At 31.9% G+C, this 120,162-nt stretch overlaps 5 protein-coding genes across 6 annotated transcripts; 3 read left to right on the top strand and 2 right to left on the bottom strand.

The window, feature by feature from the left end:
- Window positions 1-11,396: 11,396 nt before the first annotated feature.
- Window positions 11,397-36,040, top strand: LOC134726572 (uncharacterized). Its single transcript, XM_063590978.1, has 10 exons — window positions 11,397-11,445; window positions 12,519-12,710; window positions 17,282-17,370; window positions 22,995-23,115; window positions 25,734-25,853; window positions 26,298-26,468; window positions 27,988-28,125; window positions 29,101-29,182; window positions 30,225-30,239; window positions 35,303-36,040. Exons 1-9 carry the CDS (start codon window positions 11,397-11,399, stop codon window positions 30,229-30,231), a joined length of 969 nt encoding a protein of 322 aa, XP_063447048.1. The 3' UTR covers window positions 30,232-30,239; window positions 35,303-36,040.
- A 12,095-nt stretch (window positions 36,041-48,135) lies between these two features.
- On the top strand, window positions 48,136-58,572 carry LOC134725471 (acidic mammalian chitinase-like). The gene is made up of 11 exons (XM_063589309.1): window positions 48,136-48,539; window positions 50,756-50,930; window positions 51,446-51,698; window positions 51,997-52,121; window positions 52,482-52,605; window positions 53,341-53,523; window positions 53,922-54,044; window positions 54,883-55,168; window positions 56,071-56,565; window positions 56,844-57,326; window positions 58,099-58,572. Exons 1-11 carry the CDS (start codon window positions 48,485-48,487, stop codon window positions 58,266-58,268), a joined length of 2,472 nt encoding a protein of 823 aa, XP_063445379.1. The 5' UTR covers window positions 48,136-48,484; the 3' UTR covers window positions 58,269-58,572.
- Window positions 58,573-61,772: 3,200 nt separating this feature from the next.
- Window positions 61,773-72,949, top strand: LOC134725470 (uncharacterized). Its single transcript, XM_063589308.1, has 2 exons — window positions 61,773-61,841; window positions 70,943-72,949. Exon 2 carries the CDS (start codon window positions 70,968-70,970, stop codon window positions 72,819-72,821), a length of 1,854 nt encoding a protein of 617 aa, XP_063445378.1. The 5' UTR covers window positions 61,773-61,841; window positions 70,943-70,967; the 3' UTR covers window positions 72,822-72,949.
- Window positions 72,950-83,030: 10,081 nt separating this feature from the next.
- LOC134725469 (methionine aminopeptidase 1-like) lies at window positions 83,031-95,570 on the bottom strand. Its single transcript, XM_063589307.1, has 13 exons — window positions 95,428-95,570; window positions 89,864-89,915; window positions 89,270-89,352; window positions 88,844-88,904; window positions 88,528-88,619; window positions 87,893-87,976; window positions 87,172-87,239; window positions 86,717-86,787; window positions 86,242-86,373; window positions 85,597-85,702; window positions 84,783-84,820; window positions 84,417-84,482; window positions 83,031-83,918 (listed from the first exon to the last, which is right to left on the bottom strand). The coding sequence occupies exons 1-13, from the start codon at window positions 95,545-95,547 to the stop codon at window positions 83,752-83,754; spliced, it is 1,140 nt and encodes a 379-aa protein (XP_063445377.1). The 5' UTR covers window positions 95,548-95,570; the 3' UTR covers window positions 83,031-83,751.
- A 6,287-nt stretch (window positions 95,571-101,857) lies between these two features.
- On the bottom strand, window positions 101,858-111,799 carry LOC134725468 (cyclin-dependent kinase 1-like). 2 transcript variants are annotated; one of them, XM_063589304.1, is made up of 8 exons: window positions 111,664-111,799; window positions 111,338-111,415; window positions 109,937-110,093; window positions 109,421-109,544; window positions 108,918-109,088; window positions 107,979-108,142; window positions 105,358-105,499; window positions 101,858-103,560 (listed from the first exon to the last, which is right to left on the bottom strand). In XM_063589304.1, exons 2-8 carry the CDS (start codon window positions 111,372-111,374, stop codon window positions 103,444-103,446), a joined length of 912 nt encoding a protein of 303 aa, XP_063445374.1. In that variant the 5' UTR covers window positions 111,375-111,415; window positions 111,664-111,799; the 3' UTR covers window positions 101,858-103,443. The 2 variants fall into 2 exon arrangements, with proteins under 2 accessions (XP_063445374.1, XP_063445375.1); XM_063589305.1 differs by lacking the exon at window positions 111,664-111,799 and adding an exon at window positions 111,542-111,650.
- Window positions 111,800-120,162: the final 8,363 nt, after the last annotated feature.

The following is a 120,162-nucleotide window of genomic DNA, read 5'->3' as shown; positions in this document are numbered from 1 at the left end:
GATAAAGCCATGCTGATTAGGGTGTACATTTCTCTGCTTTCAATTTTTTTCTGTATCGACCTGCACTGGTTTTTGTACTAGAACCGGGAATTTTGGTTCTTGCCGTTGAGAGTGGGCGTGGCTGACATATATTACAGAGATCATTCTGCAACACCTTTGACATTCAATTTGCTTTGTCAAATTGTTTCAGGAATCCAGGTTTGTCCTTGTCAGTTTTCTGTTTCTTCTCATGACATAAGTGCGGCACCCGGCGACCTTTTCCCTTATATTTTGTTTATATAATTGTTTTTATATTTTGCTATGTTTTATACTTAAATGACGAGTTAATCGGATGAGTATGTGTTCGTATGTTTTATTGTTTTGAACTTACTGTTTAGGGGAACGTTAAAAGCTCTTGCTTTAGTGAAAAACTGCCAAAAAAATGTTTATTTATTTCACAAATATCTAAATGTGTTTAATAAATTAATTTAGGTTAGGCCTTGATTCATATTTCATTTGTACAAATTCCCTATAACAAGAACCTCAAGAGTATCTTCGGTGTAGAATAAGACCCGCTTTTTTTAGAATTTTTTTTAGGGTGCTTAACTATCCCCTTTTATCTGCATCTGCGCTTGAGTTATTGATTTGTTACAGGAGACTGCATGTGCTGTGCTCTTATCATGATAAAGATCTCTGTTTGTAAATTTGAGGTTTATTATATGTTATGTTCTTACTAAATATTCCTGAACAACAAAAACTATAAACTCCTTTTATATTTTATATTGCATTCAAAATCTCTTCTATTTTATATTTTTCCAATTATTATTTATGTTGTATTTTATATCAGCAAAGTTGTTTTAAGAAATTGATATGATTATTAATTTATTGTTATAACAGTATGGGTGACGTTGTTGTTAATTGATTTTTTTTCTATTTTTTTGCAATCATGGCAAATACTTTCCGGTATTTCGTGTTTTGGAAAAGTCAGTTTCACAATTTAACTTTGAGCAAAAGCCTAAACCCATCGATAGACATGCTGTCTCGTAATTTTAAATCTATATCAAACTTCATTAGAATTTTAATTCGACTACATGTACAATTAACTTTGCTACTTTTGATTTAAATATATATGTAACACTCCCAAACGTGTCCTCCCCCAAATGTCCGATTCCCCTAAACGTGTCTATCTCCCCAAAACGGTTCCGATTTCATAACCCCCAAAACGTGTCCACTGTGAAACGCCAAAACGTGTTACGTCTTTTAGCGCATATTCATGAATTTTCTAAATGACATCAATACACGTTATTTTAGTACAGCAATTATATGATGGAAGACACAGTTGATGAAGTAGTGATTTATTATCATTAGTTTGTTCAATGTCGGTTATTAAGGATGTACACCTCTGAGGAGTCAAAAATTTCTAGAATTAAACTTTTTTTCTTAACCTGATTTTTGTATAAGACTATATCAAAATAATTGGTGAAAACTCATATGGTGGTGCACTACTTTTTTTGAAATGCCCCATTTTGATGATTTTTCGATTTTCATCGATTTTTACCTATTTTTGGGCTATTATCGTGAAAAAAATCAAAGTTCCACAATTTAATTTTTTTTCATACTTTCTATAAAGATAAAGTGGACCAATCTGAATACATTTTACTTAAAAAAACTATATGTAAGTGTTAATATAAAAAAGTTTTATCATATTTTGACGCTTTTTTGTGTAAATTTTACCATGCTGTCTATTTGTACTTTTGTGATTTTTCTCTGTTTAAAGAAAAAAATGCATATTATTTCATTTTTTTGTTGTTATAAATGATTGAAAAAATACATATCTAAGATATTAGAATAGACAAAAATGATATGGGATAAACATGATTCTTGTAAATCATTTTTTGTATCCCTAACCCATTTTCTCAAAATTTTGGCTAAAAATGCGGACTTGATTGGTCGTAAAATTGGAAAACTGGATTACTTAAAAACCATTCATTAAAAATACACAATTTTTTCACAGAATTGTGTTTGATTATAATATTTTTAAAATTCATTGATTTTTTTCCACTTGTATCACATGTTTTGGAAATAATTCAAGAACGAGATTTCAACGAGACTGAACGAGACTGAAAAGTCAGAAGAATACATCCTTAACGATTATTATAATTGCAAATTTAATCTGTTTCATATTGATAAACTTTAACTGAAACGCTTTTTTTCCAGTTGCAAGTATTTCATGCTCATTAAGAGCGAACATACACATTATCTTAGAACAGTTGAATTAATCGTTTACAAAGTGAATAATTTTGTACTAATAAACTCCAATGATGGCTTTTATATTAATCCGAATATTTTTTGGCGGACTTTTAGCAGAATTGACTTCCCTTTTATATTAAATTTTTTAAAAGCTTTTCAAAACATAAACTGGTTTCATTTTTTACTACAAATTTTAGGTTTCGAGCATCATTAAATACACACGAACAAGAGACGTAACGTCCATTGCCTAAAATGTCAGGTACCGATAATGGGAATTTCGGATTGGACCTAAATTTTAACGTGGTTATTCGTGATTACACTAGATAGGAATTTCATCTAGAAAATTTAAGAGCGAGTAAAGACCGATTTTTTATGACTTTATAGAGAGCGTTTTAAATAAAAGTATGTTGCTTTCCAAAATACAACTGATGGCACAATGAAAGAGTGAAACGCTATAAAGGTTTGTATGCGCAGAGAATGAGAAATTCATCTACACGAGGTATCCGATTTAATACCTACAATTTCACTGATCCTAGCTGCTTGCATTTACATTTAGCATAGCCGAACGGATGCATTTTTGCCATTATAATGCCTAATTATTCTTTTTAATGAAATAGTAAAATGAGTATAAGTGAAGGAAAAACATAACTACTAAATAAACCTACGTATTTATAAAATGGACACGAATGATAGTTCTAGTAAAAGAAAAAAAAACTTGATATGAACACTCTTGGGGGATTAGACTCGTTTGGGCGTTTATACAAATTACACAATGTGGCGCCCTTTAACATTTTGACATTTTTTTTGCAGTTTAGTGACGTCAAGTGGACACGTTTGGGGCAAACGGACACGTTCGGGGGTATCTGACACGTTTCTGAGTGTTACATATGTATAGCCTGAGTGTAAAGTTATGTTCATAGTACATGCACTACATATAAAATTGTGCAGTTAAAGTTATGAATAATTTACAAACATATATTCCAAACCATAACTTAGTCTGTTGCATAGTGTTAAGTTAAAATTAGTTTCTGATAAAGTGTTGAGAAAAATCAATGTAAATGCATAAGCTTTAGAGTAATTTTATTTTCACATTTACGAAAATTATTTTTATTAAGCACATATTTTGAGAATAAAACATTCAAAAATTTTCATTTAAAATGCTACAATTTTAGTATCAGTGTCAGACCATTTTTTATTGATGCAACAAACTACCAACTTGAGATTCTTCCTGTACCAACTCATGAATATGAGACAGTTCTTATCCATTTGTTTGGTGCGTTTGAAGTTTTCAATTTTTCATTTGATAAGAAACTTTCCCTGTTGAATATTGATTTCCTTGGACTTCGTTATTTTTTCATATTTTACTTTTTTTCTATGTTAAGGAAATGACCATTAACAAATTTTTTTTATAAATTTTACATAGAACTATTGTTTCATTCACATATCCTGCATCTAGAAATATGATGTTTTGATGATACCAATAAAAATTCAAAATGCTATAAAAACTTTTGTAAAAAGCAGTCAGAGTCAGTATTGCATTTTTGTCTTTTTTTATGTTTCATTAAGCACTTCAGATATACTTACTGCTCTTCTGCCTTCTTGAAGTGTTGACTGGAGAAGGAAATCAAAATTCAGTTTTAATTAAAAGATGGTGCGCTTTACTGGATTTGTTATAACATAAGCAACACGACGGGTGCTACATGTGGAGCAGGATCTTCTTACTCTTCCGGAGCATTGAGATCACCCCTAGTTTTTGGTTGGGTTCGTGTTGTTTATTCTTTAGTTTTCTATGTTGTGTCATGTGTACTATGGTTTGTCTGTTTGTCCTTTTCATTTTTAGTCATGGCGTTGTCATTTTATTTTCGATTTATGAGTCTGACTGTCCCTCTGGTATCTTTCGTCCCTCTTTTACAGAAAAAAAGTCAAAAAATTGAAGTATTTTTTTCACTTAATATTTAATTGCCTCAGTACAACTCTTTAGTAAGAGAAAGATTAACTTTTTTGTCAACCAAAAATAGGACTAAATTTATAGCTGCGTTTGTCTACCATTTTCAACGTATAAATGTAAATTTTGTTTTTCAGTTATTTGTTTTACTTTTAAATTTGACTTCTCAAATGATTCACTTAAAAGTGTAATATTTATGTACATATACTATTTTAGTTTTGTGTTTTTATTTATATTTCTACTTTTATATCAAAAGAAAGTTTTATAAAATAAAAGTTAATTGGTTTCCTGTTGTTAGTTTTAATATTGTATATTAGGTGTGAAATCATATAAAATCATAACTGTCGTCACCGTCAAAGGAACTAGCACTAGGAATAATAACAAATTTTTAGTTGACTCTGTAAAATTGTACAAATAGTGCAAGTACACAGTTTAATTTGTACAAAATAAGGCTACATTTCACTTGTAACTTTTACAATATTTTACATAGAATCCGTTTTCAAATCAAATGATTATATATAGGTTTAATTTTAAATACGAATAAATATGAAACACATTGATAACTCTAATTACAATTCTAACCGATAATATACAATGATTCTATTTATTGGAAAAGGTGAGCGACCCATTACATCTCGAATTACACCAAATATTCTGCTTTTTACAATTACACTTGGAAGTGATACAACCACCTTTGCATTTGCAAGAGAGATAATCCTGCCAACCATTTTTTAAGGTTTTTTCACAGTTTGCCTCAGGGAAGTTGTAAATCAGGAATTTGTGACACAGAAGAGTCATCAATTGATTGAAGTTGATTTCTGCTTAAGAATCCCGATTTACCAGCTATTGTCCCTACACGATATCCAAGTTTTCCTTTTCCACCACAACTCATTGCATATTCCTCAGATCGGTCGGTGCCTGGTCATACTGTGGTATCGGGATGATAACATTGTCTCAAACAGATAACTCGCTCAGTTTCTTGTTGGAACGTCTGATAGGAATTGTTGACCAGACAATGTGCGTTTTCTTGCACGAATGATTGGGGTTTCAAAAGTTGTACTAGTTGATACAGTTTCATTATCAGTCACAGAATCATTAGGTTCTCTTTCGAATTCTACCGATTCAGTTTCAGTGTCCCCCCCCCCCCCCCCCCCCCCCCGTGTCAATTTCAATGTCACTGTTAACCCCTGAAACCTTTTTTAACACATCCTCAAATCTTCCACAGTTTCAAGATTTGACAAAAGTTTCTCGGACAAAGAAGATGAAGACAAACATATCTTTAGGTTAGAATTAAACATAGCATGATAAGGCGATTAATCAATTACCCTGTTATTTGATCGATTTTTTTGAAATTGCACAAATTGCAAACCTTAAGACAACTGCTAAGTGTCATTATCATTAATATATGATATAAATATATGAGCATTTCTTTAATGTATGTGTTTGATCGTTATTCATACTCTTGACATTGCAGTTGCCTTGCTCGCCCACGAAATTTTCTTATATTCCATAACTTTAAGTGTTTAAATGTGCAATGAACTCTCTCCCATTATATTGCTTTGAGGTACTTTTTAGTATATATAGCACCAAAGAGAGAAAAATGTCAATATTCCAGTCAAACTAAGTTTGAAACTCAAGCTTATTGCAACAGAAATGATTTAGTTCTTATCTACAGCATTAGGCCCCAAATATACACAGAAAAAAAGTCCCATAAAATCTAACCTGAGGAAAACTCAAATGGAACTCTTATGGAAATTAACATAAAGATGAGTCCTTTTTTGTCAGTTTTTGGTTGTTTTCTTAAAATTCATTTACAATATGATACTTTGTTCGTATTTGACTACATTATATAATCTTCTGCTTATGAAATGTACAAAACTGAAGTGTTATTTTTTTTTTTATCATTTTTTTCATGAAAGAAATTGCAAATTTATGGCTTTGTGACCGTTTTGAAAAATTATGTGAATATTTGGTTTTGCATGTTTATATCTGTAAATTATATTTATTCGGCTTTAAAGAAACTTTTTAAAAATCACAAAAAGAAAAATATTTACTAAATTAGTTTTATCCAATTTGAGATTCTTTACCTTGACATGCTGAAAAATCTTGTAAATGGTCAACTAATGAATTATGAAATTTAGATTGTAGCTTACTAAAGATATTAACACACCTTTATAGTTGTTATACTTTAAAGACGCCTAAAATATCAAAAATCAAAACATTTTGTTGAATAGAAGCGGTAAAGTTGTAATTTTGTATCAAATTATCTTGATATTTCTGCCTTTTTATGTAAATTGTCTCCCATATGAATGCAAGTCTCAGGAATTTTAAAATCATTATTTTTTAGTTTTCCTCAAGTTAGATTTTATGGGACTTTTTTCTTTGTATTTGGGGTATAATGCTAAAGATTAAAAGTAAAAATTCTTCTGTTGCAATTAATTTAAGGTTAGGGTCAAATTTATGCTATATTGACTGGACTGCAAGTAAAGGAAAAACAACTTCAGCAGCTCTCTCAAAGCTCTAAGAACACTAAATGTTATAAAAAAAAAATGCATTCTATTTGGTTCTAGGGTTTCTATGTGGTGTAACAATGCCTTTTTATCACAAAACCCATAAAATAAATTATTGTACAAGTTATACATGACTTTAAGTCAAATTTTGTACAAAGTCAAAATACAAATTGTAATTTGTATAACATGATAACTTGTACACAATATATATATCATAAAATAATACTAATGTATAACAAATAGAAATATTTGTGAAAGATATCGAATGCATATTTTGACTCATAAGCCGAAAACGAACTGACAATATCATGTCAAAAAAAGAAAATCAGCAAAATATAATGTTTTCCTTTTATTCTTCCTAGCCACATAGGTTGTATTTAAATAAGTCCTCTTGCGTGATCTGCTCCACGCTCAGTTTGGGAACAGGACTGCTTGTATCAGTTGTAAAACTTATCAACTGGTTGTTAACAAACAGGATGAAAGGTACCAAAGATATTCAAACTAATGAGTCAAATATGAACTAACGATACCGAGGCAAAAGCAAAAAGGTGACCATAGACAAGCATTAGTATACAAAATAACACTTAGAAAACTAAAGTAATTTGCTCTTTATGCGAGTTAAAACCTGGTGATAAGTCGATTAAGAATGTCACATTCGAGGATTAAAGGACAGCATTGTGGTTATGCCAACATAAAAAACAACCTAGTATTTGATTTTATTAGCTAACGGTCATTTAACTCACAGTTGTTCTATTACGTTTTCCCTTCCCATCGTTTATGAAAGTATATAATGCATAAGCGTAGATAAGATATGATCACACGTTTTTCTGTATACGAAATACATATGTTTTCCTGTGAAATCATCCTCTAAGTACCGAGGTTAATATAGGAATGAAATAATAGGAATTAAAATCATTAGGTAGAGAACATTTTGTATTTCACTCTTGTCGTCAGTTCGACATATAAAACTGTACCGGCAATTTAAATTCTTTGACCTGAATTTATCGAATAAAATCTGTACAGAAAAAACTGTCATTTACCAGGAAATATAACTTTCAATTATTTAATTATATTTCAGCGAAAAACCAAAAAGAAATTAATTGTTATAACAATTCAGGATATGACAAAAGTATGCATGTCCGATAAGACATTTCCTATTCTAAGTGAAGTCTCATGAATTCCTTATACATCACATGAAATAAATATTTATAAGATATGGAACTGTACTGTCAATGGAGTTGTTTTTATTCTATACGCTATCTATTACTAATTGGAATACAAGTTCTTATTTCCAATGGAACATGTAAGATTTACGATTACTGTATTAATTGAAACTTCAGATATTGAATTTAGAAGAACATCGGAACATATTTATTATTGATATTAACAGTGTTTTTTTTTGTTTTTTTTATCAAACTAATAAAATTGACGAAAATGTTTTATTTGTCAGTAATTTGTTAAAATGCAAATGTTTCTTTAAAATTTGGTAGATCAAAGCTTGCAAAGAAATTAAACACGAATCATGCTTATCAAGGCTTGAGTGCAGAAAGTTTCATAGAAAACTCAGTAATATGAGAGGATAAAAATCAGATTTCGTCTTGTGTTAATCAAATAGTGGTTAAGGTAGTTGTGATTTCATATGAATAATCTAATACGAATAAGAGTAGCGTTGTATACTTTAGATCCCTTTCTCTAAATATATCTGAAGTTATTTTTAATTGAAACGATCCTATTATAATGTTTCCTCGTAATTATCCTTATCTTGGTCTCGTTTTAATAACTTTTGAGCATGTCTTAATTTCCTTTTGTAATGTTTATTTGTGTATTTTTCTGTACATAATGTTCTTGCATTTATTTGAACTGAAGTCCTATTGTTTTAGTGTTATATTTAACATTGCCACGAAAGCGTGAGGTTTAACACACAATTTATTCTTAAAATGTTCTGTAGAAAGTTAGGAAAATGGCAGTTGTTATCTTATAGTTCGTTTCTGCGTGTGTTACATTTCTGTTTTTGGTAGAGTTTTTTGGATTTTTTTATTTGCGTATCAGTGTTTCTGTTGTTTCATTGTTTTCCTCTACTAGTTTATGTAGAATTGAGAATGGAAATAGGGAATGTGTCAAAGAGACACCAACTCGAACATAGAACAAACAACAGCAGGAGGTCACCAATAGGTCTTCAATGTAGCGAAAAGTAAAATCACAAAAATGCTGAACTAAGAGGAAAATCTAATCGGAAGGTCCATAATCACATGGCAAAATCAAATTAAAAAAACACATAAAAATACGAATGGAAAATAACTGTCATATTCCTGACTTGGTACAGACATTTTTAGATAAAGAAAATAGCGAGAAAATCCCGCACCCAGAGTCGTCCTTCAACTGCCCCCTAAACAACTATGTATACTGGTTCAGTGATAATGGGCGTCATACTAAACTCCGAATTATTCACAAGAAACTAAAATTAAAAATCATACAAGACTAACAAAGGCCAAAGGCTCCTGACTTGGGACAGGCGCAAAAATGTGGTGTTTACTTCAGTTTTTGTTTGTAACCCAGATTTGTTTTCTATCACTCGATTTATGAATTTTGAACAGCGGTATACTACTGTTGTCTTTATTAAAACGAGAAATTAGAGACTACAATATCACAGCTATAATATCTTCAGAATAGTTATCAAAGGTACCAGGATTATAATTTAGTACGCCAGACGCGCGTTTCGTCTACACAAGACTCATCAGTGACGCTCATATCAAAATATTTATTTAGCCGAACAAGTAAAAAGTTGAAGGGCATTGAGGATTCAAAATTCCAAAAAGTTGTGCCAAATACGGCTAAGGTAGTCTATGGCTGGGATAAGAAAATCCTTAGTTTTTCTAAAAATTAAAAGTTTTGTAAACAGGAAATTTGTAAAAATGACCACATTATTGATAAGTGTTCACTACTGGGCTGGTGATACCCGCGGGGACGACACGTCCACCAGCAGTGGCATCGAAAAAAGAGATTTTGGATTGTTAATAGCCATTGAATGAAATTTGAGAAAGCAATGTTTAAAAATTAAAAAAAAAAATCAACTAATATTTAAGGAAATTATTTGAAAATATTCGCAAAATGAATCATGGATAGAAGTCCAGAAAATGAAAATCACCGTCAGTTGAGACAACATTTTCCAACAAATAAACAACTAGAACGTGTTCACTTGAAACGCTTCAAGCACTGAACATCGGATGACTGCAAGTTCTTGTGAAAACTATCACATCTCTATACATGAAAGTGAGGTTAAGGTACATAAATATGGTTTTTTTCTGAGACAAGTTTCATCGTGGACGATGAATTAATGACAGGGAATTTAATCTCACCGTAATACATATTATATTGTAGTGATACAAATCAGTATATTCTGGTTTGTTGTTATATATTGTATCAATATTTGTATATAACAGTTACATGTATATAGTTTTCATTCATTTGTATATCGTTATGTTATACTATTACTCTTCTGTAATATCGATTTTCCTAATAGATTTGATTTGTACGATAGGCGTTTTCCTCTTTTAACTAAAACAAAATCCCTGATTGGGTACGTTGACAGGACGTAATTTATTTGCGTCTTGTTGGATATTTTAAAAAAGCTGTGGAGTATAAACGAGACAAGTAACAGGTAAATCTAATCGTCGATGATTACGTTCAGTTGGCTAGCGTTGTCGCAAACAATTTGATGGCATAAATAAAAACTATATATGGATCCCTCTAGGGGTTTGTGTAGGTTGAATTTTAAATATGGACGTTGTTGAAACTGATGATTTTGGAATCCATTCTCGACTTTTCAAGTGAGCAGTCTAAAAAAAATCCCTACACTCCTTTATATTGGTATAAAGAATAATAAAAACACTGATTAAAGCAGATTCTTGCTGAATAATGCAGTATCTGAAATAGTGAAGTTACCGAAGCATGCTTAATAGTCAAGTCAAAAGTTTGAACCTCAAACTAATTACAATATAAAATGTTTTAGCTCTTTTCTAAAGTAGTAAGCCCCAAATATACACAGAAAAAAGTTCCATCTAATCTAATGTGAGGAAAACTCAAATTTTGCATTTTAATTTCTTATGGAAAATAACATTGGAAAGGAAGATAATTCCGCAAATGAGTCTTTTTTTTTGTCAGTTTTTGGTTGATAACGTTTTTAAAAAAAAAAGTAAAAACACAAAAATACTGAACTCCGAGGAAAATTCAAAAAGGAAAGTCCAAAAACAAAAGGCAAAATCAAAAGTCCAAACACATCAAACGAATGGATAACAACTGTCATATTCCTGACTATTGATGAGAAAGTATTCTGCCCAAATTAGCGTTGCATTGACTAACATCAACAGTACAGAAATATACTATCTCCTGTAATGCCTGTAGCAAAATTGTAGATAATTCTAATGCAGACAAAATGAAAGAATGATTTAAGTTTTAGATCTACGAGTGGATGATACCGTAGCTTTACCACCTTGTTGTTCATTTACATGAAGGATGGAAATAACTTTGTATCTCTAAAATAGGGATTTAACTGACTTGGGTTTCATTCCATTTTACTGTTATTCCAATGAAATATAGCTAACAGATGATTTTGATAAAGTTTTTAAAGGATGACAAGTCAATTAAATTAGTATGTGTCCTATAACAATGTCATCCTTTCTGCTAAATATTAACTGTTGTGCCAGTGCTTAATCATGTTAAAGACATTAAAAAAAAAGGATGGTTGTAATCCGTATTTACCTTGTAAGTTAATACGTTAATTCAAATATTTGATAATATCTCTATTTTCGTCAAGCGATAACTATACAGCTCAGATAATGTTTAAATGAAATATCACTGCAAACATCAAATATTGAATCTTATCAAATTCTTTGTTTTGAATGTATGGGACTAAGTAATGACCTTTCCAACGGGTTTTGGAAACAAAGTAACATAACATATTCGAATTTAGCTGCATTGCACTTCTTGTTTTTCAATAATATGTAATATATTTGATGTAATCTGGTACACACACACATAATTTAAGTGTTCTAATCACTGGTAAAGCCAACAATAAATAGATTTTAGTAGAAAAGTACAGAACTCAATTTCATTGATGCATACGAACTTACTTACAAAACTACCATTAATGTTGAAATCTGCATTATTTAATTAACATGCAAGCCATAAAAAAAGATATTCAGTAGCGTCATTTTAAGAATGTGCCAAGCATTAAATATTCATATATACGGAAGGTCTAAAATCTTTGTCACCAAGTGTTCTACTGCAACGAACGGATTTTTTTTAGCATGTACACATGCATTTTATTCAATGACACTAGATTTATCGGTGAACAAAATGGCAGAGCCAATATAACACTATCTGTCCAACAAAGCTAAATCACAAATAGTATCATAATAGATCATATACACTTAATCACTCAGGAACATCTATCTTAAAGGTTATCGGTTTGGTCACCTGTAAAATACCAAGACCATTATTTCTCGGTTAACAATTTATGAAGCAGGATCTGATTTCCATTCCTTAGCTCCTGCGATTTACCCTAGTTAGTTTTAGATAAGTGTTACACAGTCTCCAGTTTTCTATATTGTGTTTTGGGTACCATTGTTTGTCTGTTGGTCTTTTTCAATTGCGTTGTAAGTTCATTTTCGACTGATTAGCTTAAATGTCGCTTTGTTATCTTTCGCCTGTTTTTTAAGTCATGGAATATACAGGTGATATAAAAATATTACGTTGTCACATTACTTCGAAGAGTTTTATATATTGTATCATCTATTCATTTCAGATTTCTTTTAAAATATTCATTATTCTTGCAGTATATTCTGAAGATGATGTGTACACAACAAACTCTACCACAACCTACAGTAAGATTCCAGCAGACTGCAACCTGTTTGGTAGCAAATTCAGATCAGAAAATTCAAGCTACAAGCTAATACTAAACACTACAGATACTTTTACTTACTGGGTTGGTGCCAAAATAGGCTTCAAGAGGAATATAAATCCTTTAGGTGTGTTAATCGTTCGTTTTATTATTGATTTCTTCTGGCTTCTTTTTTTAGAAACATTAATGAGCGCCTTTATTACTATCATTGTGTTATGTTCTTTCAATACTTGTGAGTACTATCTGTAAAGTAATTGTATATCATCTAGCACTAATATGTTTTACATGATACATTTTTGTAACCTTTTTTAAATTTTACCGTCGACAATTTTGCCTTTTCCCTTCATATTTTTTTTTGTAGTTTTTTTGTTTTTTTCGCAATGATATTTAAAGATTAATATGCAAGAAAAAGTTATATGTTCACCATGATTTCAGTACAAGATATTTAATAGGGATTTCGACTTGTTGAAGAGTTACTAATCGAGTACTCGTTGGATTTTCCGAGCGGTACTCGAGTACTAGCTCGGTAAAACATTAAAAAATGCATTGTTGGTCGTTGCCTTATGAACATAAATACCTCAACATAAATAACTCAACATAATTATTTAGTACTAAATAATAGTCTAATTTAGAAATATTATCTTGTCAACTTTTTCTGTTCATATATCGTAACCCCGTTTAGAGGAATTTTAAATGACAAATAAACGCAAACATTTATTGTACTAGTATTTGATTAATATTCAACTTTCTGCGAGGCGCTCTTGATAAAAAAAAAATTGTGGTAGTTTTAGCTTAAGAAATCAGACACCCGATTATACTCAGTCTCATTTTGGTAATTGATATACGAGTACTCGAGTACTCGTTGACAAAATTGCTCTGATATAAATTTATGGGATATAACTAACGAAACTAAAAAAAAGCAGAAACGATCATTTTCTGTAAATTTAAGTTTTAAATTGGATTCTTTTTCCTAAATCAACAAAAACAAGGAAAAAATATTAAGTGCTTTGAACAATTTTCAAAAATGGCTTTTTTAACTTTACGAAATACTATTTTGAAAAGAAAACATGGGGTTAGCAGGAAAATGTTCGATATTGTTACATGGATAAAATGAAAAAAATCAGAATTTAAAAAAAAACAAACTACAAGATCTGTGAACTTCCTTTAGTGACCGTTATCTGTTATATTTTTCAGATTTCCCCTCCCTGGTTAAAGTGTTAGTTTTATAATTTGTTTCCAACAGGACATACAGCGATTACAATACATATCTCATCTATCTATTTTCTATAATATCAAATGAGAACAACTCATTTTGTGTGTCGCTTCTTTTCCTTCCATAATAAATTATTGTCCTATAGGTACCATGCATGCAATTTCTATCCTTGCTTATGATTACTTAGTTTGTTTTATTTTGCGAGGAGAAATGAAGAGTATATCAAATAGACATCAAGCCGACTAAAGAGCAGAAAACAACCGAGGTCAACGACTTGGTCTTCAACGCAGCAAGAAAATCTCGCACCCGGCGGCGGGCCTCAGTTGGTCCCTAGATAAAAATGTTAACTAGTTCAGTGGATATGGACGTCATTCTAAACTCCAAAACATATAACTGAACTAAAAATTAAAATAAAAGATTTTAAAAAGGCCAGCGGAACCTTGGGACAGACGCAAACATGCGGCGGGGTTAAACAGGTTTTGTGATTTCTCAACACTATCCACTTATATCCCTTATCAATGTATAATAGAAAATCACACAGCAATACGCACAGTAAAAAGTAAAATCACAAAAAAAAATCCGAGGGAAATTCAAAACGGAATGTCCCTTGCTGTTGTTGTGCGTTCGTGTTTTATAATTTAATTTTGCCATTTAATTAAGGACTTTCCGTTTTGAATTTTCCTCGGAGAACAGTATTTTTGTTTTATTCTACTTTTTGCAGTATTTTTGTGATTTTACTTTCTCTAATCAAATGGCCAAATCAAAAGCTCAGACATATCAAACGAATAGACAACAACTGTCATATTCTTAACTATGAACAGGCATAATCTTAAGTAGAAAGTTGTGGATTAAACCTAATTTTTATAGCTAGCTAAACCTCTCACTTGTATGACAGTCGCATAAAATTCCTTTCTATTGACAACAATGTGTGAACAAAACAAACAGACATAGTAGGTTTAAATGTATAAAATAGGAGAACAGCAGTCAACATAAAAATATCGTCGTGGTAATTAATTTGTCAGATAAATGTTCAAAATACAGATTTCTGTTTTTAGTCTAAAAACATAAAGTTAATTAGAACTTAGACAACTTGTATATCACCTCGAGGCAATATCTTAATTAAACATACTTAGTTTACATGGTTTGTTTTTAAATCTTTACTTTAAATAAGAAATTCGATTTAATTTTACGACTTACTTCATTATATTTTTGATTTGATATTGCGTAGACCTTCATCTGAATGTGTGACATCCATCGTGCAAGGCTTTGTCATTCTTTAAACAAAATGACAACTTAGAAATTGTGAAATGCATATCAACGTGAACGAAATAAATGTATATGTTCCAGACCATATGGGTATTTATTCCGTATCTGTATGCTATTGACTCATATGAGTTAAATTAAACAAACATTTATTAAAATCTTTATTTTTAGTTTTGTAAATTGTTATTTTTACAATAAGATGGATAAAGTGTACAAACGAACAATTGCAATTATATATATGTTTAATTGTTTATTTGAATCCTATTTTGGTGCTCTCGGCCAAGGTGATACTTGCTACCACAAGTAACGTAGTCATATTTTTCATTTACATGTCAATAGTTCATTCATGTTCCTAAGCATTTGCATTTTTTTTTAAAGTTGCTAAATATTCTAAGACGATTGTCCTCCCATATGTTTACATCCGATAACTCAAATTTCAGTGAGCATAATTCAATTAATGTATTACTGATCGACATGCTAAACTATTATTTTACAGTTTTTATTTCAATTACAATTGAACTTGCTATGTTAATTTGAGAGTTAAGCTACATGTATGTTGATCTGTTATATGATTTTGTATCTAATAAACTTGACCAACTTCTGAATATTAGTCAGACCGTCTGTGTACGATACATGATATACGAGTAACACGCTTAATCTTCTAAAATTTAAACACTCCCTATTATTTTAGTAACATCAAGAGAAAATGAAGAAATCATCGGTTTCTGACATTTTCAAGAAGTTTGTTTATCTTTTTAATTATATATGGTAGTATTAGATTATTAGAAGTCAAACTTCGCCAGGAATCCTCAAAGACAATGCCAAAGGACAAACTTCAATCTATCGTATTATTAAAAATGTACATCTGTAGGGAATTATAGATTAGGTCTTCAAACATCAACTTAAACGATCGGTTAACCGGTTAATCGGTCGAACGATTATCCAAGTAACCGGTTAGTCAAAACTGACAACACTAATAATTTCTAAATTAAAATCGTCTCGTTTGTCATAGACTCTGTTCGAAAGAAGTCCGAGTTCATTGTCAGGCCAAAAAATGAAGCTATGGAAAATGACAATGGTTCATAAATTAACTGTGGACTACTAGCAGTAACTGAAATGCAAGCTCCAGACCTAAGTTAAACTGATTGAAAGGTTATGTCATCATCATGAGAAATTCAAGAAGAATCCCTCCCGTTAGGGGTTTAGTCTCATCCCATCATAATATATATATTAGAAGAACACGACCCGTATCAACTGGTTTCAGAATTAATATGTGTATTTCTGATACAACGACCCTATGAGTGACTCAATAATAAAAACAAATTATACCATCCTTAATGATCTGAAAACAGTATCGTAACAAAATTCCTTCTGATAAAGTCTGTTTAAAGGTTCGGTTGTCTTTTGAGGGGAATGCCGACATTTTTGTGCATTGTACAGAATAATACCATACAAGATTGTATTCAAAATACCTAAACGTATATAAGATGTTATTTTTAAAAGAATTGAATGCTTCTTTTTGTTACTTCATTGGGGTGTAAAAGCGTTGACCGAAGTACATATTTTCCGCGCTTCATTCTAAACATGCACGGACGGTCAACGCTTTTACGACCCAATGAAGTAACTAAAAGAAGCATTATAATTGCATTGTTTAGCTATGATCACAAAAACACGATCGGTATCAAGTTTATGTTTGATATACCTGAGCGTGCACTTTATTGTGGGACGTCGTGCCATCATGAACGATAAATTTTATTATGTAATGAAGTTGCTTAAGGAATAACGCGAGGTTGCAGTGTAGCCAATCAGAAAAACGTATTATAATACATCTTATGTAGTTATTAAAAATACACTTTCTTCGTCATTCCATACTGTATAAAAGTGACTGATCATTTTTCATTAAGCTATGTATCATCAATATCGCGCACAATTTTACTTTGTAAGATTTTATAAATACGTTATAGCTCAATGAAATTGAAAACAAATTGTTTGATAACTTATAGTGTTCTTACTTGTGTCACTTCATATTGAAATTTGACAAAAGAACCCCTTTCAATGATTTGACATCGTCTTAATTTTATAATGTTAATGGTACCAGCTATAGGTCAAGAGCAGATTCAGTCAGTAAAATTATTATGCTCAGAATATCATTTCCAAAAAATAAAGGCTTCTTTTGTATAAATCTATTCATTGATAAATAAAAGTTTTCTCTGATGTTTAAGGAGTGCTAAGGAAGTGCAATGGAACAAAAAGTAGAAGTTTAGATGAATGTGATAGTCGTTGCAAAGGTTGGAAATATTTTTGCTACAATGTGAGTACATAAAAACATAACTAGGATTAATATTTTAATACATGTATTCATTATGAGTACCGTTAAACCCTGTATCTCTTTATCAATTGATGATGCCATTGTTAAGTGTCATGTTTGCTTGAAAACAGTTTTGCGTGAGGTATTGTCTACTGTTGAGTGACTGCTAGCTTGATTTTTGGTTAGTCCGAGATTACTCTGACGTCCAACGGCTGTTTTGCCAGACAAGCTGGGGCCGTTGGATGTCAGAGCTCGTCCCATATCAAAAAGTGGGCATTTGCCCATCCAAGATAGATGCGCTGCTTCGTCGCTTCTGGTGCCAACTAACGGCCTTGGAATTATTTAAATTTGGTATCAATTTGTCAATTTTTCTGTTATCTCTTCAATTATGTAAACTTCATCTACCAGCCACCCCTTATTTTTCCATATTTAATTAGTTTTCACAGTGACCCATCGTGTGATTTTTACTTTTATTTTCAAATTGTCCCACAAACATATTCTCGATTGCCCCACAATTTTTTTTTTACCTTGAATTTCAAAAAATGAGACATTCACCAGTTGATCATATAAACCCACTTGGAAGGCTGAATTATTCTTTAACTATCTAAAAATCAATTTTATTTTACAGAATCTTTCATTTTTTTTTTAATTTACAATGGCCAAAATTTGAATCTAAACTTCTAGCTGAGTATTGCTACCTAAAGGAATTGATAAAATATGGCCGTGTTTACTCCGCAAAATCTACTTTAAGTACAGACAAACTGATACATCTACACGGGTGTCATTCGGTTTATCGAGAGAAATGAGCGTGAAAGAATATCTAACGGCGGTCAAGTATTGAGCGACGATCGTGAAAGTTCTGGTAACGGATCGTGAAAGACATTTAATCGAGAAGACATATGAAAGGTCAATACATATTCTAATTTAATTAATTCCACAGACAAATTTACGACAAAATAAAACTGTCTGTCAAAATAGTTCAACATTATGATTAGTATGTGAGAATATCCAGTTTTAAAAGTACATAGTTATTACAAAACAACAAAAGGCAGATTGCTTCTCGACATTTCAATGACATAAAAAATGTAAACAAACATGATTTTTTTCACAAATTCGACTAGAAAACCTACTTTAATACCAATAAGGGCATTCTATTTGAATTAATCAAATGGTTCTTATAGTTATTTTGTATAAACATAATCTGAAACTTGATAAATAAAGAAGAATTTACACAAAAATGGATTTTTTGGATCGTGAAAGATTACGTACCGCATTTTTGAAGATCGTGAAAAGGATCGTGAAAGATCTGATGCTACGAAGACGTTCAAATTATTCTTCAATTATATCATAGCTAATATTTGTTATTGGTATTAAGAAAAACCATATAGGTCTACATCCTCAATAGGTTTAAGCTTTTCAAATTATTAATATTTTCAGAAAATGAAATGTAAAATAGTTGGATGATTGTAGGATGAAGCTTTTTACTGTCATGTGAAGTACTCACTTATAACGAGTTATAGGATACCCACATTTTGTATATTGGATTCTATGAAGTACATGTCCGTCAGACAGGATTCACCTGACCCCGAATTTGCCTTATTTCATGGATAAAGATTCATTTTTGTGGTCAAGTCCGTATCGCGGATTCGTTAAGCTTTAGGATAACTGTCTGTTGTTATGATTGTGAGGTGTATATTTTCGACTTCTGCAAGGTTTCAAATAACATCGACCTCATTATAATGCATCATTCGGTAATGCTCGTTTTATGTTTTCTAGCCTTTGAATATATACCTGTATGCTATAGCGCCATGGTATTTCGTGTAGTGTGTACATGTCTGTTTGCATGTTTCATATATGACCACGATGACGTCAATTGTATTTCATATATTGAATGATAGTAAGATGTCTATGTCTGGCTGTCGGTCAGGGTTCATATACTTTTGACCTTATGTTTCGAATTAATTGGCCAAGCATAACTTTTATATTTGTATTATTATTATGTAGTTTAAAAAAAAAAAAATCAGATAACTTTAAAAAAAAAAAAAAAACTTTTATATTTGTCAGTTTCTAAGGCACTGTTAGGATCGGAACACATTTATTTGGTCTACGTATATTTGTAGAGATTTGTATTTCATGGTTCATCTGACCTTGCACTCTTTTTATGAACCATTGACAATCATAATTTAAAAAAAAAGATGTGGTATGATTGCCAAAGGGACAACTATCCACAAGAGATCAAAGTGACACAAACATTAACAACTATAGGTCACCGTACGGCCTTCAACAATGAACAAAGCCCATGCCGCAAAGTCCGCTATAAAAGACCCCGATATGACAATGTAAAACAATTCAAAAGAGAAAACTAACGGCCTTATTTGTATAAAATAAAATGAACGAAAAAACAAATATGTAACACATAAACAAACAACAACCACTGAATTACAGGCTCCTGACTTTGGACAGGCACATACATTAATAATGTGGCAGGGTTAGACATGTCAGCGGGATCCCCACCCTCCCTAACGTGAGACAGTGGTATCACAGTACAACATAAAAACGAATAATAAGAATCAATTTAAGAGGCTTAACTCATCAGATGGACAAAAATACATTGAGCGCATTTGACACTACAAAACCCTTGATATTATAGACGTACGTTGCATAAAATTAACTATCATAAGTAAATCAGACGAGACATTACAGCATTTGTAATATAAATATGCTCTGGTATTCTATAGTCTGTAGTATATAGTTAAATCAATCCACATCTGCGTTGTATATACAGAACTAAAGAAAGTACTGTTGCACAAAATGTTGGTTATCGTTCAATCTCAAATTACTCATGAAAGATGCCGTTTTTGCTGTAATGTTTTGTTTGATGGATATTGTTTTGGTTTAAACGTTGCATATCCATATTATTGGCTGAGTAGTGTCGGTCTGCCTGAATTGCACTTGACCGATTCTAAGAGCTGAATCGTTCAAACGTATTTAGAAATGTTTTAGTTGTTGTTTTTTTAACTTTCGAGGTAAAGTGTTGAATAAAAAAAAAATAGCTTTAATGTTCATCCTTATCAAAATAGTTACAGGCTCCAACCAGTTGCAGGTTTATCAAATGGTAAAAGAAATACTGATTTCTGATATTTAGTAATAAGTCTGGTATATATATATATATATATTATTCTGAAGAACCTATGTTGATGCCATGGTATACATAAATACATAGACATACACAATAATATTATAAAACATGGTGAGGTAACAGCAAATAGAGAAGAAGAAAAGAATGTATAGGTTTGGAGGCTTCCATTATATTTTGGTCACGCATTATCTTTCACGATCAAAATAATGCGTTGCCTGATCTTTCACGATCAAGTTTGATGGATATTCAACAAATTCAAGGTTTTCATATACAAATTAATGCTTTTAAGGGAAGAACATATCTTACTTTTACTGTACTATCAGATACACTAAAGATTAAATTTCAAATATATCAAAATGAACTGAAATATGACCATTATTGTTACAAAAAGCGTGTTATTTTTAATTAATTTCATAGACATGCATTGCGCCTTTTGTGTTTTTTTATAAAGTACTGCATATTTTCTCTTTGTTATTTCACAGTTATGTTGAGGAAGTTAAACCATTTTGACAAACATATTTTTTTGTTCGGATTTGTTCCGCGTTTTGAAAATTTAGCGTTTTTTTCAAAGATTCTGACCTAGAATTTTCATTAAATGTATTTCACGATCCGTTACCAGAGCTTTCACGATCGTCGTTCAATACTTGACCGCCGTTCGATATTCTTTCACGCTCATTTCTCTCGATAAACTGAATGACACCCGTGATCTAGGAAAGCTTAAAGGTTCATTATAACAAATGGACAAATGGCTGTATTTACAACTGAATACAAACTAACCTGTCCAGTCGGGAAAGTTCTTAATCATGGCATCCACTAGATAATGAAAAGTTACTAGTATATGCATTTTCTGTTTCAGAAAGACAAAATCTTTCTTGGATGTTGATGGGCATTTTGTAGGTGAAAAAATAAACTCAGTTGGGATACAACTTTGAAATGTCCATCTCAGGTAAAACCTGTATTGTATTTTATTGATTATTCTTAATTGACATTGACAATAGACAGACAATAGATATCTTCACAACTATAGGTGAGTTTAAGGGTTTAACTGAGTGGATAGTTTCAAATGAAATTCAAATGTTTGTTTATTTGTATACCAACATCAGTGACAAAAAATGCCAAAATGTATTTATGACATTTTTTAGAAACGCAAAATGCATTTATCTTTTGTATACCGATGGGGATGCCAGGCCTTAAAACTTTCAAACTGGACATGTTAGTCTTTACTCCAAGTAGTTTTTGAGGTGTAAAACAGCTATTTTTGTCCATTTGTTATGATGAGCCTTAAGACATGGTATGACCTAGATATATAAAATATACATGTAGTCTATGTTTCAGAACATTAACAACTTGCAGGAATTTTATGTGTATTTTTTTTTAGTCTGCAGAGGATAACAAAATGAAAAAAAATAATTGAGTTTCGTTTTATACGGTTCTCCAGTTACACAGGTAAAATCGCCTATTGTTTGGAGATCTTTATTTTGGTACCTTCTGCAGGAACGGAAAAATGCATAGAAAAATTCAGTGATATTTAAATATTTTCAAACTTAAAATACATTTAGATTGAATTAATCTAGTTCTATCCATGCTCTAAAACTCTTCCAGATGCACATGATTGTTTGTACTCAAAGTGAAATTTGTTGTGTAAATATAGCCATATTTGTGAAAAAGTTATGATAAACCCAATTCACGGATATACATGAGAGCTTATAAAACAAAAAAAGCCCGAAAGGGGACGGCCAAATTCAGACAATAAATAAGAGCTTTTGATGAAGAAGATATATTCCTTGATTTAAAATAATTTCCATATTATCTTAACGGAAATTTCAATAATTTTTTTTTTATCTATATGTCCATGCGAGTACCGAATTGTACTTCCAAAATTGCAATCAAATGACTTAAATAAAATAATGTATTGGAGTCTCTTGTTGTTCACTTAATTACATTTACCACTAGCACACAACAATTTCAATATGAGTGCGCATTAAATGCTGATACGAAACTGAGAACGAAATTAAAAGTCCGTTGCCCGATACCCTTTGTTAATAAAATAAAATTTAATTTCTTAAATGACTAGCGAATGCTTTTGCATCTTAGATCTAAAGATAACAGGAAATAGTTATCAAAGGTACCAGGATTATAAGTCTTATCTGAAAATTACATTTGGTCAGATAGTGGATTCGCATGGCAGGGGATGCATACATGGATAGGTATATCCTTATCTTTCGACGCAGCCAATTTGTCTTCTCTTCAATTTAAAGGGGGAAACAGGAAGTCTAGATTTAGAATTTAGTCGAAGTTATAGCATTCTTATTTGATACTTCGATTCATATGAAACGAAAACTGATATTCTTTTATTTAATTCGCAGTGTGTAATCAACATTAGTAAATTTTAGAAAAAAAACTTTTACTTACAAGTCTGACATAAAAAGTTTTTCGTGAAACAAAAGTATTTTTTTTCAATTAGAATCGATTGTAACTTGAATTACAGGAAAAGTCTTGCAGCTGTTCAAATGATTACAAGAAAAAAAATGGGCTAGCACAGACAAAGATATGTGATAACCCAGAGAATGGCCTCTGTCTTTTAAGTCACGGAGTGGTCTATGAAAGAGGTGAGTTACATTGTAATATATTATATCATATCATCTGTAATAATAACTCGAGGAAACCCAATTATCGACGATTCTATAGGAATAGTTTAACCACTAGTTTAACTAGTACTGTTCAATAAAGTACAGTATTCTTAAAGCTCGTATTCATTATAATAACAAAAACACGAGTTCGTATATCCACAAAAACATATTTCCGTTGTCTACTAATATTACATAAATGAATCAACAGCATTGCAAAATTTTTTGTACTGATTTAAACTCGTAAGCGACATTTTGATCATTTTGTCTCTGTGTACTGAAACTTAGAATCTGGGAATGAAATTGACTATCTTGGATATGTTATGCTATGAGGTGTATCTGTTAGTGTGATGTATGTACATTCTTCCTGTGTTTTTTTTTAAAGCAGATTCAATTTCAAAAAGTGCTTAAAAATATTGTTTTATCAATTTACCGATTAATATATATTGTAATAATTTAATTTTAGATGAAACGCGTCTTTTGATTAGCTGACGTTGTTTTGTTTATCAGCTCATACACATAATTTAGTCATGTGACCGTGACATCATTAATGTTTTTTCGTGATTTTCTCCGGTTGAAAATGGAATTTAGAATTCAATTATAAGAAATGGCTGTATTATTTTTTCTGTCTATTCGAAATAACATTTTAAAAATGTGGTGCACACTGTTAAATAACCCGCTACGCGCTTTATTCAGTTATACACCACATTTTGTATGTCATTTATTTATAGACGGAAAAAATATTAAAGTCATTCCTTAAATAATTCAAAAAAATATATATAATTTTACCCCTTAAAATATGAAAGTCGAGTCTTCGAATTTAACATGTTTTAGGGAAGAAAACAGATGACATTTCAAACCAATATAAATTTAGGTTTTTGGTTTTTGTTATAATTAAAACAACTTTTCTACTCAGAATGACATTGGTTTAAGTGTGCCATTTTTGTAATTAATAAAGCTTAAATAGTGTGTGTGTGTGTGCACTATACACATAACTAAAAAAAAAGCCATAGCAGAAAAAACTACCAAAACAATTTTCGAAACCTTGAACAAGAAAGTTTTCGAAATTGTATTTTGCAATGTTACTTTGTAATTGTTTGGCTTTATAAATAGTTTGATATGAGCGTCACTGGTGAGTCTTATGTAGACGAAACGCGCGTCTGGCGTACTAAATTATAATCCTGGTACTTTTGATAACTATTGCCAATCTACCAACTGTGTAGATTCTAATACAGGCATTGTCACCAAAACAAAGGATCTATTTATCACTACGTCAAAAAAGGCCACATTACATGTGTTTTAACACAAGATGATCTATACTACCTGTTGTTAGATGTTGTCCGGTTCCTATTGATGGTAAATTCCTAAAAAAAAAATGTGACAGATATCAATATTGATTCCAGCCCCACTGTTTTATATATACAACACTGGCCTCTTGAATACCAAATAATAAATTCTATATGTTTGATGATAGGTATTTTTTCAACTGGGTTGACTTTTCTACTTAGGGTAGGCGTTTAGTCCAGAGGGTAAGACCAGCCAATTATATATTGACTGAAATTATCATTCATATGTCATTCATTTCAAGTGTACTGTTTATCTAATGTTGAAATATTCGAAACGTTTTCGCTCCTCCAGCGTCAGACGTGTTTTGCACAACTTTACGCAATTTTAAAATTTTATTCTCATCAACTTCAATTTTGATCACCCTTCCAACTGTTTTGATTTTAGTGCCACTAATTACAAGAAGTATACCGAAATAATTTCAAGATTTTTTCACCAAAATACATACTTTTTTTATATATCAATTTTGTATACGCGATGTTACGCCATTTCGTCACACTTCAGCGTTTATTTGTAACATTTTATCGGAAATTGAACCATTGATGTGAACATGTCTAAGCCTAAAATATGAACAGATAAAATGCATCAAATTCAACTGGTGCCTGCTACCTAGATTAACTACGATATGACGAATATAGTGACTTAAGAGACTTTTCTTTGACAAACTGTCATTATATCTCCAGTATGGTTGTATCCATATAAAACATGTAGAAATGCTTTTGAATTATCAAGATAACAGACGGACTGGACAAAACGTTTGTGTGTCTTTGTAAGAGGTAGGGCATGCAATACAAGTCTTAAATAAAATGTGTTAAGTAAATCACGATACTTCGGTATTGTAGCATAAAGCAAATCAGTAATAACATATCTTTTATCTTTCAAGTGCTTAACTCATTGGTAAGAATGAATTTAAAAAGTGATGGGTTTATTTTGTGTACATTAAAATGGTTAGGGAATTACGGTTGTTTTGTCGTGGTAACTTTATGTTCAATACTTAGGATTGCGGTTAACACCAACAAAAATGAGTTCAAACTCACATTTGTTTTAGTTATTGTTGTTTAAAAAATGTTTGGCAAATTCTTTAGTTCATAGATTTTGAATGATAAATCAAATTAAAATATACATTTTTGAACTAAATTACAATTAGGTTACAATCCAAAAAAAGTTTACAAATAGATGACTTATAAAAATTAAGTAAGCAACGTGTTTTTGTCGACAATTTACATCAATGTTGATATAAAAGTACTGTATTACAGATGTAGATGTTCTGAACGATTTCCTATGTGGTGCTTACCAATTTTCCAAACAATTCGACAATAGTTGGATATTCAAAACTCTAAATTGTTCTGAAAAGATCAGCTTTATTTGCGATGAAGGTAAAGTTACATTGTAATCTAGTTATCTAAAAACGTATTGTCACCTATGACATACATATAAGAAATAAGAACAATAAAAGTTGCCTTAATCGATTTAATTATTAAAATACCCAAACTAGCCATGTTTATAATTAGCTGTAGAAGAATGCAAATGTTCCGGTAGCTTGTTTATGATTATATCATGAAAACTGAATGTATCTTTTTTTTAGCGAACTTTACATAAGCAAGCAATTTTCTTGCAAGAACCGATGTCAGCGGATTTTATGTTTAGCACATTAAAATCTGTAAACAATTTATGAAAAGATAAAACAATTTGTTTGTTTAAATTATAAATATTTGACAAACATATAAGTTATTGTAATTATATCATTGATTATCATTTAAGAATACGTACTATTAGTTAAATGCACCAATTCGTCAGGTTTTTATATCTATATTTGTCAGATGAACCTTCATCCGTCCAAGTTAATAGTTCATGGCTATCAGCAGAGCATACATGTTCAAAAAGAGATCAACATTTGTTACAGTCTACAGAGAAACTTGGTATTGAAATCAAAGACGGCACAATTTATTGGGTGTCTTCTTTTCGGCAAAAAAAGATTTTCTGGGGAAAAGGTAATCGTAATTAGTGATGTGAAAATATGTGTTACTTATGAAGTTACTAACATAACTACAAAACAACGTTACTGAATCCGCTATGTCGTAGAATCCAAAACATTTTCTAATACCTCCTCATCGATTCAATTTATAAACATACAAACCGTTCATGCATTTTTTTGTTATTCAACCCAAAATAAATGTCAATCAAACTTGATACAATTTCCTACATGGCGTTAGATATTTCTTTCTTAATTAATAAATTATTTTTTCGATCTGCTTCAACTAACTTCCACTATACTGAAAGGTTCAAACTTTGTGAAAAAAGACAGTGATTTACAAGCTCTAGTCTCTATATCAACAAACTGACCATGGTTTGGCAATAGAAAATGGCTTTACAATACCTCTTTATTAATAAACTTTGACCTTTTTGAAGAGCTAAAGACTGTCTACCAAAGGAATAGATGCCGTTTCTTTGTAATTTATTTTGCCTTTTAACATTTTCCTTTCGAGTGTCACTGATGCTTTTCTGTAGACTTTACTCACGTCTGGCGTACATCAATTTAACTCTGGTATCTTTTTATATCTTCATACCATTTATGTAAATTGGTTATTTTGAGAGTATGTACAGGTACTCATAAAACTTCTGAATATAATATATTCTTCGGCAAAACCAACTTTCCCTGAGGATATATTTGAATTGATCTAAGTAAAATCAGGAAATCTTTAAATTTGATATGTGTTATGAGACCAAAATAACTCTCTTCATAAGAGGTCACAATCATTTGCCTGCCGCAGGTTACACCGCACATTGAAATTGGCCTTTAAAATTATCTATACAACGTCTACCATGAGTAGAGACAGCTTTAATAACGAATTGAAAATATGAAGAGCATTCATGCAGGAAACAAAATATATAAAGATATGATAGCTATTATAAATGCATCCAGAATTCCAGTTTTTAAAGCAAACTGGGTGCATAACTTTAAAAAAATATATATATATTTAAATCATGAGTAGCTGTACATATACATTTTCAACTAGCTTCTTCTATTCACGTTCAAATATTTCAATTCAAAAGCAAACACAAACTTAGCAGCAATATGTTGGTGACACGGCAGTCAGCTGTCTAAGGTTCACGTATTGGTTTTTTTGTTTTTAAAGGAAGCCTCTTGTTTACATATTTTATGATGTAGGTTTTATAAGTGTTTTATATCATTAACATATATGTACAAACAGTTATAGACTCTCATAACTCCTTTCAGAGTAGCTCTTGTTTTATATGGGAAGTTATAAAGATATGTTTACTATAATTTACACTCTTCGTATATGTTGCATAATGCAATTATTGCCTGGAAATAAACAAATAATAGATACTTAGGACTCAATTTTGTTTATGCGCCAGACGCATAAGACTCATCAGTGACGCTCGAATAAAAAAATATTAAAAATGCAAAAAAAGTACGGAGTTGAAGAACGTGTTGGAAAGACTCATTATAAACATTATCATGAACCATTGTTTCAAATTTTATTTTAGACTTTTCAAACATAGTTTGTGTAGCTGCAAAATTTGAAATAAATGGAAGCTATCGTCTAGAGTCACATTTCTGCAATGAAAGTCTGGAATCCTTATGTCACAAACCTGACGCTTCTAGTTATGGATCATCAAAAAGTGGTATTGTTATTTTTCTAAGACATTATTTATATTAGCACGTTTTCATTATTATTTTAAACTATTTATGATAGCATTTTTCAAAATCTTTTTAGATAAATATACATCTTTTGCGAATAATTTACTGATAGGCATTTTTATATTCTCAAAATCGAATCAAAATGAGTTGCTGTAAGGTGACATGTGTTGTTATTAAAACAAATCTTTCTAGTCACGTGGTACAGCAAGTTTAATAGATAGAATGTCTACAAAAGTAACATTCAGGTTATATTTTTTATTAATAGCATCATAAGACAAAAATTCGCCTTTATCATCTACAATATCATTGATGAACTGTATGCCTTTTATGTACCAAGACCTGTAAAAAATACTCGTTCTGTTAACTTTGATAAACGGATTGAACCAAATAAATTCTTTTCTAACATGAAATGCATTTAACGGGATGAAAATACCGTTGTAAGTTTCCAGGCGGATTTCACTTCTATATAAAAAGAGGTGCTTTTAAATCTAAAAACTCAAATTCACATCTGCTCAATAATAAATCCTCTAAATCAAAAAGGGAGAAGAATGCTTTGGAAACATGTTTCCATTTCGAGTCATTTTCTGACAAAAATCTTTTTACCCACATAATACGAAATGATAACAGCTGTACTTCAAAATTTGGAGCTTTCAGTCCCCCCTCGCTAGGAGACTTCTGAATAACTTCCGATTTAACTTTCGGAGTACCACCATTCCATAAAAAACTATCAATGTCACGTTGTATTTTAATTGCATAAGCTCTTGATACATGTGTAGATGAAATGACATAAATAAGCTTCGAAAAATATTGAAAACTTGTATGCAACAAATCGCTTCAAGAATGATAAAGTATTATCGAAGAAGATTCAACCAGACATGTGGCATTTCATGTCTTTTTTTACGCACCAATGTTCTATGGTTCATTTTTTCTATTCTGTCAAATATTGAATTCAATTGCAGTGATTTTGACATCTTCTTTGGGAACTGTACTAGGTGGTGTCTTGGTTTGTGTGGTTTTAGTTGCAGCCATAAAGAATAGACGGTAAGACGATACAATTACATTAATCTGCATTATTCAGATTGGACTATTGCAAAATAAGTGTATTGAATATATTTTGTTGGCTATTTGATGAAAATGTATCCAAGCACTCACTTTAAGAATATCTGAAATTGTGCATTTTTAGTGGTTAATTATCAAACGCTCATAACCACTGCAGTGAAGGTTGTGTCATTATAATTGCTTGTCTAAATTCAGACAAACATCCTCTTCGCTAGCCAAGAGTTACGACCCACTCCCGTTCTCTGGAGTGGATTGAAACCCTTGGCTAGCAAAGATGGACAAACATGGACTTTAGTTGTGTAATTATGATTTTTAAATTTGCCTAAGCTTTAACAAATGATAAAAGAAATAAGGGTCAATGATTATTATTTTAAAATTAGACGGATACAAATGTGTCATTTTTTCGGTTTTACTCGTATTAGATTTTATCTTATACACATAAATTAATAAAAAAAAATAATAAACATGCCGAAGAATGTAGGTGGTGAAAGTTTAAATGTAAAAATAAGCTCGAAGATTCCGAGAGAAAAAAACGAGCAACATTGCATTATTTAATGATTTCATGCTAACGAAAAAAAATCTATTAGCTGATATTATAGGCAACATAATAAGCCATTGACATATAACACTTTGGTTTTTTTATTTACTAACTTTTTTTAATGTATGGTACAACTCGTCTAACATTTTTAAATTTCTTCGTTAACAACTGAGTTGCGTCCTAGATATTTCTATGTAATTTAATTCTGTCTAGAAATAGTGCCTTATTTTGGTATTTTTATTAGATTTATTGCATTTAACAGCTTTACATTTAACATAAGTTATCTCAAAAAAAGTTCACCCACCGTAATAGTGATACTTTCATTTATTTATAGATTTTTTGTTCTTCCTTAAAGTGTTACAAAGTCTGTTGTGCACTAAAACAAATCGTTCTGCACTAATTTTGCTATGTATACAAACTGAACATTAAGATAAAGCAGGTATTACCTTTTTATTCCGGTTGAAGCTTTTATTTTCTTTCTTTCAGAAACTGATGAGATGTGTACGTAAAATAACACATTTAACTGCCAGTAGAAAACTATTCTTATTAATATTGACTGCATAGCATGAATAAGTGTGTATTCTTCTTTTGTTTTTACAACGCATGTTTATCATACTTATCAATCGTCAAGAAGAGAAATACGATAGTTAGTAGAAATGCATGTCATCCTATCTTACTCTGAAAACGAAAAAGCTGATATTAAACTTTCAATCTTTAGGTCAATTATAATGGAGAATCAGACAAATTATCTCTCACCCGAAGCAAAAAGACTACAAAAATTCACTCGAAAATGTGTCCCCGCGAAGCAGTCAGCACTTCGGTGTTATCATGAAAATCAATCATTTAGTCATTTTTATAAATTTCCTGTTTACAAAACTTTTCCATTTTTAAAAACTAAGGATTTTCTTATCACAGGCATAAATTACGTTAGCAATATTTGGCACAACATTAGGAAATACTGGATCCTCAATGCTCTTCAACTTTGTAATTGTTTGGCTTTATAATTATGTTGATATGAGCGTCACTGGTAAGTCTTATTCAGACGAAACGCGCGTCTGGCGTACTAAAATATTATCCTGGTACCTTTGATAACTATTTACACCACTGGGTCGAGGCCACTGCTGGTGGACGTTTCGTCCCCGAGGGTATCATCAGCCCAGTAGTCAGTACTATTTGTTGCATTCATAGCGCTTATTCTGGAACACATTAATAACAGCTGCTTTATAATTTCATTATTAAACAATTTTAATTTCTGTATTTGTGACAGTTTGTAGTCTTTTTACTACATTATTATGTCTTAGAGACTTTAACTCATATATTTCAGTAGATACTAGTTTGTGTTTTGTTTTGATGGTTTCTTATTTGCCTTGTTAATGTATTTTACAATCTCAGTCGATGTCATTGTAGGAAGTTTTCCATATAATTCATATATGCAAGAGCCTTAGACGTTTTTGCAAAGCATAATATCATTGTTATAAAATATCATGTTTAATAGTACATAGGTCATTTATATTAAGCAATAGAAATCTCCAAAGTTTGAAGAAAAACCACCAGCCACTGGAGGATGGGATCATGAATAAATATATCGATGAACCAATGTACTCAAACTCAGATGTTCCATTAGACGATTCCGCTGTTTATGCATTAGCAAAGGACCACAATGACCCTAGTAATAATATAGAAGTACCAAACAAACAATATGACAGGGTATCATACATGGAACCTCAAAACACAGATACAGACAAGCTTTATGATCAAATAATGGAGAATCCTTATCAGGATCCGTATTCTTAGTGTGGTTGGTTATCTCTAATCTATTGGTATTATTATAACTTAAAAACACTCATTTTACATCGGTTTTTTTTCTAATCTTGCTGACCTTTTACTAATGATTTGCTGTTAACTTTTTAAATTCGCCTACTCTTTTTTCTTCTTAGTCATTCTTTGTTTTGCTTTTTTCATCGTCATGCTTTTTTCTTTATCTCATACCATTCCTACTGTCACAAAGAAATGCGCATCTGGTGCAGTAAATGTTCATCGTTGAGCTTATACTACAAACCTTGATAAACACAATTAGTACGATGGAGGAAGAGGTAATTCATTGTCTGATTTAAGATCATTAAAATATGATTTCGAAGATTTATAGTGTAACCAGTGATTAAAAACATGAAAAAATATTAACATTTTGGAATCTGAATACCTGTATCATAAATTCAAATAAGATGTAAAAAGACTTGAATATATGATATACAATAATATCATTTCTTTTCTTTTATATATTATAGTATGGTGACCAGACCCAATATGTTTTATATTTAATCGTCAAACATACTATATGGCTATATTATATATCATTGGATTCGGAAAAAATAGTTCTTTTATAATATCGATGTCGTCAAAAAGAAATGTGGTAACATTTTTGCATGAAAAAAGGTCAAAGATCAAATTCTGTGTTTTCCTATTTTTCTTCCATACTTTAAAATTTGAAAATATATACACAAATTAAGGTTAAATTTCAAATACAGACATGTTTTTAAATCAATAACCATTGAATTATCTCGAAAATGTAAAAAAAAAATGAATTATGAAGTCGATTTATTCCTTTAATTGGCGTTTTTCAAACACTTGATCTATTCTACACAATTTCTGTTAAAGTTACAGTAGTTACCTTACCGGCTGTTATTCAACCTCAGCAATAAAAGATAAATATTATTATTAACCTGAAGAAGCCTTCTATAATGAAGGCGTATTTTGCCTATGCTGATTCATATAATTCATTAAAACCAAAAAGCACTCAATACCTCGAAAACAGTTACAATTCAAAAATCTAATCAAAGAGATCCACACAACAGAATTATACCAGGAGTATCGTCTGATTCATCAGTCAATGAACATGATTTAAAATTTCTACATAATGCTGACCCTTTACAGTAGTAAAGCTCCGGACATGTAGGGTTTTGTTGTGAACAACCACCTGACTTTTTACATGGAGATTTTCCCGTTAGAGGTTTAGCAATGTGTAATGCTGTCCAAATTTTTACATCTTTACTGGTGGCAAGTTTTAAAGAGAGTTTTCTGATCATAAAGCTTTGAAATTAACGTTCATGCCCAAATCAGGGGTTTATCTTTGTCAATATTACCGAAACTCTAAAAACCACTGAAATAGTCGTGCGTGTCCTTTAAAAACTTGTAAACAGTGTGTTTACCTACTCAAAACAGAGACAAAGTTGTGTCTTATCCGGTAACTGCATGTACAGCAGTTAATAGTTAACAAATTGTTGGGGAAAACAGACACGTAGTTAGTGTATAGGTTAAAAGCTCCGCCCATTCTTTACACTTCTAATGTTCCACATCTGCCATCACACTTCGCTTGGATGTGTCTTAAATTTATAGAAGTGACCGCACAGGCCAATCACATTTGTATTTGAGGTCCGTATGAGTGTTCTTCCGCTCTCTCCCATTTCTCTAAACTTCGTGTCAAAGTTTACGGCAGTGAGTATCGACCTATGTCTTCTATTGAGTGATAAACAAGTTACGACAGCCATTAACAGTGTTAGAATAAATGCCTTTGACAATTTCACATCAGGTGGAATCATAGGGGATATTTCAAAGTTTTGCAGTCAGGAATACTTCTCCCCTTAATAATCGGAAACACTTTTGTGGAAGCTTAATATCAATACATTGAAACATACCATCTCTAATGTAAGTTGAGAGAGATGGTACAAAGGAAAGTGCACAAGAGACTTCATATTCTTATTGCTTCGCCAAATCAAGACTTGCATGATTTTCTCATGGTGCCGTCATCTTGAGAAGAAAAAAAAGGAAATTCGAATGGGACTTACAGGGTGCGACAGAACATGTTCTACGGTAACATCATCTTTACATTTGGCCAAAATCAATGCATGTCCAGTTACAAGTAATGGATTTATGTGACCTAAAAGAATTTCCAACGATTTATATGTAAGGTATGTTTTTGTGGTCATGTGTTTTGACGTTGATATTGGACTATAAAAACTCCTTGACTGGATCTAAAGAAAGAGCACTAGTGATACAATGTTAAGAAATGTTCAAGCCTTCATCTTCAGCTGTGAGCAAAGAAATCGAATATCTCTTGTAGCATGCATTTTAGAAGAGATAATAATAAGACATGGAGAAGATGTCAAACGGATCAGTCATGGATCATTCAACTATAGCTAGTTCACAATGGCAATAACATGTTCTTCATCTCTTTTCATTGCTGTTGGTTTTGGTTTCCTCTTATGAATTCGCATTATTTGCAGCAATTCCAGCCCTTTTTAGCGTTACACGACTAAGAAATTCTTAGAAATGTCTACTTAGGGTCAATCTCACAAGCGCGGACTATTGATTTGTTATGCCTACAGTGCCACCTGATCCCTTATGGCTTGTATAACTGTCTTTTATGTTGCCATGTCGGCCCATGTACCGTTAAAATGTCCAGGAGTCTGTCTTAAAGAAAAGTAGCCATCTATAAAATTCTCAGAAAGTTGTTGCATATCGAGTATGTAAACAGGCATCCACCATTAGTAATTGGTACGTTTGGTGACACAAATTATAACTTTAGCATACATTTGGGATGGCGATCTCAAGGAACTGATCATTTCCCTGTCGTTCTGCACTAACATTTGAAAGCAAAATGTCTACTGCTTCAAGGAACACATCCTAGTATTTGAATGTAAGTGATACTGCACATTCACATTGCTAATATGTATTTATAAGAGGCTGTGTATGAGCTTCTAATAGCTCCGTCATGAGCATATATGACTTGTGTCTGGCTTGAATTGCTGAAATAATGCTTCTGAGATAAATGAATTTTAGTATTGATTAATAAAGGTATGAAACATCACATAAATGGTTTTTTTTTTACATTTTGCGTTTGAAAATAAGGAAGAAATTAAATTGAAACATACTCTATTAAATGCAAAACATTTGTAGTGGTAATCTTTTATATAAGCTCTTAAGTAACGGATTGATTTTGCTAAACTTATTTGAAATCGTTAAAATAAGGTGTACCAGGATTATAATTTAGTACGCCAGACGCGCGTTTCCTTTACATAAGACTAATCAGTGACGCTCAAATAAAAGATATTTATAAACCCAAACAAGTACAAAGTTGAAGAGCATTGAGCATCAATTGATTTACAACATTGTATATAACAACAGAAATCATAACACTGATGTTCTTTTACAATATAGACCTCAAAACTTTTCTAAGTCGATTTTTCGTTCAAGTAAACTGACGTTTTTCAAAGTCCATTTTACGAAAATTGCACCGTACGATTTTTTGACGACAAGTCAAAATGTTAACTTTAACCTTTGAACTACCAATACTGTGATTTATAGCCGTATAGTTCGAATGACAATTAAACTCCTTAGATAAGCGACCTTTCCTTACTCGGTCACCGTACTATTATGTATCATGATTGTGCATTAGAATTATACTGTTTTATGAGTTTTGAACAGCGGTATACTACTGTTGCCTTTATTTTTAAAGTAAATCATACCATAATAATGAAATTTATTATATTAACTTTTTATTATTGCAGAAATTCTTATGATGTGCGATTTGGAAATGTGGAGAGTTGGGTGTTATGTACCAGCATTTAAAACATTTTCAAAGTTTGAATTTTAAAATGTCTCAAAATCGAAAATAAAAAATATTAACACACTATTCTTCAAAGGGACGAGAAGATGTTATGTAGACGGTAATGACCTTTTTGTCTTTGAGTATTTTTGTATATAATATGTATTTTATATTTATTACAAAAGAACAACTCCTGGGTTTTTTTCCTTTAAAAAAATATGTAAAATTCGAGGCTTTTAGAAGTTTATGTCTACGATCAAACGTAAATTTAAAACTTACGTTGATGAAAACCTCTTATTGATAAATACCAAATATACGTGCTATAAGAATATTTTTTGTTTCACGAAATTACCAATTTTTATGAGAGAGAGAAAATATAACTTAAATCTAACATGTTTTAATGGGCATCTCTTGGGGTTTTTTTTAAGTTTCAGATGCTTTTTGTCATTCTTTTTGGCAAGAGAAATGATAAATACCTTTTTGGTTAAGAAATTTGGTTTTAAATTGGTCTTATTTTTTTTTTCACTAATGTAAATAAATAAATAAAAGAAAAGGTGGTTAAGTAGCAATTTAAGGATGCCTCGTCCGTCGGCAATTTTCAATGATGATACCTTCTCATTCGTCATATCTTACTGCACAAAGAAATGCACTTCATATGTGTGTACATAATGGAGTGGGTCAATGTGAGACCAAATATACGTGCTATAAGAATATGTTTTGTTTCACGAAATTACCAATTTTTATGAGAGAGAAAAATATAACTTAAATATAACATTTTTTAATGGGCGTCTCTTGTTGGTTTTTTTTAAGTTTCAGATGCTTTTTGTCATTCTTTTTGGCAAGAGAAATGATAAATACCTTTTTGGTTAAGAAATTTGGTTTTAACTTGGTCTTATTTATTTTTTCACTAATGTAAATAAATAAATTAAAGAAAAGAGGGTTTAGTAGCGATTTAAGGATGCCTCGTCCGTCGGCAGTTTTCAATAATAATACTTTCTCATTCGTCATATCTTGCTGCACAAAGAAATGCACTTCATATGTGTGTACATAATGGAGTGGGTCAATGTGAGACCAAATATACGTGCTATAAGAATATTTTTTGTTTCACGAAATTACCAATTTTTATGAGAGAGAAAAATATAACTTAAATATAACATTTTTTAATGGGCGTCTCTTGTTGGTTTTTTTTAAGTTTCAGATGCTTTTTGTTATTCTTTTTGGCAAGAGAAATGATAAATACCTTTTTGGTTAAGAAATTTGGTTTTAACTTGGTCTTATTTATTTTTTCACTAATGTAAATAAATAAATTAAAGAAAAGAGGGTTTAGTAGCGATTTAAGGATGCCTCGTCCGTCGGCAGTTTTCAATAATAATACTTTCTCATTCGTCATATCTTGCTGCACAAAGAAATGCACTTCATATGTGTGTACATAAGGGAGTGGGTCAATGTGAAACACATTTTGTGCATTATGTTTATATTTTTTTTAAATGTGCAAACTGTACATGTTTACATGCTTATACCCAATTTAAGCACAACCCATCGAAAAGAAAATGGAATCATCCGTCTGATTAAACGTCATTTCAAAATAGTGACAGTACTATTAACATGCTTTTTTGTTGCCATTTTCTACATATTCACAATGGTGAAGTCGTTGTTATATTTCTTTTAACTACTGCATTATAGTATTAATGTTGATGTGATACTTAAATATTTTGTTCAAAATGTACAGGTTTACATTTTAATAACCAATTTAGGTACAACCCACCGTGAAAGGAAATGGGACTTTTCATTTCCTTTAGCGTCATTTCAAAATTAATTTTTTTTCATTGCAAGACCTTGATTTAATTATAAGCATAGCAAATATTTTTGAAGAACAAACTTATAATAACCTCTATTTCTATTGGTCTATGGTAAACGAAAATGCCATGTTATTAGTTACTTGCCCTGTCAACATTTAAGTAATGTCTTCCTAAAAGAAGGCAGGTGTAAACAACTTTAAGTCACCATACAGCTATCGAAAATGGGCAAACCCAATTCCGTATAAATAGTATGCAATAATAAACTCTAGCATGACAAATTGTGAAACAGTACAAAAGACATTTTTTAACCCTGTATGCTTACATTGCCTATGTAAATTTAAAAATTGTTTTGCACATTGAACGACAAATTTATGTGACGTATACAAATTTCTGACGTCAGACACTCAAATCAATCAATGTGTTCGTAGATAATAGACGTTTGTTGTGTTCTGTTAAATTGTTCCTTTTAAAATTGTTATACGATGATGACTGATGTACCCATATTTTGACTATTTTATTCATTGTGACTGTTTAATTAACGCATCATGTAAATGTAACGGACTTTGATGAGACTGTTATTAAAATGAGAGGGTTAGCGCTAGAGAACCAGGATTAATCCACCATTTTCTACATTTGAAAATGCCTGTACCAAGTCAGATATATGACAGTTCTTGTCCATTCGTTTTTGATGCGTTTTGTTATTTGATTTTGCCATGTGATTATGGATTTTCCGAATTGATTTTCCTCTGAGTTCAGTATTTTTGTGATTTTACTTTTTTATAGTAAAAGCAATGAACATAAAACAAATATGACAGACTGTTACCAAAGATAGTAAAATTACTATTTTAATTATAAAGTTTTATCTCTAATTATTAAATGTCATATATCAGATCAATTTTCAAAACATACTTAAATGTTAACTTTGGTTTACACGAGAAAATGACTACTTTCTTAAATAAATAACAATATTGATCAAAAAAGCATAGAAAAATATGTATTATTTTAAGATTTGGAATATTTTAAGCATTGATTTATAAAAACTATACTTGAAGGATAATTTGAATCAAAAACTAATATTGGCTGGAATTTCAGCTATGTATAACAATTGGGAGCAAATTACTTTATTTTTTCAATCAATGTGTTCGTAGGTAGTGTTCGTTTTTGATGCGTTTTGTTATTTGGTTTTGCCATGTGATTATGGACTTTCCGAATTGATTTTCCTCTGAGTTCAGTATTTTTGTGATTTTACATTTTGGTTAGAGATTCCTCAATTGTATTTTGTAATATACCTTACCATTTATTGTACAGGGTATTCTCACGGTGGGTATGGTTGTCCTGCGAGAGAACGTACTGTGCTGGTGATTTGGTCCTGACGGGTGCTGGTGGGTCCTGATTCTGTGCTGGTGGGTTTGTTTACATTGTATCAGAACGGCAATAAAACGACTGTTTTGTTGCTTAATTTTTCTCTGATGTGTCACAAGTACCATGCAAAGTATATTACAACACTATTATATTGCAAAAGACGTGTAAGTTCGTTAAACGGAATTGTCCTGACGCTGTGCCGGTGATAAGAAAAACGGTCCTGGTTCTGTGTTCTTATGTCCTGGTTCTGTGCTTTTATATTTTAGTTAAAAGTGGCATATATTCAAGATCATTGATGCTGTACTGTTATTGACTTATTAGCTGTTGTCTGCTTTCTTGCAATTGACATTGTTGTGAATCTGTTTACTGTTATTATGAGTAAAAAAATACCCCTATTTTAAAATATTTTTTTAAAACTAACTGTAATCTTATTTATTGGCCTGTTAATGGAACCCTTCTTGCCCCCTTTTAAGATAAGAAAATATGTTTACGATTTTCGGGATAACGATCATTTTGCAAGATCACCAAAATACGTTGTAATTTATACAATACTTATATAAAGTAGATGATGTGGTATGTTTGTTGTCAATGGACAAATTTCCATAAGAAACCAAAGGAAGTATGTGTTAAAAACCATACGTCATCGTCCGACCTTCAACAATAACCCATAAAATAAAAATGTAAAAGGTTTTGCATAAAAATGGAGAGCAAAAATATAGAACAAAGGACTTTTTGAGCGTTTGAATCATGTCTTTAGCAGCTTAAAACACATTTGTTTGTGAACAATTGAGTGCTGACTATAAGAATGACAATAGTATTGCGGGTTTGTTTGTTTGGTGTGGGGTTTTTATTTGGGGGGGGGGGGGGGGGGGAAGGATAGGGATAAGTTGGAGCGAGGTTACAGTGAAAGCTTGGAATAGTTTCCCGTAAGATTTAAAAGTTGTATTGTAAAAGAAAAATGTATCTTATAGTTATTAAAAATCACTTGCTGTAAGATTTTTCCAACAATTTTTTTTTGTCTAAACGGTTATCAGGTGGGTTTTTTTCGAAAGTTCGATAGAACACTAAAAAAATCACTATTTTATGAAAGGGCAGGCTAGAATATGTCAGAGAATGAAGACGAGATAACCTAGAGAACCCTAATAAAATTAAGATTTCTTAGCTTTTTTTATTTCAAAATAAATATTTTTGATAAAGAATTACGGGGGAGGAAGTGAACAATGTGTCCTTCTTTTCTATATACAAATATTTTTCATGAATAAAAATAAAATGTGCCTTGATTATAACTGAAAATGAGAAAATGGTAATAAAGTACACTTTTATTTTAATATTGGTAATAACACTAAGCTTTTAAGTTTTGTGTGTCAAACACACCATCTCTGTAGTAATGACTCCTTACTAAGATATTTCACTTCATTCATTTTTTTTCTGCATTTTTTATATTGTGAATATTAGAATTACTATATTAAATGTAGCCTTAATTTATATTTAAAAAAAAACTGAATCTTAAGCCATTTATATCAAACATTTTTGTTTCCATCTATCCGTTTTCAGGACTTTAACAATCAACAATAACACGCCTGAAAAGTAAAATGCGTACTCGGCTGTCTGTAATCGACCATTTTAGACACTCCAGGCTCCTAAAAAAACAAGCCGGGGTGGGGGTTCAAAGATGCAAATTAAGTACTTATATCAATATTTTATCTTTTCGTGTACGGTTTATGACCCCTCCTGTGGCCTATCAATTCCGAAATGTGCAAACTGCAATAGTATCAAAACAGCACAGACAATGAATAATAGAGATATAATTTTGTACATATATCCAAGGGGAAACTTCTTGCAAAGCATTATTATTTATAGTTCATTATTGTATTTAGTAGAAAAAGAGAATTTAGTGAAAATAAAATCACTATTTTTGTAGAATATTCACAGACCTTTGTACAGAGATTTTTGTTATGTTTAGTAGGGGATCAACACATTGGTTCATTACCGAGTAAAAAAAATCAAAATGTCTATCTACCTTGCACATTTCAGAAAATTCAGATCAGATAACGTAACTGGTTCCAGCAACATTTATAAGCAATTTAAGATTGTGACCCTCACAGTTTCCATTCACCACAAATATTCTCGCTACAACGAATCATTTTAAATACAAAAATACGTGTTGCATGCAGCCTTTTGTGTATCTATTAATATATGTATACGGATAAAGTTATGAAAGGCAGCAGGGTCATCAGGGTGAGGAGTCCATGTCATCTGAAATAAATGCTAAGCATAGATCTAGAAAGCGACATATAATCATGACATTGAAAAATCTTCTTTTCGACTTTTTTCGAACAAATTGACACATAAAATGAATTATATAGTATTGTGGAATTTTTAACTTATTTTATATACTATATATTGTTATCTGATATTGGACGAAAGATGTTGCCCTTTTATGTTATTATGTAATACAAGTTCAGATCATTTGAAAACACATATTAAACAGCCAAATGGATGCACAAGAGCTAAAATAGGAGTCATAGATCCTGTTGGCAACACTTATTTGGCTAATTTTATTGATTTTGTAACATTTTTTCAAATATGACCAACTTCTTATCTAAAATCACCAGCACCGTATCAAGACCCACCAGCACAATGACAGGACCCACCAGCACAGTATCAGGACATGAATAAATTGAGAAAATGCTAAATTTTAATAAATTGCAATGTTTTTTCACAAAATTGTTTTGTCGTGTGGATTGCGGTCTAGAAAGCGGACCCTATGAGCATTTTTGTTTTATTTTTTCAGTTCGAGATTTTCTGAAAATGAGCATTTTTGTGTTACGCTTACTGAAACAGTTTAGAGGGTAATTTTTTTAATGGTTTACATATGAACCCATAAGAAACGAAATTGAAAAATCTCAACTGTTTTCTTCCATTTTTTATGAGTGAAAACGTCAAAAATCATCATTTTCGTCTTTGTTTACATTTTTTCATTGATCACCAGCACCCGTCAGGACCGAATCACCAGCACAGTGACGTTACGCACGATATTGCGTCCCAATTGGTAACGTCAAAATTTGACGTTTTACGTCGGTAATCGAGTATACTTTGTTCGTTTTGATTGTAATCATTTTTGATCGATATGGATACTTCAAAGTCTTGAATATGTATGAAATATTTGCTACTGGTAGATACGCAATCAAATGAACTTTTCGGACTTCTGATTCGGCTTGTGTTGTATTTTTCTTTATATTTATTGTAACTTTTATTTTTTGCTCTTTTCTTTTTAGTTTCTTTATCTCTTTACAATATTTAATTCTCTCTGTCTCGGATATGAAATTCTTCTTTTCTGTAATTAATATTTTACCTATTTATTGACAAATTACAATATGTTTTTTTTTCATTTTAGATAATTATTCATTTTCTATTTGATTATAACTACTTTTATATATTGCAGTTCTTATCGTGGTTTCTATGATTCTATCAAGTTTCGAAATTTGTAATTTGGTTATTTTGTATTGTCCTCTGATCTTAAAACATAAAATCGAACCGTACTTGTTATTTTTATTAAAAACATTGAAATATCGTTCATATATCATATGATAATACGAACTGCTTTCAAATTCGATGGCCTATGAGGATGATTGGCCTAAATAATGAGTTCATATAAAGTGATAAAAAGCATGGTAATTTTAAGATACGCTCGTGGCGATATTTGTTCGACTCCGATCCTAATCGACAGTTAACTTATTGCAACTATTTTAACTTAAGTTCGCCTGATGTCGGCTTCTCCTACCTTTGATGACAGGTCAATAAAATACAACAAATGTCGCTTATACATGATGTGATGTTTAACACCAAAACAAAGAACAAACTTTTAGAAATAATTTGAAACACATATATGTATAGCGTCCCGAATCGAAAACGTTCAAAACGTAAAAAAATTGCTCAGTGGACAAACTTGCAAGACATTTGATTTGTTAAAAAAAGAAGTCATTTCGACTTAACAGCTTATCAAAAAGTATGTTATCGTATTGTGGGGTGAAAGCACAATTACGAAAAAGCACTGTTTTATATGCTACAAATTGAATATTTAATAAAATGACGTTGAAACTGACAGTGTTTATGTAAAAAGCGGCGAAATTCGACATTGGACAATCTTGCAAGACATTTTCCCAAGGCCAATACGTATTTATTTGTGGTGCGAGTGCTGTAAAATTCCGGATTTGAAATGGTCTATCTAAGCACATTTGTAGGAATAATTTATAAAAACAAATTTTTATATCATCTGATATTTTAAAAAGCGATAAATTTTGATAACTTACCATTTTCAGAAACCTGACCATGGCGAGGAATATTCATTTTTGAAAAAATAAATTTTTACCGTTCGATCAACACAAAAAACAGCAATGGTGTCATAAATTATATTAGACGTTTATCATTCATGCGAATTTTCGCGGATTTTAAACTTTTTATTAGACCACAAAAATTCCCGCAAAAGTTATTTTGCGAATAATTTGTTACGTCTGACACGCATATTTTTGACGTTTTGGTAATATTTGTATCATTATTTGAAACTATTATGAAAAGTTAAAGAATATTTTTATTATTTTTGGAAACAGTAATGACAGTAATACCTGCCTAATCTATGGATATAAATTTCATAAAGCTGAACTAGTTAGTTTTCATAGAAGAGCTATTTATCAAATTGCTCTGTCGCATTTCACGGCATTGACGCAATAACGTGCTTAACGTCAGTACGTTCTCTCGCAGGACAACCATACCCACCGTGATTCTAGTTGTGTGTGTGCCAAAACCTGCAGACAAATTTAAGATAGTCAGCGCAGAATTTATATTTATGTAGATATTTATTTTCTTTAATGAGTTAGGCCTAGTTCTACGAAATTATGTTTCATATGTAAATTATCATCTCTTTTTATTGATGGCTTGCCCATTGTTTTGAAAGCTTTCATATATGTTTTTTATACTTGCAATATTTTGAATTGTACATGCACTAGTTAACCTTTAAACGTTGCAAGAACATTTTTTGTTTGTGATTCGGTGCTTCCAAATTATGTGAACTTTTTATATATTTTTTAAAACTGTTAATAGTGAAAATGTATGAAAACCTATATTTCAGTGTTAAGTTCAACAAAAATTCCAAACCGAGCAATAAACACGCAGTGCAGATAAAAAAATCATTAAAACAAATTCCTTTAAATAATTTTGGTACCTACAGCTATCCTGATACGTTTTTCTGGAATGTAAATTCGTATTGAAAGTTGCCTGGGTTTTTTTTTGCGTCACACAATTTGGGACATATAAAAAAGAAGATGTGGTATGATTGCCGATGAGACAACTATCCACAAAAGACCGAAATGACACAAACATTAACAACTATAGGTCAACGTACGGCCTTCAACAATTAGCAAAGCCCATACTGTATAGTCAGTTATGAAAGACCCCGATAAGACAATGTAAAACAATTCAAACGAGAAAACTGACTCATTCTTTATGCATGCACCGTTTCGACGCGCAAAGACGAAATTTTGTAAATATTCGTATTTAAGTTCACTTTTAGAATAACTTGCGATAACTCTTCAGTATTTGTTGTTCAATGTTTTTGTACATAGTTTATTTAGTATAGAATTGTTTATGGGGAAAATTTTAATTCAAAAAATGCTAAGAATTTCACAGAAGAAACATTCAAAACGTTTTTCAGTGTTTACTTTAAATGAAAGTAGCTCCACCTGTGTAACGTTATAATTGAGATATAAACAGTAAAATGTCTTACTTTTATCAAAATGTATCAGTCAACCAATAAATATTATAAACGCAATGGAGATTGATCAGAACTGCAATTTGAGTATTTTGTCAAAAACAAACATTCCAAAAAGAACAGTTTAAGGTGGCACGGTAGTATTTCCTGGCCATAAGGGATAATGATAGCCTTTTTAGAATTTTCACCACTTTCTAACACTGCAAAAAATTCTACATTCACAGTTAACTGAAGTACTTTCATTTTACCATTCAGAAATGAATTTGGATATGTACCATGACCGTTTACTTTTTTTGCTATTTTTAAAATCCTAAGGCCACTAGTACTTTTAGGTCTTTTATGGTGCAGTGAATGCAAAATTTTAAAAAATTCTCAAAAATTCATTTTCATCTGTATATAAAATTATTTCATATTTTTCTACACCTGATTCATCACTCAGTTTGGGAAAGTATGTTCAGTTGATACTGTATTTTTTGTCCAATCACACTGTTTAGATACATTTACCTAAGTAGGGTACACAAAAGAGCAACCTAAATTCTGGAAAGCAAATACTACCGTGCCACCATTAACCAAAACCAGATTTTTGTTGAAATTTAAACTGTACATTTCTTTCGGATCGAAATCACTAGTACTCGGACGCAATAACACAAAAACAATTGACAGTTTGAAAAACTTTTCAATAATCAAGATTACTATTGAAATGTCCGTTTTTGTGCCAAAATCTGCAGATAAATTCTTATAGACGTTGTAGAATTTGATGCTTTGTAGATATTAACATTCATTTTTAGTATTTTCTTTATTGATTAAGTTTTGTTTTCAAGTTATTGTTTAAATATGCTTTGGCTTTCACTTATTTTTGGTAACTTTTATTCTTCTTAAGAATAATAATTTCTTTTTTCTTACAATATTTGGCATTCTAAATGTATTACGTTATATTCATCAGTTGACTAAAACATTTTGCATTTGATTTTGCCATATTGTTTTTTTAATATATTTTTTTTATTTTGAATTCATTGCACTTTTGATATATTTTGGAAACTTAAGATAGCACAAAAGAATAATATAAACAGTATTAAGCTATGCAGAAGTCAATCTGTGCAGAGAAAACAAATCCGAAATAAATTTTTGGAAGATGTATGATAAAAGAGGAAATCATAAGCATGTTTCCAAGACACTGCTCTGTTTTAATTATGCTTTCTTGTATTTTGCAGACCATTTCTACCTCCACTATGAAAATATACCCCCTATTCATTAAAATCAATATGACCGAACTAACCATAAGGTGACCTTTTCTTTTTTTTTGTTACATGTGTATGCAATGTTATATCAGTTGTTCACTAACCGTTAAGGGGACTGTTGTATTGGCGGGGAATAAAATCAAAAGTAAACACATTGGTGAAATAAAACTAAAAGTTAACATATTAGCTTACCTTGCCATCATTTTCCAGTTGAGATTGTTACTTGTTGAGTGAAATATTTTTGTACATTGAAAATTATGTAAGTTTCTTTAAAATTTTAATCATGTTTTGTAAAAAAAAAAATGTTTTACCCAATAAAAGTTAATTGGTTACTTAGTGTTTGTCTTAATATTGCATCTTCGTAACGTCACTGTTTGAATGGTATAAGATTCTTCTGACATGTTGATGATTATATGGTACTTCACGCATAAGTTATATTGGTGTCATGTGGTAGAATGCTTTTGAATTTCTTTAAACGATTGCATAGTCACGCAAATAAAACTATGTTTCAACAATAACGTGTAGCAATGGCACATAATGAATAAAATGACAATTGCATGTGTTGATGCTTTTTAGGGGGAGATTGGGCAAATCAAATTGACGGTGATGGAAAAGTATTTTTAAACAGGTTTCGTCGCCTTTTACAAAACATTTCAAAACATTTCAAAAGTTTTTGAATTAAGATGGTGGATATTTAAAGCAGTCTCATTCATATGCAAAAGAAAGATAAGTAGACGGGGTTTACGGAGCAGCATTTAAAAATATTGTTGCATGGAATTTGGGAACCTCTTTCTAATCAATTTTTTAAAGAGAACCGCATCGATGTGAATACATTGAAGACACTTTTCAGTCAATTTAAAACCATATAAACTGATGGTAACGAAAAGTTTCACGTTGAAAAACAAAACATTCAAAAGTGAACAATTACTACGATACAGAGTCAGTCGTGATTCCGAAGGATTCCTAGAGACAAATACAAAAATTAAACTTGCAAAAAATGCATGTGATCACAGGGAAGGAATCAACACGATGCATAACCGTGGTGTAACAATATATGTATCAAAGAGACAACTGGATACTTGGGAGTGGTTGGGATTAATAGACGAATCTATGAGTAGCTTGTAAATTTGACTGTTACAACGTACATTTTGGTGGCACTTGCCCATTCCTACAATTGTGGTGTACAGTGACTGCATTATAAACCGTGTAAGAAACGTGTGTATGGTTATGTCAAAACGTGACCATAACTATATAAAAATGGCCTTGACGATTCGATTCGGTACAAAAAGTCAAAATCAAAAACAACAAAAATGACAAATATGTTTTTTTATACTCAATATAAGAATTTGATATGCTCAAAAAGACAAAAGACTTGAATGTTAACTTCAAAATAATGCATCAAAAAGGTCACAATATGGATCATAAATAGGTGTCCCCATGTAAAAAAACATCTCCATAAGAGTATATTGTAGGCTCAGAATTTGTCAAATCTTTAAATTGTTTACCTGATTAAAACTCTCTAATATCTGAAGACCCATTCAAACACTGCTTCTTTCTTTCTTTCATCAACAAAATGAAATTATGTTATTTTCAAAGAAAAGTAAAATTGAGAATGGAAATGGGGAATGTGTCAAAGAGACAACAACCCGAGCAAATAAAAAAACACAACAGCAGAAGGCCACCAACAGGTCTTTAATGTAGCGAGAATTTCCCGCAACCGGAGGCGTCCTTCAGCTGGCCCCTAAACAAATATATACTAGTTCAGTGATACTGAACGCCATACTAATTTCCAAAAGGCCAGAGGCTCCTTCCTGCCTTGGGACAGGCGCAAAAATGCGGCGGGGTTTAACATGTTTGTGAGATCTCAACCCTCCCCCTATACCTCTAACCAATGTAGAAAAGTAAACGCATAACAATACGCACATTAAAATTCAGTTCAAGAGAAGTCCGAGTCTGATGTCAGATGATGCAACCAAAGAAAATAAACAAAATGACAATAATACATAGATAACAACAGACTACTAGCAGTTAACTGTCATGCCAGCTCCAGACTTCAATTAAACTGACTGAAAGATTATGATTTCATCATATGATTATCAGGCACAATCCTTCCCGTTAGGGGTTTAGTATCTTACCATCATAACATATATGAAAAGAACATAACCCGTGTCATGCCAACAACTGTTTTTAGAATAAATGTGTTTAGTTCCGATGCAAAGACCTTATCAGTGACTCAATATTAACGCCAAAATATGCTGTTTCAGTTAATTTTGATACTTTGAAAGATGATAGAAGGTTGCACTGTCAACAAATGGCTGAACGGAACACAGATGAAAAGCAACTTGTCATTAGCTTATTAAGGCGTTTGGACACAGGAACTTAAAACGTACTAACATAACTTCTAATTTAGTTTATTCGTCTGTTTTCATTGTGTTTAATATTTATCGTTCTTTACAAATATGTCCTTTAAAAAGTACAGACCTAACGTAATTCATTCATACATGTAAGTTCACTTCAACAAAGGAGATAAGATCATATTGACGTATTTTAAACACTAGAAATAAATAAATCAGTCATGCCCATACTATCATATTTCATTTAAAGTATTTTCTACCGTTAAAATATCATGCAAAGTATTACGTCTTAGTACTTATACAGAAGAAAAGATATACTGATATATATATCATGATGACCAGTGCATTTTGTAAACATGTGACGCATTGTTTGACCAGTCATGTTTACTAACAATAAACTACGACTTTAAATATTTCAAATACCGGAAAAAATAAATAATCATTGAAATACGATCGCAGTGATATAAAAAATAATACGAACAATTAAAATGATAAATATATAGCTGTAGTCATGGATGAGCTTAAGGGAATGTGTAGCAGTCCAACCGGAAACTTGATACAAATTGAGGATATAAAAACTGAAGAAGCTTGGATCTCGACAGTAAGACTGACCAAATACTGACGATGAATACTCTGAGACTAATATTCGTTCTGGTATCCTTATCATACTACATAGCAGGTATGTATTTTAAAGAACTTGTATTATATTTTTCTTGGTTCAATGTTATTAAATTACTCTCCTGATGTTCATTTTATCTTTAATTTATTTATTTAATCAAATGCAAAGGTATACTCAAATAGGAGTGATGGCATATATAAAATTTACAAAATAACAGTTTATAAAAAGCACAAAAATGGTAAAAGTTTAGTCGAGATACAAGTATATCTGCATTTGCTGAGTCCACTCTCCTCAGTAATAATGATTTTTTTTAAAGAATTTATAATTCTATTTCTAAAAGAAACATTTTCCACACGTATCATGTATATCAGTCTTTGTTCGAATCCTGTAAAAAAAATGACTTGAAAGAGTGGATAAAAAGGAAAAGATTTTGTTTTCCTGTCTAATTTATCTCATAATGCAAACTAAGAAATAAGAGGAGATATGTAGTTATTTATGATAACATCGACCCTCGGGGATTGTGTTAATATATACAGAGACAGGTCGTCTTTACACCTTACAGGTCATATATCTAATCTGTCACTGAACATTAAATGCAACGTTGACAGTAAAAATATCAATATCGTAACCAAACCAGGAAGGCTAATACATTGTTTGGAGAATAAAAGATTTTAAAATTACATAATCAAAGAATTGTACAGAATTATGTCAATCTTATAACTTTTAAAATTTTGTGAACCGTTAGATGTGTATTATGGTTACTACAGACTGAAATATAAAGAGAACGTCTGAATATTTCAAAAGTATTGAGGTTCATATGGGAGGATGGTAACAGGCTTGATTTTGGGATAAAAGTGGGTCACTGGTTTATAAATATTGTACCAATGATAATATGTATCCAATAGCATTAAATTCAGATACATTTTATCTTTATTCTACTTAATAAATACCTCAAAAGACAATGAACGAATGATTTTAAAAGATCATGTTTTAAATTTCCAAACTATAAACCCTTTTTCATGTAAGAAAAGTTAGTAAAAACATAACATTTCGTGCTATTCTGGATTTACCTTTATTTGGGACACCCGGACCTACATATTTTAAAACAAGGTATGTCTAAATACGCTGCAGCTATATATCCATATTTAGATGTAGGAAGATAAAGTATGAGAACCAATACGACAACTCTCTATCCAAGTCACAATTTTTTTTAAACCATTACAGATCAAAGTACGACCTTCAACACTGAGCCTTGGCACACACCGAACAGCAAGCTATAAAGGGCCCCAAAATGACAAGTGTATTCAGTGCATGCATATGTAAATACTCTCGATTAGAACGGCCATTATTTATTTTTGAAACAATTTGAATTTATATTACATGTATTTACAATTGTATAGCAGTATAATTTATATTTGGGTTGATAACAAATTAGACCCACAAGCATCCGTTAAGTTAATTTGAAGAAAATCAACAGTGAACTGATACTTTGATCTAACCAGGATGTTCTAAGACCTAAAAAGCTATATAACTTGCACGTGACCGTTTGATGACTTGACTATGCATGAGCGTGAACATGTATACGTCCGGTGACACATTTGATAAACAAAAATTATAAAAACTTGCGATAAAAGATATCTTATTAATTCACGTACATTTTAGAATCATCTTCATGTGAATTCGAGATTTGCGATTCATTTTTAGATGCGTACTAAAGATTAGTCAAATTTCATATTTGCAGTTTTTGTCATCTATAGGTATTTATTGAAAAATAAACGTTCATGTTTTAAAAAAAAATAGAGATGTTAGAACCTCAGGTATAAGCTGTGATATTGTGACTATCGGTAAAATCTAAATATGATAATGTTGGTGAAGCGAACGTGTCTCAAAAAATACATGCATTTAATAATAAAATTGTTCTAAATTTGAGTTAAATGCACATCAGACATCGCCCTTACCACTTTAATAATAGTCCTATCTATCTGATTTTTTTCAAATCATCTAACTTTCGCTCTTGTAGCCCCAATCACCGGCTCTTTTTTGTCCACCTCATTGGTTTTTTTTTCTCTGAGTGACATGCATATCAGTTATTGGATATTATCCCATTTTAAAATTGATAAAACTTGAATTATAAAAAAGTAATTATTGAAACTGTAAATTTGTATTGTCGTTTTTTTTATCATTCCTTTACCTTTTTTTTTCTTTTTTTTTTTTTTTTATCTCAGTGAAGATGTTTTATTCTCTGTATGAACAATATATTAATTTCCAATTTTTAGAATCCACAGAATACAAGAGAGTATGTTACTACACTAATTGGTCGCAGTACAGACTTGGCAATGGGAAGTTCCTCCCCAGCGATATAGATCCTTTCTTGTGTACACATATCATCTATGCATTTGGCAAACTCAATGGCAACTTGGTACAGAAACTAGAGTACAATGACTATGAACTGTAAGATGTAATCAATATCATATAACTATTTTAAAGAGTTTGCTTAATCTTTGTTCAAGGGAAAACGTATACACTGGTATTACTTTGTTGGTTGATATCAAATAAAGATTGAATCTGTCGCTGAAACATAGAAGACGGTAGTAAAAGTACAGGTTAATCTTTGTTCAAGGGAAAACGTATACACTGGTATTACTTTGTTGGTTGATATCAAATAAAGATTGAATCTGTCGCTGAAACATAGAAGACGGTAGTAAAAGTACAGGAATTGTCATCGAAATTATCTATACTTTAAAACTCAAAAATTTCGGATTTATAGATAAATTCAAATTTGAAACAATCCGTTTAGTTTGGTAGACTACTGTGCTAACAAATTTATTTTGTTCAATATAAGATTCAAATGTGTTTCTCAAAGAAATGAATAAAGTTCCCTTAAGTAACCACGAAAAAGGGTACCAAGATTATAAAATAAAGTGGAAGAAATCATTTGTATTTTAAAATTTCTTTATCTATGACAGATATTCTCAGCTAAATGATTTGAAACGACAAAATCCATCATTAAAAACATTACTAGCCCTAGGTGGATGGACTGCTGGCAGTGTAGTATATTCTCAGATGGTCAGCACCCAGGATTCAAGGACAGAATTTATTAGTTCAGCTATACAGTACCTAAGGAAATATAACTTCGATGGATTAGATATAGACTGGGAGTATCCGGCAAACAGAGGTGGTCAACCTCAAGACAAAGTCAATTTTGGATTACTAGTTAAGGTATAAATGTTTTCATATATGTTATAGGCTGTTGTTTGCTCTTTGTATATACGGGTTTGTGTCTCTTTGAAATATTCTCCATTTCCATTCTCAATGTTATAGATTGTATACAGTTGCATTACAAACAATTATACACCGAATATACTCCTTAAAACACTTCCAGCCATTTTATTTGTATACTTGTGCACTTGTCGTTAGTTTTGTAATATTGAGTCTCATTTAAGCTTCCTTACTTTTCCCGATTATATTAGTTCTTTTAATTTTTTAAGATTATATTTGTCAAACCCCTACTTTGCAGGAACTTAAAGAAGCTTTCGATGTAGAGTCCCAGACCACTGGTTCAGTCTGTCTTCTTCTGACTGCTGCAGTGGCTGCGGGAAAATACACAGTCGATACCGCCTATGATATCCCCACAATGGCACAGTAAGCTAATTTTTTTTATATATTATATATAGTATCATTAATACTAAGATAAAATATAAACACTTCACCACAGATACCGTGTGTTGAGATTCCAAAACTGTTAGCCTAATGTTGTGTCGGCATCTTTCTATATTTTTTTTCTTAATCTGCGTGCAACAAATGATACGATGCCATGTTGGCAAATCATTGCATTGTATTCATGACAATTTATTCATTAAATTTTATTCAAAACATTACTTTTCTAGCTATATAGGTTGTGGTATATTTCATTCTGTTGAGATTTATTCAATTCATCATTTATCTGTTGGAATATTTGCCAATAGTATATTGCATATTTACGATGTTTACTTATTCTTACAGGTACATGGATTTTATCAACATTATGTCTTATGACCTTCATGGATCCTGGCAATCTACTACAGGACATAATAGTCCTTTATTTCCTAAGTCTGATGAGTACGGCGATCAGAGATACTTAAACATTGTAAGTGAAATAATATACGGAAAGATTGGATTCATTAAGATGCCAATATATTCAATACATTTTTTTATTTCATTTTTACAGATCTTCTTATATTTTACATCAAGTTTAACTTCACGATAACCATTGCGAACATGATTTGTACATGCGTCACTTTTCTACATGCTAATTTTCAACTTCTGCATAAAGTCTTGAAATGACACATGACGAACTGGAAGCTAGCTTATAAATACAAAAAAATAGCACTCTGGTTTTGTGAAATTATTTAATAAGCGTATTGCCAAAACAAAATATATGTAGCACATCTACTCTAAACTTGTAATGCAAACTCGTGCATAAGTAAATTTGGCCTCAATATTGTTAACCGTATTTCTCATTCAGAAAAGTTTCATCATGTGAGTTCATTAGCTAGCTTTAGTTAAAAAAAAATCATCACAAGCACTATGCTTTGTGAAAGTATCACTTCTTTTACATTATGTTATAAATGTCATATATCAAATTGGTCGGGTAACACTATAAAGTTAGATTATAAATTAGAGTTACAGATTATATAAAACTTTGTCACCACATATTGTACCAACTCGAATGGTTTTCCATGGTATAAACTAGTGACTTGAATATGCTCCAACACCTTCAAGATCAAAAACTTGGTTAAGTAAGAATCTGCCAGTTATCTGGTACAGAGAGGATTATAACAATTGAACAAATAATTCAGTTTACTTTTTTTTATGGTTTCAGGATTACGTGGCAAAGTACTGGAATTCATCAGGAGTACCGAAAGAAAAATTAATTATTGGTTTAGCTACGTATGGTCGAACATTTACATTATCTGGTAGTCAGACAGGTATAGGAGCGGCGGCGAGCGGACCAGGTATAAAAGGCCAATATACCAGGGAAGCTGGAGTCATATCGTATTATGAGGTATTTCATTTTATACTTTTTCATTATCTTTATTTCTTGCAAAAACATTCGTAAATTTAGTTAGAACAGGTTTTATTGTTCTAATTATAACGTGAAGTTCTATTTTTCTTCTTTTGAAAAGAGCATGCACTATTGTGTTAACCACTAACAAAACATCAAATAAATCAATAAGTTCAGAAACAAATCTCATTTTCAGCACCGCCATATTTTAAGCACATTTTACAAAGACAAATCTACACCAAATTTCTCCTACAACTGTTGTCAGTCTTTATTCTATTTTATTTAAGTTCAGAGAATTCTTTCGTCTAGAGTTAAAAATCTTCCAATTTCAATCAACACTGAACAAAAAATTACAAAGTAACTACACATATTACTCTTATAACTTATTATTGTAACAGATATGTGCTCTTCAAGAAAGTGGTAGAGGCCAGACTGTGTACGACAGTGAACAGATGGTTCCATATTATTCTGACGGTTCATTGTGGGTTGGTTTCGACGACGAAATTAGTCTTGCAATTAAAGTAAGCATTCAATTTGACTAATTATTTTTTTATGAAAACTTTATGAAAGTATGAAGTTAGTAGTAGCATAATATTTAAAAACAAACGCAGGGTAACTCCTGTGTTTTCATTTCCTTGTCAAATTAAGCTGTTACAAAATTCCTTCATAACATTGAATTTAAAACATTTCTTTTTTATTCAACTGCATGCATGGTGCACAACTTAACAGCAAATAGACGACGTGATATTGCTTTGCTAGAATATATTCATTTTTTCTGTGTAGAGAAATTGGTTGTAGACATTTCATAATACACAAAAATCTATCACAAAATGTTACGTGTTTTGTTAAGTCCGCAATAAAGTCAACTTTGACATGAAAGTTAAATATACATATACCAATACCAATATACATAATAGAGAGAATAAAAAAAAAATTGGCATGCCTTTTTGTCAGAAGCCTCTAAAAAGAACGTACTATGCATCTGCCAAGCTCTATGATAGATTCTAGACAAGTTGGAAAAGCATTTATCAAAAGGCTTTATCTGACATTTATATTCTAATGAAATGCCAAAGAAAGAGAAAAGCAGATTTAACTAACTTTGATTTAAAATTTAGAACAGTGAATCATCAAGTCTGATAAGTATGTCGTTTATTTGTAAATTTAGTTTGAATCTTACATAATAAATCTGTGGAGAGACGAACAAACTGAATAACAGATATCGACCAATGCTGCTAGTTCCTGTTATGGTGAATAAGCATATAAATGAATTGTAGCACTGAAGCGCACTGTTTTGCCTTTTATTTCATGGTGACCATCAAGTCTGCAGATTTATTCAAAATATTTCTATTGATTTTACAGATTGATTGGTTGGTGTCCGAGGGATATGGCGGTGCCATGGTGTGGGCTCTACCTCTTGATGATTTCAGGCAGACGTGTTCTAAAAGTAATCGTAAATTCCCTCTTTTAAATACAATTAAGGATGGGCTAATTATTGCCGAGAATGGTGGCACACTTACAACTCCTGCACTCCCAACTGGAGTGTTTACTGCAGTGCCGACAACACCAGGTTCAACGAAACAGGGGAATTCTAGTTCAACGACACAGGGAGGATCAGGTTCGACTACACAAGGAGGAACTAGTTCAGGTACATTGAACAATGAAATAAACAAAGGGGATAGCGAAAAGTAAAATCACAAAAAATACTGAACTCCGAGGAAAATTAAAAACGGAAAGATCCTAATCAAGTGGCAAAATCAAATGATAAAACACATCAAACGAATAGGAAACAACTGTCATATTCCTGACTTGGTACAGGAATTTTCGAATGTAGAAAATGGTAGATTGAACCTGGTTTATAGCGCTAAACCTCTCACTTGTATGACAGTGGCATAAAATTCTATTATAGTATTATATTTACAACAATATGTGCATTAAGGAGTTGCACAAAACGCAGAATACTATCAAGATCAAACTGAATCATTCGACGCCATTTATCTGAAAAGCTTATTTTAATAGCCAATAGATATAGGAAGATGTGGTGTGAGTGCCAATGAGACAACTCTCCATCCAAATAACAATTTAAAAAAAAAGTAAACCATTATAGGTCAATGTACGACTTTCAACACGGAGCCTTGGCTCACATCAAACAACAAGCTATAAAGGGCCCCAAAATTACTAGTGTAAAACCATTCAGACGGGAAATCCAACGGTCTAATCTATATATAAAAAAATACATGTTTCGAAACAAATACTATTGGAACATACCTAAAGAAATTACTCGTAAAAATATGTACAAATCCTACATGACATATGTTCAATTATTTCATAATATCATTTTAACAACAGTGCGAGCAACATTAAATCAAAACAATAAGGCAGGTTAAGATTTTGGTAATATTTCATCAAATTTAGATTTAAATATTGCAAATGAATGATCCATATTCGTAGCTTTCTTAAATACAAAAGTCCGTGAGAGGTTTCTGTTTTCATAGGCAGTTGGTTAGATATTTTTGTTTTAATTATTGTAATTTTTTAATCATACTACAGGCTTCCCATGCTCAGAGAAACTCAATGGACTCGATGCTGATCCAGAAGACTGTTCAAAGTTTTATAATTGTGAAGGAGGGGTAGCTTTCCACATGAACTGTCCGACCAATTTACTGTATAACTCAAACAGAAAATACTGTGATTATCCCACAAACGTAGTCTGTATCATACAAACAGATGTATCAACCGAGGCAACATCGACATTTTCTCCAAGTTCATCGTCTGTTTCACCAATAGTTGCGTCAAGTTCTTTTACATCGACAATTTCGTCTAATTCACCAACTTCGTCGTCATTTTCATCGACGTCTAGTATTCAGAAATCGTCTGCGACTAGTTCAACTAGTTCATTCGCTCCATCTTCATCTATTTCATCATCAACCCAAAGTTCAACCGTCACTGCCACATCCATATCGCAAACTTCAAGTCAAGATACAATGTCTTCATCTAGGACGCCTGGTACTTCAGCAACCCCAACAATCGATCTATCTCCAACAGGTAATACAGATGTTACGTTTTTTTGTATTATTTCACCAGTTCCTCAAAAATATAAAAACACAAAATAGGCTTAACGTATATCTACATATGTAGAGTTAATTATATCAGATTTATAATCGATAGTTAATTTTATACTCGAGAACGATGTTTTAAAATTGAACTTCAAAAAAATAAGGCTACGTTTAATTCCCATTCAGTTTTCATGATAAACTAATCATACTTTTCTCTTATGCAAAACAGATGAATATATTCAATTTGTGATCTCTAATTTCTTGCAGCATTTTGTTCGAGTAAGTCTCCTGGGTATTATCCAGTTCCTGCTGATTGTAGCAAGTATTATCGTTGTTATCCCGGAGGTGCAATACAAGGATTATGCCAACAAGGACTTTATTGGAATACTTACATCAACATATGTGATTGGCCAAGAAATGTTGATTGTGGTAGACAGACGACAACGTCTGCAAAAAATACAATGTCAACAACACAAGAGCCTTCATCCACAAGTACCATCAAGTCTTCAACAAGAACACCAACCAAACCTGCAACAAGTATCATCATGTCTTCTATAACATCATCAGCTTTTACTTCTAATATACAATCTATATCAGTACCACTTACCAGTGTTAGTACGCCAGTCACAACATCCAGTTCCAGTGCTGTAACAACTCCGAAATCAACTAGTACTTCTGAATTTTCATCAATAATTCCAACGCAGACGACAATAGATACTTCTACAACTTCACAACCAACAGTGCCTTTAGGTATGTACAATAAAGGCAACAGTAGTATATAGCTGTTCAAAACTCATAAATCCATGGACAAAAAACAAAATCGGGGTAACAAACTAAAACCGAGGGAAACGCATTAAATATAAGAGGAGAACAACGACACAACACCGAAACGGACCAGGCAACAGACAAAACACCACGAGAATAACAAATATAACATCAAAACCAAATACATAAATTTGGGATAGACAAGTACCGTGCCACGTGTACAAGCAAGTCTTAAGATTGTGTAAAATTAAATTATAAATACACTTTGAATACATCGTTGTTAAAAGAATTATACAAAAAATATTTGCGTGCATTATTTCTTTCTTCAATACAAAAAGATAGATGATATGGTCTGATAGCCTATGAGATAATTGCTCACCAGAGACCACATGACGTAAATGTAAGAAAACATAGGTCACCGTATAACCCTTCAAGTGTGAGCAAAACCAAAACCACAATAAATGTAACTTAACTTTGAAATTACAAATGTATATTTATTGAAGAATATTCTGCACGAGCTTATATATTATGCAATCGTTACACTAAAAACATACAACTATGTCTATTTATACAAAAAATGGATTTGACAAAACAAACAGACACTTCCTTAAAAAAAAGAAATTGACAGAAAGAATCTGTTTATCATTTTATTATAATTTGCATTTTGTATCAGTCAGTATCATATCAGATTGTATTTATGAATATTATTGATAATGACATAAACACTTGTAGTTTATCTATTTATTTATTTTTTTAGATTTCTGTGTTGGAAAGGCTCTTGGGAATTATCCAAATCCACAAGATTGTTCAAAATATATTACATGTGTAGGGACTACAAAATATATACGTAGTTGTCCTCCGCCATTGTGGTGGAACAGTGAAACAGGGAATTGTGATTGGAAAAAAAATGTTGATTGTGACGAATAGTGCTGTTTTAATTGTGCGAACCAATATTGATTGGTGGTAGAAACTCAAGTCCTCAATTGGTAAACATGGGCCTAGTCAAACTGAAATCCTTATTATGGTGTTACTGTCATTCAATTTGATGAACATACTACATTATACGATATAGATCATTTATTTGCTGGTGTTTGAAAATTAATTTGAAGATTTTTACTTCATTTTAACATATTGCTTTGTAACTTATATGTTGCTGTATTGTTATTTATTTATATAAATGTTGTTTGATCTCTTGTTTAAAAGTGCAATAAAAATTTACGGGTAGTTTAAATCTAGTCTTATTTTTTTTGTATCTGATAATAACAAATTTAAAGAGTAGGCGGCCAGTTTGAGGGTTTTACGCCTATACGTATTTTATGTTGTTGGTTTTTTCCTGAATTAACTGGTATCGAGCATCATTCATGGATCTTTTGGAGTCATGTGTCGTTTGATCTTCAATTGGTGTGTCTTAAATTTTTACGGGTGACACATGTGAAGCAGGATCTGCTTATCCTTCCGGAGCGCCTGAGATCAACCCCAGTTTTTTGTGGGTTTCGTGATGCTTAGTCTTCTGTTTCCTATGTTGTGGCTTGTGTACTGTTATTTGTCTGATTTTATTTTTAAGCTATGGTGTTGTCAGTTTATTTTCATTCTATCAGTTTGACTGGTGACTTTTGCCCCTCTTTTACATAGATATCCATTAATTTATCATTTAATTAGTAGTACATCGTTAATGCTATTATTAGTCACAGCTATATAAATCATTTACGTAGTATACTATTACTTTTCTTGTAAGTAGTCAAATTGAAAAAAAAATCCAAATATTGATATAAATCAGCTTTGCCGTTTGTTTGTCTTGTCATTTTAAATCTATATTGACAGTCGATCTGTCAAATTAAGAAACCGATTTATTATTTGATCAATTGCACATATATTTTGCTTTGCAAAAAACTGTTCTTAGAATAAGGTCTGATTTCAAATTAGAAATCATTAAGCATGTGTCTGGGTTTTTCTAATCGCTCATATCTGATTTGATTGATTTAATATATCAAAATTACAAGAATAAATGCATATCATAATAAACTTACCAGTATACCGTGGCAACATTTTAAATTCCATTTCAAAAGAAATGTGTTATCCTTCCGTGTCATATTGTAGGCAAGTCCAACGCTCCTTGGCATCTTTTTATGCCTTCTACGTGATTTCGATGAATGATGGAATTCGAAACATTATCCTGAATAAATTTCCACAGCTAACATTACGTTTAAATGTCCCTTTTGTATTGTGTTCCTCTCTTATATTATCGGATGATCTCAAAAGTCTTCATTCGTTATAAATGTTTGGGACTTTTCAATTACAATAAGTGGAATATTCCGCAGATGTTCCTCATGTCTTATAAAAATATTCATTCTAAGACAACCAGTTTAAAAAAAAAAACGCCTAGTAAAGATTAGTTCAATACGCCCAAATTTATTTAACAGTAAACTGATCAACGAAATATAAAATATCTATTAAGGTAAATACCTAAAGAATATCGAAATTTACAGTACACATCCGAAAGTTAAAAGATGGGGAAAAAACATAGGACTGTCGTCCACAAATTGACATAATTTAGTAAAATATCTGCTGTCAGTAACAAAATAGTATGTCTCTCTCATTTTTCACTTAAAAATGTCCTGTACCATGTCAGAAATATGGTCATTGTTAATATTATAGTTCGTTTCTGTGTGTGTTACATTTTAACGTTGTGGTTCTTTTGTGTCGTTTATTTCCTTTTATATTTGAGTGTGAATTCACATTTTTATAGACGTGTCACGGTACTTTTCTATCCACAATTCATGTATTCAGTTTTGATAATATATTTGTTATTCGCATCGGATTTTGTCTAATGCTTAGTTCGTTTCTGTGTGTGTTACATTTCAGTGTTGTGTCGTCATTTTCTTGTATTTTATGTGTTTCCTCGTTTTTGGTTATGACCCGGATTTGTTTTTGTCTATCGATTTATGAGTTTTGAACATCGGTATACTACTGTTGCCTTTATTCCATACTGCATATTTGTTATGTTGATTTTGTTGAATTTATTTGTCAATTTACATTCCTTGGAGTCATTTGCGCGCGGTGTCTTAACTTAAAATCAAATTTGAAGCTTGAACGAATTGATACTTTTTTTTTAATATCATTGCCTGTGCCAAGTCAGGAATATGACAGTTCTTGTCCATTCGTTTTTGATGCGTTTTGTTATTTGATTTTGCCATGTGATTATGAACTTTCCGAATTGATTTTCCTCTAAGTTCAGTATTTTTGTGATTTTACTTTTTTTAAAAGAATGTAAAGATTTCCAAATGGGGAAAGCGGTCATCAATGAAATTAATTAATCGTCTTCCGAAACTGAGTTTTATTTATCCTTTTTCTTAAAAAAGAATGTATTTATGATTTTTTTTTAAATCCAGGCAGTCTAGCAAGGAACATATAAAACCTGTTTTAGCAAAACACACACAGGATAAAACCTAATCAGTTGGTGATCGTTTATGAAAACGAGTCTGTTTAGGCATAAACGCGTAAATGAAAAAGGTGAACAAATATCAAAAGCGCAACAAAAGTTTAAAAAACTCAAAAACCGAACTGGCGAATAGTCCATAACACTCTGGACAGGAAACTATAGTAACACCAATACGAAAAACCGGGAGTTGGACTCCACTGATAATTCTAGTGATAATTCTTACTTGATGATGTAAATAAAAAGAAAGGTGAGGAAAAGCCGAGGGTTGAACTTCGGTGCAGCCGACTTTGTAATCAGTTCCTGTTTCGAAAGTCGGACCCTTCGTAAGGTTCATTGTTAGTAACATTCTAGTGATAAATCGCACTTGATGATGTTAATACAAATAAAGGAGAGGAAACAACTAGGGGGAGAATTTCGTTGATTCTAAAGTGTAAACAGTTCCTGTTTCATTTGTCAGGCCCGTCCTAAGGTTCATTGTAATTAACATTCCAGTAATTAATCTCACTTAATGTTGTAAATCGACAAAAAGGAGAGCGGTGTTATTTCTCCGAAAAAGGAAGTATAGGAAATTATAAAAAATAAAATGGTATCGTAGTTTATTTGGTGGTCGTTGAGCCATACATATTTCGTCAAAGTTTACATGTATTACTATGATGTTATAGACTGACATATACACACCGAGGTACACACATAACTTTCAGACGGTGTGGTTAATTTGTATGCAAAAAATATTAATCAGTTGCATAATTACGTCAAAAGACAATGTCAGGATAACCATTCATAAAAATTAACTTTCTTTTTTTTCAAATTTAAGAAGTTTGTCCTTCGTCATACATTATTCATCTAATTCTTCTTCGAAAACAAGTATTTTTGTGACCACATTATAAATTCATATGGCAAAACACTATTCGATATATCTGTCACATAGTACATAGAGGTGAATGACATAATTTGTGCATATATAAACTTGGTAAGTAATCATTTATTTCATTATAACAATAAATGATTCAAAATTAAAACCTTAGAGTACCATTTCAAAATTAGAGGAAACTTAAGACAAGGTAAGATGGAAATTGATATTGAAACTACCCGCAGAGCAAAATTAAACACTTACAAAAACAGAAAGTAATACCAGATTATCAAAAATGGAATTACGATTATGCTCCGAGTGAATTTGATTTTTAGGAACGAGCCGCTCGTACAAGTCACTATCTAATGACAGTTGTTATCCATTCGGTTGACGTGTTTGAGCTTTGTTTAAGCCGCTTGATGACGAAATTTCCGTTTTGAGTTTTCCTCGGAGTTCGGTATTTTTGTTATTTTACTTTTTACAAGTACATGGAATTAATTATTCTTTTTTACATAATAACAGAACAACAAACAACAAGCAGACAAGTTAGAATTCATCAAGCTTTAAAACCAGGTTAAACCCAAAATTTTCATCAAAAAATGTATTTACCTAGTTAGGAAAATGGAAGTTTTTTTTCACATGTTCCATTGATTTTATCAGTTTTATATGGACTTCCTCTTTTTGAATTAGACTTTGGAGTTCAGAAGTTTTGATACTCTTAAACGTTTTCATTTAGATAAAAGCAGAAATATATATTATGTATAAATAAACTGTGCAAAATCAATTATATACAATTGCATGCATGATTCGAGGCTAAACTTACTGTCCGACGTATAGTGTAAAGTAAGTGTCAAGGACATCGCTTACCTTTATAGTAAAGAATTGCATTCTTTAGTATTGAGTATTATAGATTATTTTTCTACTAAGAAATGAAAAAACAACTCGAGATTTCCTTGACAAAAACCCTGGCTCATTATTGTTTTGCTCGGACACCAATGACGAAATCTGAATAATAGTTGCAAGCTCTTGAATGTCGTATGAGTTGATAAATGTATACATCATACGTGGGTGAATTTGGTATGTTGCTGCTATGGTGAGGACAATTCATAATTTAAAACTTGAAATAGGTTGGTTGATCATATACTCTGGTACTTAGATAACCGCCGAAGTCAAAATCGAGATATATGTCTAAAAATAATGCGGACGAAGCTATCCCTGTGGTTCATATAATCTTTAGAATCGTTTCACATTTTGAGTTGATGTAGTCCTTTAAACGTTTTTTTTATATTTCAAACCTTACTGTATAGTATGTTTTTTGTATATTGTTGAATATTGCACGAACTCTATAGTTGCTTACAACCACGTTGTTTTGACAGTTGTATCATCGGCAATCTTTCCATCACCTTATCTGTATAGGGTATGTTTGTCATGTATAGATCCATTATCAACTTATAGTCTTTCAACACTGAACAATTCCTTTGAAGTTATTTCTATCATCTGATAGGTTCCCTATTAATGTCAATTGAATTAAGTAATGAAGTTGTAAATAAAATCATGTACATTCCTTGTAACACCAAAATATATCCTAAATTATAGTCCATTACAAATACGATGATAAAAAATAAGAAATGTTATTGACATTATAACAAATATCTATCTTTACTAACACCCACCAAAATAAGGTGGTAAAATTGTCACTGACCTTGCTTATTATGCACGGAATCATAATACAATAATATCATCTAAATATGTTTCCAATAAAATCTACTATTTTTGACATCCGATGGGAAAAATAATTGATGTATTGAAGGTATATTTGCATTTTTATTATTATATAAGTATGATGCACGATCACAGCAAAATATACGGATATATTATTTGAAACAACCGGTCAGGTAAGACTTAAGGTTTTTGTAATCAGTGAATATCTGAAGTTACAATTGATTAATGCTGTACATATCTCTCTGGCATTTTCTGGAATTTTTGTATTTTAGAGTATTTCTCCATAATCATTTCAAACGAATTGTTAGTTGTAGCTTTTCCAAGTGATCTAGACTATGAACAATTAATTATCTTAAACTTAAATAAGTGTTATATAAAGATATATATATATATATAAAGATAAGAAGATGAGAAAAAATATTCACCAAAGAACAAATGACGTAGATTTAACCATTAGCAAAACATATACCGTACGGTAAGCTATTAAATGACAAAATTGAGAAAATGAAGAAAAATATAAATAGGAAAACCAACATCCCTATGTAGACTGTTTCAACAAACTGTCAGCATTCCTAAAGGGACGAATTGTGCGCCTCTACTTGCCGACCTCCTCTTCTTCTAAACTTTTCTGATTGGTTTCCTATAGTATATTCTCTAACACTAGAATTAAAAAGAACAACATACACGGCTTCCCCTGCATCATTTTTAGACATGTTCTTTAATTTTACTATAAGCGGTCATCTCGATACCAAAATGTATGACAAAAGAGACCATTTTAATTTTGAAATTATAAATTCACCAACCTGAGAAGCATTATACAAACTTCACCTGCATCTGGGATAAATACTTCACAACACATTCGATATTCAAAATCTTGCAGCTGCTACTCAGAATTTTTACAACGACACCCGGCAGTGTCTGGTAAAAGTTTATGAACCGGGGTTATGACAAAGAACGTCTCGTCATTTTTTCTAAACCAAAATCATCGTATGATACCAAAACCAAGTTGATAGATATTTTGTATCAACTTTTCAAATCATACAACATGGTCTTGAAGTGTAAATTCTAGGTCCTGACAGTCTAAATCATCTCAATAAATAGGTAATATAGTGTTCTTTTTATTTGTTTTTGTATAATTTTTAATTAACTGTTTAGCCTATTTTTTATTTTATACTTTTTGGCTCGGTATTTATTCATCTCGTCATTATGTCATTATACTTTGGACCTTTTGTACTCTGTTCTTTCATTCTAGTATATGTACTTTCAGTTTGTCTATATAGTGTCTAAAAATCATTTTGTTTTTCTTTGTTGAAATAGCTATTTGTTTTAAAGGGATTCAGATTATAACACAATTTTGACTGCATAACCACTATTCTTGACATGTCTACCTATTATGTTTGTTTTGTTCACACGTGTATGTCAAAATAATGTAATTCTATGAGACTGACATACAAATGGGAGGTTTAGCTAGATATTATCAAGGTTTAATCCACCATTTTCTAAATAAGGATATGCATGTAGCAAGTCAGGAATATGACACTTGTTTTTCTTCGTTTTATGTGATTGAGCTTTAGATTTTGTCATTTGATAAAGGACTTCCCTTTTGAATTTTCCTTGAATCGGTAAATTTGATATTTTATTATTTCCCATGCATCATTGTTCTAGATGTGTGTACGAATCAATCTACGAAAATTCATTTTGTTATGTTTTTGAACTGCAAGTCATCTTAGATCGAATTTGTTTCGTATTTATCTTATCATTGTTTGTTTGTTATGCTTTGTGGCAATCAGTTAGAGTCATTTTGAACTGATGTGTTCCTTTTATTTTGAAGTCTGCTGTTTCACCACAGTCCCAGGATGAGCGCCGAACCCAGCAAATACTATATGTTACTATCTCAAGTCAGCATCCGATAACTCAGGGTTTATTGTTGGTTGCATGTTTGTTTTTCTGTTATTGGATTTTTTTTTTGTATAAGAAGAAAAAAGTAATATCACAAAAATACTGAACTCCGAGGAAAATTCCAACCGAAAAGTCCCTAATCAAATGGCAAAATCAAAAGCTCAAACACATTAATCGAATGGATAACAACTGTCATATTCTTGACTTGGTAAGAGATTTGTGTATGTAGAACATGGTAGCTTGAACCTGGTTTTATAGCTAGCTAAACCTCTCATTGTATGACAGTCGCGTCAAATTCAGAAGGTTCTTTTTGTTTTCGTTTGAACTGTTTCTCGTCATTTTGGGCTCTTTTGAACAATCTCATCGCAATCATATTAAATCTCCAAATTTCATATAAGTTCTATTTATTACACATTCATTTTAACTAACATGAACATATTCTGTATTTTCTCTAAATGTTTTTTACTGCAAGTAGTCTTAAATCGGCACCGTTTGTAATTTATCGTACTGCAAAAAGTTAAATCACAAAATACTAATCTCCGAGGAAAAGTCAAAACGGAAAGTCCCTAATCAAATGGCAAAATCATAAGCTCAAACACATCAAACGAATGGACAACAACTGTCATACTCCTGACATGGTACATGCTTTTGTTTGAAACTTGTTTGAACAGTTTTAAATCGCCATGACGAATGAGAATGTTATATACAGGTCTTTGGTTAACGAATTAACACATATTTCTTCTACAACTATACTTGACCACCAAAACTCGGAAAAGATAAGCCTCAAAGTTTTAAACACCAAGGATAATATATACATATGCTGGTTTTAGTTGGTCAAAGGTATTTGGGGGAAAAACAAAATAGCAGAACGATACAACATTACATCTTTCTGAAATTCAGATTGGAAATGTCATAATACTGCTGTGACTGTTAAAGTTTATCTAACAAAAATAGTGTGAAAAAAAAATTGAACGACAGAGCCATCAGTTTACTTTGATTTTGATTTCTTAAAAGTGCGAGGGAAACTGTCTTATTTGCATGTATACCAAAGATATTGAGTTATTTGTATCCTTGATTGATTCATTGTTATTCAATAACTAAACTGTTCTGTCTGGCGGGACATTGCAATTACTACATTAAGTGATTTATTATATTATTTATCATCATTTAATGGCAGTTGAGTCATATATATCAACAGTTTTTATATTGTAAAATTGTAAAAACAAATCCAATACGAACACACACACATACATATATTGATATACACAAACCGATTGTATTTAAATCATCGCAAGTTATCGTATCCGTAGTTAATGTACAACATCTTGTATTTTATTATGTCCATACCTTTCTCATGTTTTAAAAATGACTGAAGTTGATTAACCGATCTTATTTCTACAATCAATGTAACCGTTACATATACAAATGTACATCTCTTTAAGGTGAAAATAGGTTGGCAGCTTTTCCTATAGAATACCAATGAAACATATATATACATGTATATATATAAACGAGTCTAAATTGAAAACTACGTTCAAACCTATGACTGCGTTGGATAAAAACCGCAATTTTTATACGTGTGCATGTCAAACAAATTTCGTTGTAGAAGGGTCTAAAAACAGCACAAACAACATTTTCCAAAAGACCAAAAGAGTGAAAAAGTAAATTTAAACAAAACGCATTTGACTAACAGGTCGAACAACTGATGTTCTTTAACCCTGCTGACTGCCATTGGCGATTGCCAAATAAAATTGATCACAGGTTGTAACAAAATGGATCTTATTATGAATTTAATACGTCACAGAAAAAAAATAATTGTTAACTTGTGGACAGGATGTTGTGCCACAAACATTCGGTGTCAATATTTCCTTAGTACACCATATCCGGATTTCGACAATAAATGTCTCTTCAGTGATGTTAGGGATCGAAACGGTATTTGGAAGGCCATATAAAAAGCACCCTCATTTTTAGAGAAAGTACCCTCATTTTTAGATTAACTCTTGAATTTTAAGAGTCAATATATAGGATGAACGGATCATATAAACCGGAGGGAAAATATGATACATGCCCAAACAAAAAATATAAACGAGTCTAAATTGAAAACTACGTTCAAACCTATGACTGCGTTGGATAAAAACCGCAATTTTTATACGTGTGCATGTCAAACAAATTTCGTTGTAGAAGGGTCTAAAAACAGCACAAACAACATTTTCCAAAAGACCAAAAGAGTGAAAAAGTAAATTTAAACAAATATATATATCAAAAGTTTGAAAATTTAAGACACTTATTGTGGAGTTTAGTAAGACGATTTTGAAATCCGTCATTACATTATATTGCCTTCGTTAACTCGAAGATTTCTACTAATGGTAGGGAGATATATTGCGTTATAAGGAATAAGGAGATGTGATGTGATGTAAATGCCAATGAAACAACTATCCAACAGAATCAAACCCACGGTGGGTATGGTTGTCCTGCGAGAGAACGTACTGTGCTGGTGATTTGGTCCTGACGGGTGCTGGTGGGTCCTGATTCTGTGCTGGTGGGTTTGTTTACATTGTATCAGAACGGCAATAAAACGACTGTTTTGTTGCTTAATTTTTCTCTGATGTGTCAAAGGTACCATGCAAAGTATATTACAACAATATTATATTGCAAAAGTCGTGCAAGTTCGTTAAACGGAATTGTCCTGACGCTGTGCTGGTGATAAGAAAAACGGTCCTGGTTCTGTGCTCCTATGTCCTGGTTCTGTGCTTTTATATTTTAGTTAAAAGTGGCATATATTCAAGATCATTGATGCTGTACTGTTATTGACTTATTAGCTGTTGTCTGCTTTCTTGAAATTGACATTGTTGTGAATCTGTTTAATGTTATTATGAGAGAAAAAATACCCCTATTTTTTTTATTTTTTTTTGCAAGATCACCAAAATACGTTGTAATTTATACAATACTTATATAAAGTGGATGATGTGGTATGTTTGTTGTCAGTGGGCAAATTTCCATAAGAAACAAAAGGAAGTATGTGTTAACAACCATACGTCATCGTACGACCTTCAACAATAACCCATAAAATAAAAATGTAAAAGGTTTTGCATTAAAATCGACAGCAAACATATAGAACAAAGGACTTTCTGAGCGTTTGAATAATGTCTTTAGCAGCTTAAAACACATTTGTTTGTGAACAATTGAGTGCTGACTATGAGAATGACAATAGTTTTGCGGGTTTGTTTGGTTGGTGTTTTTTTTTCTTTTTTTGGAGGGGGGGAGGGATGGGGATAAGTTAGAGCGAGGTTACAGTGAAAGCTTGGAATAGTTTCCCGTAAGATTTAAAAGTTGTATTGTAAAAGAAAAATGTATCTTATAGCTATTAAGAATCACTTGGTGTAAGATTTTTCCAACACATTTTTTTTTTGTCTAAACGGTTATCGGGTTTTTTTTTCGAAAGTTCGATAGTACACTAAAAAAATCACTATTTTATGAAAGGGCAGGCTAGAATATGTCAGAGAATGAAGACGAGATAACCTAGAGAACACTAATAAAATTAAGATTTCTTAGCTTTTTTCATTTCAAAATAAATATTTTTGATAAAGAAGTACGGGGGAGGAAATGAACAATGTGTCCTTCTTTTCTATATATAAATATTGTTCATTAATAAAAATAAAATGTGCCTTGATTATAATTGAAAATGGGTAAATGGAAAAAATACCCAACTAAAATATACTTTTATTTTAATATTGGTAATATCACTAAGCTTTTAAGTTTTGTGTGTCAAACACACCATCTCTGTAGTAATGACTCCTTACTAAGATATTTCACTTCATTCATTATTTTTCTGCATTTTTTTATATTGTGAATTCATAGAATTATTATATTAAAATATAGCATTAATTTATATTTAAAAAAAATGAATCTAAAGCCAGATATATCAAACATTTTTGTTTCCATCTATCCGTTTTCAGGACTTTAACAATCAACAATAACACGCCTGGAAAGTAAAATGCGTACTCGGCTGTCTGTAATCGACCATTTTTAGACAACCCAGGCTCATAAAAAAAAACAAGCCGGGGTTGGGGTTCAAAGATGCAAATTAAGTACTTATATCAATATTTTATCTTTTCGTGTACGGTTTATGACCCCTCCTGTGGCCTGTCAATTCCGAAATGTGCAAACTGCAATAGTATCAAAACAGCACAGACAATGAATAATAGGATATAATTTTGTACATATATCAAGGGGAAACTTCTTGCAAAGCATTATTATTTATAGTTCATTATTGTATTTAGTAGAAAAGGAGAATTTAGTGAAAATAAAATCACTATTTTTGTAGAAAATTCACAGAACTTTGTACAGAGATTTTTGTTTTGTTTAGCATGGGATCAACACAATGGTTCATTACCGAGTAAAAAAAATCAAAAAGTCTATCTACCTTGCACATTTCAGAAAATTCAGATCAACGAAACTGGTTCCAGCAACATTTATAAGCAATTTAAGATTGTGACCCTCACAGTTTCCATTCACCACAAATATTCTCGTTACAACGAATCATTTTAAATACAAAAATACGTGTTGCATGCAGCCTTTTGTTTATCTATTAATATATGTATATGGATAAAGTTATGAAAGGCAGCAGGGTCATCAGGGTGAGGAGTCCATTTCATCTGAAATAAATGCTAAGCATAGATCTAGAAAGCGACATGTAATCATGACATTAAAAAAAGTCTCTTCTTTTCGACTTTTTTCGAACAAATTGACACATAAAATGAATTATATAGTATTGTGAATTTTTAACTTATTTTAGATACTATATATTGTTATCTGATATTGGACGAAAGATGTTGCCCTTTTATGTTATTATGTAATACAAGTTCAGATAATTTGAAAACACATATTAAACAGCCAAATGGATGCACAAGAGCTAAAATAGGAGTCATAGATCCTGTTGGCAACAATTATCTGGCTAATTTGATTGATTTTGTAACATTTGTATCAAATATGACCAACTTCTTATCCAAAATCACCAGCACCGTATTAGGACCCACCAGCACAATGACAGGACCCACCAGCACAGTATCAGGACATGAATAAATTGTGAAAATGCTAAATTTTAATAAATTGCAATGTTTTTTCACAAAATTGTTTTGTCGTGTGGATTGCGGTATAGAAAGCGGACTCTATGAGCATTTTTGTTTTATTTTTTCAGTTCGAGATTTTCTGAAAATGAGCATTTTTGTGTTACGCTTACTGAAACAGTTTAGAGGGTCATTTTTTTAATGGTTTATATATGAACCCATAAGAAACGAAATTGAAAAATCTCAACCTTTTTTATGAGTGAAAACGTCAAAAATCATCATTTTCGTCTTTGTTTACATTTTTTCATTGATCACCAGCACCCGTCAGGACCGAATCACCAGCACAGTACGTTCTCTCGCAGGACAACCATACCCACCGTGAAACTTGCATCGATTTACTTCAATATAGGTCCTCGTACGGTCTTCTTCAATGCGCAAAACTCATTTTGTATAGTACTAGTAGTCAGCTTTAAAATGTCCTTGCATGACAAATTGTGAAACAACTTAAATGAAAATACCAACAGCCTGGATATTGAAAAATCAGTTATCAGTTATCAATCAGTGCACATGATGTTCATACTTTTGCTACTAAAGTAAATATATATATTTTTTTCTTTTTTTTCAGGAAAAAAAGAATTATACGCTTCAACATGCGAGATCTATTGGTTTTGTTACTTTTCATATCGTCATGTTATGCCAGATTGCTTGAACTAGAATTGGAAGACTTCCAAGGTGTTGGTCGATCTATCGTGACAAGACAAAATGCTTCAAATGGTAAAGTCGTCCATCTTTTGTACGATAATATAATCCGGTATGAAATGTGCGTTCATTTTCCTCTTGAAATGAATATATCTAATATTTTCTTTTCCAACGATGTCGACAATAAAGGTGACGAAATAAGCGTTTACATGGATGAAAGACTTGTTGGTTCGTTTAGAACAAACCAACCACAGTATTATAGTCTTTCGAAATGGAATAACTTCCACCCTAGCGGAGAAATTGGCGAATCTTTTCGCTTAGACTATGGTCGTCATATGCTAACAATCCGAGTCACGCAAGCAGATGACTTTGGTGTTGAGTTGGACAAAATCCAGTTCGAAATTGGAAACGCTATCATTACAAATAAAAATCTGGCATGTGATGTATACTGTTTTGATGATATCAAGTTTGAAACTCCCGGTGCTGCTGCCGACATTGATGGGTTTAAAATAAAGAAATTTAATAAAGCAAGTGTGTGTGCAGAGGAAGAGAATGTTAAAGTAGCTTTCTACCATGACACAGCATCCAATTTCCAAATAAAGGCAACAAGACCAAAATATGCAACGTGTTCAAATAGCAGACAGGCTGATTTTAGGGACTGTAAACTTGCAAGTCCTGCATGGAAATTTAATGACGTGCAACTTAGTTCCGGTACGCCAGTGATACATAAAACGCATCGTGCGTCCCTGGCTGTTGATAAATCTGAAGCAAGTGCAACAGTTGCAGTAACATTTGACATGTCTGGATTTTCCATAACCCGCGGACAGGGGGAAAGACAAACTGCCGGAAAGTTGTTTGTTATGCTTGGGAAATTGGACACTACAGAGGCAGCATTCGCCAAAATTTCATACATGGGGAAAACAGGACGATTAGAACACGGCACTGAATTCACATTTGATCAAGAATTTCCTTCAAACGTTTGGCAAATTGAAGACAACTTCTGGGGCGATAATAATGGTAATAAAATAATCATAGAAATTACTACTGTTGACAATACTTTCAATGGAGTATATGTTAAGGAAATAAGATTAGAAAAAAGAGACATGGAAGTTCGTCCATTCTTGCTCTATAATGACGGAATATTTTTGTTCGAAGGTTTACACAGAGATCCATGGTGGTTAAAGCAAACAGCAATGAAAGTCAATATGGTAGAAGGAGGAGTTTCCGGTAAAGTTTTCGATGACGTAGCTAATCTTCGATTGTACATGAAAAAACCTTATGATGATGGTTATTCCCAAATTTTCGTCATTCATGATGATGGTCATAGTCGTGTACAGCCAGTAACCCCACACGGCATGGACTGGACACCGTTTGGTTCTTCGCTTGTAATTGGCCCAACTAGTCCCAACGTACAGCGTCCATTTGTATCCATAAAATCTATTGATTTAGTACCAAGCAAGCTAAAGATGACGATAAGATATCATGACGATTCGTCCCTGGTACTAAAAGTGGTAGCGTCGCCAACAGAAACCATCGTTAAAATCCGCAAATATACAACAACCAAAGATCGTAAACAAAATGCCCTCCTCACATTTTTGTCGACTTGGGTCGAAAACGGATACTCTTATGTTGATCACATGTCTGTAGATGGTGCCTTTGGAAATGGTATAATGAGAGATTTTGTTGGTGGAGACACAAAGCACGGAACTAGAGCCAATTTCTACAGAAAATGTCTGTCACGGTTGAATACACAGAGTCCTGATATTGAAATCACTGTCCAAGGTGTCTCTGGTGATGAAGATTAACTTTCTGTACTTAATTTTACATACTTAGCTTCGTAGGAACATGACAATTTAGGTTTCTACTATAACCTTTTTATTTTTATAGGAATAATGTATATGTATAGTAATCAAATTAAAAGATAAGAAACTCAGTGGTTGTCTTTAGTTTGTCCGTCATTATTGTTTTCGGTTTTATAAATAAAAGTATCAAAGGTACCAGGATTATAATTTAGTACGCCAGACGCACGTTTCGTCTACATAAGACTCATTAGTGACGCTAATATCAAAATATTTATAAAGCCAAACAACTACAAAGTTGAAGAGCATTGAGGATTAAAAAAAAAGTTGTGCCAAATACGGCTAAGGTAATCTATGCCTGGGATAAGAAAATTCTTAGTTTTTCATAAAATTCAAAATTTTGTAAACAGGAAAATTATAAAAATGACCACATTATTGATATTCATGTCAACACCGAAATGTTGACTACTGGGCTTGTGATACCCTCGGGGACGAAACGTCCACCAGCAGTGACATCGACCCAGTGGTGTAAATAGTATCAAAGGTACCAGGATTATAATTTAGTACGCCAGACGCTCGTTTTGTCTACATAAGTCCGTTGATTTAATCTTTTGAATTGATTTACATTTTTTATGTCAGTGCTTTTTACATCCTATCATACGGCATGTGTTTTACTCATTGCTATCACAGGTATTTGGGGAATGGACCCCCCTTTTTTTTTGGACCTCACTAAAATAAAATTTTGGCGTTTTTTTTATTCATTTACAATTTACTACAATGTATAAACATATATCAAGTCTCAACAATCCATTGCTAGTCGATTACAATAATTTTTTTACTATCCATACGAGCCCCAAGTGAAAAAAGAAGGCCTCTTTTTTTCACTTGGGGCTCGTATGGATAGTAAAAATATTATTGTAATCGACTAGCAATGGATTGTTGAGACTTGATATATGTTTATACATTGTAGTAAATTGTAAATGAATAAAAAAAACGCCAAAATTTTATTTTAGTGAGGTCCAAAAAAAAAGGGGGGGTCCATTCCCCAAATACCTGTGATTGCTATAGGCCATACGGTTGTCTCTAATTGTTTACATTGTTTTGGAAATATGTTGTCTCATCGGCATTCGTACCACATCTTCTTTTTAATGTAGAAGAAGCTATTCAGAATATAACTTCTAAACTTAGCGTTGGTCAAGCTAAATCCTTGAATTAAACATATGTTATGCTGTATGAGTGCTTGAAATTGAAAACGTTTTATCCAGATACTAGTATGTTCTAGTACTGCGTCGGTTTCGCTTGTATTGTGGTGTTATTTCCCGAGAATTATTATCATAAGCCCAGCCAAGACACAGTTATTGTCATGAATTGTTACAAACATCATTGATTCGTCGTTTGAAAAAAATCCTGAAACTGGATACTGTCATGGAATTTCAAAACATGAATTCTAGGAATATTATCTTCGTAATAATTTCAACCAAGTCAGTTCCAGAAGGCTCTGTCTGACGTTGGATAAATGCCAAAGGGCGATCATTCTTCAAAAATTCTATTACTATTAATCTATATCCTAAAAAACATGTATACGACAACAAGAAATCAACACATAAGTCAAAAGAAAAACTCAGAAAGACAACACATCGATCAAAAGATAGACAGACAACACATTTTTCAAAAGAAAGACAGACAACTCATTGGTCAAAACAAACACAGAAAACACATTTGTCCAGAAAAAGACCGACAACTCATTGTTCAAAAGAAAGACAACACATTGCACAAAAGGGAAAATACCAAAAGACAAACAATAATCCCCTTACGAATAAATATCAAAGAAAGATTAAGACTAAGCAACACAAACCTGAGCTATATCCTGGAATTTAAGAAATCCAGAAATTAATTTGATTCAAATGAAAGATAGACAACTCATTGGTCAAAACAAACACAGAAAACACATTTGTCCAGAAAAAGACCGACAACTCATTGGTCAAAAGAAAGACAGACAATGCGTTGGTCAAAAGAAAGACAGACAATGCATTGGTCAAAAGAAAGACAGACAATGCATTGGTCAAAAGAAAGACAGACAATGCATTGGTCAAAAGAAAGACAGACAACACTTGGTCAAAAGAAAGACAGACAATGCATTGGTCAAAAGAAAGACAGACAACACATTGGTCAAAAGAAAGACAGACAACTCATTGGTCAAAACAAACACAGAAAACACATTTGTCCAGAAAAAGACCGACAACTCATTGTTCAAAAGAAAGACAACACATTGCACAAAAGGGAAAATACCAAAAGACAAACAATAATCCCCTTACGAATAAATATCAAAGAAAGATTAAGACTATGCCACACAAACCTGAGCTATATCCTGGAATTTAAGAAATCCAGAAATTAATTTGATTCGAATGAAAGATAGACAACACATTGGTCAAAAGAAAAACAACACATTGGTCAAAAGAAAGTCAAAAAGACAGCGCATAGGTCAAAAAGAGGTCAAAAAGAAAACACATAGGTCAAAAGAAAGACAGACAACTCATTGGTCAAAAGAAAGACAGACAACTCATTGGTCAAAAGAAAGACAGACCACTCATTGGTCAAAAGAAAGACAGACAATGCGTTGGTCAAAAGAAAGACAGACAATGCGTTGGTCAAAAGAAAGACAGACAACTCATTGGTCAAAAGAAAGACAGACAACTCATTGGTCAAAAGAAAGACAGACAACTCATTGGTCAAAAGAAAGACAGACAATGCGTTGGTCAAAAGAAAGACAGACAATGCGTTGGTCAAAAGAAAGACAGACAACTCATTGGTCTAAAGAAAGACAGACAACTCATTGGTCAAAAGAAAGACAGACAACTCATTGGTCAAAAGAAAGACAGACAATGCGTTGGTCAAAAGAAAGACAGACAATTCATTGGTCAAAAGAAAGACAGACAATGCATTGGTCAAAAGAAAGACAGACAATGCATTGGTCAAAAGAAAGACAGACAACACATTGGTCAAAAGAAAGACAGACAATGCATTGGTCAAAAGAAAGACAGACAATGCATTGGTCAAAAGAAAGACAGACAACTCATTGGTCAAAAGAAAGACAGACAACTCATTGGTCAAAAGAAAGACAGACAATGCGTTGGTCAAAAGAAAGACAGACAACTCATTGGTCAAAAGAAAGACAGACAACTCATTGGTCAAAAGAAAGACAGACACTCATTGGTCAAAAGAAAGACAGACAATGCGTTGGTCAAAAGAAAGACAGATAATGCATTGGTCAAAAGAAAGACAGACAATGCATTGGTCAAAAGAAAGACAGACAACACATTGGTCAAAAGAAAGACAGACAATGCATTGGTCAAAAGAAAGACAGACAACTCATTGGTCAAAAGAAAGACAGACAACTCATTGGTCAAAAGAAAGACAGACAACTCATTGGTCAAAAGAAAGACAGACAATGCGTTGGTCAAAAGAAAGACAGACAACTCATTGGTCTAAAGAAAGACAGACAACTCATTGGTCAAAAGAAAGACAGACAATGCGTTGGTCAAAAGAAAGACAGACAATTCATTGGTCAAAAGAAAGACAGACAATGCATTGGTCAAAAGAAAGACAGACAACACATTGGTCAAAAGAAAGACAGACAATGCATTGGTCAAAAGAAAGACAGACAATGCATTGGTCAAAAGAAAGACAGACAACTCATTGGTCAAAAGAAAGACAGACAACTCATTGGTCAAAAGAAAGACAGACAACTCATTGGTCAAAAGAAAGACAGACAATGCGTTGGTCAAAAGAAAGACAGACAATGCGTTGGTCAAAAGAAAGACAGACAACTCATTGGTCTAAAGAAAGACAGACAACTCATTGGTCAAAAGAAAGACAGACAACTCATTGGTCAAAAGAAAGACAGACAATGCGTTGGTCAAAAGAAAGACAGACAATTCATTGGTCAAAAGAAAGACAGACAATGCATTGGTCAAAAGAAAGACAGACAACACATTGGTCAAAAGAAAGACAGACAATGCATTGGTCAAAAGAAAGACAGACAATGCATTGGTCAAAAGAAAGACAGACAACTCATTGGTCAAAAGAAAGACAGACAACTCATTGGTCAAAAGAAAGACAGACAATGCGTTGGTCAAAAGAAAGACAGACAACTCATTGGTCAAAAGAAAGACAGACAACTCATTGGTCAAAAGAAAGACAGACACTCATTGGTCAAAAGAAAGACAGACAATGCGTTGGTCAAAAGAAAGACAGACAATGCGTTGGTCAAAAGAAAGACAGACAACACATTGGTCAAAAGAAAGACAGACAACTCATTGGTCAAAAGAAAGACAGACAACTCATTGGTCAAAAGAAAGACAGACAATGCGTTGGTCAAAAGAAAGACAGACAACACATTGGTCAAAAGAAAGACAGATAACTCATTGGTCAAAAGAAAGACAGACAACTCATTGGTCAAAAGAAAGACAGACAACTCATTGGTCAAAAGAAAGACAGACAACTCATTGGTCAAAAGAAAGACAAACAACTCATTGGTCAAAAGAAAGACAGACAACACATTGGTCAAAAGAAAGACAGATAACTCATTGGTCAAAAGAAAGACAGACAATGCGTTGGTCAAAAGAAAGACAGACAACACATTGGTCAAAAGAAAGACAGACAACTCATTGGTCAAAAGAAAGACAGACAACTCATTGGTCAAAAGAAAGACAGACAACTCATTGGTCAAAAGAAAGACAGACAACTCATTGGTCAAAAGAAAGACAGACAACGCATTGGTCAAAAGAAAGACAGACAATGCGTTGGTCAAAAGAAAGACAGACAATGCGTTGGTCAAAAGAAAGACAGACAAGACATTGGTCAAAAGAAAGACAGACAATGCGTTGGTCAAAAGAAAGACAGACAACACATTGGTCAAAAGAAAGAAAAACAAAACATTGGTCAAAAAAAAGACAGACAATACATTGGTCAAAAGAAAGACAGACAATGCATTGGTCAAAAGAAAGACAGACAACACATTGGTCAAAAGAAAGACAGACAACTCATTGGTCAAAAGAAAGACAGACAATGCATTGGTCAAAAGAAAGACAGACAATGCGTTGGTCAATAGAAAGAAAGACAATGCGTTGGTCAAAAGAAAGACAGACAACACATTGGTCAAAAGAAAGACAGACAACACATTGGTCAAAAGAAAGAAAGACAAAATATTGTTAAAAAAAAAAGGCAGACAACCCCCTGGTTCAAAAGAAAGACAGACATCACATTGGTCAAAATAAAGACAGACAACTCATTGGTCAAAAGAAAGACAGACAACTCATTGGTCAAAAGAAAAACAGAAAACTCATTGGTCAAAAGAAAGAAAAACAAAACATTGTTCAAAAGAAAGACAGACGACGCATTGGTCAAAAGAAAGAAAGACAAAATATTGTTAAAAAAAAAGGCAGACAACCCCCTGGTTCAAAAGAAAGACAGACCACACATTGGTCAAAAGAAAGACAGACAACTCATTGGTCAAAAGAAAGACAGACAACACATTGGTCAAAAGAAAGACAGACAACACATTGGTCAAAAGACAAGCAATAATCCACTAAAAAATAAATAGCAATCCCAACCGTCCTTTTAATGTTGTAAACCTTGTGTATAAATTTCATGTAGTTCTATTTAATTATACTAAAGATATTGTCTTCAGACAACGCTGACGATGACGACAACAACTTGATACCAATTGCAGTTGTATAAAAAGAAAGTAAACGCTGAAATAACTCGACTGCTGTATATATCATGATTTAATTTACATTTATTATGAAGGTTTCACCCCATTAAGTATCAAATAAACTTTGCATAACTAAAACATCTCGTAAATGAGTTAGGGTTCTTTTACGTGTACTTGACTACAGCAAACATAGCTGACATATTTGTCACAGTAACTTAATATTGACATATGCCCCATGGAATGTGAATTCAATCTGCCATATTGTTTATTGGTTAAGATAGCTGATAACCAGATGCTCCGCAGGGCGTAGCTTTATACGACCGCAGAGGTTGAACCCTGAACGGTTGGGGCAAGTATGGACACAACATTCAAGCTGGATTCAGCTCTAAATTTGGATTGTGATTAAATAGTTGACACAGCATAGGTTTCTGACACAGAATGAATGTGTTCAAATGAAATTAAAATTTTTGTTTTCTCTTAGAGCAATTCACTATGCTGTTGAATATTATTCCTCTCAAAAAAAATGTTTGAAGAAATTTTCTTTTTATTTATGAAATTTCAAATGAGAAAATTGAACCCAATTTTTTTAATCACATCCCCCTTTCCCTTATTCCAAAACTAATCTCAATTAAAATTTCTAATGGAGTTTACAACAATTACTACTCATTTAAATACATCATAAAATATTAAGATGTAAAAAAACTGCTTGTTATCACTGAATGGTAAAGATTATTTTAATTTATCAGTTGGTAGTAAAAAGTGAATATACATTGTATATTGTATATATAACAAAGATTTAAGTTGATTCTGGACAAAGAAAGATAACTCCAAATAAAAAAAATTCTTACAATTAGATATTTCTTGCATACTATTCTGGACAAAGAAAGATAACTCTAATTAAAAACAAAATTGCTATTACACAATATTTTGCAATAAGATATTTCTTGCCATTGCGCAATACTGTGCAATTGAAAAGACTTGCTATTGCACAAAACTTAATATAATAATTTTAGATCCTGATTTGGACCAACTTGAAAACTGGGCCCAGAATAAAAAATCTAAGTACATGTTTGGATTCAGCATATCAAAGAACCCTAAGATTTCAATTTTTGTTAAAATCAAACTAAGTTTAATTTTGGACCCTTTGGACTTTAATGTAGACCAATTTGAAAACAAGACCAAAAATGAGGAATCTACATACACAGTTAGATTTGGCATATCAAAGAACCCCATTTATTCAATTTTTGATGAAATCAAACAAAGTTTAATTTTGGACCCCGATTTGGACCAACTTGAAAACTGGGCCGATAATCAAGAATCTAAGTACATTTTTAGATTCAGCATATCAAAGAACCCAACCGATTAATTTTTTGACAAAATCAAACGAAGTTTAATTTTGGACCCTTTGGACCTTAATGTAGACCAATTTGAAAACGGGACCAAAAGTTAAAAATCTACATACACAGTTAGATTCGGCATATCAAAGAACCCCAATTATTCAATTTTGATGAAATCAAACAAAGTTTAATTTTGGACCCTTTGGGCCCCTTATTCCTAAACTGTTGGGACCAAAACTCCCAAAATCATTACCAACCTTCCTTTTATGGTCATAAACCTTGTGTTTAAATTTCATAGATTTCTATTTACTTATACTAAAGTTATGGTGCGAAAACCAAGAAAAATGCTTATTTGGGTCCCTTTTTGGCCCCTAATTCCTAAACTGTTGGGACCTAAACTCCCAAAATCAATACCAACCTTCCTTTTGTGGTCATAAACATTGTGTTTAAATTTCATTATTTTCTATTTACTTAAACTAAAGTTATTGTGCAAAAACCAAGAATAATGCTTATTTGGGCACTTTTTTGGCCCCTAATTCCTACACTATTGAAACCAAAACTCCCAAAATCAATCCCAACCTTTCTTTTGTGGTCATAAACCTTGTGTCAAAATTTCATAGATTTCTATTAACTTAAGCTAAAGTTATAGTGCGAAAACCAAGAAAATGCTTATTTGGGCCCTTTTTGGCCCCTAATTCCTAAAATGTTGGGACCAAAACTCCCAAAATCAATACCAACCTTCCTTTTGTGGTCATAAACCTTGTGATAAAATTTTATAGATTTATATTCACTTTTACTAAAGTTAGAGTGCGAAAACTAAAAGTATTCGGACGACGACGACGACAACGACGACGCAGACGACGACGCCAACGTGATAGCAATATACGACAAAATTTTTTTCAAAATTTGCGGTCGTATAAAAAAGGAGTTACAAAATATAACCTACAAATAAAGCACAACTGCAGGTAACAAAGAAATTTCAGCTCCAGGAGATTTCTTCTTAATTTATCTTTAAAATGAAAAATGAAAAACAATTTGATCTAAAATCATTACCTAAAAATGAAAAAAATGTATATATTTCACCCTTATTTATTGTTTTAGGACAGTAAAGGGTTCAGATCACATCTCAGATCACATATTTTCTGAATGAGGCTTCACCAATACAGAAGGTCTTTACATTAAAGATTGTAATTGATAACTCAGGATTCAATTTGTCTATAAAGCTTGATAAACAAGTTAAACAACACATGAGATTTTAAATTTTATTTCATTAAAAATCACAAATAATAAATGTAAATAGCCAAGTAACAATGACTGTCAGCAAACAATAATCAGAAATGTAGATTACAATGTAGATGATAAGTATTCCTGGTTACTTACATTGCTATTACCTTGAGGCTCATTTAGGGTTCTTTTACAACGTGTACTGAGAATAAGTCTGACTACATTATCTCTTAAATAAAGTTAAAATTGTTTGTGGTTCTGTCAAAAGATCTTTTGTAATGATGTCAATAATTTCTGCTTTAGGTTTACATTTTTTCAATGATATAATTGAATTTCTTTTGCCTCCTAACATACCTCATTGTCACCCATACAGTGAGCACATACAATTTTTTTTGGAATAATGGATCAGTCACTATTTGGCTGAGTAATAAGAAAGCTCGTTTAATTTGTATAGAATTGGGACGATTTCAAGCTGGGCATAATTATTGTATAGACACCTGTCTACTTCTGCATACTATATGTTGTCCTCTCGACTCGAGATGTTTTGGTTTTTTTTAGGTTGTCAGGTTGTTGTCTAAATTATATATAGTAATAGTTTTTATCCATCTTTGTACATCAATAATTAACTTTCATTTAAGGAGGATAAACATTATATATTATGAATTTTCTTAAATCTTCTAGATGAAAAATTCATTTTGAAGGTCACACTGCTTATTCTGAAGAAATATGGGTTAAATATTTCTCCATTTCATAGATTGTATACATTGCAGGCATGAAAGCTAAAATCATTCTTTTACAAAAATTAATGAACAAAAGTCCAAAAAAAGTTTTTTATATCAATTGCTTTCATTAAATATAAGAGTTCCCAAGCTTCTCTTGTGCTTTTAACAAAATAATATCAATTTAATTGATTTGTAGTCATAACCAGTTGAATTATCTCCCCTGATATGAACACATTTGAGCAGCAGTTATCTCCCCTCAAAGATGCAACTTTAAAAACAAGATAAAATGTTTATTACAAGTGTATATCCTAGCTTAAAACAAATTTGAAGTTTCGTGTAAGTTTATGCATACATAATATCTACTTACAAAACAATTAGTGATCTCCATAAATGATCATTTTAATAGTCAGTCTTCATTTTAAGTACATATGTGTTAATGCTGTCAAAATACTATATTCAATAATAATTCAATTCAGCAAAAATGCTTTATTTATCTGGACAATGTATTTGTAACATTTGTTCCATTATACATACGAAATGTTGGTATTTATCACATTTGGCTCTTAGGTAAACCAAGTAGATTGAATCTAACTTTTTTCATGTTTAGATGTAAATATTAAAACATATTTTATACTGCGAGACAAAAACAACATCGTTAACAAATTCATCCCACAATAAGTGATATTAAAATCTTAAACAAAACAAATAACATACTACAAGACAATTTCAAACATTGTAATGTATATGTTTTTGACAGTTTTGATTAAAAAAAAAAAGTTAGCATGGTAAAAAATACATTAGCGGCAATTAAATGACAGGCATTTATTTGACAATGCTACCTTCATAATCCTCTGATAAAAAGCAGTTCACACTACAAATTTTGATTTCTGTCTCCTCTATCAAAAATAATGTTTCTGTTATAGCACATAATTTTATAAAACAAATTTTCTTGACTGTATCGTCTGAAAGTATTCTTTCTTATTTTATTTATTCTTATATTTAATTGTAAGGCATCATTATTCTTGCTGTTTCACTGCTAACAGAGGAGAAATAGTATAGTCTTGTTCAGTTAACAATGAAACATATTCATTTTATCAAAATATAGTGTGTGTGTGTGTTAATGTCCTATAAGAAAAAGGTGCATTTTCATTGTTTGATCATGCTATGATAATTTGATGCTTAAAAAAAGTATGACATTGACAGAACATTTTTTCTTCAATATTATACTTCTCCTTATAACTATAAGTAGTGAGATACCTCAAGATTCAAATCCTTCCTACTTTTAAAGCTATTCATGAATATCTTTTAATTATTGAGAGCAACCTAACCCTCTAGGAACAAACTGCAATATCATCAAACTCAAAATCCATTTCAAATTTCTAACTAATTTTTAGAAAGCACTTTTACTATATATATCAAACATTTTGGTTATTGGGAACAAAATAAAAAGCTTACACAATTATTTTTAATGGCAATTATAATAAACAAAGACATTTTCAGATTGTTGTCAACATCAAACAGCTTCTGTGAGATTTCTTGGGTATGTAAGAGCTTGAGTACTTTCCCATTGTAAAGAATAATATTTTTCTTTATAAAATGATATAAAATTGAGTCTGATTTGCATGTTATAACCAGCTTCATTTAATAACAAACATTTATTTACCATCAAAGTTCATTTAACAATGAAACAAATGAATAAAACACAAAAATGTCATAAATGGTCTTATTTTACACATGTATATTGGTTACATGTTATATCTCACAAATATTAGGTCTTCTGTTTAGCTGTTAAAATAGTTAGACAAAATCAGGCTATCTGCCATTCAAAGTGATCTGTCCTTACTAAGGAAACAAAATCATATCAAATATCATCTGAATCTGAATGCCCATGTCTTGCACAGAATGGAAGCTTTTGGGTTAAATCTAAGCTATTAAACCATTCATATTTTATCCATGAAATGTGGTTGACCATTATTTTCTCGTCTTTGTGTTAAAACATCTACACCTGTATCAGTCACTAACAATGTATGTTCAAACTGTGCTGAGAGACGTCCATCTTGTGTCACAGCTGTCCAGTTATCTGGCCACATTTCATCTCTCCAGGTTCCTGGTAAATAATACAAGCATGTATAAGCAAGGTGAATACATGTACTATAATTACTGCCATTAAAACTGAACATGTTTTACTGCATTTCATCTTAAAATAACTTTGTGATTCACTGAACTAACTGAATAGTATATACATTGCGTTTGATAATTTCTTTAACAACTATTCTAGTCTTGGACCAATAGAGAGAATTTATATGTTGTACATCCATTTGTCTACTGTTGAAGATTGTATGCAAAAGTTTAAATGTCTTATGTCCTAATTGTCGTTTCTCTTATTCGGAGTAACGATAAATACCAATTTTAAAGTATTAAGAGTTCCCATCCTAAGGTTACCCCATATTTTTGCACTCTTGACAAGCACCTTAACAAACAAACATTGAGGCCAATCAACAGACAAAAACATGAAGTGAAACTTTGAAAAAAAAATTGTTACAAACTAATAAATATCCAATACTTTTGAGACAAAACCTGACTGAAACCATATAAGACTTCTTACCTTCAGATATCATAGGTTCTATCGTGAATGAATGGCCAGGTTTCATAACACCTATAGCTTTGTTCTCTGCAAGAAAAATCATATCAAATAGTTATCAATATTATAAATATAATTAGTTTACAGAATTCCATTATGAAGCAAACAAAAAGCTATAAAATCATCTCATCATAAATTATATCATCTTAAGTAATTTTTAAACAAAACAACATCTTAATGACAATTATGAAAAATTTTGAAGAGAATACTGAAGAAAAAGTTAACATGAAGAAGCAAAATCTGAGAGATAAGAAAATTTCAAACTTATAATTGTCATGCAATGCTAATTTGTTGATAAATATGACAGATTACATCATATGTCTTACTTACTTGAGTAATGAGGTACACTTGGTGCTGTGTGAAACAACCTAGTCAAATATAAAATGTAAAACCATTATCAAAATAAAACCTATACATAGTATCTAAACAAAATAAAGTAAATAAACTATTTACAGACAAATGTCTTGCCTGTATCAAATTTCATAAAATCTTTAAAATGGCAGTACTGTTACATGTAAACTATGTATAACATCAATAACTAAAGGTTCAGGGCCAAATAATCTCTGTGGAAATGAGATACAGCACTGCCAATTCATACCAAAGATCATTGATGTATCCCCTTATCATTTGCATTTTTCTTAAATTGACATATTAAATCATAAACCTTAACTTTAAACAAGACAAAAAATCCAAAATATTTTGATCATAAACAAGCTTATGTCCAAATTTCCTACAATTTTTCGAAGGTTTGATAAAATTAATTATGTTAAAAAAATCTATAACCTCAGACTGAATCTAAATGTTGAGTCCAGATATCTATGATCACCATGTCTAGTTTTTGCGCCTTTATGTTGCAGGCTCAACAAAAATGTTGCAGGCTCAACAAAAATGTTGCAGGCTCAACAAAAATGTTGAAGGCTCAACAAAAATGTTGAAGGCTCAACAAAAATGTTGCAGGCTCAACAAAAATGTTGCAGGCTCAACAAAAATGTTGCAGGCTCAACAAAAATGTTGAAGGCTCAACAAAAATGTTGCAGGCGCAACAAAAATGAGTTTATATTTTGAAAACTTGACAGATAAAATTTTCATATTGAAGTGTCCTTATACCAAATTATACTGAACATTGGAAGAAACAACAACTTACTGGTGAATTCCATGCCCACAGTAACTTCTTACTACAGAGAAACCATTAGCTTGTGCATGTTTCTGTATAATATTTCCTATATCTCTGTATCTAACTCCTGGTTTTACTGTAAATACAACACAAGAGAAATTATTTGTTGTATGTTACACATTTTCTTTAAAATGAAGATGTTAAATCAATAATGTTGAAAATTAACAAAAAACTGACTATATCACACATTTATACCCAAATTACTGTTATACATAATCTACATTATATGGAACATCTTTTAGACTTATTATAATTTAACACTTATGGTTTATGTAGCTCTATTTTTAGTTTTCTGTGTAACTATTTTTCTATAATTAAGCCTTACAAACTACTGTAAAAGTTCATTGAAAGACTAATGATTTTCTTGGTCTTTGATGTTCATCAGCACACGAAAACATATCAATTGTGGATTTTTTTTAAAGTATTTTGGTTACTTATGCATGTTCAAAAAAGTTATTGTACATAATGACTAAATATCCATCTTGTATCAATAGCTTTAATTGCATTTACCACAGTAATTTGCAACCTACTTTGTGAAACACCTAGCATGTTGTTAGCTTTATATACTAGATACACATATTTCTATTTATTGTTTTACAATTAATATTGATATACCTTCAGCAATAGCCTGTGACAGACATTCATGTGTTGTTTTGACTAGTTTTTTAGCACTATCTGAAACTTCACCAACAAAAAATGTTTCATTAAGATCTCCATGGAAACCTCCGTGAAATGTTGTAATATCCACTGAAATAAAAATCTTATCATTATTATCTTATTAATAAAAATCTTATCAATAAAAATTAATTCACAACAAAATAGAAAGCATGTTTAATTCATATGAAAAATGAAACATGCAAGAATTATTCAAAAACTCTCATATTTCAATTATATGAGAGCAATTGATCATACATGTAAAATGTTATGAATGATGACAAAACATCAAAATAATAACATGAACTAATAATATCAGACAAGACAATGTTTTAATGTAGTCTAAAAATTCATTTCATTTAAAAATATTTATTTGAAAAAACACATTGTCTTGACTTCATTATGGCCATATATTCTAAGACAAACACTTCCTTACCATTTACAATGTCCCCATTTTCTAAAGGTCTAGCATCTGGAATTCCATGGCAAATTACTTCATTAACAGACCTATAAAATGCAATTTCACAATTTACAAAATAAAAGATATACATTTAGTTTATCTATTGATTCAATATTACTCATGTGTCACTAACTTATGTGATTTTGTTGGTATATTTTAAGTAAACAAGTGTTTAAAAGTAAATACATTTTTTCCAAAGGCTGCAGAATTCAATAAAATCTCAAATTCAAGTATCCAAATGCTCAATCCATGATAAATCCAAGACCATAAATGAACCAAATGCACATGTATCTATGTAAATTGCATGCAATAAAATTAAGAAGAAAATACTGTGAATATTTGTGAGAAAAAAATAGAATTCATATCCCACATTGATCAGATAAGAATCTAACTAAAGCTATTAACAACTATAAAAGATTTCATCTACTTACGTGCAACAAGATTTAGGAAAACAGTAATAATTTAATGGTGATGGATAACATTCTCTATCTATACAGGCCTACAAATAGAAAATACAATGATAACTTATTGAATATAACACAATTGTTATATCTTCCACCACATGTATCATGAAAATAGTAAATATAATTGTTTGTCAATCTTTAAAGTGTGGTTTATTAAAGTCTTGTCATGGTTGGTTATTCATAAAATGTATGGTGCAGAAGTACAGATCTGAGTTTTGTGAGATCTTTGATTATGAGCAATACAATAGGCGGGCCATAACCCAAATCTATAAATCTATGGAGTACTGTAAGGGTCCTGTCCTGACAAATAAAAATATATACATATATGGTCAAGGGATAGGGATATACCATTTCCTTTCTCAATTTTATATGTGCCGTTTTCAAGATATTTAACCATTAATGCTATGCGTGAGAAGGGTAACCCAGGGGGAATCAATAGTACTCAGCAAGACAATATATGTCTTTTTTTAGGATAAGCCAAGATAATTTTTAGGTCAGGATGCTATTCCATACACCAACTTATGGTTATACACCTTCATTCCAAAAAGCATGATTAGGATTACATAATTTATGTTTATGCTTGTACTTTATACTTATAAAAGAAAATATTTATTTGAATGTGAAAAAAAAATCCTTAAAATGTAGACTTTTTCTCTATATACTGACATAATTTTATTCCTGTACTTACTTCATGTACTATTCTATCAATCTCCTCTGTAGTTACTCCTATATGTATAGTATCAGCTGCTATATCTATTACCTCTCTCCCAAGCTGTGAATAAAATGACAAATATATATGCTTGTTACTTTAATATCTATCTGTTTTAAAAAGTGTCTTCATATATGATATATTTTTGTCCAAGAGATTTTTAAATGCATGTCACTTTGACTTATGATAAATCATATAATTTTCCAGGTTTTTTGACAAACAGATCCAGCAAGCAATCAGTAGATACACCTGCTGACCAAACATAAAGTCATTTGGTTAAGTAGAACCTTGAGAAAGTTTGAAAAAAAATCAGATAGCCTTTCTGATAAACAGACTGAGAAAGTGAATGAAATGCCCATCAATCACAGAGTGGGTTGTACAAGTGATAATTACATCAGGTTCAGGGTTCAATTTTAGCACAAGAATTTCTTTAGATTGTTTGCTTGTTTTATATCTTATTTAACACCACATTAAACTATCTTAGCTACACTTTGTCAATTAGGATCATAATAATAGTAATTACCATTGGCATCACCTAAAATCATTTTCTTTTGTGTTTTATTTGAAGGTCAAAAAAATTACAAGCATGTTTCATTACACCTTGTTAATATTACCTTACAAGCCACTCTCAGTCCCTCCTGTTCCTCGTCAGAAAGCATTTTGATATTAGTTGACCCTCTCATTTGTCTTTCTGTTAAAGGTACACCTAAAATGTATCAATCATAATTAGAGGAAATGAATTATGTAAGTTTCTTTAGATAACAGCATTGCATTTTTATTTTGGGAATATGTTTGCAAACAAGTGAAAAAGGTCTGTTGGGTTTCCTATTTATTTTTTTCACTATTTGATCTTGTACAATATGACAATACCTTCTCCTTTTGCTTCAGAAAGTTCCACAAGCATTTTTTTACATTTATAATAATAATAACCTTCAGGATGTTCAGCATAATCTGGTCTGGGTATATGGTCAGGGACAGATCTCTTTGAACTCTGTAATGTAATAAATTATTCATATATACACAGAACGGTATAACAACTGATGGTGTAACCTAAGGAGCAGATGCTACTTATTTTTAAAACATATGTAACAAATAAGGAAAGTAAAAAAGCATAAAATTGATATATTTGCACTTTTTTTTCATGGTCTAACAGCCATGTAAAATTTAAACCATAAAGATGATCCTTATTTCACTTTCAAGCTATACTTATGTCAACATGTGTATCTCACTTTTGTTACTTTTGCCAAAGATGAGACAAAAATACTGGTGCTTCTAAAATTAAACTCAAGTTTTAAGCTACAGTAACAAGTAAGTACAAACACACCTTACATAGGTTAAAATAATATATCTACTTACCACAGGGTAACCTCGTAATAGTCCAGTATACTTGAATCCAGGCCATGGATTATAGGAATCATTATTTACATCTGTACCTTGCTCTGAAATAAATTAATAATTGAGATATTTGGCACTGTGAGATTCTGACTGGAATAATTCAATAATTTAGATATGTTTATGATGTAAATCAAACAGTCATAGTTCAATGCATAATGTCTTTTCTCTTTGAATAAGATTAAATACTTATGAATTTTCCAGGACTTTATTTGATAAACATTACATTTATATGAATGCATAGAAGTAACTATTTGTGTTGTTGAAATAAAATGAGCACTGCATGCAAAATATTCAATTCATTGGATGAGCTGTTAAAAGTACAATCTGTATCTGATATCAAAAATATAATGTAACAGACAGAACTAATGGGTTCAGACTCAAAGTTATGAAAATAGCTCAACAATAATATAGGGCTATGTCAAGGGCAGCTTAAAAATGGTTAGTTTCTAAACATGAGGTATAATGCAGAATTTTTCTTTTCAATGTTGGAGCATACAAACTTATCCATTAATAATTGATAGATTGGAGAGCAATCTTTTCAAATTTCATACTTACTTGCTTTTTTGTGCACCTGTTTGTGTTCTGTCCAAAATCCTTTAAAACATTCCTGAAATTCAAAGCTGTATGTTTTACACGGGACATTCAAATAAACATGCAAATAACCTAATCTATAACACTTTAAACAAAAGTTGTTTCCTTTTCACATATCTAGATTTATCCTGAACCAGAAAAGCTGGGAAGCTGCCTTTACAAAACATGATAAATTGAAAGTAATATATAATAATGGATTTAATCATGAACAAAAATTTAACCTATAAAAAGATAACATGTAATGAAGGTTTGTATAAATTTGCTATTCCTGCTTCCTCTTCATTGACAATGAAACTGTATGTCTGTTCTAAGGACAACTATAATGGAACTCTAATTACAGTCAATTGTGAAACTGGCAAACATCCTACTGCTATTTGAAAAGTTTAGCTGTGATTGGTTGTTTTAACTTATTGCACAAAATCCCTGACCCTACACATGTAACTTGACTACCTTACAGGGTTCGACACTAACGCTAGCCCGAGACTAGAAACTTTTGTGTCGGGCTAGTAAATGTCCGTAGCGCGGTAGCCCAAGGGGCTAGTAAATTTATTTGTCATTGAACATCAAACTGTTGTACTTTCGGCAAAGTACAGTCCAAACGCGGGTCATATCTGACAACTTCTTTTCATTTCTACCGTCATGACCGTAAACCAGTCGCTATATACTGTCAACTCGGCCTAAGATTACTCGTCCTATAAAGTAAGAATGCACCACGTTTCAAGATTTTGAAATACATATTAATTAGACTGCATATACATTTTGGTTTTATTGTATTTTATTATTAATCACATCAGATCCTGTTAAATCGCGTGCGTAGCTTATCTATTACAGTCGTCGCGTAAAAAGTTAAAATTGGAAATGTCCGAATTCGTTCTTAAAATAGAGCGTTAAAAGGTTCCCCGTTGAAATTTTCCTTTACTCCGAAGGTACACGTGGTGATGGAACTTTTCGATCTTCTCTGTCTTTATCGAATTAGCGTTTGTCATATCGTCATAATTCTTTTCGTTATGCTCGGAACTTATCATTACAGTTGCAATAGACTGAAACAAAATTAAATTTCCGGTAATAATATTAAATGTGCATGTGATTACATGTAGCTTCTTTATGAGAAACCCCCCCCCTAAAAATCAAATGCTAGCTCCCTTAACAAGAACAGGATGACCCAAATCAGTTGGAACATGAAGACTCGGCATCAGAAACCAAAAGTAAAATAGGGGACAAGTCAACTTATTTTAAATATGTAAAATAAAAATAAACAAAAAGTAAAACATTGTGTTTTTTTTAATTTGATTATTTTAGTTGATGAGTTAACACACATATTTGTTTTGATGTAAATGTAGATTGTCACTTTCTTTGTGTTGGGTCTATTGTTTTGCCGTGGAGACTGTGAGATACATGTAGTTGTCAAGCTCAGTACAACATTGTCATTAATTAATTTGATGCTGCAGGATTATTTGTAAATTGAATACCACCCTATAAACCTGGTCAAGGTTTTGAAGTATATATTTTTAATCTTGAACATTTTTTTTTAAAGTAGGTCTGAAATATACAAATGTTAACGTTTGACTAAAAATGTTAACACAATAAATATTTAAGATATATCATAAATTCATCTACAGTAAAAATGTAAGTTTTGACAAACAAATTCCTGCCGTTAGATTTCTTTAGTGTAATTATTATTTTTTTCATTTTTTTGGAAGATATAACAAGTATGAAATAGGTATTTTTTAGACTGAAACATCTTCTTAAAAGTCCTCAGAATGCAGGATTTTGCATCTAAATTTCAAAAAAATTATGGGGGGGCATGCCCCCAGACCCCCCTAGCTTGTTTGCGGGCCTATGGCCCTCGAACAGGGGTACCTGACACAGAACAGGGCTAGTTGAATTTAATTTTTACTAGCCCTGTGGGCTAGCCTACAAAAGTTATTGTCAACCCCTGACCTTAGAGGTCCAAAGGACTAGTTAATTTGGTAATTCTTACTAATGATGCTTGGTAGTTGTATAGACAGAAGAAAAGCAGCCCTAAACTGCTAAAGGGAGATATTCATGTCTATATATGTAATCATCAACCTTAAACTTACTTTTCTTAAAGATTATTCTTATGTTGTACTGTTATACCACTGTCCCGGGTTAGGGGGAGGGTTGGGATCCCACTAACATGTTTAACCCTGCCACATTATTTATGTATGTGCCTGTCCCAAGTCAGGAGCCTGTAATTCAGTGGTTGTCATTTGTTATGTGTTACATATTTGATTTTCATTAATTTTTTTACATTAATAAGGCCATTAGTTTTCTCGTTTGAATTGTTTTACATTATCTTATTGGGGCCTTTTATAGCTGACTATGCGGTATGGGCTTTGCTCATTGTTGAAGGCTGTACGGTGATCTATAGATGTAAATGTCTGTGTCATTTTAGTCTTTTGTGGATAGTTGTCTCATTGGTTATCATACCACATCTTCTTTTTATATTTTACATTAAAAATTGGAGGAAATTGCAGATTTTTACCAACAGCAAAAAATTCACCAAAAAAATATAATGTATAAAATTAAAACATTTAGCAACATTCTGCATATTTTCTACCAAATGTCATATTGATTTTATTCTAACATTTATTTACAACTTTTAAAGTTCAAAAAAAATTAACTTCATGTACTGGTTTTATACTTTGATCACACAAAGTAAGGTAAAACAAACTTGCAATTTTACTCAGTTAGTTTGATCATGGAGTATTTTTTATATAAAGCTAAATCGCATAAAGCCAAAAAAAAAATAGAATACACTGTATATCCTTTTTTTTTTTTTTTTTTTTTTATCTTTAAGGTTCATGTGGACCCTATGGCTAAAATGGCCGTATTATCACCTCAAAATTTACTCTGAGTACAGACAAATCAGCGCATCTGTAAAAAAATTCAGGCATAGCATGCCCTAGATAAATGAATTTTAAGTATGTTTTATGTTTTAGAAAAATAAAAACTTACCAGGATTTTTCCGTGCACTTTTTTTCATTCCTACAGAAGGTGCCAAAATAAACTAAGTTGGGAAACTGGTTTGAGAACTTCCCCACAGGTAAAAATTAAAGTGAGCATTTTTACTGTGCTTATCCAGTGACCTTTGGGGTATCACATTAGCAAAGACCAAAACAGTTTACCAAATTGCAGTCAGATTTCTACTCCAACTAACTGATCAACTGGTAAAATATTTTAGCAGATTGCTCAAGTGAAATGTTGTTGGTATGAAGTGAGTGCTGTAAAATAAAAAGTTATACTTACCATCCAGATGAAGTCAGTTAATACCTTTGTCAATCATTTCTAACACAAATAATATCTTACTATAGTATGAGTCACTGAATAAAATGGTATAATTTTAACATGGAAACTTCTATCATAAATAAATATTATAAATGAATAGTTCAAAACATTGTTTTGTAGGTGTATATTTTATAGCTTTGTCTTCTAAGATGAAGTTATTGTGCAATTGTGATTCGAATAACATTTTGTATACAAATTACTGATCTGCTGGCAATAAAGGGAAATAATTTACATTACAAATAATCAGCAAAATTTTGTTCTGTCTGACAAATATCAAATTTCCCCATTTAATTTGTTTGTAACATTATTTCTGTTATTATTTAACTTTTATCCTCTGTTCTAAAACGAACAATGAAACTTATTTAATGATGAGAGACGATTAACAGCTGTTTTGCAAAATGTTGAATTGTTCAAAGTATAAGGGATTGTCTACCAAGGAGCACACGATAACTTATAAGCAGTATTTTGCAAAACCATTCTAATTTGTGTTCTACATGCCCTTCAACTTCATACTAATTTTGCATTTCATTTTTTTTTATGAATCTTTTGTAGGCAAAATCATAAGCCTCATATCATTGATTAAATTTTATGTGTACATTTAAACTCAATATAAAGTATTTCCCTTTAATGACAGCAGATCAGTAATTTGTATAGAAAATGTTATTAGAATCACAATTGCACAATAACTTCATCTTAGAAGACAAAGCTATTTAATATACACCTACAAAACAATGTTTTGAACTATTCATTTATAATACTTATTTATGATATAAGTGTCCATGTCAAAATTAGACCATTTTATTCAGTGACTCATACTATAGTAAGATATTATTTGTGTTAGAAATGATTGACAAAGGTATCAACTGACTGGATGTGGATGGTAAGTATAACTTTTTAGTTTACAGCACTCACTTCATACTAACAACATTTCACTTGAGCAATCTGCTAAAATATTTTACCAGTTGATCAGTTAGTTGGAGTAGAAATCTGACTGCAATTTGGTAAACTGTTTTGGTCTTTGCAAATGTGATACCCCAAAGGTCACTGGATAAGCACTGTAATTGACATGGACATTAGATGGACAATAGATACCTGACAATAATTGGTTATTTAAACTGTGTACCTGAGTGGACCATATCAAGGTAAACTCAACTGTTTGTTAATTTTATCATCTTCTGCAGAGACGAAAAAAAGTGTACGGCAAAATCCAGTTAAGTTATGAATTTTCTAAATCATACAATGCATTTGAATTCTATTTATCTAGGGCATGCTATGCTTTAAAACTTTTCCATGTGCACAGGTTTGCCAGTACTCAGAGAAAAATTTGAGGTGAAAATACGGCCATTTTAGCCATAGGGTCCACATGAACCTTAATGCTTGACATATGGAAATTTTATATGAAATCTACTTCCTTTTCTGATAAACTCTTACATTTGACAATTAACAATGATTAAGTACAAAATAGAAAGAGAATCACAACATAAATTTCTAGCAATAATTTCCTTATAAATAAAAATTTTAAAATTAAAGATAATAGTTAAATCAAGAACAAATATTAATTAATTCAAGTACACCTTCAAGGGTGTGCTTGACTTTCATGAATCAGCACAAAGTTATTTAGATAGTACAGGTTTTTTTATGACTTTTAATAACAAATAAACACTTGCACACAATGGAAAGACTGCAGAGTAATATTGTTTGAAATGTTCTGTGAAAGTCTCTTGAATAAAGCCTGTAAAACTAAAAATGTTGATTGAGTTTTCTACTACATTTTACTAAATCATAGTTTCTGTGAATAGTATTTCCCATTATGATTTTTTAATTCAGTAACTTTTGCCTATTTGATATGAATATACTTTAAAATTTAGCAATGCACAGTGCCACTGACAGTGACATAAACCTTATTCAACTCATTTTCGCTTGTGTATGAATTAAGTAACACCAACATGACCAGAATGGGGCAAACTGACCTTTCAATTATCAAGATCTATCAAGGCTAAACTCTTTTTTCTAGACTTACATAAAAAAAACTATACCATAGATGTAATACCAAAAAGGGGGCAACATAGAATTACAAGTTGATTGCAATACAGGTATATGGAAAAGCCATACCGATACAAATAAATCTCATTAAAATATGAATGCTAAAATATTTGCACTGGATGGATCATGGTGATTTTTCTTATATGAATGTAACTTTTTCTTGTGTCAATTCAGACCTGTGAACAGAAAAATGATCCTTGTATCATTAACTTAATACAAGTAGGACATTGAAGCTTTGCTGCTTGGTCACAACCAGGAGTTTCACAGACTCGTGCTGCAATCGCTGTTTCAGCCATTTTGACAGATGCAAGCAGTTATCTCCCCTGAATAGGCTTTTTCTGCTTATTACTCCAACGAATGGCCAACCTCCACTCTGTAGTGTGTCAATAATAAAATAAATATTTTATTTTAAAGGATAAAATTAGTTAGAATACTACTTATCTCCCCTAATGCCCTCTTGAAATTAAAATGGAATACTATAACATGTGCTGCCTCGTTTTTTCATTTTTCAAATTTCATTCCAGCCCCCATCCCCTTTGAACTAAATCAGTGACTCCTGTTGAATTGGAAGTTACATCAGACAATTAATGATTAGGGATCAATCAAAGGATTCTTAGGGGGTGCTGAATGAAATTTGAAAATAGCAGGATAGGAGTTATAACTTAAGTAAAACATAGAAAATAAAAGTCAGGGTGAGCAACTTGGCCAAAAAAAAACGGCTAGATGTCGCTAGATGTCGATTTGTGTAAAAAAAAAAAAGAAGAGAAAACTGGTAAACTGCGAATAAATAGGCTGGACAGAGATTACAACTAAATAAAATGCAGGGCTCAAATGACATCCTAGCACCCCCCCCCCCCCCCCCCCCCCCCCACACACACACACATCAAATGGTAATTAAGTCCCTTATGATAATTATCATACAGGCAATTGTCTCTAACAAATATCGTATACGCATCATATTTGATTTCTATAACAGTGGCGGATCCAGAGGGGGGGTTCCGGGGGGTGCGCACCCCCCCTTTATTTTTGCCGATCAATGCATTTGTATCGGGATATATGTTTTGCACCCCCCCCCCCCTTTCGAAAATTCCTGCATCCGCCCCTGTATAACTTTTAAAGTTTTTCACAGACATGTGCCTGTGCTATTTGGCCTTGGTTGAGATAAATCGATGCCGTTTTAAGTATCCTTTCGCACTCTTACTCCCCGTGCCCTAAAACATTAAAAAAACTAAAGTATAGGAAGCCCATTTTAAAAGAAATCGACAGAAAGAGTCTTTTTTTTAAATTTTATGGCTCATCCCCGTCTTGTCCTTTCACGAGATAAAAGTGTTGTTTCTACTTCAAAAATCTCTATAATTAGGCCTATTTCATTAAATGAGTCTCTGTTTGCAATAAAAAATGTAAGTCTGGTGTTTGCCGTTTCACAATGATTTTTTTCAAAGTAGAAATCAAAATTATGGAATCGCAGGGTAATGTTTGAAAATACGGGGAATTTTTGTGTCATTTTTAGTCCAATTTCGTTAAGAAACCCATTAGTTTTAAAATGGTTGATTAAAAACGCTGCTTGCAAAATAGTAAAAATAGAATTCATTTGGGGAAAACATACGGATATAATTTAGCGAGAATGCACAGTACAGGCAGCCATGGTAACTCAGGATGAAAATGGTTTGTTGAAATGGAATTAACTTGCTTGGTTATTTTGACGCACATATTTTCTATGTTCCAATTGTAACCTGCATGACTTTCTGAACATTATTGGACTGTACAGAAAATATGTTTTCGGAAGCTTGTAAAAAATAAATTGCCACCACTGTAATCGTATTAGCGCCCAGCGTAACTTTTACACAGGACAGTGACATCAGAATAAGGAAAAAATTAACTAAGGCTTGACATTTTGGGATGTCAACACTTAATGTGCACCCGATGGGTCAAAATAAAATTGTATCATTCAGATCCCGTTACATATTTTAATTTCAAAAGCCCCTTAGTCAGCAATAAAAAAAAGGCCTCGAAATGACAAATGCAAAACAATTCAAACGGGAAAACTAACGACCAAATAATAAAAAATAAACGAAAAACAAATGCAACACAACAACAACGACAACGACAACCACGGAATTACAGGGTACTGACTATGAACAGGCACAGACATACAGAATGTGGTGGGTTAAAAATATTAGCGGGATCCCTAATCTCCCCTAACCTGGGACATTTGGTGTAAAAGTACAACAGAATAACAAACTACAAGAATCAGTTGAAAAGGCTTAACCGTGCAGGTGGATACAAATATGAATACATATAACAAAGGACAGAATGGACGTGGCCGGGTACTTGTACATTCGAACAAAAAAATCAAAGCGCTGTAAGCATTGTAGGCAGTTAACCAAAAACCAAGGCAAACATAATTATGAAAACTGTGGCAATGTTGCTTAGCTTTTTTTAAAGATTTAAAAGAACAAACATTAAACATTCATATGTAATTGTACATTTATATTCAATTAATTTATTAATCATTAAGACAAATAATTCATATTTTATCAAGGTTTTCAATAGCAACGCACATGACACCTATATTTCATATGATTTGTTATATTGTCCCATACATGAATATATATGGTTTAGGGGTGGGGATCTTGATCGTTACCAAGTTTTAATACAGAAGGGGGGGTGACCCCCAAGACCCCCCTATATTTCAATTAATTAGTTATATTGTCCCATACATGAATAAATATGGTTTAGGGTTGATGATCTGGAATGTTTCCAAGTTCTCAAACATGAGGGTGTACAGTGACCCTAGGGACCCCCTTATAAATCTTTTGATTTGTAATACTAGTATTGTCCCATACATGTTCATTGTGTCTTTTTGTGTCGGAATGTATAAGTACCCGGCCACGTCCACTTGTATTTTTTGTCTATCTGATGAGTTAAGCCTTTTTCAACTTATTTTTATAGTTCGTTCTAATGTTGTACCTATATAAATCATATGATTTGTTATATTGTCCCATATATGAATATATATGGTTTAAGGTGGGGATCTCAATCCATTTTAAAGTTCTCAAGTAGGAGGGGTGGGGTGACCCCCAGGGACTCCCCCTACATACTAGTATTTCATTTGATTTGTTATATTGTCAAAAACATGAAGTTTTATGCTTTAGGGGTAGGGATCTCAACCATAACCAAGTTCTCAAACAGGAGGGGTGGACTGACCCCCAGGGACTCCCCCATGTTTCATTTTATTATATATATTGTTCCATACATGAATAAATATGGTTAAGGGGTTGGGATCTCGACTGTTTCAAAGTTCTAAAACATGAGGGGTGGGATGACCCTAGGGACTTCCCCTATATTTCATTTGATTAGTTATTTAGTCTCATACATGAATTTATATGGTCGAGGGGTGGGGATCTCATCTGTTTCAAAGTTATTCAACAGAAGGGAGTATAGTGGCCCAATGGACTCCACCAATATATCATATGATTTACCTACATTGAGGTATCATATAATTTAGTTGCACTAGTTCTGTCTCAAGTCTGAAGCCTGTAATTCAGTGCTTGTCGTTTGTTTATGTGTTACATATTTGTTTTTGGTTATTTTTTTTCCATGAATAAGGCCGTAAGTTTTCTTGTTTGAATTGTTTTACATTGTCTTATCGGGGCCTTACATAGCTGACTGTGCGGTAAAGGCTTTGCTCATTCTTGAAGGTGGTACGATGACCTGTAGTTGTTAATGTCTGTGTCATTTTGTTCTCTTGAGGACAGTTGTCTCATTGGCAATCATACAAACATCTTCTTTTTTATATAAGAAACTTCCAGCTATTTTAACTGACCCACCAAAATTGAGAAGAAAAAAATACCTCTTGAAATTGCAGTAATATGTTTAACTTTAAAAGCATCTAACATGCATATTACCAACATTTATCACTGATAAAGGAAATTTATACTGTCACCAGGAACATATATATTGTTAGGTATACTGTTCCCAGCTGTCACATTGTATTGGATTTTGACATTAAAATTTGTCAAAAAGTATAATTTTGATTGTCTGTATAAAATATTTTCTGCTGTTTCTTTAGCATATATCTTTTGCTTTTCAATTCTAGTGTTTATATTCATTTTAAATACTATGCATAGATGTATTTTGTCACATGTCTTGATTTTTTTAAGTTGACCGCCAAACCAGCAATTTCCCTTATCCGCTTCCGGAATCGGATCCGATATTGTTAAAATTTTTTCTTCACGGCAGCCATTTTATTGTGTATACAATGTCGTTTTTGTCAATAAGATACGATTTTAGTCGTATTTAAACACAATTTGTCGGCGATTTTTGTCTAAAGCTAGCGGTTGAACAAAATGAACATCTCTGTCATGAAAAATAATGATGAAAATAAGTTGAGATCGATCTATTAGGAGACTTTGGTAAAAATGTTTGCAAAGTTATTTTTTTATTTTCTTTCAAGGTCCGTCGGGCGTAGCTAGTAACCAAGTAAAAATTCCGACTGCAAAAGTGGGAGGTCGCAAATGTCGGACAAACGCTAATTTGATCCCCTGCGTCCAAATTGAAAAGATACGAAAACTGCATCTTCTAATTCAAAATTGCCGCCAACAGCGTGAACAGTTGAACTTCTTTTAATAGACTACTGACGTAGTTGACTACGTATCGACGACAAACAATATTCCTACGACTTCTGCCATTTGGGAAATGTAAACTACTTGTCTTTAGAGATTTTCGGCGATTAAATATTTCATACATTTGTTCTTTGACATCTTAGCCAAAAACTACATAAGGATTCTTAATGTGCTCTACTTCCTATGTGCAACTTCAAACATTTTGGGAAAATCGACGATCATTTAAGGTTTTTCTGGTCATATATTTTGTAAAACAGAACTAAAAGTATGCAAAAACTGCCCAATAAGTTATAAATAACATAATATCCAGCTAGATAATAACAATGGCACATATTTCAGCATTTTTAGGGGAGAACACAAAGCACAAGACAGCTTAACTGCCTAAAAAGACACTAAGTACAGATCTGAGAGTACAAGTCGCAGTTACTGACAGCTAGTTCATAACCACTAACAACTATTAAAACAAAATCTAAGACTACATTGTCACAAACAGCAGTGAAAAACATGACCGTGTGCAATGCCACGATATAGGTCCTTTACCAAGTTTATATAATAAAAGTCAAGCTTTGAGATTAATATTTTCATATACCTACTTTTAATAAATATATACACTGAACTTTCGAGACTTCTGTTCCTTTATAGTGTTATACAGCAGGCTACACATTAACAACAACAAAACTCCTTGGTCTTTTTTTTTTATACCAACGCTTGACTGAATCACAAAAAAAAAAAATATACCTTATCCGGCGTTTTGCATTTCATTTGCGCCGATTTTTTTACAGGTAAATAACAGGTAAACTACAGGTGAAATGATATAAGAAGATTTGGTATGAGTGCCAATGAGATACCTCTCCATCCCAGTAATGTTATTTTCATTTCAGCAGGTAATTTAGAATAAATATGGTCAAATGAAAAAAATCCATTTCTATATTTAGACGACATAGGATTAAAGGCACCCCATATCTCACAGCTGTATAGTAAGATGGGTTTGATGGTATGATCAAAAACATGCATGCTTCGCATTGGTATTGCAAGACATAGCAATACCATATTTGGCTGTCATCGGCAACAAATATTCACTTTGTGGTTAAAATTTTTGAAATTTTAAAGACTTCCTTATCCATTCCTAGATTTCTACCCAACTTGGACAGAAGCTTGTTTATGATCTAGTATCCTGATGGAAATAATCCCATTTTATATCTGTACTTTACTTATAAATGGACTTTTCTGCAAGTTAATGTTACAATTACGATGTGGTTAGTTTAAAAACTTCTGGATTTGTACCAAACTTGAAAATACAAGAAGGCAGTTTTTGTCAGCCCCCCCCCCCCCCCCCCTGCCTTCCAACCCCCATACATTTTTTTCTGGAATAGCCCTTATATAGTTCATATCATTATGGCGATATTCGTGAATGGAAGTTTTAACATTCTGTAGAAAATTAACTGCAAATTTGAAATAAGAACATAATTATATAAATATGATGCAAATATAAACCTGGCTTTCATAAAACCAACATGCAGAGTCGAAACTTTAACATGCTAGTTCTCAAGGCAACATCCTGCAGGAAGACACATCAAACTACCTACACATTAGAAGTGCTAGTAGTTTGTTGTTATTTATGTATAATTGTCATTTTGTTTATTTTCTTTTGTTTCATATTCTGACATTGGACTAGGACTGAGTTTTACTGTGTGTATAAGTGCATTTGTTTTATCTACAATGGCTAGAGGTATAGGGGTGATCTAAAAAAAAAAAATAACATGTTTAAACCTTCTGCAATATTGTGCCTGTCCAAAGTCAGGAGCCAAAACCTTCTGCAGTCATGGCCAGTAGGCTTCCACAAGAGCAGCTACATGATAGGATATCTTTATGTATGGTATTCTGTTATGATTACACATTATCTGTTTGCTTTTAATAGGAACCAAATTTACCCTAATGAAAGCTAGATAAATTAAGGACATAAAAAAGAGCAAAGATGGTATCAAATACAGATTTTAATTGTTACATCTTTTCATAAAAATCACTGACCAGATATATAAAAGCAGTTTTCACATGTTGTTTTAAACTGGTATACATGATGGTTCATTTATCAAAATTGCATTAAAACTGTTCCCAAGTTTACAAATAGTTTTATAGATCATGTGAATATCCAATTGAAACAATGACTCACAAGCGTGAGGTCAAAATGAACAAAACAGTGACTCTTTATTTTACACAACAGTATAAAAAATCAAACAATTTACAAAAACAATAACAGCACTATGATTATAAGGGCTAGTCCATAAATATATATATATATTTGTACACGGATCTAGAATAGACACTTCCCAATTTCAAATACCAGTGGTTTCAAAAACATTCCTGTGGACTGTTAAAGTTTAATCTATTTTCAAAGTGTCTTTCCTTGAGGACAATATATATAATGGAACAGCCCTTTCACTTTGGAACAAGATAAAGGAAAAACATGGAAAATAATAAAATCATCATTGTATTGGTCATTAAAAACAATAAACAACTCTTTCAAAAAATGTTTACAATAGATGGTGTAGAACTACTTTTAGGTAAACTTGTGATTCACAAATGTATACTTTTAAATTGTATTTAAATTTTAGTGAAAATTATATACTGGAAAAATTTTTAACAGAAAACAATATCAACAAATAAATAAGTTACAATGAACACATAGGTGGGTTTATTTTTTGTTGTTCATAATGACATATGGTTAAAACTAGAGACAGAGTAAGCTGTGTATGTACACCTAATGTAACTGAAATATATTTATAAAGTGTAAAGCAGCTATTCATTGACTATTGTACATGTACTACACTAGCTAATTTCAAAATTATTGATTCGGTTTCCATTTTTTGACATAACAGAAAGAACTCCTAATAAGGGCTTTAATTTTTACCAAAGTTCACACTTTTATGGCGAAAAGAGAATGCAAATAAGATTGCTGAGATACATTGAAGCATGATTCTTCCATCTTGTTTGCACTAGCAGGTTTTAGTCCTATAAAAAGTTGTGTACCTTTGCCAAAAATTCTTAGAAAGGAATAAATTCATTAAATCTAAAATAGGCTTCTGTACTTTAAAATGCAAATAACATTTGTACATTATTCTTTGAAAGTAAATATTCCCTATTAACTCAAGAGCTTATAAATCACACTTCTAATAAAAAAAAATGTCATGCATATGAAGTGTTTTGATCTATATTGAGGCCGATAAGAAATTGTATCAACTTTATAAAACAAAATATTAACTTATATTTTATGTTAACTGCTACACAGTTAGAAAGACTCCTCTATCAACTCCATGTATGGATGTACAAAGAAAGAAATAAGTCATAGAAAGATGAAGGAAGAATATTATAGCATTATCCCTGAACATATATTTTGATAACAATAAAATATATTTTTATACAAAATTGTCCATTTTAAAATGTTCTTCTCTTTAAATTGCCATTTTGTCTTCTTTATCTTGACATTCAGACAATTATACGAGATAAGTCATAAAATTGCCCACAATCGAGACAAAATACCATAGATATTTCTTATTGCATTTAAATGTCTTATGTTGTGGTGACAGTGGAAGCAGGTAATGCTGATTTATCTAAGTTAGCAAAGTAAGTGTGATTCAATGCTTTCTTGGCAGATATTCTTTGTGCTGGATCATATATCAACATAGTCTGAAAGATAAAAAGTTTATATATTTGACAAATCAATTTAAACTTAAGACATTTTATTGTTGTGTGAACCTTTTCTGCCAAATAACATCTGTTATATATCTGCAAATAATATTAATAAATAACTTGTAATTGAAAATAAGTTTATAGTTTTTTTTATATCAAAATTATGGGATTAATTATCACTCAATACATGGTTATTATTTTATTATCTCAACAGCTCTTTTCGTTAAAATATTATACACAATAGTACCTTTTTTCTTCAACTGTATAAAAGTGAAATATCTTCAATCACCTTTATAAAAATGTTCATTTAAAGTATGCTTTTAATACATTTTAGTCATTTAAATTTAGAAGCTAGAAAAATGTCTCCTTTTGTCATCTCTTGTATTAAGGTAGCACTACAGTCAGAATTTTCTGACTCCAATCAACAGTATTTAAAGATCAATTTCTCCAAAACTACTCAATGGATTTTTAAAATCTTTAACTCATTTTAAAGCTGAAATATAACTCTTTCTTAATTTATATATAAATTTATTTTAGGTTTGATAAGTCTCAAAATATAGCTCATTAATGGCCAAAAAAGTGGTCTTCCAACATGGATGAAAATGGCACATTCATGTCAAATGGTAGTTAAAATTTGTTTTCATCCCTGTAATCAACTATATACAATCTCCAAAACCGTGTCTCAGATTTTTGATATATGCTTCCAGTAAGAAGATATATTGATTCAACTGCTGGGTGCCAAACCTCATTTCCCTAAAAACTGAATTTTCCCCTTAGAACCCCTATAAAGTCAATATAAATACAGACGTTCCACTGGGAACACCCCAGGAGTGTTCTGATACCATTACTATATCAATAGAACCACACACTTTGTGTCTTTGATGCTCTAATGCTGTAAATTTTGCATTATATGTGAACTGTCCAACACTAACGTGGCATTTGGCGGGAGTTTGACGTCACAGATCTGACCAACATCTGTGATGAAGTAATTAAATATAGCCAAAGCTCCGCCTCTTTCCAGACAGTCTCAGATAAGAGAAAAACATGATTGACCAGCTGCATTAATCAATGTTTAACATCATTATTCTCTATATATAAAGAATAATTTGAATTTGAATTTTAAAAAAGAAATAAAGTAAAACTATGTCTGAAATTAGCTAATACATTAAAAGTGTGCATCAAAGAACATGTTGATAAAAAGATCAACCCACCCTTTTTTTGAAAATACATTTAATTTAATGGGACTGAAAAAATACACATTTACTCAAAATTAGTTAAAATTCATAAAACTGTATTTAATAAATGAAGAAGACCAAAGAGAAGAAATTTATACAGGCAGTCAGAGGCTTTCAAAACTACTTCCCCACTCTTTTCCATAGTACTTTTTTTCCTTTTTGGTAGTTTTTTTTCCCTTTAGTTTTTTTTTCTTTTTCTTTTTTCACTTCCATGTTATATAAATAATTTTAGTTTCAAAACAGTGAGATAAGACTACATTATTTATCTTATGGTCAGTGATTAACAGCTGGACACTGGTATCAACAGATGATTGACATATTAGCCCCTCCCAAATGCCTATATATTTAGATTAATTACCATGTGCTTTTATTTACATAAATTCATTATCAATTTACTCCCTGTTGTGATATGATAATGACTTTGGGATTTTTACAAACTGTGCAGAATAATACTTACTTCAGAATTATGTGATAAAAAAAATATGACCAAAAAATCATTGTTAGACTGTAGTGCTACCTTAACATGCATTTCATACAATAAACATGTATTATTCTATACCTGTAATAGATCTAATCCTGTATTGTCCAGTTGTTTGACAGACTGTGCTAAAGAGTTATTTTTCCATGTTGGAAAAGTTGGTTTGTAGTCTGGTAATGAGGTTACCCCTGGCCAGACTTCTTCTGTAGGAGTTGTAAGAGTTCTGAAAAAGACAGCAAACCTTTCATTTACATATTAAGGAGCATTAACTAAAAGATATAACAAACAATTTTTTTTCTTTCCGTTCAATCATTAATGAAAGTGAAATAGTGAAATAAAAATTCAATTTTAAGCAGCTAGTCGGGTTCAATTTTGTCAAAATAAGGTAAACCAAAAAAAAAGTGAAAAATTTGTCGATTTATAAACATATTCATGTGCACTTTAATAGCCCCCTTTTCAACAGATATCTTAGAAATAAACTTGGCATGTTCAGATATTAAAAGGAAAAGAATGGCAACATTGAAAGAAGGGTAAACCATTAGATTGACTTATTCAACATTGTTCAATGATTAACATATTTTTTTAACCTTTAAGGGCTGTTCCAGAAAATTCTATGTCCCCCCCCCCCTCCAGGGAAGGCAATTTTTTTAAGTATTATGTGGGTGGTTGTATTTGAAATACCAAAATGCAAAGGGAGTGCTGTTCTAATTAAATTTTATTTCTGTGGGTGGTGGGGGTTAAAACTAGAGGCTCTAAAGAGCCTGTGTCGCTCACCTTGGTCTATGTGCATATTAAACAAAGGACACAAATGGATTCATGACAAAATTGTATTTTGGTGATGGTGATGTGTTTGAAGTTCCTACTTTACTGAACGATTTTGCTTCTTCCAATTATATCTATCATGATCTTTGCCCATTAGTAACAGAGAACTATATTTGGTAAAAATTTACATAAATTTACCAAATTAATGAAAATTGTTAAAAATTGACTATAAAGGGCAATAACTCCTTAAGGGGTCAATTGACCATTTAGGTCATGTTGACTTATTTGTAGATCTTACTTTGCTGAACATTATTGCTGTTTACAGTTTATCTCTATCTATAATAATATTCAAGATAATAACCAAAAACAGCAAAATTTCCTCAAAATTACCAATTCAGGGGCAGCAACCCAACAACCGATTGACCGATTCATCTGAAAATTTCAGGGCAGATAGTTCTTGACCTGATAAACATTTTTATCCCATGTCAGATTTTCTCAAAATGCTTTGGTTTTTGAGTTATAAGCCAAAAACTGCATTTTACCCCTATGTTCTATTTTTAGCGGTGGCGGCCATCTTGGTTGGTTGACCAGGTCACGCCACACATTTTTTAAACTAGATACCCCAAAGATGATTGTGGCCAAGTTTGAATTAATTTGGCCAAGTAGTTTCAGAGGAGAAGATTTTTGTAAAAGATTACTTTAATTTACGAAAAATGGTTAAAAATTGACTATAAAGGGCAATAACTCCTAAACGGGTCAACTGACCATTTTGGTCATGTTGACTTATTTGTAGATCTTACTTTGCTGAACATTATTGCTTTTTACAGTTTATCTCTATCTATAATAATATTCAAGATAATAACCAAAAACAGCAAAATTTCCTCAAAATTACCAATTCAGGGGCAGCAACCCAACAACCGATTGACTGATTCATCTGAAAATTTCAGGGCAGATAGATCTTGACCTGATAAACATTTTTACCCCATGTCAGATTTCCTCAAAATGCTTTGGTTTTTGAGTTATAAGCCAAAAACTGCATTTTACCCCTTTGTTCTATTTTTAGCCGTGGCGGCCATCTTGGTTGGTTGACCAGGTCACGCCACACATTTTTTAAACTAGATACCCCAAAGATGATTGTGGCCAAGTTTGGATTAATTTGGCCAAGTAGTTTCAGAGGAGAAGATTTTTGTAAAAGATTACTTTAATTAACGAAAAATGGTTAAAAATTGACTATAAAGGGCAATAACTCCTAAACGGGTCAACTGACCATTTTGGTCATGTTGACTTATTTGTAGATCTTACTTTGCTGAACATTATTGCTGTTTACAGTTTATCTCTAACTATAATAATATTCAAGTTAATAACCAAAAACAGCAAAATTTCTTCAAAATTACCAATTCAGGGGCAGCAACCCAACAACCAATTGACCGATTCATCTGAAAATTTCAGGGCAGATAGATCTTGACCTGATAAACATTTTTATCCCATGACAGATTTGCTCTAAATGCTTTGGTTTTTGAGTTATAAGCCAAAAACTGCATTTTACCCCTATGTTCTATTTTTAGCCGTGGCGGCCATCTTGGTTGGTTGACCGGGTCACGCCACACATTTTTTAAACTAGATACCCCAATGATGATTGTGGTCAAGTTTGGTTTGATTTGGCCCAGTAGTTTCAGAGGAGAAGATTTTTGTAAAAGTTAACGACGACGGACGACGACAGACGACGGACGCAAAGTGATGGGAAAAGCTCACTTGGCCCTTCGGGCCAGGTGAGCTAAAAAGTGCCGTCCCTGGAGGGGGGGCATAGTATTTTCTGGAACAGCTCTAACATGAATTCAAACAAACCTAGAAGAATCCAAATGCATTCTAAAATTTTTTTGTTTTTTGTTTAAAGTGCATGCAAAATTTTGAGTATGTATATATTTTCCTTCAATTAGTACCTGAATATTCTGAAGAGCTGGTCAATTTCTGAATCACCATGAAATAAAGGTCTTTTTGTGACCATTTCAGCAAATATACAACCTATACTCCACACATCTACAGGGGTAGAGTATCTTTGACTTCCAAGTAAGATCTCTGGTGCTCTGTACCACAATGTTACAACCTGTAATAATAACACTGATTAACAAATCTGCATGTTTAACAGAGTACACTTACAATTAATTGCAAACATTTAAATTAAAAAAACAACAACCTCTGCTTGTAACAGTACAGCATCAATTCAGATATATACTAAATTGTATTTGTTTTCTTAATTGTCATACACCAAATCTGTGTACACATGCAGTAAAACTCCACCCTTGTTACATTTATATTTTAAATTTGAGAAATTAAAAATAAATATTATATCTTAATCATTTTAATCAAAACACATGACATTTGGTTGAGGCAAGCTAATGTTAGAGAACAGACATCAATTTTGGGATGTACAGCAATACAGAGGAATAAGGGTTAAACTTAATGCCTCCTCTGCTATGGCCGGGGCATAAAACTAATCAGTAGTTTTGCATTTAACATTCTGCACAAAGAGCAGTTTTCTTAAGACTCATGTTATAATTGGATAGGCTGTATTGTATAGGGTGCAAATATTCATGCACATATTAAAAAAGTTAAGGATTAGCATACATGTATGGAGGTCAGAAATGGATGTTTAATTCAACACCTCATGCATGTAGGCTAGGAGTGAAAGGAGTCTGTATGTTATCTGTTGCAAAGCAAACTTTCTATATACCTCTGACATGTGTAAACACTTTGATTGGTATACTCTACTATATTTTACCTTATGTGTATACACTCCGATAAGAATCCTCTATGATCTTAAAATAACCTTATGCATGTTCACTTTGAAACATATAATCAAACATCAAACTAAACCTTACCTCATGTGTATATACTCTGACTGGTATACCGAAAGCTCTAGCTAAACCAAAATCTGCTAACTTGATAATGCCTTTGTTATCTATAAGTAAATTCTGTGGTTTCATGTCACGATGTAATACTCTTCTCTGATGACAAAACAGTATTCCCTGTAGGATCTGGTAAGTATAACTCTGTAAATATAGATAAAAAAAAATACAAACTATATGGATCTGGTAAGTATAACTCTGTAAATATAGAAAATAAAAATTACAAACTATATATATGCTACTGTTGTCCATGTTGGTGGTGTTTTATCTCATTCCAAATCTTATCTAAATTTAGTCTCAAATTTTCTTAATTATTTCACAGCTACAAACAATATCAGTTGTGAAATCACTATAAAGCATACACAACACTCAATTTATTTACGAAAAATTTGTTTAGACTCTATTGGCCTGGAGTGAGAAAAAAGGACTGATACTTGTCTCATCTATGTTTTGTGTTGTATTTTATTTTTGCTTACTTTGACTAGCATTTTATCCATAAACTGTCCACTTGGAATGGTGTCCATATATCTTTTCAAGTCCATAGACAAAAATTCAAACACCAAATATAATTTGTTCTCTTGCATCAACACATCTTCTAAACTGAAACAGATACATTACAACATTCAAAATAATAATGTTTCTAAAATATGATAGTAGTTTAATAAAATAATATAAACTAATCTAAATCCTCAATTTTTATTTTTTTAAAGTTGCAATCATTGAAATGTTCTATGGAATTAAAATATTAACAAATTAAATGTGTAAGATCACTAGAAAAAAGGGAGAGACTCAAAGAGATTAAAATAACTTTGGAAGAATCATGTTGTAGCTTGAGCTGTACAAGTAGAAGTTGGGACAAGAGGTCATACTTATCTAACACCAACTAGTAATTCAAAACAATCGAAAACAGGTGTATGTCTGATCTGATCAATGACAAAGTGTGATGAAAAAAAGATTTTGTTTGAGATATAAATAGATTTTTAATTTGTTACCCAACAATGTTAGGATGTTGGAGTTCTTTCAGTAGTGATATTTCTCTGATGGCTGTGGATGGGATTCCTTCCTCTTCACTTTCTAATCTTATCTTCTTCAGTGCCACCAATCTGTTTGTTTTCTTGTGTCTACCTTTGTACACTACACCATAGGTACCTTGATACAATAAATCACAGCTTTAATTGTAATGATATGAAAAAGCTAGTTATATTTTTGAGGAAGAAAGGATGATGTACTAGAAAACATGTATTACAGACATTCTTCCTGGTCCTTAAATGAAGCCCAGATACAACATGTAGGTCTTAAAAGGATGAGAATAGATAAAATGTGAAATACATGAAACCCAATGATATTCATGAAGAACATGTTCATGTGGTCATAAATTAAACACAAAGAATTACTGAATCACTCTTTAAATGATAGCAAGTATGTTTAGATTTTGTGAGTCTTCTTTAATATAAAGGTTCAGGTCGCACTTATTTCTCAAAAAAATATTGTTTATAATCCATACAAAACTTGTCAATATATATAGTTCGTTTCGTTAGATAATTTTCTAGGATATGATGTACCTATTTATGTTTGAATATTCATTTCCTTAACACTATTATCTAATTATTTCTATTTGTATACATTCTCAAGTACATTCTAGTTTTTCCAGGATTATAAACAATATTTTTTTAGAAATAAGTACGACCTGAACCTAGGTCGCAATCCCAAACGTTTTGAAATAGGAAAAAAACGTACCTCTATGGTCTGCAAATAGTCAAAAAATAACATAAGGACCTTAGAGCTACGGTTCCGCAGATATCATTACAATAGAAAACATCAATAGCATAATATGATAAAAACACATAACTTATCAATTACAAACAAACCATGTGTTGCGATTAAGTTACTGAGAATTGTCGAAAATAACTTGCTTACCACACACTATCCAAAAATCCTGGGGAGAACACTGATTAATAGCAGTATGGACTTTGTTCATTGTCGAAAGCCATAGGGTGACCGAAACATGTTTATTTGGGTCATTCGGTCTCATGTGGATAGTTGTCTCAGTCATTGGCAATCCTACTCATACTACATCTTTTTTATATTCGTCTTTGTTTAGTCCAAATAATTATGACGTCTTGAAAGGCTATTATAATTTTTTTCTTTTGACGCCTTACTTCGAAGTGAGGCGTCAAATAAAAAAATTATAAAGCCTTTGTTCAGCTTTCACCACTGTGGCCACATAAAAAAAAAGAATGGATGACCAACTTTTTCAAGTGGTGAAAACTTTAGCCTAATTAAGAAATTGTTATTTACTTAAGTTTTCACTATTTGAGATGCAATAATATAGACTTTTATTGTCTATATTATTTTTATTGACGAAATAAATAGCAATAAATTATCATATTCACCTTCACCAATCTTTTCAATTTTTACATAATCTTCCATTATTCAAATAAGTTATTGCTGCTATCCTATTAGTGCAGTATCTGAAACATAATTCATTAACTTTAAATAATAAACAAACAATTGAAAATCATGTGAACAGATAAAAGCATGTTCAAACAACATTCCAAAATTGGCAAATTCGAAAATGGCGCGATAAAATTAAATACCTTCTATCACAATTTACTCAAATGTCAGATGCCTCTAAGAAAAATTAGAGGAAGTATAACAAACTATATCACAATGTAGATAAATTTCTAGTTAATGAAGCCAATAAAGCTAGAGTTCAAACCTCTTTTTCTTTTTTCACCGCTCCTGCATTTAAAATATGACCAATCAAAATTCGAATAATTTTAAAACGTTAGACCGATCCAAATCGGAGAATATAATATCGGAGTAAATACCGGAATAATTTTTATCTGACCTCCGTGTACAAGTATTATCCTCCTGTATAAAAGGAGCACACCCGCATTGTATAAGAGCTTATTGTACCTTTTCGACTGAATTTAATATTCCAAAGCGTTTTAAAGAAATTTAAGTAATATGTTAAAATTCAAAGTAAAGACGTGCTCTCAATATTGCGCCAAAATTTCAAAACGGCTATACTGATTTCTCAGGTGTTTTTTTCAGTGATTCTGACGGGCCACTTTTTCACTTTTTTTTTCTTTTATCATTTTCATTTTTCTGTTTTCTGTCAGATATTTGCACCAAATGATTTTCCATTCTTATTTATTTTTGTCCATTTTTGTCTTTCTTTGTTTTATCCGGTTAAGTTTGTTGTTTCTTCTTTTTCCTTTTAATCTTTATAACCTTTTTACACAAAAACTGGAAGGTGAGGGTGACATGAGGAGCTCATTTCCCAAACCCATTTTTTTCTCTCACAGATCACACTTTTAAACACCATATATTCAATTAGCATTCCATAATTATTATCTCTCTACCCCAAAATATCATCTTATGTTTACCTGTTATGCCTAACTTCCCAAAAACGTTTCAACCCTCTAGAGCTGAGATGAAATGACAAAGAATATCAAATAAGGAGATTTATTGATTTCCAATCAGACACCCATATCCAACTAAATCAAAATTACGTTGAATCCATCTTCGCTAGCCAAGGGTTACGATCCACTCCCGTTCTCTCCATGGCTAGCGATGATGTGGGTTGCCATACGGCCTTCAACATGATGAGCAAAACCAATGCCATATTGTTAAATATGAAAGGCCCTGACATGGTAAATTAAAATTTTAAAGAAAAATTCAATGGCCTAGCTTATCTATAACAAAATAAAATTCTTTAAGAACAGTTACTACAGACAGCCACCAAGTTGAACATCAACCACTTAATATGTGCTAATTATATATATTATTGCAATATAGATTTTATTTGATTGCAAATAAAAGATATTTAATAAACATTTATTTGAAATTTACTGACCAACAACAACGACGACAGCAAAAAAAAAAAACCAGACTAGCGGCCTATATCTTACGAACGCTTCTAATCTCAATTATTTAGCTATAGTACTGTCTTTACAGACTTATATTATGTAAGTATTTTTACCCTAAATTGATCAAGATGTTTTCTGTTTCATTAAGTTGATGGGTTACTGTTCATGTTATCAACAAAAAATGACAATCTTTATTTTTCCTGTGACAAAAAAATATCTAACGTAAAATGGCATTGTAGTGCGGCCAATATGGTTGCGATTGACCAACTATATGCATGCAAGGACTGTCAAATTCTTTTTAATGGACTTCAATTCATTTTAATCGATATTTTATAATGTGGGTTTCAATTATGTGATGTTACACTATTGTTTCAGGTTAGGGTGCAGGTTGGTGCCTATTTAAACGTTGGAACCCGCTGCATTTGTTTGCATTTGTCCCGGTAAGTCAGGTCAGTGGTGGTTGTCGTTTGTTGAAGTGGTTCATGCATAAGTGTTTCTCGTTTTTCGTTTTCGTTTTGTATATATATTAGACTTTTGGATTTCCTCTATAAGAGGTTTTACACTTGACAATGTTATTTTTGGGGCCCTTTGATAGCTTGCGGTTCGGTGTGAACCAAGGCTTCGTGTTGCAGTCCATACTTTGACCTATAATTACTTTTACAAATCGTGACTTGAATGGAGAGTTGTCAATCTGATTGGTACTCATACCACATCTTTTTATAACTATTTAGAAAAGTTTCGTGAAGTCCCTATTAATAGAGATTTACCATAACTGTCCGACTAGGTGTCCGATTTAACTTAAAACTATATGAAGGGGTCTCAAAACAATGTGTACCGTACGCTAACTAATTTTACCGTGTTCAATCTTTTTTTTCTGATATATAGGTAGATAATGGCATTTGCGTTTAAAGTTGTGGAGAGATATGTTCAGAATTTAATAACATTCACAATCTTTTGTTTTGGGTCTTTTTGATTCCACTGTGTATAGTGTTGGAGAATCGGATAAACATTTTCAATAAACAACTTGTACATTCAATGTCCACACATTATGTATGTTATGTTTTATCACGTTGATTTTTGTATGCTGTTGTTTGTAGTTTATTTTTTTCGATTTCTGTAATAGTGTTGTCAGTTTATTTTTCGATTTATCAATGTCCCTTTGTATTATATATTATCTTTCGCCTCACTTTGACTTTTCGTAATTTTTATTCCAGGAAACAAACACATGATGTATATTACATAAAATTGAAAATGGAAATGGGGAATGGGTCAAAGAAACAACAACAGCAGGTCACCAACAGGTCTTCAATGCTGCGAGAAATTCCCGCACCCGGAGGCGTCCTTCAGCTGGCCCTTATCAAAAAGTGTTAAATATAAAACAAATTAAGATACACTATTTTAAAAAGCTTTCGTTTGCAATGTATGCGAAAATGATAATGAGAATCTAATCCTGTCGGAAAGTAACAAAATTCCGTGTAAACGATCTTATGGTGCAAATGATGTTTCCGGAAAGTTGGATAAAAATTCGACACACAATTTTCTAAGTAATAAATGAATTTTCAAATTTCTTTAAGAATATTCAATATATCAATTCATGTTCATATTGTAAATAATTGGTTGAAATATATTTTTTTATTTTTGGTTAAAAATTAAGGTGCTTTTTGAAATCTCAAAAAATGCCCAAAAAAAGAAAAAAATATTTTCGTCTCGAATCAATGATTTAGTTATGAAAACAACACAGTGTAAATTTTAAACCTTTCGAATTAGTTTAATGATTGTTATATTTTTTTTTAAATTTCACTTTACATATACTGCCTATGGTAAATCAATGAATAATGTATATATTTGAAAGAGTTCTTGTTTTACAAAATAAACAAAGAAGTCAAACTGCACGATTTAAAAAAAAGAATTGATGGCAAACATTGTCTAACCCTTTCAATGAGAGGTTAGCATCATTAGTTTGATCTTCTGTATTTTAAAATTGTCCTTTTTTGTAACTTTTGTCCAAAAAAACAATTTCGCCCAATGACGTCATAAAAGCAAAAAAAAATTTTTTTAAACGGATTTATATTTCCATGGTCATTAAGTATTATTACGTTCAATATTGGTCATATAAACAGAAAACTTTATCTTAAAATTTGAAAAAAAAAGTCGTGTATCGTTTTTTTTGTTGACTAGTATATATACTTTTTCAGTGATAATGAACGCCATATCAAACGCGCAGATATTAATGTTTTTTTTTTACTTTAAATAATATTTTAATATTACCAATTTATCTTCTTTAAAAAGTATTTGATGAGTATTCATTGAAGAAATGAATTTATAACAAATGATAAGGAATTTTAGTTTGCACTTAATGATGTCTACGTATTTATCATTATACATGTTTATAGATCGATTAAAGACCCAAAACGAACAGTGGCGGATCTAGAAAATTTTCATAAGGAGCCCGCTCCCGTCACGCTTCCCTGTATAATCAACCATTTTTTTTCTCAAAAGGGGGCCAGGACCCCTGCCCCCCTAAATCCGCCTCTGACGAAGTTACTTAATGGAAATCTAGGCGATAGCAATACACCACAATGCCCTCACTGTCATCCGCTGTTATATTGTTAGCTTGAAAATGACTTTCTTTGAATAAAAATCATCTGAAAAGTGAGGTCACCGTACGGCCTTCAACAATGAGCAATATCAAAAACTGCATAGTCAACTGGAAAAGACCAAGAAATCACAAATATGAAGAAAAAAAAAATCAAACGAAAAAATAACGCGGCCTCACCAATGAACAAAAAAAGACAGATTAACGTATCTGGGTAGAGTGACATGTTCTCTTACAAATTTGTTGCATTGTGTAGTAGCATTGTGGAGAACACCGGCACAAGAACAAGCTACATGAAGAGTCCCGAGTGTTCCGAATGGCAGGCTTTGGACTAATGAGTTGTTACTAATCGGCCTAGCTGTACGGACGTGATCCTGATGTAAAGGACAACTAACAACTCCAACTGTAGAAGCTATACGGTGCCATACAAGGTAGTTATAGCTATATAATAAGTATAGTCAGATCACCACAATTGGTGTCAGAAGTCGGCAACGAATTCACTGGAAGTTCTTTGTTTTGACGTTTTTGAAGTTTTGACAAGTGAAAAAAAACTTTTTTCCTTGATATATAACATATTAAGAATAAGGTGGATAGATTGATTCACTTAATTTATTTGCTTTAGAAGACTAATTATTGGTTGGCTGTTATAATTGAACAGAAGATACATTTATTTCATATTTCAACCCCCCGGCCTTTTCTGTCCCGTAAAATATCACATCAGACGTTCTGATGTTTGCGTTTTGATATTTCTGGGATATAACCTGCAATTTAAGGGAACATCAGATTTTCTGATGTATGCGTTTACATCATATGATTAGATAAACTTTTACTTCACAGTGTGACCCCCCTTTTTCCCCACGATTATTAAACTTTAATATTCGTTGATTCATTGTTATTTTGATTAAAGTCTTATATTTGTCTTCTATCACACTGTAGATCAAATTATATATTTGTCAACTAGACACAATTTAATTTTTGCTTATATATACTTGTGTTTATATATATCTTCTTCTTCTTCTTCTTCTTCCACATAAGAGTTGGGTTCCTTTAATGAAACGTTTAAACTCTGCGGGACTACGCATGGTGACATCACATATCTAGTCCCCTAAGGCTATATACAGTATTTACAATAAAATCAGGTTGTTACGGTTAAAATTATGTACAATCGTCCAGTCTGGTACTAATGTGTTGTCTGTAGCCCTGAGCGAAAATCTTCAACTGATCCCGCTTCAGCAACCCTGGCAGGAAATGTATTCCATTCCATGATTGTTCTTGGAAAGAAGGAGTTCCTGTAGACATCACTGGTGACCCTCTGTTGGTAAAACTTGTGTCCTCCACGAGTTATACTGTCGCCACCTTTGAGGTAAGTACTCTTGTTGATGTCTATCAGCTCATTCTGGATACGATAGAGCATGCATAGCCTGTTGTCACGGCGTCTTGTCTGTAGTGTGTCCCATTTAAGATCATCTAGCATTGTAGTGACGCACCCTGGTGTGCGTATGGCAAGCCGTTGTTTTTTTTAAATTCTCAGTGTGTAAATTTTTCGAAAAATGGTTTAAACATAGTTTTGACGAGAACGGCTTGCCATACATTTTAGCTTATAGTATAGATTTATTTAAAGGGCTTATATAGTAAGTAAAGTAAATAGTTTATTAAAGTGTCACATATTGATTGACATAAATATAAGCAACATTATATAAATATATACACATAAAACAATCAATATCCAGCCATAAAAACGACTTATGAGACACTAAAAAGCTTAAAATTCTATAAAAATTTCAAATATATTCCGTAAAAACATACAAGTCACCAAAAAAAAAGTCACCATTAAAATTAAAAATCACTATATTCAATAAATATATATATATATAAAAATTGTCGAAATCTGACTTTCCTGGTAAAATTAAAATAATAAAACTCTGAAGCTAGTAAAAATTTCATGAAGAGCAGTTAAACAATTTTCTTCGCCAGAAAAATTTATATAAAAATTTGCAAAGGAAATATTGTATATCAGAACAGTTCATAATTTCAATAAATTTGTTATCTATGTCAAGACTGAAAAAATTTTGAATTAATTTTGAACATTCATGAAAAAGGTTATACCGAATATCGTCATAAAGTGTACATTCCATCAGAAAATGTTTTTCAGTCTCTACACTGCAACTTTCACAAAACAAACAAAGTCTATCTTCTACGGGTGTAGGCGGCCTGGAGTATCTGCCAGTTTCGTGCGCTAGCGGTAGAGCCCCGGAGCGAAACAGAGCCATAACACGCCTTTCCTGTTTAGAAATGTTTAAAAGCACATAAGGTTCTGTTTTCACACATTGTTTATAACATCTGTAAGTGCGCAATTTGTTTCCGTTTTTTATATTACGACGGTCATCAAAAAGTTCTTCATACCATTCTGTGTTGTCCAGCTCACATAGTTTTTCACTAATCATATGCATAACTGATTTAGTCGATAATGTTAAGTCATACGTCGGATCCTTTAGTCTGATCCGGTCAACAATCTTATGCACTTCAAATGACCAACCCTTTCTTCTTCTAGACGTCCATTTAAAAGTTTTGTATGAAATTCTTTGTTGGTCAGTACGGATCAATTTGCACAAAAGTCTACAATAATTTATTCGTTGTTTGGTTATTGGCGAAGTCCATCCCATATCACCGCGTGAAGCTACGTTCGATGTGCGCTTTCCCACCGATAAGAAAAATTTACATGCTCGGTTTTGTACTGCTGAAATGGCACTGAACGATTTTGTGCCCCAGATACCACTACCATAAAGTAAAATTGGTTCAACAACGGACGTATATAGTTTATTGTACACTTTAAAAGTCATCCCTCCCATGGATTGAGTTTTTGTAATTAAAGCACCCAAAGCACGGCTCGCTGCTTTGGCCAGTTCTTTTGCATTTTTTACTAAAGTTAAATGTTCGTCCATCCACACTCCAAGGTATTTGTATGAATCAATGTAGTCAATATCTTTTCCAGAACATCGAAACGTAAAATCTGAACGTAAGAATGACTGTGGACGGAAATGGACAATTTTAGTTTTGCCAATGTTTACGGATAACTTCCATTCAGCGCACCATTCGGTTACTACATTTAACATACGTTGAAGACTTTCTTTATCTGGAGCTATTAGCGCTATATCGTCCGCGTAGAGCAATAAACTGAGACGGAAATCGTCAATATGCACTCCACATTCTAGAGAGTTTATACGATCAGCCAAAGTATTGATGTAAACTGAAAACAAAGTGGGCGATAGGATACAGCCCTGCTTCACACCGGCATCTACACTGAACCAAGGGGTCTGGTCACTATTGATACGAACGGTACATTTTAGGTCATTATACAAGGATTGAATCGCAGATAAGAACTGACCACGGACACCAACACGTTGTAATTTATACCACAGAAGATGATGTTCAACGGTGTCAAAAGCTTTCTTCATGTCTACAAAGCATACGTAAGTTGACTTTCTTGATATTTTTCTGTCGTTCAGAATAGAATGAAGCGTGTGAATATGTTCTTCGCAACTACGGTTACGGCGGAACCCATTTTGTTCATCACACAGAATTTCGTTATTTTCCAGCCAAGAGCTAAGTCTCGTGTTTAAAATGTAACAATATATCTTACACGGCACGGAAACCAAAGTGATTCCCCTGTAGTTCATAGGATTTCTATCATCGTCAGATCCTGGTTTTAAAATTGGATTGATGATACCACTATTCCACTGATACGGAACTTTTCCAAGATTAAAGCAACCACTGATAATTTGATAAAGTAAGTCTATTGCCGCGTCATTCTTCAAAACTTCCGCCGGAATTTCATCTATTCCCGTGGCCTTTCGTAATTTAGCGTTTATTACGGCATTAACGACCTCGTCTCTTGAAATTGGTTGATTTAGCGGCGTGACGTCTATTTCTGTGTTGAAAGTAGATGCATTAAGTTGGCTATTCTCTCCACCATTGCGTTGAAATAAATTTTGAAAGTCACTTTTCCATTTATTAAGAACGTCGTTTTTATTTCCATTTGGACCTAATACCGCCATCGGAATACATGGTTTACGTTCACTTGCGATTCCAATTTTACCAACCGACTTCCAAAATTCGCGCTGATTTGATGTACATAGTTTTTCTTCTAATTTCTTTCGCTCTGTTACTTGGTGTTTCCGCTTATATTTTCTGTTAAGACGATCGAATGTCTTCCTTTCCACACAATAATCTGTTTTTAATCTTTGTTTCGTGCCGCTCGGACCATTACAGCGCAACCATTTCTTTTCACATGCACACACTTTAGTCCATTGTGAAGACAAATCATCGTTCCAGTAAGGTTTATACCTAGATTTTGTGCTTTTATTACGACCCAAACCACTTGTGTTTATTTGTAGCTTGTTGTTCATTTCACACTTAAGCAAATCTTGAAATTGGTCATATGCGTTTTGTATATCACTAGATACATTTATATAATTTTCAATATTTTGAATAGTTTCCATCACCTTTGAATATATTTGTTCATTCATCAGAAAGTCATTCGGAACAGTCGACACGTTATATTTAGGTTTTCGTATTAATTGTGGCTCTTCGGAAATTGTTTTATAATTCAATTCAATTTCAATATCACTGTACAAAAACGAATGATCAGGGATACTTTCTGGAACATAAGCAATGTTATTAACTACATCCGACATAGATATGATTTTAAAGTCGCTAATGGTATCCAGATCTTCATATGGGACGCAAA

This window comes from Mytilus trossulus, chromosome 7 (genome assembly GCF_036588685.1).
Source record: "Mytilus trossulus isolate FHL-02 chromosome 7, PNRI_Mtr1.1.1.hap1, whole genome shotgun sequence".
Classification (NCBI taxonomy): Eukaryota; Metazoa; Mollusca; class Bivalvia; order Mytilida; family Mytilidae; genus Mytilus; species Mytilus trossulus.
The sequence above is the reverse complement of the archived record's forward strand: the minus strand, read 5'-3'. Positions and strand labels throughout refer to the sequence as shown.

Coding starts and splice junctions, on each gene's coding strand:
- LOC134725469 (XM_063589307.1), bottom strand. CDS start 95,547: ATGGCTGAAACAGCGATTGCAGCACGAGTCTGTGAAACTCCTGGTTGT. Junction 86,374..86,716: donor AAATGGGGACATTGTAAATG/GTAAGGAAGTGT, acceptor TTTTTATTTCAG/TGGATATTACAACATTTCAC. Junction 85,703..86,241: donor GTCACAGGCTATTGCTGAAG/GTATATCAATAT, acceptor TTGTATTTACAG/TAAAACCAGGAGTTAGATAC.
- LOC134725470 (XM_063589308.1), top strand. CDS start 70,968: ATGCGAGATCTATTGGTTTTGTTACTTTTCATATCGTCATGTTATGCC.
- LOC134726572 (XM_063590978.1), top strand. CDS start 11,397: ATGTTAAAGACATTAAAAAAAAAGGATGGTTGTAATCCGTATTTACCT. Junction 11,446..12,518: donor TTGTAATCCGTATTTACCTT/GTAAGTTAATAC, acceptor TTATTCTTGCAG/TATATTCTGAAGATGATGTG. Junction 25,854..26,297: donor CAGCTTTATTTGCGATGAAG/GTAAAGTTACAT, acceptor TATATTTGTCAG/ATGAACCTTCATCCGTCCAA.
- LOC134725471 (XM_063589309.1), top strand. CDS start 48,485: ATGAATACTCTGAGACTAATATTCGTTCTGGTATCCTTATCATACTAC. Junction 50,931..51,445: donor GAGTACAATGACTATGAACT/GTAAGATGTAAT, acceptor TATCTATGACAG/ATATTCTCAGCTAAATGATT. Junction 55,169..56,070: donor ACAAGGAGGAACTAGTTCAG/GTACATTGAACA, acceptor ATCATACTACAG/GCTTCCCATGCTCAGAGAAA.
- LOC134725468 (XM_063589304.1), bottom strand. CDS start 111,374: ATGGAAGATTATGTAAAAATTGAAAAGATTGGTGAAG. Junction 110,094..111,337: donor AATTGAAAAGATTGGTGAAG/GTGAATATGATA, acceptor TATTGTATCAAG/GTACCTATGGTGTAGTGTAC. Junction 103,561..105,357: donor CAGGATTAGATCTATTACAG/GTATAGAATAAT, acceptor TTTATCTTTCAG/ACTATGTTGATATATGATCC.